The sequence below is a fragment of the Hyperolius riggenbachi genome, chromosome 10 (assembly GCF_040937935.1).
Source record: "Hyperolius riggenbachi isolate aHypRig1 chromosome 10, aHypRig1.pri, whole genome shotgun sequence".
NCBI lineage: Eukaryota > Metazoa > Chordata > Amphibia > Anura > Hyperoliidae > Hyperolius > Hyperolius riggenbachi.
The window spans coordinates 199,017,164-199,140,746 of NC_090655.1; the positions used below are offsets into that span (position 1 = coordinate 199,017,164).

A 123,583-nucleotide genomic window follows, 5' to 3' on the forward strand; every position below is an offset into this window, starting at 1 on the left:
GTTCTTGGAGTATAGCTGGTGCAGCAGTTGCTACCAGCTATCCCTTCTGTTCTGTCTCCTGGGATCGCGCTAGCTACTTTTCGCTAGCGCTGTGGATCCTTCTGCTCTGTCTCCTGGGATCGCGCTAGCCACTTTTCGCTAGCGCTGGGGATCCTTCTGTTCTGCTACTCTGTACCTGGATCACGCTAGCCACTTTTCGCTAGTGCTGTGGATCCTACCTCTCGTTTGTCCCTGTTTTCGTGTGTCTGTCTTGTCCGCTACGCTTGCTGGAGGCTCGGTGAGGTAACCGTTAAGCAAGCGCTCACGTCCTCTGTTTCATGTTTGTCTGTTAATGGTTAGTTAGGCGTGCTTGTCTCTATTGTGCTTATCACGTGGAGATCGCGCATAACCGCGTGCACTGTTGCGAATGAGTGCGGTGTTCGCTGTTAGCTAGCGTTTATTTTCCGTATCTCCTTATTGTATTATTTGCTGTGCCTTTGCTACCCTTGTATTCTATTCTGATCTGCCTTGTGTCACGTCTGGCGATCGCACCTCTCGCGATCGTGTTCCTATTTCGTATCTGCTGTTGTGTGTGTGCGCGGTCGCGGGGTGGCGACTGGATTGGCGCACACACATACAACCTGTCCCTTTGCTCAATCTCATTCGCAATCGCCTCTCTTGCGATTGCGTTCTGCGCTTCGTACAATTCCTGGCTGGCACTTGTGGAGTTACAGAGAATTGGTTCCTCTGCACTCCCCAGCGCCATCTGCCGACAGGAATTTCCCTCTACAGGTGCGTAGCACCTTTTGCTGGGTGCCTGCAAATATACGCTTGTGGAGGATTTCCGCCGTGTCAGCGCACGCGTTGTGCGCTGATCACGGAGAAAGTTCCACAATAGTTACACCAATATTACCTTTGCCTTCAAACTACTGCATGCTATAAGTTTTTCAAACTACATATAGGAGGTGTGAATTTTGATTTGCATGTTTATGTGTGCAGTGTTCTTCACATTTAGGGATGCAAGCAATGCTTTCTTAAAGTACCACTATTGCGAAAATAGTAAAGTTTAAATACATGTAAACAGATACAAATACGAAGTACGTTTCTTCCAGAGTAAAATGAGCTACAAATTGCTTTTCTCCTATGTTGCTGTCACTTACAGTAGGTAGTAGAAATCTGACAGAACCAACAGGTTTCGGGAATAGTAAAGTTTGGATGGTTGGAGGCGTCCAATTGAAGTAATAATTGAATTAAATCTTCAAATTTTGAAGAAGATGTGGGGCGTGGCTTGCTCATGGCGCGCGCTGGACGTCTCTAGAGAGAGCTCCCGCTGGCCGATTCCCCCGAGTCGATTATAAGCCTTCGATAGCACTGGATTTTATTCTATATGGGTGGCAGGAAGAAGAGGGAGTCCTCTGGAACCAAAACCCCTGCCAAGAAGGGCAATATCCAACAAATTCTCTGCCCGCTCACCAGAGCAGCGAGCATGGATGTAATCTCCAAGATGGCGCCGGAGGCCAACTTACAAGACAAGGCCGCAACCTCACCGGGCAGCGTCTCGCTACCGGACACCGCTACAAGACCCCCAGCCTCACCTGCAAGATCTGAGAGTGCTGACTCGTACCTCGAGGTGGACTTGCACGAATACATTAGGTCCCTACCTACCAAAGATGATCTCGAAAGGTACGTCAGCCGTATCGAAGCGACATATAGGAGGGAGCTTGAGGAGGTCAAATCAGAGATAAGACACGTGGGCCACAGAGTGGAGGAGACGGAGAAGAATGTGGAATCCCTAATGCAAACCCAGAAGACCCAGCAGGCCACTATAGACAAGCATACTGCACAGATAAGGGACATTTTCCTAAAGATAGATGACCAGGAAAACCGCCAGAGGCGAAACAACGTGCGGGTGAGGGGTATCCCTGAAGCCACTAAAACCCAAGATCTAGTCCCTACTTTAATTGGCATCTTCAATATGTTTCTGGGTAATCCTAACGACTCCCCGATCGAAATAGATCGAGCACACCGTACATTAGGCCCAGTAAGCACAGATCCGGAAAGACCGAGAGACGTGGTATGCAGAATTCATTACTACAAAGTCAAGGACTCTATCATGCTCGCGGCCAGAGATAAAGGGCATATTGATCTGGACGGCGCGAACATCACCATCTTGGCGGACCTTTCCCGCCTCACACTACAGATGCGCAGAGCTGTGAGGCCTATCCTAGACGCTCTACGAGAAAGACACATCCCTTATAGATGGAACTACCATTTCCAACTCCAGGTGAAACACGAGGGTAAATTCGCATCGCTGTCGTCACCGGAGGATCAAAGCGCTTTCTGTGAAGCATTAGGCCTGCCCACGCTGCAAATAAAGGACTGGCCACTGGATGCCCTGGACAGCAAGAACTCGCTTCCACAAAGACCCCGCTGGCAGACCGCGGGCAGAAACAACAGGCGACGAACGCATCCTGACCTACGCCAAGAGGAGCACATCGGGTGAGACCGTTCTCTTACTACCCTGTACCCCATCACTCCTCTGTATGTTAGCACTCGGCCACTCCTGCCACTTGTTCTTGGATATAACCAGCTAGTCAAGTATCTCAAACTCCCTTTCAAAGGCCCAGGAGTGACCCAGCTCCCCCTCCGCACATTCACTCGGACATATCCTCCCCCCAAAAGGTTGAACCCCCATAACGGAAATTTCCGTGCCTAGCTTAATATGCCACCCTCTTCTAAAGAGCCTTCCCCCGGCCTCCAACTTCGAACTAGACTCTTTCCGTATAGGCCGGACCCACTGTCCACAGCAGAGGAGGATTTCCGTGTAAGACTTCTGATCATTGGGTAGCCAACACGGGGCACTCCTGCGGACTCCCGGCCTTTTTCCTTCCTTCCCGGGCTACTTGCCCGGTAATCTCAACTCCAACCTAACTAAGACTCGGGGGGCGAAGCCGTGGCTTACGACGTTAAGCTATGGGCCTCCCCGCTCCACAGCACAATGGCCCTTTGTACACAGGGCTTTATAGTTCTTTGATTGTGCACACCTTGCACTCTGTACCTCAGGCAGAGTGTGTCAATTGTTATATGCTTTTATGTTTCGCTTTATGTACTCACGTTAAATGTCTGACCTTACCAATGTTGTACTTACTTCTGATGGTATATGAATCCGTTAAATATGTTGGTTTCTTACAACCTGCTGCCTATACCCTCGCCACAAGGTTTTACGTTATTCACCTTATAGGTACCTGTCAGCTCAATGTTATCCTCGGACGCACTTAGGAGGGGAGCGGGGAGAGGGGAGTGTAAATGTGCTTCCTTCAATGTTAAGGGATTTAACAACCCAAATAAAAGGTCCCAGATATTACATAACATGCACAAATCTAAGATTGCGGTGCTGATGCTCCAAGAGACCCACTTTCAAACCCACAATCATCCCGTGGTAAAAGATAGATTCTATACCACATGGTTTCACAGCACTTTCCCGGACTCTAAGTCGAAGGGTGTCTCAATTGCCCTGCACAAATCCCTTCCCTTCTCGGAGGTGGAGACCTTATCTGATCCCCTGGGCAGATTCCTGTTTGTTAGGTTAAAAATCCTACAGAAGCAATATACGATCGCTTCCTTTTACCTACCGAACAGTAATCAAGGGAAATGGTTTTTGAACCATTTATCAAAACTCCAAGCTTTTGCCAGGGGGGCAGATAATTCTGGGGGCAGACTTGAATTTTTGCCTATGGATTCTTCCTCGGGCCGGTCCAGCATCCCAATGTGCATCAGATCCAAAATAAAGCTAAAACTAAATGATCTTAGATTGGTAGATGTATGGCGTATATATCACCCTAGAGTCAAGGACTTTTCCTTTTTTTCCGCACCCCACAATACTTCTAGCAGAATTGACGTCATTTTCATATCCCATAATTTACTGGATCTGGTCGTGTCCACTGACATAGGCATAAAGCTATGGTCAGACCATGCCCCGGTCTTCTGCTCACTTGGGTTGCTGGACGATACACGGGGGCCATATCAATGGAAACTCAATAACAATTTCTTAAAAGACCCCACATGCTCACAAGATATCAGGAAATCCATCAAGGAATTCGTTATAAATCACGTAGCGGATGAGACCCCCCCAATATTCAAATGGGAAGCCTTAAAATGCACTATCAGAGGTCTCCTGATATCGCACGGAGCGCGATTAAAAAAGAAAAGGGGTCACAAGATCTCAACCTTGGTTAAAGAGATCACTCTCCTAGAGGACAGATTAAAAAGAGAAGGGGACAGCGCAAAACTTATCAATATGCAACTTTCCACCTCCAGGCAAAAACTATTATCTATTTTAGATGAGAAGTCCCTAGCTCAAAGGGAAAGGTTTCAAGGAATCCTATACGAGAAATCCAACAAATGTGGTACCCTTCTGGCCAAATACTTACACCCCCGGCCCATGTCCACATTTATCCCTTCGATCTCAACGACTCAGAATAAACGGGTTCATAAATCAACTGACATAGCCAAAGAATTCAGCTCCTTTTTTAGAGAACTATACAATTTGCCAGGTAAATTTAACCACTTCACCACTGAGGGGTTTTACCCCCTGACCACCAGAGCAATTTTCACCTTTCAGCGCTCCTTCCATTCATTCGTCTATAACTTTATCATTACTTATCGCAATGAAATGAACTATATCTTGTTTTTTCCGCCACCAATTAGGCTTTCTTTAGGTGGGACATTATGCCAAGAATTATTTTTTTCTAAATGTGTTTTAATGGGAAAATAGGAAAAATGTGGGGAAAAAAAAAATTATTTTTCAGTTTTCGGCCATTATAGTTTTTAAATAATGCATGCTACTGTAATTAAAACCCATGAAATTTATGTGCCCTTTTGTCCCGGTTATAAAACCGTTTAAATTATGTCCCTATCACAATGTTTGGCGCCAATATTTCATTTGGAAATAAAGGTGCATTTTTTTCAGTTTTGCATCCATCCCTAATTACAAGCCCATAGTTTATAAAGTAACAGTGTTATACCCTCTTGACTTAAATATTTAAAAAGTTCAGTCCCTAAGGTAACTAATTATGTATTTTTTTTAATTGTAAATTTTTGAATTTTTTTTTAATTACAAAAAAAAAAAATGGTGAGTGTGGGAGGTAATGAGTTAATTTTTTGTGTAAAAGTCATTTATTTGTATGTGAAAAATGTGTAGGGTGTAGTTTACTATTTGGCCACAAGATGGCCACAGTAACTTTTTGCTTTATTGCGACCTCCAAGCCTCCTTCCGGAAGCTTGGAGGAAGAATAAGGAGGCTGGACACGTGAGTTTCTTCTCACAATGATCGCGCTGCCCATAGGAGAGCAGCGGGTCATTGTGGGGCTTAGATCAACGAACGGGAATGGATTTTCCCGTTCATTGATCTCCGGGCGAGCGGGCGGCGGCGTGTTTACTAGCGGCGGGCGGCGTGTTTACGAGCGGGAGCGCGGACAGCGTCGGGAACGCGGAAAGTACGTGTTTCTCCGTCCCTGGTTTTTAAAGGATGGAAAAAGGGGCGGAGAAATACGTACGCGCGGGGGTAAAGTGGTTAAAGACCTAGACCCGGAGTCCCTCACAGCTAGAATCCGCTCGTACATAGACAGGACAGGCCTACCCGCCCTAGATCCAGGGATAATCACAGAACTGGAGAAGGGAATTGAGGAATCAGAGGTGCTTTCAGGCATTGCCACCCTCAAACCTGGCAAAAGCCCTGGCCCAGATGGCTACTCGGGAACCTTCTACAAAAATTTCGCTAGTGATCTGGCCCCACTAATGACAAATGCTTTTAATAATATCTCAGCGGACCGCCCATTCCCTAGGCAGGCCCTCCAGGCCCACATAGTGGTCATACCTAAAAGCGGGAAAGACCCCAATGCCTGTAGTAGCTACCGCCCCATCTCTTTAATTAATATAGATATCAAGATCTTTTCCAAGATCATTGCCGAAAGACTTAAAGAGCACCTTCCCACGCTTATCCACTCAGATCAGGCTGGGTTCACACAAACTAAACAAATTCCCATGTGCATTCTGGCGGTAGATGCAGAGAAGGCGTTCGACAGGATCCATTGGCGTTTTCTTAAAGAGTCCCTGGCCCAGATAGGCCTCGGCCCGTATCTTCTTGACAAAATTATGAGCCTGTATGACAATCCTTCTGCCCGGGTTCGAGTCAATGGGATCCTGTCGGACGCCTTCGACATTAGGAATGGGACGAGACAGGGGTGTCCGTTGTCCCCACTACTCTACATCCTCTGCATGAAACATTTCGCCAGAGCCCTAAGGGACAACCCAGATATTGGGGCATGAGCTGGGGTGGGACCTCGGCTAAGATCTCACTCTTCGCGGACGACCTCCTATTATACATCACGAACCCATTAATTTCCCTACCTAACTTCCTCAAAGAGGCCAAAGAATTCGGAGACATGAGTAATTTTAAAATTAACTTATCTAAAACAGAGATCCTCAACATCACCCTACACCAAAACACGGTCCTTCACATTCAATCAGCCTTCCCTTTCAGGTGGGTCAAAGACTCTATCAAATACCTGGGGATACATATCCCAAACCAACTATCTAATTTATTCAAAATAAACTTCCCGCCATTAGCTGATAAAATCTCCAAAGATCTCCACTCATGGAAAAACTTACATATACCCTGGCTAGGTAGGGCGAATGTGATAAAAATGCATATCCTTCCTCGCCTCCTATATGTTCTACAAGCCATTCCAACTGCTATCCCTAAAGAATTCTTGAACTCATTAAGATCAAAACTCAGTTCCTTTCTTTGGCAGGGGAAGAAACCACGCATAAACATCAATTTATTATTCAAACCTAAGGAAGATGGAGGCCTGGGCCTCCCTAACTTCCAAAAGTATTATGACTCTTCCCTCCTGTCCTTAATTGTAGACTGTTACCAAGGTAGAACGCAGAAACAGTGGGTGACTATAGAGGAATCCTGCGATCCTGTGGACCTCAGAGCCCTACTCTGGACTCCTAAAGCCAAGAGACCGAATCTTTCCCTTCTCCAGTTCTGGTCCAGAACAATACTAGAGCGCTGGGACAAAATAGGAAATAAATACAAAATATCCACAATACCTGGGCCCCTCACACCCATCCTAGACAACGCAGACTTTGGCCCGGGAATGGGTAAAGCCTCCTTTCTGGGTAGAAACAGACAGCTCTGGCCCCAGCTAAGACACTATACTACGCTCAATAGCCTTGCACCCCCCTCGACATGGAAGCTTACGGAGGAAAGCCCCTCACCAAGCTGGCTTCTGAGTCACCAATTCAAATTATTCTATACCTCTCTGAAGACTAAAGGCAATGTTCATAGGCCACTGACAGCCTTCGAGAGCATTTGCTCACTAGCCTCCAGACCTGAACACCAGCTCTCTCAAATTTGTAGCATTATTAACGCAGATTCCGGGGAGGGCTCCCTGCAGAGGCTGATGGAAACATGGCACCGGGACTTGGGAAGAGAGACTGACCAAGAAGACTGGGATAAGGCATTTGCACTGGCTCACAAAATCTCCCCTTCTGTGCTCTTCCAAGAAAGGAACTATAAAATCATCACTAGATGGTATAGAGACCCCTACAGGCTATCCAAATTTCAAACTAATGTCTCAGATAAATGCTGGAGATGTGAGAGTGAAGTTGGAAATTTCCTTCACATATGGTGGTCGTGTAGCAAGCTAAATAGATTCTGGAAGAAGGTGTTTGACCTCCATAAAATCCTCTATCTGAGCCAAATGCCGCCCTCGCTCTCCTGTCAATCTTCCCGGGGTCAATATCCAGAGCCAAAAAATCAATCTTCCGCTTCATTCTGATAGCAGCAAAAGGTATAATAGCAAGAAAATGGCGTCAAAAGGAACCTCCAGTATTATCAGATCTCATATCATACATTAACCATATCATGAGAATGGACGAATTCACCGCATCGACTCAAGCCAACCCCCATAACTTTACTGTCAGATGGGCAATATGGTCTGAGTTTAGGGACTCAACGTCCGTACATGAATTTCTTAACTCATAAGATTTCTTAACTCATAAGAGCACTATTGCCCTGGTTATCGGGATGCGCAATTCTCCCTGCTTAGACCCGGCTGGATCCTGAATGACAGCCCCTCCTGGCCCCCCTCCCCCCCCCCCCCACGTCATGCCGACTATCGGCGTAACATGTGTCAGATCCGAGGTGACAATCACTCCTACCTTTTAATTTTTACATTCCTTGTGGCGATAAATATGTATATTCAGCTCCAGAGGTTGTAACACAGCTGGTTGCGTGTATATACATATATATGTAGCTCTCATGGTCTATACGTACGCAACTCTCCTGTTAAGCTTTATGATACAAGTCGACCTCTGTTTTGTTCTATGATTATTAATTAATTAGCCATTACCTGTAATGTAGTATCACGAGCCTGGTATACCGTTGGTATTTCCTTGTCCCACCATGTCCCTACCCATCCTCTCCTACCCCCTACCTCTCCAACCCCCACTTGCCCAGACCCTTCCCTCCCCCATTTTTCCTGGTCCCATACCTCCCCCCCTATGCCTAAAAACACCCCCCCCCCTATTCTTCCCGGTAATGCATGCCCGGTATCAGTGGCGTAGCCAAGGAGCTGTGGGCCCCGATGCGAGTTTTACAATGGGGCCCCCCAGGCACTCTATACATAACAATTGATACGGCGCACCAAAACCTGCCAATGGCAACTACAGTGTCAGAGGTGCAAGAAGGGGATGGGGAAGAGCTTGTTAATGTTTACCACTACTCAATGTATATATAGAAGTGATTATTATGAGCACAGGACCAATAGAGAACTAATACTGTAGTTGAGGGAGGGCCCTTCGGGGCCCCTCTGGCCCAAGGGCCCCGATGCGGTCGCTACCGCTGCACCCCCTATTGCTACGCCCCTGCCCGGTATGTTACAAAATCAGTTGTCTCAAACGACAGTTTGCAAGTATTGTATTGACAAGTGCCTCTGTAGACTCATGTATGTTCATGCATTATACTTCAATAAAAACTAATTTTTGAAAAAAAAAAATTTTTTTGAAGAAGATAAAGGAGAAAAGTAGGTTTTCTTAATAAAATAAAATTTGCTTAAACAAATAGAATGAAATATAATTTCATTTATTAATTGCGAAAAGCACTGTGGAATCACCCTAGGAATCTACTATCACAGCCAATTCTTTTACATCACAATACTCGCTAGATTATTTATATTATTTGTTTTGTTATATATATCATATTTTATCATAATTTAGCACTATTTATGGTAGAACAGTATGATACATGGATTGCTTTTAATGAGTTGTCTAACTCCTGTCATTTAGCTATATATCATTTTTGTTTTGGGCGAATTTTAAGTTTTTTATATTGTTTTTATATGAATGTTTATTCATTTCTTATAGTTGTATATGTTCTGAGCGCCATTTTTTATGTCTTATTCTTATTTCAAGGCACTTACTTGACCTGAGGAAGCGGCTTACGCCGAGAAACGCGTTGTCACAGTGCTTTTCGCAATTAATAAATGAAATTATATTTTATTCTATTTGTTTAAGCAAATTTAATTTTATTAAGAAAAACCTACTTTTCTCCTTTATCTTCTTCAAAATTTGAAGATTGAATTTAATTATTACTTCAATTGGGCGCCTCCAACCATCCAAACTTTACTTTTTATACCCTACCTAGTAGGATTTTTTCGCTCTCTATCTACTGGAGAGTCGAAAATATTTTTTCATTTTTGGAGTTGCGACCAAGGATCTACAGGAAGAGGCCGAGTGGAGAAGGTATTTCTCCACCTGCACATACAAGTGGTTGCCTCTTTTGAGCAACCTACCTTTGTGAGTATAATTGAACTAAGTTTCTTTTACTCTGCCCTAACCAAGAAGATATCACACCAGATCGGGCTCCCGGTGGCCGGGTGTTTGTTTGTTTGTCTCTTGCCAGTTCCGAAGGTTTCGGAATAGCCCTTCTCCTCATGGGGGATTCTCAGGGTTTTGTTTAGCTTAACCTCCTGAGCGGTATGGACGAGCTCAGCTCGTCCATCACCGCCGGAGGCTGCCGCTCAGGCCCTGCTGGGCCGATTTTTATCAAATAAAGTGCAGCACACGCAGCCGGCACTTTGCCAGCCGCGTGTGCTGCCTGATCGCCAAGAGGGCCCCCCTAGCCGCCTGAGCCCTGCGCAGCCGGAACAAAAAGTTCCGGCCAGCGCTAAGGGCTGGATCGGAGGCGGCTGACGTCAGGACGTCGGCTGACGTCGATGACGTCACTCCGCTCGTCGCTATGGCGACGATATAAGCAAAACAAGGAAGGCCGCTCATTGCGGCCTTCCTTGTTTATTCTGGGCGCCGGAGGCGATCGGAAGATCGCCTCCGGAGCGCCCTCTAGTGGGCTTTCATGCAGCCAACTTTCAGTTGGCTGCATGAAATAGTTTTTTTTTTATTTAAAAAAAACCCTCCCGCAGCCACCCTGGCGATTTAATCAGAACGCCAGGGTGGTTAAAGAAGCGCATAGTGAATGGCAGTTGCTCTGTACAACTGCCAAAAAGGTGTACGGCGAGCAGGGAGGCTGTCCCGAACACTAAGAATCCAGCGCAGGAGGCTTGGGCACAGCTGGTGCCACCATAGGCCATAATAGGATTTACGGCTATAGCAGTGCACACAGTGTAACTTTGCCGTTGTCAGAAGATAGAGCTGAAGTTACATTTAAAACACTGTAATTCGGCTTCCAGGAATAGCTGGAAGCTGAATTACATCATTCCCCACTATCCATGGCGGCCTGGAGGGGGAATAGTAATTAACACGGCCGGGACTTGTGCGGCAGCAGGATCAGCCATATACCGGCTGTATCCTGCGCCCAAGTCTCCCAGCGCCGATTCATCTCGCACGCGGCTGGACAGCATCTTTGTCTAAAGCCTTTTCAGGGAACGTCTTTATAAAAAAAAAAATCCTTATTGAGTCTCCCCCATGAAGAGATGGACTAGCCCAAAACCTATCAGTAATGTCAGATTTCTATTACCTACTGTAAGTGACAGCAACATAGGGGAAAATTAATGTATGGCTCATTTTACTGTGAAAGAAACATTCTTCTTATTTGTATATGTTTACAGGTATTTTACAATTTTTGATAGTGGTCCTTTAAGGTGGCCATACATCAGGCGACTTGGCGGCCGATCGATCATCTGAGTGCATGCCCGACCGACAATGCAACCAGTTTCAGGCCAAATTGGTCACATTAATTGATCAGACACGCTGCAAGATGTAGGGCGACTTGCTTGATTGGGTGCATGGCGGTAATGGATATCGGGACGAGCAACGAAGCCCCCTGCAATATCCCCATAATGTTTAATGTGTCGTCAGGAGGATAAGAGAGAAAGGTACCTAATGTTAGCTTATTTAATATTTACTTATTGGACTTGGACAAATGCCTTTTTTCAACCAAAATACTATGTTAATAATATGTATCAGAAATGTATCCATCATGGCCAATAAAGAAATATATTAAAAAAAATCAAATTCAATTGTAACGATTGGTGTTAGCAAGAACAAATTTCTGATTATCAGGTGATCTGCAGTATCACCTATAATACAGATATATATACCTGATTATATGATGATCTGCAGAATCACCAATAATACAGATATATAGATACAGATGTGTTAGCTAGCAATGCTAATATGCCACTAAGAAATGAAGTAAACGGATCACACTTTAATGCACTAAGTGTAATGATTGGTGTAACAGTAGTACTGGCAGTATTTGCACTACTTCACCAGAGGAGCTGGTGGGCACTACCCATACTGAACCTCTCACCAGAGACAGGGGGTCCCTGGTGAGAGTAGAATGGTCAGACAGATCAGATCGGCAACAGACAGACTGGTCAGGTACAGAATCGACAGACAGAGACAGAACGAGTATCAGGCAAGGTTGGCAACAGGATCAGATGGGCAGAGGTACAGAATCAGGAGACAGAACGGTAATCAGGCTAGGTTTGGCAACAGGATCAGATAGGCAAAGATACAGAATCACTGAGAGTAAGATTGGTCAGAACTAACCAGAGTCATACACAGATAATCAAGCAATAATAACAGTAGTAGTAATAATTCCTAGTCTTGTGTGAAATCCCTGGTTTCCTCCCAGATCAAAGCACACTGGAACTATCTAAGGTCTGAGCGCTAACACGAAGTATTCACGACAGCAGACAATTTGCAAGTGAAGCCGAGAGGCTTAAGAAGCGGAGGAGACCCCCAAGGCATGCCCACCAGCCTCGGCCAATCAGGAGCGGCGAGCGTGCCCTCTGACGTCAGCCGACCAGCTGGTCAGCTGACGCACCTCCTCCTGGCATAAAGATCCTGACGGTGAGTGCGCGCACGCGCTAATGTACCCCTGAGCACAGCAGAGACCCGCGTCCTCGGCGTACTAGACGCCTGGGACGCGGAAAAATCAGCAGGCAGGGACCCAGCAATGACCGCGGTGGACCCACCGTCCACCGCAGCCGACATCCAATTACTCCCCACACCCGTCCTCAGCATGCTAGACGCCCGAGGCACAGGAAGACTGGCAGGCAGAGAACCAGGAGCAGCTGCGGTGGCACTGCTATCCACCGCAGCTGACATGTCACTATTCATTGCATCATTCAAATTTCCCAAACAAAGAAACATAAAAAAAATGGTAACATCAAACATTTTGGTCAAATCGTGTGTGGCCACCTTACAATTATTATGGAAAATTTCTCCTTTACATTTGCAATTGGCAGATCAGAATCTATGAATCTCACTATCGTTTTTTCTTTTGCTGTCTGTGTCTTCATGTGTGAAATTTATTTTTGCTATACACAGGCGGCGACAAAATCTTTTAGACTCAAAAACATTAGACCAAAAACAATGAAAAACTTGTGGAGATTATCCCTTTCCTGAATTACTTTATTAATATTTGTATCACAGTTGGAGATATTTCCTCACTTGCTGTTATATGTGAAAGGGAGTAAGCTGAAATTAGTTCACAAGTAATGTAAGCAACAATATTCAATAGGACAGTGATGGCTAACCTTGGCACTCCAGCTGTGGTGGAACTACAAGTCCCATGAGGCATTGGAATACTCTGACAGCTCTTATCATTACTCAGGGAGGTAGAGGCATGATGGAATTTGTAGTTTTGTCACAGCTGGAGTGCCAAGGTTAGCTATCACTGCAATAGGAGATGCTAACTACTATTTACTCTTTTAAGATTAGGCATCAGTGGGGGATCCAGTTATGTTAGGCATCAGGGGAGGGTGTAGGGTAAGGCATCGGAAGGGAAGTCGGTTAGGGTTAGGCATCAGCAGGGAGGATCTGTTAGGGTTAGGCACCATACAGTAGATGGAGGGCTTTGTGAGAAAAAAGGGTTAGGTTTAGCTATAGTAAAATATCTAACATTTACTGATGATTTTACTATTATTAGCTCTGCATAATGGTAGAATATCGGTAATTTTACCAATATTCTACTAGCATCTACGGTATTTCCAGCGTTCAACAGTATCATATTGCATTGCACTGTTGCACAGCGCATAAAGTGTAAATGTCAGTCTTGCTAGACAGTACAGTCTATGCTCTTTTGATGTTTTTGCGTGTTGCATACTGAAGGCTTTGCCGAAACGTACACCACAACATAAATAGTGTGAATGAGACATTGAACAAGAAGCGAGGGGAAAAAAAATCGTCACTGAGACACAGACAAACTCTTCGAGTAAAGTAAAGAAGAGTTCAAACTTCTTTCAGGTATTTCTTCCTATCTGAGTTATCGTTTAGAAGAACACATTACTTCCTGTTCCATAAAACACTGTCACAGAAAATAGGCAGCATGGGGAGAGCTCTTGAGAAGCTACGGATAATCAGATATAATCAGACTAAATGGTGAAGAAAAGTAATCAATGCGCAGAAGCATTCATTGATAATTCACCATATATCTTGCATGTTCTAATGTTTAGCATATTTTCTGCAGTTTCTTTGTAAAAAAAAAATATGAAAGTACATTCAGGTAAATAGTACTGGCATCCAAAACCCAAGTATGAATTAGAACCTCCATCCTAACGTGGACTACTTACCACCTCATTGTGCACGGCCTTGGCTTCCACCCATGGCCAGCCTATCATATGCAGACTTAATCCATAGCTATTGCAAAACGATGGCTGTATAAACACTGCAATCTCTGCTTAAACCAAGACCTACTTGCCATGGTTTGGCCAAGAAACTTGAGCTGAAGGGAGATGTGGCATGCAATGCAACAATGAATGGAGTTTCTTCATTCACCACCAGCCGATGTTCCAATAGATACGTGACACTTATCCAGGGCTCTATCAAAGGAATACCTCCTGAGAATCAGGTTTTCAGCTGTTGAGATATATTATTCGTTTGCCCAAAACATTCGATGCTTTTGTCAACAAAAGTCGGACTTGAGATTAGTGATGCTCGGATGTCTTGAACCACGAATTTGGCAACCACGGCCATTGTTAAAAAATCCGCCTCTGGCGTGATTGGTTTTAATGACGCCGATTTTCGGTCGTGAATGAGGCAATCGCGTCCAGATCCATGGCTGGATCCGGATTTTCTTTTACCGTTAATAGCAAAGCCCCCATACATGCTGCAATCCCCCAAATTGCATAGATTATCAAGGTGATAAGGGGCTACAACTGAAACAAAAAAATTCCAAAAATAATTTTTTGTTTTTGAGAAAATGGATTTTAAAGTGAAATCAACACTGTAAATGGGGCTATTAATTGGTAATAAGTGGTTTTAAACAGGGAAATACACGTTAAGCAATCACAGAGGTGAAGGTGAGTCCCAATGGCACTTGGCGGTGATGGTACCACTGGAGGAAGATGAGTGGCTGACGCCAAAAAGACCCAGAGAGGTTTTTGTAATTTTTGGGGCAGTTTTTTTGCAGCGATTAGCAATGACATAACAGCAGAGTTGTCAGTGGACCTGGGCAGTGTGAACGCAGAGTGTAGTAGCGACTGAGTCAGGAGGTCAAAGTGGCCGGTCAGTGCGGCAGCACAGAAGGACCATGGCAACTCACTGATAGTACCACAGTTTGATAGTGCTGCCCAAAAAATTATATGCATCCGTGGACCCGGGCAGTGGGAACGCAGATTTTAGTACCTAAACACAAGATACAACATGTTTTCCGGGGTCTGAGACACATACAGATGGTCCCGATCATCATCATCATAGAACTCTTCTCCTGACCCCCCCCCATCACCACCCCAACATCCCCAGACACAGACCCCTCATCGTCCTTAACATAAACTTGGGATGCTGGCCCGAGCCCAACCTCCTCCTCCACATCAGGCCCCATCATCTCCTCAACGGCAGCCCTCAATAATCACCCAGATGCCGGACCGAGGGACACAACGCTCTGGTCCAGAGAGGGCTGCTGACCAGGGCCGGATTTGTGCTTTTTGCCGCCCTAGGCCGATCATCACCAGCCGCCCCCCCCCCCACCCCCCTCCCTCCCCCCACCGACCAACAGCACCCCTCACACACGCACATAATTTATATGCACCTTTTCATCAGATTACATAATTTAATAACCACTATGCCCCTAGATAAAATAAATAAGTAGTTATTAAGAAGTGTAGCAGAGCTCAGTAAAAGGCAAAAATGTATATATACCTGGGACTTCCTCCAGCTCCATACGCTCCAATCGGTCCCACGCCGCTGTCCTCAGTCTTCTGAAGCGCCGGTACCGGGTCCCTGCATTCCGTGAGTCTGAGCTAGTCTCACGTAAGAGAAGTTCGCCCTCTACGTATCTCTCCGGCAACTGCTGGAGAGATACGCGAAGAGCGCACATCTCCTGCATAGACTGGAGTCGACTGACGGCAGAGCGGGGAACCAGTGCCGGCGCTGCAGGTCGAGGACAGCGGCATGGGAGCGATTGGAGCGTATGGGGACTGGAGGAAGCCCCAGGTATGTATACATTTTTTGCCTTTTACTGAGCTCTGAGTCCCTTTAAGTAGCCATGGCTACAGGATGATTAGGATGCCCTGACCTGTGTGATAGTGTAAAAAGCTAAAGGCCCGTATCCACTACACTATTTTTTCGACAACTGGCAATTTTTTTGAGCGACAAGTCGTCGTTTCGGTATCACAACATTGGTGCAGTTGCACGATTACATAAACGTTTGAGATGCGCAGCGACAATGTCTGTCACGGAGGATCAGATCTTTAAGCGTCAACAACTCCTGCTCAAAGTACAAAGATCTATTGAACTCTTGTTCGCGTTTGTGTGCCATCGTCGCATGTACCAGCCAGCAGGAAGATGGATTGGAGAATGCTCGTGGACAACTTTGTGAGCCATCTTCCTACATAGTTAGGTGAGTATTCAGCTTAAGATCAGCAGTGGAAGGGTTACAAGACAAGGAGGGATGCAGCTGGTGGGAGCAGAGATAAGAGCAGCAGAGAACAAAGCTGGTCAGTGAGAAAATGACAAGGGGGGAGGAAGAGGGGGCCGTTTACCTGGCATACCGCTGGTGTCTGCAGGATGTCACTTGTCCCTGTATTAGCGTGTGCTTCAGAGAGGGAAAGGCAAACTGCAGCTGTTGCCGACAACCAGAGATGCGAGCCTGGGAGTGAAAGGGTGGTTGGAGCTTCTGCACAGCCCAGACTGTCATGCAGCTAGCTACAGTCTGAATCTGGCGCCGGGGAAAAGGGGGCGGCCACTCACGGAGACAGCACCAGTATTGCCTAATTGTGTACATGCACACTGAAAATGCTGAATATATACAGGCACATGTCATCTGGAGGGCTGAGCCGTGACTCACCTGACCCCTGTATGATAGCAGCTTCCCTGGTCTGCTGCCCCGCTCGCTGGTGGCTGTCCGCTTCCTTCTCTCCCGCATCTTGGTGTATTAGCTCTGCTCTGCCCGCTTACTCCCTGCTTTCACCTCCACTTGTCTGCCTTTGAGACACAAACTTCCCCTTGCTCGCTGCCCGGGCTTTCCTCTATCAGACCTGCAGCAATCAGCGCGGCCCCCAGTGATGAGTCAGGCTAGTGGTGACCAATGAGGGCGCTGCATACTTCACATAAAGGAAGTGTGAAGTATACAGTGCTGTGATTGGTCACCACCCGCCTGACTCATCACTGGGGGCCACGCTGATTGCTGCAGGTCTGATATCGGCAGCGGAGTAAGGGGAAGTTGCGTCTCACACATAGACAGACAAGCGGGGGTGAAAGTGGGGAGCAAGCGGGCAGTAACGGTACATAGCTAGGTTGTATAGCAGGCGCCCCAGCTGCCCCTTCCGCCCTAGGCCTCTGCCTCGGAGGCCTTCCCACAAATCCGGCCCTGCTGCTGACCACTGGATGCTGGGGTGGATGTCATAACTTGTGTGGGGCGTTGGCTGTTGCTGCTGTTGGGAGTGCTGCTCACAGCGGAAGTCTGGGAGAAACTCATGATGGGCTCACGAAACGTGGTGAACGAACTGCAGTGGCAGTAGGACTGTCTGTAAATAGTAACTGAAGCGAATCACTGGCTAACAAGCTGAATAATACCAGTGAGCAGTATACCAGTGAGCACAGTACAACCTAAGTGAAGGGTATCACTGGGTAATGAGATGATTAATAGCAGTGAGCACAGTACAACGTAAGTGAAGGGTATCACTGGGTGATGATTAATACCAGTGAGCAGTGAGCACAGTACAACCTAACTGAAGTGTATCACTGAGTAATGAGATGAATAATACCAGTAAGCAGTGAGCAGAGTACAACCTAACTGAAGGGTATCACTGCTGCCAAATGAGATGAATAATACCAATGAGCAGAGTACAACCTAACTGAAGGGTATCACTGGGTAATGAGATGATTAATACCAGTGAGCACAGTACAACTTAAGTGAAGGGTATCACTGGGTAATGAGATGATTAATACCAGTGAGCAGTGAGCACAGTACAACCTAAGTGAAGGGTATCACTGGGTAATGAGATGATTAATACCAGTGAGCAGAGTACAACGTAAGTGAAGGGTATCACTGGGTAATGAGATGATTAATACCAGTGAGCAGTGAGCACAGTACAACCTAAGTGAAGGGTATCACTGGGTAATGAGATGATTAATACCAGTGAGCACAGTACAACCTAAGTAAAGGGTATCACTGGGTAATGAGAGATGATTAATACCAGTGAGCAGTGAGCACAGTACAACCTAAGTGAAGGGTATCACTGGGTAATGAGATGATTAATACCAGTGAGCAGAGTACAACCTAAGTGAAGGGTATCACTGGTTAATGAGATGAACTCACTTCCGCTATTCACGACCTAACCACGAGTTCTGCTCCGTTTTCACGAGCGTGAATGCGTTCATTCATGGTCTGCCGAAGCGGATTTTAGTTAATGAAAATTGATCCACGGCGATGAATACCCGTGGCAGATAGCTGAAAAATGGACGTGGAATCACAGCAAGTAGTGATCACGACCTCCATCCGAGCAGCACTACTTGAGATGGGATCTGGCTGTAGTGGATTTCAAAAGTGTTTTAGGTTGTGCACTCTTCCATCATAGTCCAGCTAGACTGAGGAATGCTGACTGCCTTTTGTTTAATTCAGAACTACCTACTATTATTTAAGTCTTTCTAGTCCTGCGTAGGTTACCAGTGGCAAAATTCTGTTAGGTCCCTAAAGAGCTGATGTAAAGTATATCTGTACTTTATTAGAAATCCTATCAACAGTCCCTTTCTGAAGCACAAACCTCGATCAATTCTATGTGTGCTCCAACCACTTGCATTCAGCAAGATGATGCAGTAGTAAAAGTCCTGCCAGTAGAGGCTGCATTTAATTCCTTCTCCTGGGCTGCTTCAAATCACATGATTAGTTTTTAAGCTGAGAAAGCCTAATTTCATGCAAACAAAAAGATAAGGCCTCAGCAGTGTTTATCAACCTATCACTACTATATTTATATCTGTGCATGCTGCTAGACTTTAAAGGACAACTGGAGTAAGAGTAATATGGAGACTACCATATCTATTTCCTTTTAAACAGTGCCAGTTACCTGGCAGCCCTGCTGATCTATTTTGCTGCAGTAGTGTCTGAATCACACCAGAAACAAGCATACAGCTAATCTTGTCAGATCTGACCATAATGCCAGAAACACCTGATCTGCTGCATATGCTAGTTCAGGGTCTATGGCTGAAAGTATAAAAGTATTAAAGGCAGAGGATCAGCAGAATAGCCAGGCAACCAGCATTGCTTAACCTTCCTGGCGGTAAGCCCGAGCTGAGCTCGGGCTATGCCGCCGGAAGGCACCGCTCAGGCCCCGCTGGGCCGATTTGCATAATTTTTTTTTTGCTGCACGCAGCTAGCACTTTGCTAGCTGCGTGCAGTGCCCGATCGCCGCCGATCCGCCGCTATCCGTCGCGCCGCAGCCGCCCCCCCCCCCAGACCCCGTGCGCTGCCTGGCCAATCAGTGCCAGGCAGCTCTATGAGGTGGATAGGAATCCCCTTTGACGTCGATGACGTCGGTGATGTCATCCCGCCCCGTCGCCATGGCCGTTCTTTGAACGGGATCTCCTGATCGCCGTAGGCGATCGGAGGGGCTGGGGGGATGCCGCTGAGTAGCGGCTATCATGTAGCGAGACTTTGTCTCGCTACATGAAAAAAAAAATGTTTTTTTAAAAAAGATTTGCTTCCCCCTGGCGATTTTTTTAGCAAACCGCCAGGAGGGTTAAAGGGACCCTGAACACCTGACTGGGATAATGAAAATCTGCACTATCCTGGTGCTTCCTCCAACCCCCGTAGCCCGTGAAGTCCCTCGGCATCTTCTGGGTCCCTTCCATGGTCTCACTGGTGTCCCCATTAACTCGGAAACTTTGGGCAAGTGGTGCGCAACTGTGCATGCGCAGCCTGTCTGCACACCCCTCTCTGTTGCCGTTCAGTCTTTTGAGAACTGCGCATGTGCAGGACAATTATGGCAACAGGCTCGTGATCGAGCCAGGTGCGCAGACAGGCCGCCCATGTGCAGTTGTGCACGTCTTCACCCAAAGTCGATGGGCTAAAAGGGCCGCCAGTGGGACCACATAGGGTACCCAGAGGACGCCAAGGGACCTTGCAGGCTACAGGGGGCTTGCGGAAGCCCCAGGTAAGTGCAGATTTTCATTTTACTGGTCTGTTCAGCCTACATATCCCTCTAGCTTCAGTTCTGCTTTAATTAATTTCACCTGTGTAATAACTAGTGTTCTCTCATTGAACACTAAAATGCAAAGTCAGTAAGTTAATAAGTACAAGCCCTTGTTTGGATTAACAGAGCTGCTGAGAAAACCACAGCCAAATTAAGTGAATGCTGGCACTGGCCGTAAGAGTTTACGTCACTTGATGTTCATTTGTCCAGAACCTGGGTTAAAGGTTTCAGCCCATGTGATACGAGCCTTTCATAAAATATATTATAAATCAAATAGATTGACTAGTGAAGGTGGCATTATATGACGTTACCCTGAAGACAGGTAAGATGTGCCAGCTGTCTTCAGAGGATCCAGGTATTCATGCCATCCCTATTCCTGATGCTTGTTTATCCTGTATGTTGCTGGAATACTTCTGTATGCTGTGACTGTTTCTGTCTGTACCTATTAGAGAGAGGGGCAAAAGGATCGGAATAAGAAAAATAGGGTAGGACTGTGCATATAGAATGTCAGTGGTGTCTGGTTATGTGTTATACAATGGCAGCTGTGTGCCAAAAACTGTTATGACAAAAATAAAAATTGCATTGGATGTACATGGTTGGTTTCCATTAGAAATCTATGCGGGCTTGTTTTCTGTGATGGGTGTTTAGTTTTTGTCTAGTAAGAGTATAAAGAAGTAAGTTGGTGTTACCGTATATGTTGGTAAAGACCTCAAAAGTGCTATACACGATTCAACCAAATTTGACAGATTTTCCTTTTTTTTTTTGTCAACAAAAATAAATTCAAATTTATAGAAATAAAAATGTAGGTAGAAAAACGAAGTTTTGTAAAAGTAATACCTTTTAATGGCTAACTGATAAAGTTAGAGTATACAAGCTTTCTATTATCTAGTCCCCTTCTTCAGGCATATTTCCAGATGTTAGCTGAAGTAACACACTGATGCAGGTAAATAGTAAACATGAAGATGACAGTTGTGCTGATAACTATTTAGCAGTTAGATGTCAGGTGATGATCAGCAGGCTGGAGCCAGTGAGCTCATGCAAGTATATGAAGTCAAGCCGGTTTCTGAAGATCATGAAGCCAAAGTCAATCACGTTAAATACTTGTCATGAAACCCATTCCACAATTTAAAGGATACCCCAATTGAAATGTGACATAATGAGATAGACATGTGTATGTACAGTGCCTAGCACACATATAACTATGCTGTGCTCCTTTTTTTCTTTCTCTGCCTGAAAGAGTTAAATATCAGGTATGTAAGTGGCTGACTCAGTCCTGACTCAGACAGGAAGTGACTACAGTGTGACCCTCACTGATAAGAAATTCCCCTTTTTTACCTCTTTCTTGCTCTCAGAAGCCATTTCTGCTAGGAAAGTGTTTTATAGTTGGAATTTCTTATCAGTGAGGGTCACACTGTAGTCACTTCCTGTCTGAGTCTAGACTGAGTCAGCCACTTGCATACCTTATATTTAACTCTTTCAGGCAGAAAAATAAAAAAAGGAACACAGCATAGTTATTTGTGTACTAGGCACTGTACATACACATGTCTCATTATGTCACATTTCAGTTGGAGTATCCTTTAAACGTTCTGTTAATGTCTTGTACATTTTTATAAATTTGTACTTACATTTTTCTTGATTGTTCATTTTCAAGTTACCCTTAGGGAGAACCTGAAGCGTGTAAAATTATTTAAAATAAACACATGACGTAGTTGCAAATGAATATTACATATTTACCTCACTGTTAGTTCTTCTCAGAAGCTCACCATTTTCTTCTTACGTTGATCCCTTCCAGTTCTGACAATATTTTGTCAGAACTGAAATGTATCAGTTGTTGTCAGTTATACATCAGCAGCTGTCAGTTACAACAAGAATGTGCAAGGTAGTGTTCCCTATGGCTCAAGTGGGTGATATTACAGTTTAACAGTGTGCTGACCAAGAAGCTGTTATGGGTTAGTGACCATTTTGAAAATGGAGGACAGAGAATTCCATTGATTACAGTGGACAAATGGGACGCAGAAGAGGAGAAAGAGATACATTTTTTGATAGATATCTGAACAGATGTGTTGGAGAATTCAGACAGAAATATGTGAAAATTTGGTGTTTTATTTAATCAATGTTTTGAAATTGTTGGAAAAATCAATCATAAGATATATTGTTTCAGTTTTTCAAATAGTTCAATGAAGCCAGAAAACGTATTCGTATTTCACTGGTCAAAACATTAATGAATCATGTATGTCACCTTGTGACAGATAAGAGATTGTACAGAAAATGTCATAAAGGGCATGATTACAATTATTTCTATATATACTAGTCTAGTGAGTTACTTTGGTTCCTTTTTTTTGTTTTTTTTGTTTTTTGTTTTATGAAGCTAGAAAAACAGTTTTTGTTGGCTGTTCACTAGTAAGATAAAATGATTGTTGTTCTGCATTGTATTTAATATTAAGAACAGTAACATTTTATAATGGTGTAACCCAATGAAAAGAGACAACATGAGCTTCAGGGGTGATATGTACTGGTATTTATGGTACACATGAAGTAAAAATAGACATCTGCATTTGTAATGTAACTAATGTATGTAAATGTAATGTAATTGTATGTAGTAATTGTATCTGTAGAACTTTCCTGGAGTCCCAGATAGAGATGGCCCGAACCTCCGATTTTCGGTTCGCGAACCGGGTTCGCGAACTTCTGCAAAAAGTTTGGTTCGTGCGAACTTCCGCAAACCGCAATAGACTTCAATGGGGAGGTGAACTTTGAAAACTAGAAACACTTACAGGGAGTGCAGAATTATTAGGCAAGTTGTATTTTTGAGGAATAATTTTATTATTGAACAACAACCATGTTCTCAATGAACCCAAAAAACTCATTAATATCAAAGCTGAATATTTTTGAAAGTAGTTTTTAGTTTGTTTTTAGTTTTAGCTATTTTAGGGGGATATCTGTGTGTGCAGGTGACTATTACTGTGCATAATTATTAGGCAACTTAACAAAAAACAAATATATACCCATTTCAATTATTTCTTTTTACCAGTGAAACCAATATAACATCTCAACATTCACAAATATACATTTCTGACATTCAAAAACAAAACAAAAACAAATCAGTGACCAATATAGCCACCTTTCTTTGCAAGGACACTCAAAAGCCTGCCAGCCATGGATTCTGTCAGTGTTTTGATCTGTTCACCATCAACATTGCGTGCAGCAGCAACCACAGTTTCCCAGACACTGTTCAGAGAGGTGTACTGTTTTCCCTCCTTGTAAATCTCACATTTTATGATGGACCACAGGTTCTCAATGGGGTTCAGATCAGGTGAACAAGGAGGCCATGTCATTAGTTTTTCTTCTTTTATACCTTTTCTTGCCAGCCACGCTGTGGAGTACTTGGACGCGTGTGATGGAGCATTGTCCTGCATGAAAATCATGTTTTTCTTGAAGGATGCAGACTTCTTCCTGTACCACTGCTTGAAGAAGTTGTCTTCTAGAAACTGGCAGTAGGACTGGGAGTTGAGCTTGACTCCATTCTCAACCCGAAAAGGCCCCACAAGCTCATCTTTGATGATACAAGCCCAAACCAGTACTCCACCTCCACCTTGCTGGCGTCTGAGTCGGACTGGAGCTCTCTGCCCTTTACCAATCCAGCCACGGGCCCATCCATCTGGCCCATCAAGACTCACTCTCATTTCATCAGTCCATAAAACCTTAGAAAAATCAGTCGTGAGATATTTCTTAGCCCAGTCTTGACGTTTCAGCTTGTGTGTCTTGTTCAGTGGTGGTCGTCTTTCAAACTTTCTTACCTTGGCCATGTCTCTGAGTATTGCACACCTTGTGCTTTTGGGCACTCCAGTGATATTGCAGCTATGTGATTGGCCAGTGATATGGCCAAACTGGTGGCAAGTGGCATCTTGGCAGCTGCACGCATGACTTTTCTCAGTTCAAGGGCAGTTATTTTGCGCCTTGGTTTTTCCACACGCTTCTTGCAACCCTGTTGACTATTTTGAATGAAACGCTTGATTGTTCGATGATCACGCTTCAGAAGCTTTGCAATTCTAAGAGTGCTGCATCCCTCTGCAAGATATCTCACTATTTTTTACTTTTCTGAGCCTGTCAAGTCCTTCTTTTGACCCATTTTGCCAAAGGAAAGGAAGTTGCCTAATAATTATGCACACCTGATATAGGGTGTTGATGTCATTAGACCACACCCCTTCTCATTACAGAGATGCACATCACCTAATTCTGCTTAATTGGTAGTAGACTTTCGAGCCTATACAGCTTGGAGTAAGACAACATGCATAAAGAGGATGATGTGGTCAAAATACTCATTTGCCTAATAATTCTGCACTCCCTGTATGCTGGCCAGAAAAGTGATGGGAATGATGTTTCATGGGGTCTAACACCTGGAGGGAGGCATGGCGGAGTGGGATAGATGCCAAAAGTCCCAGGGAAAATCTGGATTTGACGCAAAGCAGCGTTTTAAGGGCAGAAATCACATTGCATGCTAAATTGGAGGCCTAAAGTGCCTTCAAACATCTTGCATGTGTATACATCAATCAGGAAGTGTAATTAGAGTACTGCTTCACACTGACACACCAAACTCACTGTGTAACGCACCGCAAACAGCTGTTTGTGTTGTGACAGCCGAGCTGGACTGGTGCGCACCATGGCGAGAGTGCAGGCCGTGGCGGTTTTCAATCCCATATGGTTGCCGGGCTGAGGTAGCTGAATGACAGAACAGGGAATGTCCAGGTGATCAAATTTGGTCTGTCCACAATGAAGCAACAACCTTATTATCGTGGGTGTGCCCCCCCCCCCCCCGAGACACTCATATAGCCGGCGGTCATTGCTTCATTGTGATACGCAAGCCCCTTCACCGCGGCAAGGTAATGATCACGAATGGGAATTAACACATGTACATGCTTTTTGTTTTGTTGTTGCAGGCTTGCAGCTGCAGTGCAGTGAGAAAAATTAGGTAGGCATGTACACGCACAAGAAAAATTATTATAGCGACCGCTGCTAAAAAAATTCAGGAATCCGCCTGGTGTCCTGGACCCTGTTGGTGGTGGCGGAGAAGGCAGTCAAGTGGCCTGCAGGCAGAGATGCTGTGTGGGGAGCGACTTAGTCTTGGTGCGTGCAGTCACACAGCGTGCAGGCAGAGATGCTGTGTGTGGGGACTGACTTAGTCTTGGGGCGGGCAGTAGCCCTCTGGGATCCATGCCTCATTCATTTTGATAAAGGTCAGGTACTGAACACTTTTGTGACCTAGGCAACTTCTCTTCTCAGTGACAGTGCCTCCAGCTGCGCTGAAGGTCCTTTCTGACAGTACGCTTGAGGCAGGGCAAGACAGAAGTTGGATGGCAAATTGGGACAGCTCTGGCCACAGGTCAAGCCTGCGCACCCAGTAGTCCAAGGGTTCATCGCTGCTCACAGTGTCTACATCCACACTTAAAGCCAGGTAGTCGGCTACCTGCCGGTCCAGGCGTTGGTGGAGGGTGGATCCGGAAGGGCTAAGGCGAGGCATTGGACTAAAGAATGTCCACATGTCCGACATCACCATGAGATCGCTGGAGCGTCCTGTCCTTGCCTGCGTGGACACGTGAGAAGGATTACTGGCAGTGGTACCTTTTATTCTGTTGTGCTGTGACATCACCCTTAAATGCACTGTAAAGCATACTTGCCAGCTTGTTCTGCATGTGCTGCATCCTTTCTGTCTTCAGGGGAGTGGGTAACATGTCCGCCACTTTGTGCCTATACCGAGGGTCTAGTAGCGTGGCCACCCAGTACAGGTCATTTCCCTTGAGTTTTTTTATACGGGGGTCCCTCAACAGACTGGACAGCATAAAAGAAGACATCTGCACAAAGTTGGATCCAGACGTACTATCCATCTCCTCTTGCTCTTCCTCAGTGACGTCAGGTAAGTCCTCCTCCTCCCCCCAGCCACGAACAATACCACGGGAACGTTGAGCAGCACAAGGCCCCTGCGACACCTGCTGCGGTTGTTCTTCTGCTGCCTCCTCCTCCTCCAAAGAAACACCTTCCTCATCATTCGAGTCTGACTCCTCTTCCCCACACAACTCTTCCTCCTCCCCCCTCTGTGCTGCCACAGGTGTTGAGAAAACATCTGGTTCTGATGAAAATTGCTCCCACAACTGTTCCTGCAGTAACTGTTCCTGTACACGCTCCTCCACAGCTTGATCCACCACTCTACACATGGCACGCTCCAGGGAGTAAGCGTACGGGATCAAGCCGCTGATGGTGCCTTCACTGCGACTCACCAGGTTGGTCACCTCCTCAAACGGCCGCATGAGCCTGCATGCATTTCGCATCAGTGTCCAGTTGTTGGGCCACAACATCCCCATCTCCCCAGATTGTGTCCTTTTACTGTAATTGTACAGGTACTGGGTGACGGCTTTCTCCTGTTCTAGCAGGCAAGAGAACAGCGAGTTGGGCTATCACATATCAAGCGTCTCACCGGCAAGTTGTTTCTCCATTGAATGTCCGCAAAGTGTGCCATGGCCGTGTAAGACCGCTTGAAATGCCCACACAACTTCCTGGCCTGCTTCAGGATGTCCTCTAAGCCTGGGTACTTGGACACAAACCTTTGAATGACTAGATTCAGCACATGTGCCATGCAGGGTACATGTGTCAGCTTTCCCAAATTCAAAGCGGAAAGGAGATTGCTGCCGTTGTCACACACCACATTGCCGATCTCCAGCTTGTGCGGGGTCAGCCACTGATACACCTGTTTGTTAAGAGCAGCCAAGAGAGCTGCTCCAGTGTGACTCTTTCCGCTTTGAGGCAAGACATGTCTAAGATGGCGTGACACCGTCGTACCTGGCATGCAGCATAGTCCCTGGGGAGATGGAGCTGTGTAGCTGGAGAGGAGATTGTGGCACCAGCCAAGGAGGAAGAGGAGGATGATGACAGCTAAGACGATGTAGCAGGCGGAGAGGAGGTGGCAGGAGGCCTGCCTGCAAGCCGTGGAGGTGTCACAAGTTGGTCCACTGCACAGCCACGTACTCCCTATAAACAGACAAACCGAGAGCCCAATATAGTGTAGTAGGTATTAGCCCAGGAGGATTGAAATGACAGGTTAGTAATATACTTACAAACACGGGTTACCGCTGAGGCAACCACTGTATAGGCAGGTGGGGTGTATAAACCTGTCCCCACTCAGGATTAAGATGTCGCTCTCTGTGATAGAAGAAAGGAGGGTATATCACCCTTCCACCAAGGATGGTTCACTGGATGAATCGATGTACAGAGGCGCCAGTAGGATAAAAGATACTAAAAGGTTTAAAACATCTAGGTGGTGGTGGTGGACCAACCGACCCAAAACAGACACGATGCTGTCGATTAAAGTCAACGAAAATTTATTTACATACTCCAAGGAACACTGCGACGCGTTTCACGGGCACAAAACCCGCTTCTTCAGGCATTAAACAATAGGAGTATCTCACTATAAAATGACAGAGACATAAACCATATCAGGGAACTGTAAAATGTATGCTATACACTTGTAAACGTAGATTTATATTTGTATTAGGGGGAGAAAGTGAGGTGGTAACGTAAGGGGTAATCTAGTGCATAATTAATTGTTCTATGTATGAGAGGTGGGAGGGGGAGTGATGGTGGCCAGTAAATTGCGCGGGATATGGTAGGGAAAAAATTGCTAGACTGGGGGTGAAAAGGGGTCAAGAGGAGTAGGTGACATAAATCACAGCAAGTATTATGATGTGTAACTGTAGGGAATGGGGGATGCAAGAAGTGTATGATTATAAAAAACTGTTGTAAAAGATAAGTACTCGGTGGTTAAAATCTTTAGGTAAAAAGCATATAGGTAGATATCACTTACCAGCTATAGGTCCCGATAGGGCTTGGCACCTCTGTGCTCGTACGCCCGCTCAGGACCTTTAAATAGATACATGTGTTGTATAGGAAACTATTGGGAGACCGTGACTGGAGGGCGTGGACGTGGGCAGTGGCCAGGATAAGGAACCAATAGGGTGAACGAGGGGGTGTGGGCAAGGGAGCGAGCAGTATGGACGTAATAGGGAGAGAGGGCGTTTCTTTGGGAAGGCGGAGCGGTGCGCCGATTGCGTCACACCGCTTGCCGCTACTGCGCATGCGTGAGTGGCGAAGTGTGCCACGTGTACAGTAGGACTATGGGGAGTGCTGGGTATGGAGGGCGCCTGCGCGAGGGGCAGGGTCAGCCATGTTTGTTATGGGAACGAAGGGCGGTATTCAGGAGGGGAAATCCGTGGACGAAGGGGATGGATATGTGTCAATATAAATGATTAAATACATGCAGAAAGATGTTTAGGACGAGGAAAACGCACAGTAATAAAGTATCTTCCTGTATTTCCAAAGAACGTAGAACTGTTACGGAGATTAGTAGTAGTGAGGGGATGCTACCATCTAGTGGCCATTTCAAGTACATTTCATATTAAAGTTCAAAGCAGGTTACAAGAAATGAACTATTTTACAGAGGGTTTTTTGTGTGTCCCCTAATAATATTGTTGCTTGTGTGTGTCAGCTATTGGTCTTATATATATATCTCAGCTACTGGTCATATTTTAGTTTCAAAGTTATGAAAAAGAGGGATTATGGAAGTAAACATTGAAAATGTGCAAAGAAACAGGGAAAATGTCAGTTGTGGGATCTTCTAGATAGAATGATCATATGTATATAATACCAGGGGGTAATAAATATTAAAGTGCATACGTACTAAAACACCGTCATAAATAATTGATACATACAGATTTTTTTAAAAACGACAACGACTCACACATAAAAATAATAATAAAAACATAAAAAAAACATATAAAAACGTAAACAATAAAAATTGGTAAAAGGAGAGCGCAAGATTAAAAAGAGAAATCAGTAATTTTTGAGAAGTGTGCCTAATAAATTTTCTCCAGTACCTCATTAAGGCCATCTGGAGTTAGCGTTTTTAGAATTTGTATCCAGTATATTTCTCGTTTTTTGAGGGAGTCAAAAGAATCGGAGTGGTGGTGTGGAATTGATTCGATAAAGGTGATACGGAAAAGTGCAGGGTCACTGTTGTGGTGTGTGGAAAAGTGGCGTGAAACACTGTGTAGGGGGTATTTATTTCTTATGTTTCTTTTATGTTGTCCCACTCTGCTTCTGGCTAATTGGGTGGTTCTGCCCACATACTGTAGCTGGCATGGACATGAAATGACGTAAATAACGTATTTAGATCCGCAGTTTATTGCATTTTTGATGTTAAATGTTGTGTTGGTGACTGAAGAGGAAAAGGTAGATGTATTGAGGACGAATTGGCATGCTAGATCCACCTTACCCACAAAACCAGCGATTACATATAGACGCGCCCCGAACCTTCGCAGCCTATTGGCCCCCAGTAGGCTACGCCAGCCACCTATTGACAATACAAATCCCCAGACCACCCTAACCCCAGGGAGTGCCCCATGCCATCATCAGAGATGTTTAGCATGCCAATTCGTCCTCAATACATCTACCTTTTCCTCTTCAGTCACCAACACAACATTTAACATCAAAAATGCAATAAACTGCGGATCTAAATACGTTATTTACGTCATTTCATGTCCATGCCAGCTACAGTATGTGGGCAGAACCACCCAATTAGCCAGAAGCAGAGTGGGACAACATAAAACAAACATAAGAAATAAATACCCCCTACACAGTGTTTCACGCCACTTTTCCACACACCACAACAGTGACCCTGCACTTTTCCGTATCACCTTTATCGAATCAATTCCACACCACCACTCCGATTCTTTTGACTCCCTCAAAAAACGAGAAATATACTGGATACAAATTCTAAAAACGCTAACTCCAGATGGCCTTAATGAGGTACTGGAGAAAATTTATTAGGCACACTTCTCAAAAATTACTGATTTCTCTTTTTAATCTTGCGCTCTCCTTTTACCAATTTTTATTGTTTAAGTTTTTATATGTTTTTATTATTATTTTTATGTGTGAGTCGTTGTCGTTTTTAAAAAAATCTGTATGTATCAATTATTTATGACGGTGTTTTAGTACGTATGCACTTTAATATTTATTACCCCCTGGTATTATATACATATGATCATTCTATCTAGATCCCACAAGAGATAAGCGTAATGAAGTAATTACGATTTCGCGAAATTTTGCGTAATTAGTGTAATTACGATTATGGCCGTAAGTACATAATCGTAATGAAGAAGGATTTCGCGAAATTTCGCGTAAGCGTAATTTTCGTGTAATTTTCGCATTACAGTGGGTATTACAAAATTAATGCGTATGGTCATGCTCCCAAGCGGAAAAGTTGACGCATGGATCAATGTTAGGTAGCCGCCGACTTTAAGGGTTAATAGCAAAGCCCCCTTAAATGCTAAGAGCCTCAAATTTGGAGAATATATTAAGGAGATCAGGAGGAATAAGAGGAAAAAATTTTTTCAAAAAGACATTATAGTTTTTGAGAAAATCGATGTTAAAGTTTCAAAGTAAAAATGTATACATTTAAAAACCCGCCGACTTTAACGGTTAATAGCAAAGCCTGCTTGAAGTTTAGGAACACCAAATTCCTAGGGTATATTAAGGGGATCAGTGGGAATAAGAGGAAAAAAATTTTTTTTTCAAAAAGACCTTATAGTTTTTGAGAAAATCGATTTTTAAGTTTCAAGGGCAAAAATGTCTTTTAAATGCGGAAAATGTCAGGTTTTTTTGCACAGGTAACAATAGTGTATTATTTTCATAGATTCCCCCAAGTGGGAAGAGTTTTACTTACTTCGTTCTGAGTGTGGGAAATATAAAAAAAAACGACGTGGGGTCCCCCCTCCCAGACCTCTTTAACCCCTTGTCCCCCATGCAGGCTGGGATAGCCAGAATGCGGAGCACCGGCTGCGTTGGGCTCCGCACCCTGACTATACCAGCCCGCATGGTCCATGGATTGGGGGGTCTCGGAAGGGGAGGGGCAGCCAAGCTTTCCCCTCCCCCTCCGAGCCCTTGTCCAATCCAAGGACAAGGGGCTCTTCTCCACCTCCGATGGGCGGTGGAGGTGGAGGCCGCGATTTCCTGGGGGGGGGTTCATGGTGGAATCTGGGAGTCCCCTTTAAAAAGGGGTCCCCCAAATGCCCACCGGCCCTCCCAGGAGAAATGAGTATAGAGGTACTTGTACCCCTTACCCATTTCCTTTAAGAGTTAAAAGTAAATAAACACACAAACACTTAGAAAAAGTATTTTAATTGAACAAAAAACATAACCACGAAAAAAGTCCTTTAATATTCTTGATTAACCAATAATACTTACCTGTCCCTTTAAATAAATGATCCCACGCAATATCCTCGGAAATGTTCTATCAGTTACAATGTAACAAAGTTATTACAATGTAACAACTTTGTTACATTGTAACTACGCCACACCCGACGCCACTCGCCGCTCAGCCGCCGCATACGCGTCCGTGCAGGACGCTAAGTCCCCGCAGCTCCCGCTGTCCACCCCGCCCACATCTGTCACCCACATGTCACCCACATGTGGGTGACATGTGGGTGACATGTGGGAGAGGCGGGGAGGGCAGCGGTTGCCTCTCAACTTCACGGTACAGTTTGGGTATCGCCTTTTTAGAGAAATAATTGCGGCCTGGTATCTTCCACTGTGGTGTCCCAATGGCCACAAATTTACGGAAGGCCTCAGAGTCCACCAGCTTGTATGGTAACAGCTGGCGAGCTAACAGTTCCGCCACGCCAGCTGTCAGACGCCGGACAAGGGGGTGACTGGCAGAAATTGGCTTCTTCCGCTCAAACATTTCCTTCACGGACACCTGGCTGCTGTGGGCAGAGGAGCAGGAACCGCTCATTGGCAGAGGCGGAGTGGAGGAGGGTGGCTGTGAAGGTGCAAGGGAGAAAGCGGCTGAAGATGCTGCACCTGAAAGAGGAAGAGGAGAAGGAGGGTGGCTTTTCTTTTGCGTGCTGCTTTTGCTCGGGCGCTCTTCCCATTGCAGTTTGTGCCTTTTCTCCATGTGCCTTCGACAGGAACTTGTCCCTACGTGAGTGTTGGCCTTTCCACGGCTCAATTTTTGGAGGCAGAGACAACAGATGGCATTGCTCCGATCTGAGGCAAACACATTAAAACATTTCCAAACCACTGAGCCTCCCTGGGGTGATGGCACTATGGTGGCATCAGCAGCTGACGTTGAAGGGCATGTTTGCTGGCTGTACATAGGTGGCGATACATGGCACCTGACACTGCCACCAGCTGTTTCTGACGACGCGCTCCCCCTGCTTCTTTCAGGAACTCGTCTCCTCCTACTCCTCTCTGAACTGTCCCCTATTCATCTCCACTATTGGGAACATATGTGGCATCCGTATAATCATCATCATCAAAATCATCCTGCCCAGCTTCGCTTGCTTCAGACACCTCCAAAACTGCACCAACAGCAGGTACTTCATCATCCTCCTCCTCACACATTACGTCCATAGTGTCGCCTAACTCACACATATGAGGTGGTGTAACTTGCTTAGCGCCTTCATCTTGTTGTAGCAGTAGTGGCTGTGAATCAGTGATTTCACCACCAAATAACTCCTGCGAAGTGTCAAATGCAGCGGATGTGGTGCTTGTAGTAGCGCAGGTGGCTGCGGAAGATGAGGTGTTCTGTGTTAAATAGTCAACCACGTCCTGACAATCTTGGGAGTTGATGGCATGTGCCGCCTTCTGAGCACTGTACTTTGGGCGCGGGCCGCACAAAATCACATCAACACGACGTTGCACAGACCTGCCGGGTGGCCTTCTTCTGGGTCTGCCTCTACCTCTTCCTCTACCTGTTTTGTCCATATCGGGGGGGGGGGGGGGGTAAAGTGAAAGGTATGCACTGACTTGACTAATACAATGTGCAGTCACACAGGTGCAGCAACAGGTATGCACGGAGTGGTATATCACACTGTGTGCACTCACGTAGGTAGGTGGATGCACTGAACACAACAGGTAGGTATATGCAGTGATGAGGTGGGTGCACTCAACACAACAGGTAGGTATATGCAGTGATGAGGTGGGTGCACTCAACACAACAGGTAGGTATATGCAATGATGAGGTGGTTGCACTCAACACAACAGGTAGGTATATGCAGTGAGGAGGTGGGTGCACTCAACACTACAGGTAGGTGCACTCAACACAACAGCAGTGATGGGGTGGGTGCACTGAACACAACGGGTAGGTATATGCAGTGATGAGGTGGGTGCAGTCAACACAACAGGTAGGTATATGCAGTGATGAGGTGGGTGCACTCAACACAACAGGTAGATATATGCAGTAATGGGTATTACAATGTGCACCATTCACACACACCTGTAGTCACTGAATGTGCTGGGCCTGGCAGTGGCACACACACAGTATGGATTATCAAGGCTGTCTATGCAACACAAGTGTCAGTGGGACACTCACACAAAGAAAAAAAAATAGATCACAAGAACAAGATTAGCTCTCAAAAGAGCTGTTGTGGGGTGCTATTTTAGCAATAAGAATCAGCAAGGAGCAAGCTAAGAAGCCTACAAGAGCCTAACTAATATTTCCCTATGAGAGAGTCTACAGCAGCTGTCCCTTCTCTAATTAGTGCAGGCACACGAGTGAGTGTAATGGCCGGTGGTGCCTGCCTTTTATAAGGGGGGAGTGGCTCCAGGAGGGAGTGTAGCCTGATTGGCTACAATGTGCCTGCTGACTGTGATGTAGGGGGTCAAAGTTGACCCTAATGGTGCATTATGGGAGCGAACCGAACTTCCGGAAAAGTTCGCCTTAGAGGGCGAACGCGAACCACCGGAAGTTCACCAGGAACCGTTCATCGGCAAACCATTCGGTCCATCTCTAGTCCCATATTCCTATTTTAGTTTTAAGCATTGAAAAGCTAGGTTTGAAAATGCGTGGATGGAGCAGCGCTCCAGGGCAGGTGAGTTGCAATGCTGACCATGCAAGGGTCCAGGAAGGGCAGTAGAGATGGGAGGGGGGGGGGGGGGTGATCGGGGCGGGAAAGTCCAGCAACACTCAAGGGCTGAAGTTGTGGGTGGGGGAGGACTTTGGGTGCCCCGGGTTACCTTAGACACTGGTACAAAATACAGAATTGGTAATTACCAAGTGACAAGTGTAACATGATGAATAAAATGTATAAAAAATTGCAAGACAAAATAAATAAATAAAAAGATACAAAAGTCTGAGAGTCTGAGAGAGCCCTGCCTTTGCAAGCTTACAATCTAAAGGAATGGGTGGGTGGGTGGGTTTGTTTTAGTATACCACATGAATACCTAGAGACAATGTGTTTTGGGGTTTTCTAGTAAGGTGTACAACTTGGCCAGGGGCCAAAAAGGAAATGGCCTAAGTTAGTGTATGGTTGTTGGAAAAAGTGAGTTTTGAGGGAGCATTTCAAGATTTCAAAGGTTGGAAAGTGAGGATGTTTTGTGGAAGGGGGTTCCAGAGGAGCAGTGAAGCCCATGAGAAATCTTGTATACATGAATGCAAGGCATTGATTCTAGAGAAGCACAAAAAAAGAAGGTTGTGTGCAGATCTGAGATTGTGGTTGGGTTGGCATCTGGAAACAAGTGAGGATATGTACAGGGGAGAGCAGAGCTGCTGACAGGGCAGGACGGGGCCCACAGCTTAGCCCCCTCCCAGCTAAGTAACATACATTTAACTTTTTCCATACTACAGCAGTGTGCAATGAACAGAAAAAACAGCTACAGGGTTAAGGAATTCTACACTGAGGCACACAAATGGTGTGCATTTTTGTTTCAGTCACAGAGCTGAATTCCTCTCTTATTAGTTCATTAATTCACTGGCTATCCAGACGAGGACATACCATGTTTAGCATAGGTAAACAGAAGGAAGATTCACTCTCTGTAAGCTGAGTGTTTTGTGTTGCTTATGAGCTAATTGTTCTTCTGATAGTTAAGCAACAAGTCAGATTACAGAGCTTCTGCACACTGTGCTGGGCTGGGAGAGACAATAACTGCAGACCTATCACTAAGATAACAAATATACAGTCAGGCTTTCTGAGTGAAAAGATGGGATGGGAGCACTCCTTGACAATCTGTCCCTACAATGACTGACAGTAGCAAATACTAGAGAATTCAGAATCCTACTAGCTTGCACCTAATCTGCATTTCGCACTACCTTTACTGCCCCCCTTCCATTTCTTCTCCCACTCTTCTTTAATAGTTAGGACTCCTGATTATGGATATGGTGCTTTACATCCTGATTGATATGCATGAGCCTTGTAGAGACTACTACCCCACTGCTGATATGTTATCACTCAGATGAGTAGACAATTCTGATTACATTTGCTCTGGGTATCTATGTAACCATGTCCCTAGGCAGGTTGCTGACTGGCAGTTTGCGTTTGAAGGGTAGCGTTCTAAGGGTGAAGTAAACAAATTTACCAAATTAATTATTCAGCAGTTCTCCACAATTTGACATCACACCAGGTAAATTCCATTCAGCCACCTCCTATCGTGTCACCACCCCCTCTCTCTAGATTGTAAGCCTTTGGCAAGGCCCTCCTTCCTCATGTATCTGCGCATCCTTCTCATAGAATAATGTGAACTTGAATTACTGAGACTACTGCTCCAGTGTATCAGCTGGCATAGTGTACCAAATTGTCTATTGTCTGTATTGTGTCAGCTGTCACCCCTCTTAATGTCTGTAATCTATTGTACAGCGCTGCGTAATATGTTGGCGCAGTATAAATCTAATAATAATAATCTATGGTGCTATCCCCCAAGTATTGGAGAATCCTCAGTATAGCCATGTCAATGATGTGTCATTGCAGCATTGCCATGTCCCCGCAGTCTCCTGAATACAGTTATTTCTCCCCAGTAAAGCCAGCCATGACCCCCTTCCCCATTTGTCTCCTTCGTTGCCATATACCTCCAGTATCTCCAGTTTTGTGTTATGGCCAAGATCAGAACATAGGAGCTGTAATATCCACCTTTTGCTCCGGCACCAGCAAACTCATCAGGAATATATACAGGAATATATACAAGATTTCTCCTACGTTTTCTCCTAGGTGATATTTTCACACCTTGTCATAAAATGGGTTCTAAGAATCCTATTAGCACACAGAGGCTGGGTCTGCATATAATGCCCAGCCTCTGTTGTTATACTGCTCCCCCCAGACGAGCCCCACGCTCTGCTGTGCCTCCATAAATCAAACTGCGCGCTAGAGAGACGCAGCGTGTCGATAGCAGGCTGTTTACATCTCCACTGTCACTCTTGCCGCGGCGAGGGGAGGGAAGGGACGTTGGCGGGGAGTGGCGACATAGAGGTTAAAATCACTGCAGAGTGACAGTGGAGATGTAAACAGTCGGCTATCGATGCGCTGCGTGTCGCTAGCATGGCTGTGGGATTTATGGGGGCCAGCAGAGTGCAGGGGGGGGCTGGGGGAAAACAGTATAGCAACAGAGGCTGGGCATTATATGCAAACTCAGCCTCTGTGTGCTAATAGGATTCTTAGAACCCACCTTGGGTTCTCTTTAAACCACCTGCAGGCAAGAAAATACTCAAAATAATTTAGATAGTACTTTTTCACCAACTTTAAGGTACTTTTTCAATTGTAAAATGCTGAAAAGTTGTTTTAAAGAGTAGATGAAAATTATCTCAGATAACTCAGTAGAAAATGTTAATTACATATGGGCCCCAGTCTCTAAACTTTCTAAACTTTCTACTCCTCTCTCCGTCTCTCACACTATGGGCTTGATTCACAAAAGAGTGCTAACTGTTAGCACGGCCGTTTTTGCGCAAATTTTCGCATTGCGCGCAATCGCAAATTTTCGTGCGAAACGATAAAGTTTTCGCGCACAAACGCAAATTTTAATGCGAAAAACAATATCGATTTAGTGCAAAAATTTGCGTTTGCGCGAAACCGTTATCGTTTTGCGTGAAAATTTGCGCGAACACGGCCGTGCTAACAGTTAGCACTCTTTTGTGAATCGAGTCCTATCTCTCTTTCCTTTCCTCTTGATATCTCCCTCTTTAAAAGAATTCCATTAGTGTGTCACCCTAATTATTATATTTAAGTTCAGAAACAGCCTTATCAGTCTGCCTAACAGACTGTACACACGCCGGACTGTCGCTGGAACGCCTGCCCAGCGGGAGGGTCTGACGGACCCGTCGTTCCAGCCTGTCTAGCGTGTGTACGGGCCTTCTCTCTCATGCTAACTTCTATCTTGTAGTGTAAAGCCTCAACTACACGCGTAGATGAGGCGGCGATCCGGCGGCTCGATTAGCCGGATCGCCTCTTCCGAGTCCCTGCTCACCCGCGCGTGCGCCGGATTCGATACCCGCTTGTCCCCGCTCGTCTCCGTGCAGCGCTGCTTATCTTCTGCTCGATTCCCTGCCATTGTCCCCTCGCGGGGAATGAGCAGGGAAGTTGTCACTCAAGTCTCCAGCTTGTGGTCTAGTTTATGGTGGTACTGGGTCCGTCCCAGATCTCATTGCTTCTCAAGGAGGCTTCTTATGTGATTTCCCTGCTCAAATGATGCTTTTAGTCAGAGAAAGGCCCTGGATACCTCTTGCATCAGGTGACCATTATGAGCAAGTCACAACCCTGATTAAATGTTGTTTTAGTTATACAGCAAGTGCCTTTTCATAATATATAATGCCGACCTGTATTAAAGCAGTCAGTGAACTGTGAAACATACGTCAGACTTCTGTCAGCAATAGTATCTGTTATACAGTACCCATACTAGTTGGCTGTTAATATATCAACAGTTTCAACTGTGATGATGAGTCATAGTGTTTACGCTATGGGTTTATCCCGCCACTGTGTATACCTGAGTTTTCATATTGAATACAAAGTTTGGTTTTTATGTATACTTATTTATATACATGACTCCATTGTAAAACCTATCTTTGTTACTGTATGTAGTTGGTTGATGCATCATACACATTTTACCTGCTATTCTCCATGCCAAGTAATCTCTGACGTTGAATTTACTTTGCTTTCCATAGAATGCTTGTCCTGACTTGCTCTACAAAGCTTGCCACGTTGAGGCGGCTTCTAACCCATAACTTCCCAGAATCACTGAAGGTGGGTCAGAGATGTATCAGCAGAAGTAAAAGTCCACCAACTAATGACAGATCATTAATACACTGTGTTCCTTTCATCTAGGTATGTGGATCTCTACACCATGTGATCAGAGGTAACCCATTCGGACTACAAGTCCTTGTGGACCAGTGGCCAGACTACTCTTCAGTGATATGTCGTCCTGCACTGGAAGTGAGTATAAAATATGGAATTTATATGTGAGATCAACAAAGGAAATGTGTATCTCTGGCTTACTGACCCCTCTTCCAGGAAAAAAATTTTATTGATGGTCAAACCAAGACTGAATATTAAAGACATTATATCTAAATAAAAAGGGGCTTTGTGATTATGCTTAGCATCCAAATCAGTGTAGACAAACAGCTGCCATTGGATAAGAAACCTCAACACAAGTTTGTGGTAAAGTGAAGTCTCTCTGTACAAGTAATATGATTGTGTGCAAGGCCTAGAGCCCACAGCAAGATGAACAAAAAGTGGGCCAGGTGACTAAAGGGTGAAAAGCATAATACTCAAGTATTTAAGGCAGGTATCATTACATTAGCATGCTGAATGTCTTTATTACTACTTTAAAGGACCATAATCTCTGTAGTACAGAGTATGACCTTTTTTGTGATCAAAACAGTCTTAATTCTTCATAGCAATTATCAGAGATTTTTGGTCCATATTGACAAGAGAGCATCATGCAGTTGGCTCATTATTAACCAATTTCGGACCGACGCAGTTTAAATCTACGTCGGGCGGGTGGCGCTGCGGTTCTGGGTAAGCTCTACGTCCCATTCACTGCGTGTCCCCGCCCATTCCCGCCTCTTTCTACCCGCCGCAATGTGCTGCCCTGCCACCTCTATGACGGCAGAGCACTGTGAGCCGGGCAGGAGCTGTTTTCAATGGGTCCTGGCCCTGTCATTACTGTAAGCCAATCCCATTGGCTTATATTGAGTGACAGGGTCAGGAGCCAATGAAAGCGGCGCCTGACCGGCGCACAGCGCTCTGCTGTCAGAGACGACAGAGAGAGCAGCCTGCGGCGGGGACAGAGCGGCGTGACCAGCGGGAGCGACGGATTTTTGTGGCGATTCATCGGTATGTGGCGTTTTAGTGTACCAGCAGCCCCTGGTCCTTAAGGGGGCAGAGGCTGCTGGTACCGAAGTGGTTAAAAAGAAGACTTTTTAAATCAGGATGATGCCATTTATTGATTCCTGATTCCTTAAATCTTGAGGTGTCTGAAGTCCACTTTTGAGAGGTATCTGCCAGGCTGTGGAGTGTTGAGCCGCTAAGTGTAGCCATTCGTGCAGCTGGTGCCGAAGAACGCAGTGGTAACCCCTAGCAAGCATAAATCACATTTTAAAAATTGTACCATGTTAGCCATCTGTAAAAGCAAGAAGTTTTGAATCAGAATGATACCATTTATTGGCTAACTTAAAAAAAAGTAAGCTTTCGGCTATTCAGCCTTCATCAAACTATATACATGCAACATCAAAGGGGGATACATAGGTTTTTTTTGGGAAACATAAATACATTCCATTAAGATGCCTTAATTGAAACAAGACATCCAAATAGGGTCTTGAGAGGGTGTTAGCTGATTTATGTCAAATGGAAAAGACCCTTTGTTCACTCAATCCTCACATAACCAAGACTCCGTCTGGCTCAGAGGCATCGTAAATTCGACGTTCAAGAGTTAGCTACAAGCTAGGCTGAAAAATAATTCTGACATTAAATATCATCAATCTCATACCAATGTAAGAAATTGGTATCCTTGTTTAATATTTTATCTTCAGATTTGAACCAATGTTTATTTTTTTGATCTCTGTTATTAGTCTCTCTTTCTGTGATGTAAGGCCACCCTCCACGGACACAGGTACACCATTAATGATGCTGACTCTGATCTACTAGTCCCAACACACTTTTATTCCCATGGACACAGCTTAAATGATCACCCTACTTTGGAGGGTGGCTTTACATCACAGAAAGAGAGACTAATAGCAGAGACAATGTATGCATTGATTTAACTACTTACTGCACCAGGTGTAGTATAATCACCGCCTGGCAAACTTCACCTGAAGTACCCAGGGCCGAAATTTGTACTTTCCAGTGCCCTAGGCCTGCAGTCACCAAGCGCCCCCTCCCCCCCGAAAAAAAATTACAAAAAAATTGTCCAACACTGACTAGCGATCATTGGTTTCAATGGACTCATTTCAGTTGTGCTGCTCTGCCCCCCATTCAACAAATAATTCCTGTAATTTGCGCTCCTGCTGCCCGAATGTGCACAGCAGCCGATAGTGTTCAGGACATGCATACTTGAGAAATGACGCTGATGTATGACTGGTACTTGTCAAGAATACATATGAGTGCTTTGAGTCCGACAGGAGAAAAGCGCTATACAAGTGTTCAGATTATTATAACACTGTACCGGCCTCGGTTGCTGTGCACATCTGGGCAGGAGCGAGAAATTACAGGGAGTGCGAGTGGCCAGAGCATGCGCTGCTTCATTGTCCTCTGTGCGACTGGCTGCAGTCAGAGCCACAAACAGGTGGCAGGGCAGTGCGAGTGGCCAGAGCATGCGCTGCTTCTTTGTCCTCTGTGCGACTGGCTGCAGTCGGAGCCACAAACAGGTGGCAGGGCAGTGCGAGTGGCCAGAGCATACGCTGCTTCTTTATCCTCTGTGCGACTGACTGCAGTCAGAGCCACAAACAGGTGGCAGGGAGTGCGAGTGGCCAGAGCATTCGCTGCTTCTTTGTCCTCTGTGCGACTGGCTGCAGTCAGAGCCACACACAGGTGGCAGGGAGTGCGAGTGGCCAGAGCATGCGCTGCTTCTTTGTCCTCTGTGCGACTGGCTGCAGTCAGAGCCACATACAGGTGGCAGGGAGTGCGAGTGGCCAGAGCATGCGCTGCTTCTTTGTCCTCTGTGCGACTGGCTGCAGTCAGAGCCACACACAGGTGACAGGGAGCACGAGTGGCCAGAGCATGCGCTGCTTCTTTGTCCTCTGTGCAACTGGCTGCAGTTAGAGCCACAGACAGGTGACAGGGAGCGCGAGTGACCAGAGCATGCGCTGCTTCTTTGTCCTCTGTGCGACTGGCTGCAGTCAGAGCCACAAGCAGGTGACAGGGAGCGCGAGTGGCCAGAGCATGCGCTGCTTCTTTGTCCTCTGTGCGACTGGCTGCAGTCAGAGCCACAAACAGGTGGCAGGGCAGTGCGATGGAGAGAAGCCCATCCAAAACAGAGAACAGGTAAGTAGCAAACATCCTGTCAGGACCCACTTTGGCTGTTCTGTTGTAATTAGAGTGGACCTGAACTCAGAACTTCCTCTCTGCTCTAAAAGATACACAACAACATAACCTTTAAATAAAAACATTTCTTTGTTACAGCTGATACAAATCCTGCAATAAATCTGCAGTGTGTCTACTTCCTGCTTTTATGGAAGCAGACATATTTTTAACATCCTGTGCTTTCAAATGAGCTTAGCTGTTTTGGCAGTCAGATGACACAGTGTAGAGATTAAATTACAACTTGTGACACAGAGGAGGGGGAATTAGACAGGCTCTCTAAATACATACAGGGTACAGTTCTCTGTTTTCCTTCTGTCCTGTGCAAGAGTTCAGCTCCACTTTAAAGCATCTGCATGACATGTATTTATATTTGCTGAAAAATCTATGCATCTCTTTTGAATGCTGAATGTACATATGGTGGTGTGCTCTAACATATTGACAGTATACGGGAACAAGGTCTGAAGAAGGCTTATTTAAATTGCCTTTAAAACGTTTTTCAGGGTAAATGAGGCATGTAACATCATGTTTTTTTAATGATGTGGGGACTTAAAATCCCTCTCTCTCTCTCAGATGGGAAATTCGAGTTTGCTCGGATAGTGCTATTCAGATTTTAAAAATATCCGAATTGCTATTCAAAGTTCGGATAGTGGAAAAAGTTCAGATTATCTGGGTAGTTCGGATACCCAAATATTGGATGAGCACCACTGCTCAGGTGTCATTTAAAATGACAATTTAGCAATGAAAGGGAAGAAAACAGCATTTTTTATCCTGCAGTCTCATAGATTTTAGGAGCTGGAGCACAGAAAATGAGTCAGGAAAGAGTTAACTAAGGAACAGAAGAGACCACTGCTAGCTAGGAAAAAAAAAGTCTTAACAACTTAACAACAGTCATAAATTAGAATTAGATAAATTAACATCTGCTGAGGTCAGTGTCAAAGTTGTAAAAAGAGGAGAAGAAACTGCTGAGCTCACTGATGTTTGGGAATGCTTGCATTAAAACTCAGCGGAACTTAGTTCTATCTGCTTTGTAATGTAAATCTCTGGTATTTCTCACATCGATCTGTAAGTCTATCATACAAAGAAAGGAATGGATTATCAGATGACCGTTATAATTGATCCTGATTGTTTTAACACATCAGGAAGTGAGAGAGAGATGCAGGGATTGGGAAACTCTGGAATTCAGCTATTAGTGCAGAGCAGGGCGCTGGATGGCTGCGCTGCGGGAACAGAGGAGATGATTTACTTTGACATATGACCTCTTCTCTCTCCAAGTCATGCCGCCCTTCTTATCTTATCTAATTTTATCGCCCTAGGCCGTGGCCTTTCTGGCCTTTCCAGAAATCCGGCCCTGGAAGTACCAGGGCCGTGAAAAGTAATCAATGGCCGTGCGCGCTACCATTACCGCCGGTTAGCAGGGACAACAATGAATGGGAATGCAGTTCCCATTCATTAATGTAAGTCCCCGATTCAATGAATACCAGCGTCTATGAGACCCCTTCATTCATAGTATCTTCCTGTTGTTACTGTGCACGCATCATTTCCGATTCACGTCCTTACGTACGTGAATCGGAAATTATGACTGAGGACAACTTGTGGCCAAATAGTAACCATACATCAAAAAACATTTTATTCAATAAAAATACCTACATTTACATCTAAAATTAACTATTCCCCTCCCACACTCCCCCATAGTACCCAAACATATATATATATATATATATATATATATATATATATATATACAGTAAAGACCAAAAGTTTGGACACACCTTCTCATTCAAAGAGGGTTTTTTCCATGACTATGAACACTGTAGATTCACATTGAAGGCATCCAAACTATGAATAAACACATGTGGAAGTATAGTACATAACCAAAAAGTGTGAAACAACTGAAATTATGTCATATTCTAGCTTCTTCAAAGTAGCCACCTTTTGCTTTGATTACTGCTTTGCACACTCTTGGCATTCTCTTGATGAGCTTCAAGAGGTTCAGTTCACCTGAAATGGTTTTCACTTCACAGGTGTGCCCTGTCAGGTTTAATAAGTGGGATTTCTTGCCTTATAAATGGGTGTGGGACCATCAGTTGCGTTGTGGAGAAGTCAGGTGAATACACAGCTGATAGTCCTACTGAATAGACTGTTAGAATTTGTATTATGGCAAGAAAAAAGCAGCTAAGTAAAGAAAAACAAGTGGCCATCATTACTGTAAGAAATGAAGGTCAGTCAGTCCGAAAAATTGGGAAAACTTTGAAAGTGTCCCCAAGTGCAGTCTCAAAAACCATCAAACGCTACCAAGAAACTGGCTCACATGCGAACCGCCCCAGGAAAGGAAGACCAAGAGTCACCTCTGCTGCGGAAGATAAGTTCATCCGAGTCACCAGCCTCAGAAATCGCAGGTTAACAGCAGCTCAGATTAGAGACCGGGTCAATGCCACACAGAGTTCTAGCAGCAGACACATCTCTAGAACAAATTTTAAGAGGAGACTGTGTGAATCAGGCCTTCATGATAGAATATCTGCTAGGAAACCACTGCTAAGAACAGGCAACAAGCAGAAGAGACTTGTTTGGGCTAAAGAACACAAGGAATGGAAATTAGACCAGTGGAAATCTGTGCTTTGGTCTGATAAGTCCAAATGTTTTGGTTCCAACCACCGTGTGTTTGTGCGACGCAGAAAAGGTGAACGGATGGTCTCTACATGCCTAGTTCCCACCGTGAAGCATGGAGGAGGAGATGTGATGGTGTGGGGGTGCTTTGCTGGTGACATTGTTGGGGATTTATTCAAAATTGAAGGCATACTGAACCAGCATGGCTACCACAGCATCTTGCAGCGGCATGCATTTCCATCCGGTTTGCGTTTAGTTGGACCATCATTTATTTTTCAACAGGACAATTACCCCAAACACACTTCCAGGCTGTGTAAGGGCTATTTGACTAGGAAGGAGAGTGATGGAGTGCTGCGCCAGATGACCTGACCTCCACAGTCATCAGACCTGAACCCAATCGAGATGGTTTGGGGGGAGCTGGACCGCAGAGTGAAGGCAAAAGGGCCAACAAGTGCTAAGCATCTCTGGGAACTCCTTCAAGACTGTTTGAAGACCATTTCAGGTGACCACCTCTTGAAGCTCATCAAAAGAATGCCAAAAGTGTGCAATGCAGTAATCAAAGCAAAAGGTGGCTACTTTGAAGAACCTAGAATATGACATATTTTTTAGTTGTTTCACACGTTTTGGTTATGTACTATACTTTCACATGTGTTCATTCATAGTTTGGATGCCTTCAGTGGGAATCTACAATGTTCATAGTCATGAAAATAAATGAGAAGGTGTGTTCAAACGTAATAGGTATGTGAAGTTAATTTGCGGGCTTATAATTAGTGATGGACGCAAAACCGAAAAATGCACCTTTATTTCCAAATAAAATATTGGCGCCATACATTGTAAAAAAAAAACAAATTGGACATAATGTCACACAAAACTCCGAAAATGGGATGGACAAAATTATTGGCACCCTTTCAAAATTGTGGATAAATAAGATTGCTTCAAGCGTGTTATGCTCCTTTAAACTCATCTGGGGAAAGTAAAAAAAAAAAATCACACCTGAAAACAGATAAAAAATAGAGATCTTCACTTAGTCTTTGCGTTGTGTGTCTGTGTCTTCCACATTAAGCATGGACAGCAGAAAGAGGAGAAGAGAAGTGTCTGAGGATTTGAGATCCAAAACTGTGGAAAAAGATCAACAATCTCAAGGTTACAAGTCCATCTCCTAGGATCTAGATTTGCCTTTGTCCATAGTGTGCAACATTATCAAGAAGTTTGCAACCCATGGCATTGTGGCTAATCCCCCTGGGCATGGACAAAAGAGAAAAAATAATGAAAAAGCTTGCAACGCGGATAGCTTGCAACGCGGATAGTCCCAAAAAAGTCCTCAAAGAAATTCAAGCTGCCCTGCAGGCTCAGAGAGCATCAAAGTCAGCGTGAACTAACCGTAGATATTTAAATGAAACGCTATGACATTAGACCCATAAGGACTGCACTGATGACACAGAGACATAAAAAAGTAAGACTACAGTTTGCCAAAATGTACTTGAGTAAGCCATTATCCTTCTTGGAAAACATGTTGTGGACAGATGAGACCAAGCTAGAGCTTTTTGGTAAAGCACATCATTCTACTGTTTACTGAAAATGGAATGAGGCCTACAAAGAAAAGAACACAGTACCTACAGTGAAATATGGTGAAGGTTCAATGATGTTTTGAGGTTGTTTTGCTGCCTCTGCCACTGGGTGCCTTGAATGTATGCAAGGCATCATGAAATCTGAGAAATACCAAAGGATTTTGGGTCGCTCTGTAGAGCCCAGTGTCAGAGAGCTGGATTTGTGTCTAAGGTCTTGGGTCTTCCAGCAGGACAATCCAAACATATGCCAAAAAGCACTCAGAAATGGATGGCAACAAAGCGCTGGAGAGTTCTGAAGTGGCCAGAAAATTAGTCCAGATCTAAATCCCATTGAACACCTGTGGAGAGATCTTAAAATTGTTATTGGGAAAAGGCGCCCTTGCAATAAGAGAGACCTGGAGCAATTTGCAAAGGAAGAGTGGTCCAAAATTCCTGGTGAGAGATGTAAAAGGCCTATTGATGGTCATAGGAAGCAACTGATTTCAGTTATTTTTTTCCAAAGGGTGTGCAACCAAATATTAAGGGTGGCAATAATTTTGTCCAGCTCATATTTGGAGTTTGATGTGACATTATGTCCAATTTGCTGTATTTTTGGACTATAAGACTCAGTTTTTCTCCCCCAAAAGTGGGGGAAAAAAGTCACTTGCATCTTATAGTTCAAATGCAGGGAGTTCCTGACTTGTGAACGCCTGCCAATACAAACCTCTAACCCGACCCAAAAAAGTCAGGGACTCCCTGTACTGTGCCCAAACCTCCAATCCACTGCAATGTCGAGGACTCCCTGTACTGTGCCCCTGCAGAGGAGGACACGGGAACACAAAGGGGCATAAAGGAGGATGAGAACAGAGGCAAACACATGGGGTACAGAGGAGGACGCAAGGGGGACAGAGGAGGACACAGGGAAACACAAGAGGTACAAGGGGGCATAACCTACAAGATGCTCCTTCACCAAGGATGCACTAGGTTTAGTATATATTTTTTTCCCCTGGTTCTTGTCCTCTAAACCTGGGTGTGTCTTATGGTCTTATGGTCAGGATCTCCATATAGTCCGAAAAATACAATACATATATATATATACACAGTATGTATGTGTATATATATATATATATATATATATATATATATATATATATATATATATATATATATATATATATATATATATATATATATATATATATATATATATATATATATATATATTTGTAAATAGAAGCTTAGAGCTCTCTGTCTGTGTAATTTTGTTATACATATTTTTATACAGTGGGATGCAAAAGTTTGGGCAACCTTGTTAATCGCCATGATTTTCCAGTATTAATCGTTGGTTGTTACGATAAAAAATGGCAGTTAAATATATCATATAGGAGACACACACCATGATATTTGACAAGTGAAATTAAGTTTATTGGATTTACAGAAAGTGTGCAATAATTGTTTAAATAAAATTAGGCTGATGCATAAATTTGAGCACTGTTGTCATTTCATTGATTCCAAAACCTTTAGAACTAATTGTTGGAACTCAAATTGGCTTGGTAAGCTCAGTGACCCCTGACCTGCATACACAGGTGAATCCAATTAATTATGAGAAAGAGTATTTAAGGGGGTCAATTGTAAGTTTCTCTCCTCTTTTAAATTTCTCTGAAGAGTAGCAACATGCGGGGTCTCAAAACATGTATTACTTTCTAAAACATTAATTTTAAACGAAATACAGTACAATACATTTTTAAACGTTATCCATGCTTATCGTTTAAAACCCCGCGCCCTTTTTTCCCAGCGCCCCTTTTTAACGTACGCGTCCAAAATACCTTCAACCAGAATCCAGACTCACATTGGAACCCACAGGAAGTCTTTAAAGGCTGTAATTTCTGCAAAAGGAGGCTCTACTAAATATTGATTTCATTTCTTTTTTTGTGGTGCCCAAATTTATGCACATGCCTAATTTTGTGTAAACAATTATTGCACACTTTCTGTAAATCCAATAAACTTCATTTCACTTCTCAAATATCACTGTGTGTGTCTCCTGTCCTATTCAATAATAGGCTAGTTTCCCTGCGTCTGTCCGTGTGTCAATGCTTTTTTGTACTGCGCATGTGCAGGTACAAAATGCAGAGACACTGCCGAGAGCCGGAGGAGGATTATTATTATTTAGGATTTATATAGCACTGACATCTTCCTCAGGGCTGTACAGAGTATATATAGTCTTGTCACGAACTGTCTCATGAAGGAGCTCACAATCTAGTCCCTACCATAGTCATATGTCTATATTGTGTAGTATATGTACTGTAGTCTAGGGCCAATTTTTAGGGGGGGGGGGGGAATTTAACTTATCTGTATGTTTTTGGGATGTGTGAGGAAACCAGAGTACCCAGAGAAAACCCAGACAGACACGGGGAGGACATACAAACTCCTTGCAGATGGTGCCCTGGCTGGGATTCGAACCGGGGACCCAGCACTGCAAGGCAAGAGTGCTAACCACTACGCCACCGTGCTGCCCGGAGGATGGGGCTAGAAGGGGTGGGCATGTGTGCGCGTGCACGGCGGGTGGCATGTGTGCACGGCGGGCGATTAGTGACAGACCTAGCCCGTTTTTAAATGGGCTAGGGTCACTAGTATTTTTTATTTAGACATTTTTTTTATCGTAACGACTAAAGATTTATACAGGAAAATCATGATGATTAACAAGTTTGCCCAAACTTTTGCATCCCGCTGTATATAGTATAAGATTATATATTTTATTATGTAGTCATTTTTTTATATATTCTGCCTTTCTTCTTGTAGGACATGAAGGACCCCTCGGATCATTATACAAATACATACTTCTTGTTCAGTAAAGACCCCCACAACCTCCGCCAGTTACTACAGGATCCTCAAGTTGTAAACTGGCAACAGAATTTACAGATACAAGGTAAGTAACAGCAACCACATGAGCAAATAACTCAATATTGCCTTAAAGAGGAACTCCAGTGAAAATAATGTAATAAAAAAGTGCTTAATTTTTACAATAATTATGTATAAATGATTTAGTCAGTGTTTGCCCATTGTAAAATCTTTTAAATCCCTGATTTACATTCTGACATTTATCACATGGTGGCATTTTTACTGTTGGCAGGTTATGTAGTTGCTGCTTGCTTTTTTGGCAGTTGGAAACAGCTATTTCCCACAATGCAGCAAGGTTCACAGACAGGAAACTGCCAGGACCATGGTCCTCAGGGTTACTTGTGGGAGGGGTTTCACCACAATATCAGCCTTACATAGACCCCTGATGGTCTGTTTGAGAAAAGGAAAAGATTTCTCATGTAAAAGGGGGTATCAGCTACTGATTGGGATGAAATTCAATTCTTGGTCATGGTTTCCCTTTAAAGCATGAACCGTGGATCAGGGCTGTGGAGTCGGAGTCGTGGAGTCGGAGCAATTTTAGGGTACCTGGAGTCGGAGTCTAGAAAAAACTCCGACCCCGACTCCTAATGAATTTAAATTGTAAGTAAAATAGAAAATATGATAAAATGTTTTATTTCTCAGATGATAGTCATCATAAATAATTTATGTACACAGTAATAGCTGTGCTTAGTCCATAAAAATGAAATAAACCAATCAAAAAATAGTTACTTGTGCTGCTTCAATAAAGCAGTCCCCGTATTTTTAAAGTCAGATATACATATCTGATTGTGACTGTATATATGATGTGTACACAGGACTCTTTTATATATGTACTAAATAACATCTAAATAACATCTATGCTGTAAGAATAAAGCCTGATGTGTAGCCGTGTCACTAATAGAGATGGTCAATGAGATGGAAACATTTCTGCGTTTATGCTGGTTTATGCAAATGTATGCACTCCCTTTGCTCATGAAATCAAATAATTTTATATGTTGTTAAAATTTGATTTGGTGACTACGAATTAAAGGGTACCTGAGATGGATGAAAAGAAAAGCTTTATATATACCTGGGGCTTCCTCCAGCCCCCTTCAGGCTTATCAGTCCCTCGCTGTCCTCCTCCGCCACCTGGATCTTATGCTATGAGTCCCAGTAATTCAGCCAGTCAGCGCAGTCCGGCTGCGTGCTGCTCCCACAGCCGTGAGCATTCTGCACCTACGTAATAGTGCTGCGCAGGTGTAGTACGCTCCCAGTGGCGGAGTGTGTGCATGCGCACTACGCCTGGCTGGGTCAAGTACCTGGACCCATAGCAGAAGATCCAGGTGACGGAGGACAGCGAGGGACTGATTAGCCTGAAGGGTGCTGGAGACCCATGTATGTATAAAAGATTAATTTCATCTGTCTCAGGTTTACTTAGTTACACAGTAGTACTATACTCTACATATGCACTCCCCACAGAGCCGCAGGGAATCCGCTGAGAATGTTGTGCACATTGAACACAGAGGTGTTGTCAGTGCAGTTTCTAGGCTAAAATGCACCCAGGGCGAGGGTGTAAAAATTGCGCCCCCCCCCCCCCCCCCCCCCGTAGTAAGATATGGGTGCCCGCAGTGTAGGTTAGCCAGGTCTAGTTGCACTCAGTATAGTATCGCAGTGATTGGCTGTCTGGGGGACGGAGGGAGGGAAAACATTTAAAGAAATATGTTTTTTTTATTTAAAAAATAATAAAAATATTTACATAAAAAATAAATAAACATAGGGGGAGCGATCAGACCCCACCAACAGAGAGCTCTGTTGGTGGGGGGAAAAGGGAGAGGGGGGGAATCACTTGTGTGCTGTGTTGTGCGGCCCTGCAGCTTGGCCTTAAAGCTGCACTGGCCCAATTAAGTAAAAATGGCCTGGTCACTAGGGGGGTTTAACACCGCAGTCTTCAAGTGGTTAACGGACCACTCCAGCCAAAAACGCAAGAGGTTAAAATTTGACAGAACCGACAGGTTTTGCACTAGTCCATCTCCTCGTGGGGGATTCTCATTGTTTTTTGTTTGTTGTTTTCAGAAGCATTTCCAGAATGGCAGGTCAACTGCCAAGACAGTAAGCTACCAGCCATCCTTCCTACTCACTTACACACTATTTGGCACTTAGACTTAGCAACTGCTATTCAGCAAATGCTTTTGAAATCAAAGAAAATCCTGAGAATCACCCATGAGTAGATGAACTAGACCAAAACCTGTTGGTTCTGCCACATTTTAACAGCTTACTTTTTTCACTGGAGTGGTCTGTCGCAGGTCCCTTAGTAGTCGGACTGCTCAATGCCAGACCATTAAACCTTGTGGAAGCAATCAGTGTGCTGATGAAACAGGCAGCAGACAGGCTCGGAGGGAGCATGTGAGCGACACAAACACCTTACTACACAATATTTCAGTTACCAGGCTGCCACCATCTCTGTAGAAGGACAGAGGACCTGCATTGACTATTCTAAACCTGTGAATAAAATTGTTAAAAACACGCTAGTATGGCTGAAATAATCCAATACTTCAGGTAGCGTGCTTAGAGCAGGTATGCCGCTGAGGAAAATTACCTTAGGTATTTTATTGGAAATGCAATATAAATAATTGATATATACAGAAAAAATATTAAAAATAACAATTATGGAAACAGTAGCACAGATAAAATAAAAGGAAAAACAAAGAGAATGAATACTTAAAGTTTTGGAAGAAACATGTCCTTTGCGTGGAAAATACAAGAAATTCAAAGTTCCTTTATTACATAAATCTGGGAAGCTAGCCGTGGGTTCTCTTGCCAGCTTCAATCCATAAGTGGTGTTAAAGATGCTGAACTCCTTGCTGAGATTGCTGTGGTTCTTTTATCCAAACTTGCTCTCAGGACAGAGCTCAGAGCCAGCCCCTGGGCTGGGGTCTGGGTGTTATTTTATTTTTGGCGAGAATCTTAAGTCCAAAATATGTGACATTTCCATATCTCAGACCATGTTCATCGCACGCAAACTATAGTAGCAAATTCTGCAACTTCAAAGAATATAGATCACATAAATACCAGACATGAATAGTATGTGATGTTGCTTTCCTGAAAAGTTTAATAACCCAGTTGCTAGTCATTCCAGCTTCATAAATTAAATATGAGGATAATAAGCAGGACCTTAGCAATTACATGATACAGTTTTCATATAGATCATAAGGACAGTATCTCTTAAAACAGCAACAAATCATAGAATACAGTTAAGTTAAATCTGTTCAGAGTGGTTCCACCAAGTCTGCCCCCATGCTGAACTGAAGCTTGCTGGCTGGAGAGTATTACCAAATGTCTGATGTTCACACCTAGCTGCAAGTGGTCTGCTGTTCCTGGTAATTTAAGAAAAACGTTGTAATCCCCAGAAGAGCAGCTGGAATAATCCAGACTCCAGGTTTTGCCTTCTGCTGTTCCTAGACATGCAATCTGGATTGTATCATGAATCACAATCAGAAAACCGATTGATTGCGTTTCTTCACGGTTCATCCGTGACATGGTCCTTTAAGCAAAAGGTGTGTTGGCTCGACAAATTGGCATTAAGTAGCAACTTTCCCACTGCACTGGCACCAAAATAACCAGCATTATTTTCAGCTGATCTATATTAGTTAGATAATTTGTTGACTTTTTAGAACTATTTACTACATTTGCCAGTAGCAACTGAATTCATTTTACTAATGCACTCTTCTATATACAGGCTGCCAACCCACACTAGGGGGCGTGCTTCAAGAGGTTAGTACCAAGCATGGACGCCAGATGCACACCACCAGCAACTTTTTATACATGAGAGATGGAATAACTGATGAGGATGTCGAAAAGATCAATACCATTAGGTAAAACAGGTTTATGGTAAAACAGCCCTTCTTAATCAGAAACTCCTTTGTTTATAAAACACATCTGATATTACTAGTGGTGACATCTCTTAGGCCCGGTTCACATTAGCGGTGGCTATCCGGAATAGCCGTGCCGGAGCCGCACCGCATGCTGGCCGGACGAAACGGACGCACGGCATAGCAATGTAAGTCTATGCCAGGGTTCACATGTGTCCGTTTCGTCCGGACCGGAGCCGGACCGGATCCGGACTCCGGTGTCCGTTCCAACATGCGCTATTTTTTGGTCCGGCTCCTCCGGCAGCCGTATCCGGGGCGGAGCCGGACTGCACCATCCGGCCAATGGAAACCAATGAGAACCGGAGAGCGCACAACACACTGGCAAAAAATCCGGATGTTCTACCCCACTTCCTATGAGGATTGTTGCGGCGATATTGTATCGGGGACACATGGGCAACCATTTTGGAGTGGAGCAGCACGAGCTGGAGATGTTGGCAGCATGTTGGAGGTGGAGGTGAGTGCTAAACAGCGGAGGGCCTGATTCCACAGGTCCCCCTTCTGCTGACCTCCCAGACCCCAACATTTTTTTTTGTTTTTATACAGGTTGTTATCTCTTTAAGAATCCGGATCCGGACCGCAACCGTGTTCATACCGCACGGAAACCGTATGCAACCGGACCGGATCCGGACAGGAACCGTACGGTTCAGGTCCGATCCGGCTCCGGTGCAGTCCGGACATCCGGTGCGGTTTTTGCAAAACCGCAAGTGTGAACCGGGCCTAACAGAGCAGCTTCTTCACTTATAATGAGTGATGGTGTTACTCAGGTGATTATTGATACAGGTAATATACATGGCCAGATTTCAGGCAAGGCCACGGCCTAAGGCACCAGGAAGTAAGGGGCGGCAGGATGGCAAACACTGCCAATGGTCAGGCACAGCGGCAAGTGCCTGACCACGCTATTCCTAATGCCTGGGCTCTCTGGGCACTCCGCTACAAAGAGGGTGTGGTACCAATGGAGTCTGAGGACCTTCCAAAGGAGACAAAAAAACGAGACAGGGACACCAGGAGCCCCTGATAGTGTAGCACGTTGAGGGTATGGGACACTCAACAACAGTATGTGCAGAATACTCACAAGAATATGTTGCAAGACCAGCAACCACAGTGTAACGGCTGGTAAGGAAAGATCGTCCTGACTCTGGTTCTTTAGTCTTCGACAATTTAGGCTTCTCTCCAGGAGAACAAAAAAGGGTGTAATGGCCCATTCACACTTGTGCGTTTTCAGCGTGATTTCAGCATTGCTGAAAATCGCTAGCGATTTGAAAAACGTGTGTACAATCAAAGTATATGGAAGTGTTCTCTTCTAAGCGATTTGCTGAAACGCAAACGTGTTCCCTGCAGTGTTTTCTGAGCGATTCTGGAGCGATTCTGCAGGCTAAATTGCTCAGTGCTTAAATCGCTCAGCATTTGCGTTTAGCGATTTTAGGTGTGAATGGGCCCTAAGGGTTCAAAGGAACCAACATACATGGCCAACACCCCGAGCTTGGTGTGGGATATTACTGATTTCTCTTAAAATTGTTATTAACTTATTTGGGCTTCCCCTTCCTTTTAGAGGTAAGCTTATTTATTTATGTTTTATGCAGCTGACAATATCCCTTCCACATTTCACATCTTGGGGCGCCTCCTCTCTCCCAGTAACTCCGCTACAAACCTCCTCCCACGCCTGGTGCACGGCCACCCTGTTTCCTCATGCTGTATTTAGTGAACATTTGCTTTTGTGTAAAAATTATCGAAATGTGTCACAACATGTATTGTTTTTGCCTTTTTTTCAGCCAGCACCTGTAAAAACTTGTTTCCCCTTGACACAAACCCATACACAAAAATAACAAACGCAAGAAAACCGCACAGAAATGCTTCCAGTGTGAATTGAAAAAATGCAGCACAATCACAGTGCGTTTGCATTTGCTGTCTGCATTTATGGTGTGAGGCCAGAAACCCACTAGAAGCTATTTGTAATCGCTAGTGATTTGAAAAAGCTCTTGCTAATGCAATGCTATGGGGGATTTTTATAAAATCACATCGCTCAAGTGGGATCACACCCATAGCATTACATTAGCAAGAATTTTCAAATCGCAAAGCGCTCAGAAAATCGCTCCTAGTGGGTTTCTGGCCTGAAAGAGCTTTCCCTTTAGATAAGAAACACAATTCACCATTGAATGAATGACTTCCTACAAAGAGCCTCAGGTCATTACAAGGGACAGCTGGAAAGCTCAGCGCACATCTCTGAGAAAAGCAGCAGAACTAGAGAGAGAAGCATTGTGCTGCTGCTGCACAATCTGAATTTTTAGCAGTTTAACCACTTGAGGACCACAGGCTTACACCCCCCTAGTGACCAGGCGATTTTTTACAACTCCAACTCATACCCCCCCGCGATTAACCATTATGATCGGCTCTCATGGGCATTAGCCTAAAAGAGGGATTCGATTGTGAGCCACTCCAGGGGACAGCTAAGTGACAAAGCTAGATCGCAGCGCTGTGAAAACTAAAAACAAAGTGTTTTCCCCCCCCAATTGCCTGCCAGCTCCGATTGCGGCTGGCTGCCACTCTCCCACCGCCAATTGGCGTTAGATGGTCGGGAGGGGGTTATGCAGAATCATAGAATCATAGCAGATAGCCAAATGAAATGGAAAGACAATTTTTGCAAGCACTTATAAAATGCTTGCTGTGTTAATTGTGCATGTTATATACAGTACATTTAATTAAAAAAAAATACTTCTCCATAAATATTTCTCCAAAGAACTGGCACCCCTTTTTTGTAGGATGGTTAACAACACAGAAAAAAAGTCAACTTTCTCTGACTCCTCCAATAATGCCCTCATTACATTAATACCAAAGGAAGGCAAGGTGGCTTACTGTTGTGCAAATTACAGACCCATATCTCTGATAAACTCCGATGTCAAATTATACTTACGCATTTGAGCAAGTAAACTAAAGAGGGTCTCAGACCTGATCTTGGGGAAACAACAAACGGGTTTCTGAAAAAAAATAGGCATATACAAGAAAGCATATATACAGCAATCAATATTATTCACAATTGTGAAATTAGAAAAGAAGAGGCAATCCTAAAAGCAATAGACGCCATAAAAGCGTTTGACCGTAACTCATATGAATTCATCTTTAACTGCCTGGAGAGATTTGGCCTAGGCCCTATTTACATCAATAGAATTAAGAAGCTGTACAGAAGCCAAAATGTACAACTAATAATTCATTCTCATATATCCAAAAACATTTTACGAGCTCAAATGGAGTGAGGCAGGGCTGCCCCCTTTCACCCACTCTTTAACTTACGTCTCAAACCACTGATACAAAGTATCCAAAGTGATGATAAGATGAAAGGAATATCTGCAGGTAACGAAAATATCAACATTTTGGCTTACGATGACGACCCTCTGCTAACATTAAGAGACACAGTAGATTCTTTACAAAAATTTTTTGAAAAAGTGTGAAAATTGTAAAAAAAAATTCAACAGATTCAGTGCAAAATCAAATTTTAAAATAATTAAGGAAAACAGTATTATTGTGGATTTAGGTTGCTCTGTAGAAAAAAGAAAAAGAGTGCAAGAATACAACAATTTTGGCTGGGAACAAAATAATTAAATATCTGGGTATTAACCACTTCACCACTGAGGGGTTTTACCCCCTGACCACCAGAGCAATTTTCACCTTTCAGCGCTCCTTCCATTCATTCGTCTATAACTTTATCATTACTTATTACAATTAAACGATCTATATCTTGTTTTTTCCACCACCAATTAGGCTTTCTTTAGGTGGGACATTATGCCAAGAATTATTTTATTCTAAATGTGTTTTAATGGGAAAATAGGAAAAATGTGGGAAAAAAATTAATTATTTTTCAGTTTTCTGCCATTATAGTTTTTAAATAATGCATGCTACTGTAATTAAAACCCATGAAATGTATTTGCCCTTTTGTCCCGGTTATAAAACCGTTTAAATTATGTCCCTATCACAATGTTTGGCGCCAATATTTTATTTGGAAATAAAGGTGCATTTTTTTTAGTTTTGCGTCCATCCCTAATTACAAGCCCATAGTTTATAAAGTAACAGTGTTGTACCCTCCTGACATAAATATTTAAAAAGTTCAGTCCCTAAGGTAACTATTTATGTATTTTTTTTATTGTACATTTTTTAATTTTTTTTTAATTACAAAAAAAAAAAAATTGGGAGTGTGGGAGGTAATGAGTTAATTTTTTGTGTAAAAGTAATTTATTTGTATGTGAAAAATGTGTAGGGTGTAGTTTTACTATTTGTCCACAAGATGGCCACAGTAACTTTTTGTTTTAATGCGACCTCCAAGCGTCCTTCCGGAAGCTTGGAGGAAGTACTTGGAGGCTGGGTAAGTGTTTACTTTTCACAATGATCGCGCTGCTCATCGGAGAGCAGCGGATCATTGCGGGGCTTAGATCAACGATTTTCCCGTTCATTGATCTCCGGGCGAGCGGGCGGCGGCGTGTTTACTAGCGGCGGGTGGCATGTTTACGAGCGGGAGCGCGGGTAGCGGCGGGAGCGCGGAAAGTACGGATTTCTCCATCCCTGGGGGTTAAAGGATGGAAAAAGGGGCGGAGAAATTCGTACGGGCGGGGGTAAAGTGGTTAAGCTAAGCTAAGATGTAAATAAACTATTTGATCTAAATTGCAAAAACATGATGGAAGAAAGCAAGAAAAAACTTAAGGGGTGGGGATGTCCCTATTTCAACCCGCTAGGCAGAATAGCAATAAAGCTGTGTGTTCTACCCAAAATATTGTTCATTATACAATGTGTAGCGATTGCCCTCCCCAGCACACGGCATAAAGAATGGCATAGAATTTTCCAGTATTTTATTTGGACAAAATCCGCACACTGAATTAGTTATAAAATAATAAGTAGAGACAAATCAATGGAAGGGATGTCGGCCCCGGACATCGCATCCTATTATAAGAGCATACACCTAACAAGAATCATTGATTGGAAATTAGAGCTATTTCTGATTCCAGGTAAAAAACTGTGGACCGCATTGGAAAATGAGGACATTAACTTTGACGTGGTGTTCACCTGGCATATTACTTATATTCCCAATCTGAGTGGGATGTCATCTCACCCCTAGCTAAAACCCACATTAAAATTTTTATACAGTTTAATGAAAAAATGTCAGAAAAAGAAGGACCTTTCCCATCTGACCTCTCTAAGAGAAAATCTGGAATTCTCCCTGCATCCTCAGCATTGTGGTTCACCAGGAGCAGACTAAATAGGGACACCCGTTTAGTTAATTTATATGATAACAAGGAATTGGGGATACACAACCCGCTAAAGGGACATAGTGGTCTAGGCAAGTCAAGAGTTATACAAACAAAAACAAACCCATTAGAAAAGATCCGAACATCTGAGAGAAACTCCTCCTACTTAGTAAAAGACCCCAAGATATTGTCGCTGCTATACGACTTCCTAAAAATATCAGACCAGCATGAACCGCCAATTTATTGCAAGAAATGGGAGAGAATGTTAAAGACCCTATTATCAGAGAAATGGCCAGAAATTTGGAGTAGAATATGGAAAACCCCTGACCCCAACTTACAGCTGATGCAGTACAAAATTTTATTTAGGTGATTTTACGCCAGAACGTGCTGGGAGAATAAATTCCATGGCTGGTGCCGCATGCTGGAGATGCAGGGGGGCAGGCAGAATGGAAATACACAAGTGGAGGAATTACCCATCGGTTGTACCCCTATGGAATGACCTTGTAGCTTTTGGTCAACAAGTGGTAGATCATAATTTTAAATCTCTGTAGTTAATGCTGTATTCGGTATAACAGATCAGGAGGAAAACCTGAGAGGTACCATTTTAAAGAGATGATAATAATAATCAGGAATATAATCACAAGAAACTGGGAGAGCTCAGATTAACCTCGAATTATAGAATGGATTAGGGGATGGAAGAACTATATAAAAGTTCAATGATGTCTACAGAAGAACCCATGTCTAAACAAAATAGAATAATAAAAGAAGTTTGGGGGGATTTAAGAGAGACTTTTTTGGGGTATAAGAATCCCCGGGTTAAAAGCAACATGGAATAGATGCAGGCCCTTGGTAGCTACTCAGGGAAATATAGGAATGATAGTAAGGGGTGGCGCTAGGGAGGGGGGGAGATTTTTGACATGACGGATATTGTGTGGAGTGCTGAGGATTGATGGAGCGCCAAATATTTCTTTATTTTTGTTTTCTTCATGGTTCGGTCATATTTAGAGTTGTGGGCCACACAATAAGTTCTGGATAATAGAACTGGTGGAGTTGGAGGCCCTTTGAATTTCCCTGCGGTGGAGTCGTTTTTGAGGTCATCTCCTTGATGTATGGGGGCTCTGGGGAATGGCATGGTGGCCGTCCAGGGTCTGGCTTGGTGGGCTCGGATGCGCTTTTCTGACAGTCAGGGTTTCATGACCCTTCTCATGGTAAAGATAGTTCTGGAATCATTCTTTGCTGCTATGGCTCTCGATTGTGCCACTCATATTGTTCATTGGATTGTGGGCGGGCTTTTTTTTCATTTTCGCTTTTAGAGAGCGAAAGAAGGACTCAACTAGTAGAAAAGAGTTACGCAGTTAGGTTCTCTGGGCGCCAATTAAGCTAGCCTACTTGGGTTATGAATGTGAATGTATGTTATTGGCGGGATGGGAAATTGCATTGGGGAGGGGTTAGTACGAGTGGATATGGGTTCATTATATATAACATTATTATGAGAACTTAAACTTGTAAGCGGTTTTGCTCTATAATTATCGTTTATTTTTGGGGCTCCTTACTATGGCAATATATAACAAATAAAGAATTCTCAAGCTATGATGCAAACAGTGCTTGACATAAGGAGCTTGAGCTCAAGCATTCCTAAACACAGGCTATAACCCTAGGGGGCTTAGTTTGAAGGGGAAAAAAAGGGTGCTTCCTAATACTGCTAGATAAATGTCCACTATCATGCAATATTTTCCCAATGGGTGATGGACACAGTGCTATCAGGTGGTCCCCTAACACTGTAATAAAACACTGTGTTTAGAACCCTACCCTGGGTGGTGTTTTTTTTTTTGTAGCGTCAGAGAAGGTTTGCACTTTGCATCTTTTTTTCTTTCTCCTTTTGTGTTTGAGGTACATTGGAGCTAAAAGAATCATTATATGCGTACTATTGAATCAAGATCCTTGGTTTGACCTTGAATTTCAGCAGTTGTTGGAAGAGACTGCATGATAATAGACATTTAACTAGCAATATTAGGAAGCGCACTTTTTTGTTTTGTTTTTTCAATTTTGTATGTAGGTGTTTTATGTTGTGACGCTGTTTAAGTCCAGCATTCCTATGTGATTTAGAGTATAGCATCTGTCCAGTATAATTTTATATACATTTTTAAGCAAAAGTGGAGTTTTGAGTAAATATAAGTTGCTAGAGTGGCTCAAACTAAGTGCTAAATCATGAAGGTACTGAATGTGCTTTACAGAAATATTAGGAGTGTAATGAAAACTGTAAAAATGTCGACCAAAACTGGAAGCTGAAAAACAGGACGCTAGTGTTAGTCACCTGAGCTGAGAGTGATATGGAGTCTGGCTGCCATATTTATTTCCAGTAATACCAATACCAGTTGCCCAGCAGTCCTGTTGATTTTTCTGGCATCAGCAGTGTCTGTCTGAGTCACACGCATGTAGGTAATAAAGCCAGGCTTGAGTCACAGCACCTGATCTGCATGCTTGTTCAGGGTCTATGGCTAATAGTTAGCCAATATAATAAAACCAATGTGGTTAATATGGCTTCTTTCAGCCCCCTTTAATCCATCCGCTCCTTCAGTGGTCTCCTGGACCCCTCCATTGTGCGCTGTTGGCCTCCATAAAATTACTGCTCATGAGCAGTCTCGCCTGTTTGCACCAACCGATCGCACACTCATGACCCGGTCCATTCATGCCCAATTCATTACGGTTGTAACTGTGCTTGTGCAGAAGCTCCCATCAATGGGAGCACAATGGAGGAGGCATGTGGCCCAGAACAGCGCATGCACAGTGGCCTGCAACCCAGCTGGATTGCTGACCTCACATCGGCACAATGGAGCAGCGATGATCGTAATCAGCTAATTACAATTACACAAAATTTCGAGTACATTTTCCCAATTACACCTGTACTTAATTACATTTTATTAATTTTGTATAAACATTCATAGTTTTGCGTGATTTTTGCATAGTTGCGTAATTTTTGCCTGATTTTTGTGTGTGTACTTTTTGCTTAATTTCGTGCCTAATTTGGGGATGAATAGCTAAGCCCTCATACATGCTATTGTCACCAAAATGCTACATATGCTAAGGAGAATAGTGGGTACAAGTAAAACAAAAAAATAATTTTTCAAAAATACCTTGTCAGTTTTGAGAAAATCGATTTTAAAATGCAAAGAAAAATGGTTTTTAAACTCAAATAAATGACAGTTTTTGAAAAATTCTTGACTTGTACCCACTATTCTTTTTAATGTATGTAGCAATTTTGGTGGTGATAGCATTTAGGAGGGCTTTTATATTAATCGCTAAAGTCGGCACAAAATGAAGTGAAAATGTATGTAAAATTATGAATAACTACAATTACAGACAAACTTCATTACAATTTTCCCTGAAATTTGGCATTACTATTTTGCATTTTAATTCCAAATTTCGATGCGACATTACGGGTATGCAAACTTTGTGCTCATCACTACAACGGGGGGGATTGGAACGACATCGAGGGAGCAGTCGGAAAACAGGGGGCTGGTGGACGCCACAGGTAAGTAAAAATGCTTTACTTCTGTTCGTCTCTGCTTTACTTTAAAGAGAAACCATGACCAATAATTGAACTTCATCCTTAACAGTAGTTGATACCCCCTTTTACATGAGAAATCTTTTCCTTTTCTCAAACAGATCATCAGGGGCTCTGTATGGCTGATATTGTGGTGAAGCCCCTCCCACAGTGGGATGTCAGGACCATGGTCCTGACAGTTTCCTGTCTGTAAACCTCATTGCATTGTGGGAAATAGCTGTTTACAGCCGGGTCCAGGTGCCAATAAAAGCAAGCAGCATCTCCTTCCACTGACCTGACCATCTCCTTCCAATCACCTGCCAGCAGTAAAAATGTCACCATGCGATAAATATCAGAAAATAATTCCTCTTTAAAGGGACTCCGAGCTCATCTAAAAAATAAAAGTTGTACTCATCCGGGGCTTTTTCTAGCCCAGTGCTGGTCGGGAGGTCCCACGATGGCGTCCTGGCTCCTCTCCTACTCCCCGCTCCGGAATGGCTGACCGGCCGCAGCCCGGGCGACACTCGCCCGAGTGTCGGGCTGCTCCTTCCACATATGACGCGGCTGACGTCACACGCCGGCCGCCTCGCGTCATCACGGCGGCCGGCGTGAAAGTACTGCGCATGCGCGATTAAAGCGCGTTTGTGCGGTACTGCCACGCCGGGCCGCTGTGATGACGCGAGGCAGCCGGCTTGTGACGTCAGCCGCGTCATATGCGGAAGGAGCAGCCCGACACTCGGGCGAGTGTCGCCCGGGCTGCGGCCGGTCAGCCATTCCGGAGCGGGGAGTAGGAGAGGAGCCAGGACGCCATCGTGGGACCTCCCGACCAGCACTGGGCTGGAAAAAGCCCCGGGTGAGTACAACTTTTATTTTTTAGATGAGCTCGGAGTCCCTTTAAGCCTGAAATTACAGTATTTCAGTTCGACAGCATTGTTTAACTAAAGACATGGTTAGATCTTGGGAAAGCTATAGATGTAGTGTACTTAAACTTTTCAAAGGCTTTTGACACTGTTCCTCACAATAACCTGTTGCAGGAGCTGAGGGCTGAGGATACAGGGACTAGGAGAAAATGTGTGTATGTGGATAGAGAGCTGGTTAAGGGATAGAAGGCAAAGAGTGGTGGTGCACAGAACATATTCAAAATGGGAAACTGTTAGCAGTGGGGTACCATAGGGGTCAGTACTTGGTCTAATCCTTTTCAATGTATGTATTCATGATTTAATAGACATAATACAGAGTAATGTAGCCATCTTTGCAGATGATACAACATTATGCAGAATTATCAACACTAAGACAGATACTGACATATTATGTGTATGGGAGAGCTGGCAGGCACTCGGGGCAATATCAAAAAATACACCCAAACAACTATGTGCTCAAGACTGGTAAAGAGCAGAGTATTCATGGACCAAGAAGCATGTAGAAAAGTCCGGCACTATAGTGTTTAATTTTGCAGGAAAAATGACACAGATCATGCAGATAATAGTGGACATCAGCGAGATATGACAACCATATCAAAGTGGCAATTCAAAAGTCATACAAAAAGTGTCACTGGTGGTACCTGGGTGTAGGTTGGAGGTGGAGGTGGTGGGTGCCAGAGGGTGCACGGCCTGACGACCATTTCGCGTGGCTTACGGCAAGCTTTTTCCAAGGTGAGTGTGCATCCTCACCTTGGAAAAAGCTTGGCGTAAGCAACGCGAAAAGGTCGTCAGGCTGTGCACCCTCTGGCACCTGGACCCGGCTGTAAACAGCTATTTCCCACAATGCAATGATATGGGTGTCATATCTCACTGATGTCCACTATTATCTGCATGATCTGTGTCATTTTTCCTGCAAAATTAAACACTATAGTGCCAGACTTTTCTTCATGCTACTGACATATTATAACAGGATCTTGACAACATGGCCATATGGGCAGGTACATGGCAGATGAATTTTAATGTTGATAAATGTAAAGTCATGCACCTTGGACGTACCAATGGTAGAGCAACAAATAAAATAAATGGCATGCAGTTGGGAACATCAGACTTATAGAAGGACTTAAGAATACTGGTTGATAACTAGTTAGGTAAACGTATACAATGCCAAGCAGCAGTAGCTAAAGCAAATAAAATTCTGGGATGCATAAAAAAGGGAAATAATATCTTGAGATGCTAGTATACTACTCTCTCTGTATAAATCACTTCTGAGGCCACATTTGGAGTATGGGATACAGCTTTTTGCCAAACCAACCACAGAAATGAATCCCCCCATGTACCGCACCACAAATAACAGTACTGTTATTTCAGGAGTGGCTTCTATGCACTTTTGCACGTGTCACTTTTCTCATCCGTGTTTCTACTCATGGATTATTGTGGTTGAGTGAAGGGTTGGGCTTTATCATTCCATTTATTCATTCATCATTGTTATTTATTACAGCCATTGGCTTAAATTACCAGTGTCAGCCTGGAGATTGTTTTTTAATTGTTTTTATATTTCTTTGTGCAATTATGTAAACAATAAAGCTCTTTATATTTGATACATTGGTGTGGTGCGGTACATGGGGGATTCATTTCTGTGGTTGGTTTGGCATATTGGTTTTTGTGAATCCTTTCTGCACACACAATTAGGTATTATTTTCTATTGAATGAGCTTAGCTATTATTGATACTGGTGCTGCCCAACAGTTTATGTTATGGGATACAGCTTTTGGCACAACACTATAGAAAGGACATTGACCTTCTAGAACGGGTACAAAGACGGGCAACTAAATGAATCAAAGGGATGGAAGAGCTCACTGACCAAGAAAGGTTGGACAAACTAGGCTTCGTTCGCTTGGAAAAAGGTGACTGAGAGGTGACCTGATTAACATGTATAAATACATCAGAGAGCAATAACGAAATTTTAACAGATGAGCTTTTTGTCCCTAGGGTTGTCATGTATTTAGAAAGGGGTTCTTCACAGTCAGAGTACTTAAAATCTGGAATATTTTAGGAAGTAGTTATGGCAAACTCTATATCTGCATTTAATGGATGCTATCCTTGCATTGAAGGGCATCCACGGCTATAATTATTAGGTAATTCCCAAGAGAGTTGATCCAGGGATTTATCTGACTGGCATCTCAAGATCAGAAGAGTTTTCCCTTTTCTAGCTAATTGGTCCAGGCTTTGTAAGGTTTTTCACCTTCGCCTGGATTAACTGGGATATGTGCAGGTTAAGGATGTTTTTTGTTGTTGTTGTTTGTTTGTTTCTCTGGCTGAACTTGTTGGACGGATGTCTTTTTTCAACCAAGCTAACTATGTAACTATGTGTAAGTATTATTATTATTATAAATTCATACAATGCTAACGTCTTCCACAACATTTTACAGATTCCATAGTCATGTCACTAACTGTCCCTCAGAAGAACTCACAGTCTCTAGTTTTTAATCATAATCATAGTCTAATTTCTATACCATAGAAATTAGAATAGTCTGAAGGGAATCAGATAGCTTACCAATATGTTTTGGGGATATGGGAGAAAAATGGAGTGATCTGAGGAAACCCACGGTGAGAACATAAAAATTCACATCCATTCACTGTCTAATCCTCTCTCCTCACAGTTCAAATGAATTGCAGTACACACCACTTTTGGTCCATGAAGCTTCACTTGTTAATGATCAGTGGGGGTTTGGAAAGAATCAAAAAAGTCTTTGTTATATAGAACGCTGCATTCAGAACCTACCTTCTATGTGTGTCCGGAAAAAAGGTCTGGAACAACCCATTTCATGGGCAGTGGCAGAACAATCCTCTGAAATACGCATGGGCTATACCATCCCCGCCTACAGAAATCGTGGTCATATACGTACCTTGTTGCGCAAGCTTTCAGCAATTTCTCATGGAAGAGAAGCTCCTATTTATGCACATGTTGCGCCTGATAATATAATAAGCCAAACCTCAACACAGAATGCCGGATTACATCTCTGTGGCAGATGGACACAATGGAACTTCATTCAAGGATCAAAGCTTTACAGCTGAATGCTATATTTGCAAGGCCTCAGGAGCTTACGGAGATGATCAGAGCCGGGACAAGGTCCTCCAGCACCCAAGGCTGAGACACCAAAGTGCGCCCCTCCATCCCTGCCACCCGAGCCATCAAACACTGATTGCTATTAGACTAAGAGGCGCCACAGGGCCCACAACCTCCCCAACACCTTAATATCTAGTTATCTGGCTTGCAGTCACTGCCATGTATCCCCTTTTCTTATTTCTTTCTGCTTCAAACACAATTAGGAATGAGAGCTGAATGAATTCTGCGCCCCCTCCTACACTGCGCCCTGAGGCTGGAGCCTCTCCGGCCTATGCCTCTGCCCGGCCCTGGGGATGATTATACCATGCTGTGTGACTCCAGCTGCATTCTGCTCAGTGCCAGATAGAAAACTAACACTTCATCCTTACATCATGCTCATCAAGATTATGTGAATGAATTTTCTAATGAAAGCATTGTGTAAGAAACACAAAGGTCTTAGTTGCATGGATTTGCACATTTAATGTTTTGGCTGATTGGCGTACACAAGCATTTAACATTTGCATAAATATATGTAAATATGCACAATGCATGCATACAAAGTCATTCACATCTGTCTGCATAAATTGACACACTTGCACACATATATTCACATACACATAAATAAACACTATGACCCATATGCAATTCTTTTTTTCACCTGAGTTATCTCCTAGGAGATAATTTTCAACTTCTCTTTAACCGGTTCAGCGCCGCAGTGCCGAAAATCTCATGCATCCGAGCAACGTTCACCTCCCATTCATTCGTCTATAACTTTATTGCTACTTATCACAATGAATTGATCTATATCTTGTTTTTTCCGCCACTAATTAGGCTTTCTTTGGGTGCTACATTTTGCTAAGAATTATTTTTTTCTAAATCCATTTTAACAGGAAGATTAAGAAAGAAATGAAAAAAAATCATTATTTCTCAGTTTTTGGCCATTATAGTTTGAAATTAATATACGCTACCGTAATTAAAACTCATTTATTTTGTTTGCCTATCTGTCGCGGTTATTTCACCGTTTAAACGATGTCCCTATCACAATTTATAGTGCCGATATTTCATTTAGAAATAAAGGTGCATTTTTTCAATTTGCGTCCATCGCTATTTATAGGCTTATAATTTTAAATAATATAATAACATACTCTCTTGACATGCATATTTAAAAAGTTCAGACCCTTGGGTAACTATTTATGTTGTTTTTGTTTTTTTTTATTGTATTTTTTTTGTTTTTTTTAAATAAAAAAATGTATGTGGGTAATTTTTGGGGTGGGAGGGAAACTGCTATTTTCTAATGTAAAATAATGTAATTGTTTTATTAAAAATGTATGTGGGTGCAGTTTACTATTTGGCCACAAGATGGCCACAGTGAGCAAAGTCCTGGATGCGAACTATGTCGCATCCAGGAACTAAAATTCAGAGGAGTTGTTTCCTGGGGGGCAGAAATACCACGCTCTCTGGAGAGAAAGCGTCGGTATTTCTGCGGGGAAGTCAGATCGGTGAATGGGAATTATATTCCCATTCACTGATCGGGGGGCTAGCGGCGGGCGGCGGGTGCGCGCGCGGGCGCGCGCCCGATCGCGCGCACCACGCAGGGAACACAGCAGTGCCTTTCTGGACGAGAAAGCTCGTCCAGAAAGGCCGAACTGGTTAAACTAAATTTTCTGAATTTTACAATTGAAAAAATACCTAAAAGTTGGTGAAAAAGTACCATCAAATTTATTTTGAGTATTTTCTTGCTTGCTGGAGGCTTCAAAAGGCATTTTATGCTAAGTTGGGCCTATAACTCTGAGCTTCTGGGAATTTTTTTTTTACATTTTTGGCACAAGCATATTTTGGCAAAAATAACATGCCTCCACCACAACACCAGTCACACCAGTCATCACGTGACTTACAGTTGCTGGTTACTGCCCATGACCAGGAGAGCAGCGAATTTCCAAACAGATGCGCACAGCATTACCTGTGGTTATACGCTGAGCACAAGTGGTCGGAACGAGTGTGTGGACCAGTGATGAGGTGTGTCTGTGTGACGTGATTTAGAAACTCATTGCATGTGCTATTAAAGGTTATTAATTTGTCTAGACACAACTGTGTACAGTGACAGAATGTGGCTCATGACATTGTATATTATTGTACGATAATCATTGAATGGCGGCAACGTATTAATGAAAAAGGGCAGTGGCGTATGGTTGTTTTGCACAGTTGAGGTTTTGGTTCTTAGGTAAGCTTTCCACGTTTGTTCCCAGTTCAAACTTTGCTGCATATTTTGAATAAGGCAAGCCTGCAGGCCCCCAAACAATGGGCCATTTTTGCAGTTTGCTTGTGTTCAACTAAAACTTGGACTGTATTACAAAAAGGTGTTCTGCCTTTACAATTGTGGAGCTGGCCAATCTGCACAGGTCATTCACCCTTAAAGGGACACTTAAGTCAAACAAAAAAAATGAGTTTTACTCACCTAGGGCTTCCAATAGCCCCCTGAAGCTCTCCGCTGCCCTCGCCGTCTCCCTCCGATCCTCCTGGCCCCGCCGGCAGCCACTTCCTGTTTCGGTGACAGGAGCTGACAGGCTGGGGACGCGAGTGATTCTTCGCGTTCCCAGACACATTAGCACCCTCTATGCTGCTATATGGTATATGATATATGCTATGGCAGCATAGATAGCGCTATTGTGGCCAGGAACGCGAAGAATCACTCGCGTCCCCAGCCTGTCAGCTCCTGTCACCGAAACAGGAAGTGGCTGCCGGCGGGGCCAGGAGGATCGGAGGGAGACGGCGAGGGCACCGGACAGCTGCAGGGGGCTATTGGAAGCCACAGGTGAGTAAAACTCATTTATTTTTTTGACTTAATTGTCCCTTTAAAGTGAACCTGAACTGAGTAAAATGGTTTGAAATAAACACATAATGTAGATGCAAATGAATATTACATACTTACCTCACCGTCAGTTCCTCTTAGGAGCCCAACATTTTATTCCAACAACGATTCTTTCCAGTTCTGACAAGACCTTGTCAGACTTGAGTCTCAGGAACCTGAAAGCCTAATGCCTGGTACACACGATGCAAGATGCACAATTGATGGTTGAATCAATAATTTCCGTCAGGTCTGATCTGATTTCCAACCGTTTTTCTGATTGATTTTGTATAGAAGTGATTGGAAAATGGATCAGAAAAACGATCAGAAATCAGATTGGACCTGTCAGAAATTATCGATTCAACCGTTGTTTCTGTCAGAGATTCCAGGCCCCACAATAGGAAGTAACTGTTTACTGGGGGGCAGCTCTGATCAACAAAGATTTGTTTATTTTTCCTCTATAAAGTAGTGCTATATAACAATAAACCCATCCTCTCCAGCAGAACTACATTACTAGATCTGATTTTCAGAGGACTGAGATAAGAAAGTCAGGAAACAAGATCCCTGTCGTAGAAATAAATAATATTTGTTTCTTCTATATTTCCATTTTTCTATAAATTCCAGTCATATCAAAATAAGCTAGATGGTCACTGGACACAACCTGAGGGTGTCCAAGCAAGGATCATCCGTCTACCACCTTCTCTCACAAAGATATGGTTTTCTCGGAAATTCAACATAATAATTAGCATGTGTTTGATATCTATGAACAGCAGAGAACAAGAGGAATCCACAGTGTCATCCTCTGCATGATCTGATGAACTGCCGCAGAGATATGCTAATTCCAGATATTTCACATCTTGTATTGCTCTAATAAGAGTGTAGAATTGGATCATGTGGCAGAGGCTGCCCATTTCTCATTACAATCTCCACCCCAGCAGAGAAAGAGTTACATTTCTGGACACACAGACTATTGGTGTCCTTCAATGCCAATCCAAACCATCAAGGATTTGCTAGTCCAATTGGACTTGGGCTTTTATCTTTGATCTATTAAAGGGATACTGTAGGGGGTCGGGGGAAAATGAGTTGAAGTTACCCGGGGCTTCTAATGGTTCCCCGCAGACATCCTGTGCCCGAGCAGCCACTCACCGATGCTCCAGCCCCGCCTCCGGTTCACTTCTGGAATTTCAGACTTTAAAGTCTGAAAACCACTGTGCCTGCGTTGCCGTGTCCTCAATTTTGCTGATGTCACCAGGAGTGTATAGCACAGGCCCAATATGGTCTGTGACTGCGCAGTACGCTCCTGGTGACATCAGGGGAAGGGAGGACACGGCAACGCAGCCGCAGTGGTTTTCAGACTTTAAAGTCTGAAATTCCAGAAGTGAACCGGAGGCGGGGCCAGAGCATCTGTGAGTGGCTGCGCGGGCGCAGGATGCCTGCGGGGGACCATTAGAAGCCCCGGGTAACTTCAACTCATTTTCCCCCGACCCCCCTACAGTATCCCTTTAACAGCAGATTTTCTATGTTCTTTTTGGGCAATTCCCAAAGGACATGGTCATTTCATAGACTGCTCAGACTGTATCCAGTTATCATTTTCACGTTTTATTCCTATTTTACTATATCAATCTGTTCAGTGTTACATACATTTTGTCATTTTTATGTGCCCTTTTATGCATTTATTTTATTATAAAATGAACAATTAAAAATCATTTGTTTAAGTGCTTGTTCTGAATATCCTCTGCAAAGAATCCTGCCTTTCAGAGAGAACGTCACCATAATAACTGTTTTATTGTTATATATTGTTATATCTAGAGATGTTGTAGAACTTACCTTACTTTTTACTACAGGACTAACTAGGGTTAGAATTGAGCATTTGCACGCTAATGCAAGTTGGTGGCAGTTTACCTAATCTCTACAGGAGATCACAGATTGCATTGATTGCACATACAATTGAAATTGTATTGTGTGTGGACTCCCCAACCAATCTTAAAGGTTACTTTGCCTGCAGTGCTGAATACCTTCAGAATTTTCTCAGTATCTGAGGGAGGAATGGTAATCTGCAACAAAGGGAACAGGAATTGGAAATTGGAGGGTGATGTCAAACCTTAGTTCTAACTTAAAGGGAACCTGTACTGAGTAAGATTATTTTAAATAAACACATGAGGTAACTTCAAATGAACATTACATAGTTAGCTTACCATCAGTTCCTTTCAGAAGCTCACTATTTTCTTCTGGCAATGATCCCTTCCAGTTCTGACAACATTTTGTCAGAACTGAAATATATCAGTTGCTGTCAGTTATAGCTGAGAGGACAACTGATGTGCCAGTTAATGTCCATGTTTCCCTGTGGTTCAAGTGGGCGATGTTACAGTTTAACTGTGTGCTGACCAGGAACCTGTTATGGGGTAATGGCCATTTTCAAAATGGAGGACGGAGAATTTCCTTGATCACAGTGGACAAACAGGGCGCAGGAGAGGAGAAAGAGATTGAGGAGTAGACTACACAAGAGGTAAGTATGCCTTGTGTATGTTTATTTTGTCTTTTAAGTTTCAGTTCAGGTTTTCTTTAAAGGATACCCGAACTGACATGTGACAAATAACTATGCTGTGTTCCTTTTTTTCTTTCTCTGCCTGAAAGAGTTAAATATCAGGTATGTAAATGGCTGACTCAGTCCTGACTCAGACAGGAAGTGACTACAGTGGGACCCTCACTGATAAGAAATTTCCCTTTTTATCTCTCTCTTGCTCTCAGAAGCCATTTTCTTCTAGGAAAGTGTTTTATAGTTGGAATTTCTTATCAGTGAGGGTCACATTGTAGTCACTTCCTGTCTGAGTCAGGACTGAATCAGCCACTTACATATCTGATATTTAACTCTTTCAAGCAGAGAAGAAAAAAAAGGAATTCAGCATAGTTATTTGTGTGATAGGCACTGTACATACCCATGTCTATCTCATCATGTCATATGTCAGTTCGGGTATCCTTTAAAGTTTACTTGAAATTAGTTGGGGATAAAGGATTGTTACTTGCCTTGGGCTTTTTTCAGCCCCCTGTATTCCATGTGCTCCTTCAATGGTCTCCTGGTCCCCTCTGTTGAATTTTTTCATGAAAATCTTTATTTGAACTGAAATGAGTTCACCCACAAACACTAAACTCGGTTCTTGTTCCCTGTGGTGCATTTTTGCTTGAAAGTATCATCTGAAATGTCTCTCTGAAGCATGCAACAGTAGTCTGCCATCATTGTAAAGCTCCATTTTCCCTGGTATCTCCTTTCCATCTCTTTAATGTCTTGGTGGAATCGTTCACCTTGTTCCTCACTCACACTTCCCAAATTTTCAGGAAAGCACATACCTCCCAACTTATTGAGATGAGAAAGAGGGACACTTAAAGGGAACAAGAGACGAATGGTCTTTAAAAAATGAAAAAATATGTTATACATACCTGGGGCTTCCTCCAGCCCCATAAGCTGGATTGCTCCCACGCCGCTGTCCTCCGCTGTCTCTATTGCCAGAACCGGGTCCTGTCACCTCCGGCGGACGCTGCCAATTGTACATAAGTGCAGAGACTTCCTCATATTGTTACGCATGCGCCTGCACAGTACGGAGGGAGCGCACTATGCTTGTGTCCACTGCTGGCCCGACTGGCTGAAATCACGAGACCCAGCAACGGTGGATAGAGGTAGCGGAGGACGGCGGCATGGGAGCAATCCAGGCTTATGGGGCTGGAGGAAGCCCCAGGTATGTATAACATCCTTTTTCTGTCGTCTCTGGTTCTCTTTAAGCAATGCCCCGGCCACACCCATAACCACGCTCGTCACACCTTTGCCATAAAGATTTCATAAGAAAAATGTTTTTTTTATTCAAACCACACTGGTCCTTTATATCCTGGTTCATTTTACTTCAAATTACCATATGAACATAAGAAACATACCAATTTAAAGGATGGGGAGTCAATGAAAGTCTTATTACATTAGAGCAGATGTTACCATTAAATAAACTAGGCACGTGCCTACAGGCGGCACGTTTGTGAGAGGCGGGCATGGCACGTGCCTACAGGCGGCACGTTTGTGAGAGGTGGGCATTATTTCCGTTCTCCCTCCCTCCCTTCATACCAGCAGCATTGAAGGAGGAGTTCCGGATCTAGAAAAGCGGTGGAGGCGGAAGCGGCAGGCTGTCATGATTACTATTAGGCATCCTCCAGTTCTTTTGCAGCAGCGAGCGGCTCCATGACGTCACCCAGCAGCGCGCCCTGCGTCCTCTCCATGGATACAGCGCCTGACTGCGTGTATCCATGGAGAGGATGCAGGGGGCACTGCTGGGTGACGTCATGGAGCCGCTCACTGCTGCAAAAGGAATAGAAAATGCCGCTAATAGTAATCCTGACAGCCTGCCGCCGCTCTTCTAGATGCGGGTCTCCACCGCTGCTGCTGCTGGTATGAAGGGAGGGAGGGAGGGTGGGTCTCCTCCGCCACAAGAGTCCTTCTTCTGCCCCCCGAGTCCCCCACAGCTGCTCGGGATATTTGGGGGAAGAAGGAATTGAACTTGCTCCATTTCTGCCCCCTCCACCCGGAGCCTTGCCTACTCCCACACTTGGGATGGACCTGAACGCATAGGACAGAATGAAAACAGAGAGAAATGCATCCAGTATGTATTTAGAGAATTTAGCCGAATTGCCCCTCACCTGTGACTAATGTAATTGCCCTTCACCTGTGTCTAATGTTATTGCCCCTCACCTGTGTCTAATGTTATTGCTCCTCACCTGTGTCTAATGTAATTGCCCTTCACCTGTGTCTAATGTTATTGCTCCTCACCTGTGTAATGTAATTGCCACAGGTTGTAATTGCCCCTCACCTATGTCTAAGCTAATTGCCCCTCACCTGTGTCTAATCTAATTGCTCCTTATCGGTGTCTAATCTAATTGCCTCTCACCTGTGTTTAATCACAACTTGTAATTTGATCTCTCCCCTGTGTCACCTGACTGGGACAGCAGTTCAGCTCATTTGAACACACATAAAGTTAACAATATGTCCATGAAAGTAGGAAGTAGACATACTGAAGATTTATTGAAGGATTTATATCAGATGTAACAAAGAAATGTTTTTCTTTAAAAGTTATTATGCTGTTGCTTATCTTTTTGTTTTATTTATTATTTTTAGTATTTATATAGCGTCGACATCTTCCGCAGCACTGTACAGTGTATATTGTCTTGTTACTTAAATGTCCCTCAGGTCCGCTCTAATCGTTCGCTGACTGCCTTCCTCTACCTGCTCTTCCCTCTAACCTAACGTACCTACCCCAACTTCCTGCTCTCTACGTTCTCTATACCTACCTGGTGCACTCTCCCACCTACCTACCAACCCCCACTGACTGCTCTCTGTATTCTATATACCTACATTCTACGCTCTCCCACCTACCCATGCCCGCTGATTGCTCTCTGTGCTCTCTATTCCTACCTGTGGACTACTCCTACCTTACCTACCCTCACTGACTCCTCTCTGTGTTCTCTATACCTACGTGCTGCACTCTCGAAACTACCTACCCCCATCGACTCCTCTCTGTGCTCTCTACACCTACCTTCTGCACTCTCTGACCTACCTACCTACCTACCCACCCCCCCCCTGACTCCTCTCTGTGCTCTCTACACCTACCTGCTGTACTCTCTGACCTACCTACCCTCACTGACTCCTCCCTGTGCTCTCTACACCTGCCTGCTGCACTCTCTGATCTACCTACCCCCACTGACTCCTCCCTGTGCTCTCTACACCTACCTGCTGCACTCTCTGACCTACCTACCCTCACTGACTCCTCTCTGTGCTCTCTGCACCTACCTGCTGCACTCTCTGACCTACCTACCCTCACTGACTCCTCTCTGTGCTTTCTATACCTACCTGCTGCACTCTCTGACCTACCTAACCTCACTGACTCCTCTCTGTGCTTTCTATACCTACCTGCTGCACTCTCTGACCTACCTACCTTCACTGACTCCTCTCTGTGCTCTTTCTATACCTACCTGCTGAGCTCTCCCACTTACTATCCCCACTGACTACTCACGTTCTTTATACCTACCTGCTGTGCTCCTCCACCCACCTACCGCTACTGACTGTTAGTAACAGCCTAAATTTGGTCATTTCCACCATGAGTTGTTAATATCTGTGCATTGTTGGTGTTCACTACTTGTCTTTGGTAGTATCTGTATTACCTTGTGTAGTTTTATTAAATAAAGAAAAGGGGTGTGGTATTAGTGGGTGTGGCCTGTTACGGGGCGGGGCTTAGTGCACCAGAGCTTATGTGCCTATTGGATCCTGAGCTGTAAATCTGGCCCTGTATATATATATATATATATATATATATATATATATATATATATATATATTCAATTGTTAAAAGCCTATTCAACATCTTAACGCTCTTAATTGGAATTATATATAAAGCATACAGGAATTGTATAAATATTTCTTCCTATCCAATGAACTTAGAATTCTTTGTAATTAGAGCTGTGGAGCTTGTGCAGGGAAAGAGCATAACTTTCCTTGACGTGGAGGCTCAGTTTACAAGGAATCATGGCTACTCTCCATGCGATGTGCATTTAAAGGAACCTGAAGCGAGAAGTATATGGAGGCTGTCATATTTATTTGCTTTAAACAATACCATTTTCTTGGCAGCCCTGCTGATCTATTTGGCTGCAGAAGTGTCTGAATAACACTAGAAACAAGCATGCAGATAATCTTGTCAGATCTGATAATAATGTCTCCTGATATGCTGCATGCTTGTTCAGGGTCTGTGGCTAAAAGTATTGGAGGCAGAGGATCAGCATGACTGCCAGGTAACTGAAATTGTTTAAAAGGAAATAACTATGCTAGCCTCCATATACCTCTCACTTCAGGTGTCCTTTAACATAAATTGCAACTCTGTGTTCTATACAGTACAAACAAATAAGCGATAAAAACAATGGCAAAAAAGGCAATTTCATCTCTCTACTTTCTGCTTATGGGTTACCCAGGGAGTCTCTACAGAAATTGGTATACGATCGTTATTATGTGATAAACCATAATATTCTAATAATCATAATATTCTTTGTACCTACTGTAGCCATTTGCTGTATGTATCGGCAGACACTGTATGTACTGTATATCTAAAATACCTACTGTATGCTCAATGTACTATTCTGTTGCTGTAGCATCACTGACCCTGTTTGTGCCAAAATCAATTCCAGGTACAACTCACGTTGTACTTGGCAAATTAAATTCTGATTCTGATTCTTTTAAACAGAAGATGGTTATTTCATATTAAGGAGCTGTTTGTCATCAATTAAAAAGTACATGTTTTTTTCTTTACATGGGGTAATAGTTGATATATGCCTTTAAGTATTATTTTGCTGATATAGGATATCAATAATTATTAGGGATGAGCAAGAACGCTACTAGGACTGACTGGATAGGACTGGCTGACTAGACAGGACATATTGGACGGGACGGGCAGTACCGAAGTACTGCATAGGTTAAGTACCAAAGTACTGGACAGCATAATTACCGAATTACTGTATAGGGTAAGTATGAAAGTATTGGACAGGATCTTTGCACCAGTGCTGTGGCCACACTCTTCACTGTCTGTATAACCAAGGTAAGGGAGCACACGCGCATAGCAAGATGCAGCTATGCTGCCCGAGGACGCCATTCTAGAAGTCCGCTGGCAACGCAGGAGTCGCCGCTGGATTCCAGGAGTGGTAAGTGTGACAACTATGCTTCTAGGCTGGCCCAGCTGGCACAACGGTCCTCCACTCATGGATGATGGGTACACCTGGAAGCAGCCTGGTTTCTACTTTTACCAATAGCTCATTGTTTTGGACTAAGCATTGCTTACGGAGACTGGACCAATCCTTCTCTGTAACATTTGAGTCCATGCATACATGGAGAAGCCTAGTAAGGCATTTAGGTCTAGTTATGCTTGGCTATTTGAAAGAATCAATTTGACCTTATTCCTGGATGTGAACAGGTGGGTTGGGTCCATGGCTCATTCAGGGAACTCCGAGAATATGCAACCTCTTATCTAAAGGCACTCCTCTGTCCTGGACACAAACCAGAGATAAGTATGGCCTTCAGCCTTCTGAATTTGTTTGCTTATTGCAACTGCGACAATTTTTAGCAGCCCTCCTAAGAAGAGGCCTGGCCCTTAATCCCATGCCAATAGAATCAGAATTGAATTCTTATCACCCCAGGCTTGGCCAAATTTCTGTAATGTACTCAAAAATATGGTATTGCAAATTAGGTGTGCTCTCTCTCCTGCCCTGACTAAATGGCATAGAGGATAGTTTGAACACTCCTTTTACCCAGGAAGACTAGAAGCGCTCAAGAGCTGCAGCCACTGGGATGTGCTCAAGAGGCCACCCTGCAGTGTTAGGGAGTCTTGCCCAAGGACTGCTTACTGAATAGGTACAGACCCTAGCCAGGATTCGAACCCTGGTCTCCCATGTCAAAGGCAGTGCCCTTAACCCCTGCCACTATCCCTCTTGCATAAAAGAGGCGTGCTGGCTTCATAATATTGCTATAGACTAGGTTGTAGCCAAACAAGCTGATCAGTCTCACTGTTATTGGTCTTGCCCGATTGTTCAACAACTATGGGATGGTTTTTTTCTTCAACCTCCTTTGTCATAGAACTTAGCATTCCTCCTCTTGTGGCCCTATTCCACAAGAGAGTGTCCGCCTTGTCTAAGAATCAAAACCTACTATTAATTCAATTTTGCAATGTGGCTATAGCCCTGATAGCTAAAAAATGGAACTACCCATCTATCTGCCTCCTCGCCCTAATCCACAAGGTCCACGGAATATATCTATTGGAGGAAATCATTTTTTCACTGGCCGATCATGTAGACCGATTCAGTAAGATTCAGACTCCTTGCTCTTCCAGGAGGGTGATGGTTGTTTATTTTGACATATCCACTATATGCATATTTGCAATATAGTGTTTATTATTGTTTTAGACAGAATTGGCTTATGGAACCCTTTTCATGTATATCCTGTGATTTTCTCAGGTTGTAACACTGAGGGCAATACTCTGTATATGATTTATTTGTATCGGTTTCTTGGCATTTCTATATTTTTTGCTTTGTGCAATAAAATTATTTGTTGAACAAAAAAATGGAATGAAATGAATATAATTTTTATTGGGCTGAGGAGCTGTATCATCTAGAATGTTGCATTATTGATCTTCGCCTCATGTTATAATATTGTACATTGTATTGTTGCCTTTTATCGCATGCAGTCACAGAGCTTGACACTTTATCAGGGTGCTGCCAACCCATCTCTACGTTTGAATTTGGTGTGGCCTTCGAAACACGGGGGTAGGGGTCAGAGCAGGGACAAGGTCCTCCAGCACCCAAGGCTGAGACACCAAAGTGCGTCCCTCCATCCCTCCCAACCCAGCTGTCACACACGGATTGCTATTAGACTAAGAGGGCCACAGGGCCCACAACCTCCCCAACACCTTAATAACTAGTTATCTGGCTTGCAGTCACTGCTATGTATCCCCTTTTCTTATTTCTTTCTGCTTTATACACAATTAGGAATGACAGCTGAATGAACTGTGCGCCCCCTCCTACACTGCGCCCTGAGGCTGTAGACTCTCCAGTCTATGCCTCGGCCCGGCCCTGGTAGGGGTCGTGGCACACTGACTGTTCCCTTTTAAGATGCTCCTCCACACTGCCTTGTGACACAAACATTATACACACACTTTAGTATAAATACAAAAACTTTTAACGTAATCTATCCATCTACAAGTCCATAAATTCCACCGATGTTGCTCTTTCAACTTTTCTCATGGTTGGCTAACAGAGTTATACACCTAAATGAGAAGACATAACAGCCTGTTTACAAAGAGTAGCAGTTCATTCATTGAAATCTAGTTTTTGCCTCCACTTCTGGAAGGAGAAATGCTGTGGAGTGAAGTACTGTGGAGAAATGCTGCGTACTGCCATTCTAATGCATTGAAGCACCTCAACCATCAATGCGTGTTTAACCACTTGTAACCTTGTGGTTCAACTTCTGGTGAGGATGGAGCCAATGGCGTAGCTTCAAATCATAGGGCCCACAGGAAAACTTTTATGGGGCCCCCCCCTGTGTTCACCCCCTTTCCTTTGTATACCCCTGGTAACTCCCACAGCCTGGGGGCCCATCTCACAAGGGTCATAAACCAAGTGTGGACATTGTAAACTTCACACCTATAACAAGTGTAGCTACAAAAACACCTGATCTGAAGGATGGACCCCTTTATTGGAAAGACTGAAGTAGTAGTTGGGGCTTCCTTACAGCTCTGGGCCCTCCTGCAGTTGCAGGGGCTGCTCCTCTAGTTACACCCCTGACTAGAGCTGCTGTGACTGAGGGAGATGTGGTGAAGGTATAAGGCAGTGGCAGTGCTACATTGTTTTGTGAAGTTTCTGTCATATCAGGTTTACCTTAAAGCTTGCTGTGCAGTTGTCCACCAGTATCTGACCCTTGTATGGATATATGCCTCTAGATACCTTTTTGTTTTGTTTTCCAGTGAACTGCAGTTTTCATCACTCATCCCCGATGAAGCACACCTTATTAATGCTGTTTGGGCCTTCGGTGGTAACAGTCTCAGTGAACAATTTATCAAACGATGTATCCAAACCTTCCCTACAATGTGCATGAGGAAAAGAGGACAGGGGCCACCCCAGGCCTGGGCAGTGAGTGAACAGTCATGTGAAATGCGCATGGGGTACACCGAAAAACTTTACAGAAGCAAAGGAGTCTTTCGTGCAATGATTCGGAGACTGACTAGACAGATGGATGCCCTCGGAGCTCCACTTTACTGTCACGTGGCGCCTGATAACAAGAGTAGCCATGCTGCTACAGTAGCGGCAGGATTCCCAATCGTGGGTAGATGGCAGCAGTGGAATTTTCAGCCCTAGAGACTGTTGGTCTGGCATTCCTGTCACACACCTTCTGCCTCAAACCTTTTAAATTTCAAAATGTTTGGCATAACAAATAATAAAAACTTCTTTCTCTAATCTCCATATAGTTTTTCCTCGTTCTTTTCTACCAAAGTAATGCCATCTGTAAAACTCCCTATTACCAGTGCTGGGCGTAATGGAAAAAGCTACGCTTACGGATCATTACGCGTAATTTTACGCTATTACATATAGACATTCAATTTCGGTACATGTCTGTAATTACGCATAGCCCTTACGCAATTACGCGTAAGAATACCGTAGTTCAGGTTGTTACGTTACAGGCTTACGCGTAAAATCCTATTAGCAATTAATGCGTAAGGTCATGCTGCCAAGCGGAAAAGTTGACGCATGGATCAATGTTAGGTAGCCGCCGACTTTAAGGGTTAATAGCAAAGCCCCCTTAAGTGCTAAGAGCCTCAAATTTGGAGAATATATTAAGGAGATCAAAAGGAATAAGAGGAAAAAAATTTTTTCAAAAAGACCTTATAGTTTTTGAGAAAATCGATGTTAAAGTTTCAAAGGAAAAATATATACATTTAAAAACCCGCCGACTTTAACGGTTAATAGCAAAGCCTGCTTAAAATTTAGGAACACCAAATGCACAGGGTATATTAAGGGGATCAGTGGGAATAAGAGGAAAACATTTTTTTTCAAAAAGACCTTATAGTTTTTGAGAAAATCGATTTTTAAGTTTCAAGGGCAAAAATGTCTTTTAAATGCGGAAAATGTCAGTTTTTTTTGCACAGGTAACAATAGTGTTTTATTTTCATAGATTCCCCCAAGTGGGAAGAGTTTTACTTACTTCATTCTGAGTGTGGGAAATATTAAAAAAAAACGACGTGGGGTCCCCCCTCCCAGACCTCTTTAACCCCTTGTCCCCCATGCAGACTGGGATAGCCAGAATGCGGAGCACCGGCCGCGTGGGGCTCCGCACTCTGACTATACCAGCCCGCATGGTCCATGGATTGGGGGGTCTCGGAAGGGGAGGGGCAGCCAAGCTTTCCCCTCCCCCTCCGAGCCCTTGTCCAATCCAAGGACAAGGGGCTCTTCTCCACCTCCGATGGGCGGTGGAGGTGGAGGCCGCGATTTCCTGGGGGGGGGGGGTTCATGGTGGCATCTGGGAGTCCCCTTTAAAAAGGGGTCCCCCAGATGCCCACCCCCCCTCCCAGGAGAAATGAGTATAGAGGTACTTGTACCCCTTACCCATTTCCTTTAAGAGTTAAAAGTAAATAAACACACAAACACATAGAAAAAGTATTTTAATTGAACAAAAAACATAACCACGAAAAAAGTCCTTTAATATTCTTAATTAACCATTAATACTTACCTGTCCCTTTAAAAGCCAGTTCCCACGCAATATCCTCGGAAATATACTAATCAGTTACAATGTAACAAAGTTGTTACAATGTAACAACTTTGTTACTTTGTAACACCACCGCACCCGACGTCACTCGCCGCTCACCCGCCGGCCGCCGCATACACGCTAAGTCCCCGCCGGCTCCCGCCGTCCACTCCGCCCACACCTGTCACCCATATACATGCTGGCACCCATGGGTGCCAGCATGTATATAGGTGACATGTGGGAGAGGCGGGGAGGCCAGCGGAGCCGGCGGGGACTTAGCGTCCTTCACCCGACAGAGCTCTGAGCTATATAGCTCAGAGCTCTCGAAAGCATCTTTGTATTTGGGCTCCAAGGAGCCCCATTGGTCCTTAGCAGACCAATGGGGTTCCTTCAAATCAGAAGGAACCCCATTGGTCTGCTAAGGACCAATGGGGCTCCTTGGAGCCCAAATACAAAGATGCTTTCGAGAGCTCTGAGCTATATAGCTCAGAGCTCTGTCGGGTCCATGCAGCGCAGACGGGTATGCAGCGGCAGCGGCGAGTGACGTCGGGTGCGGTGGTGTTACAAAGTAACAAAGTTGTTACATTGTAACAACTTTGTTACATTGTAACTGATTAGTATATTTCCGAGGATATTGCGTGGGAACTGGCTTTTAAAGGGACAGGTAAGTATTAATGGTTAATTAAGAATATTAAAGGACTTTTTTCGTGGTTATGTTTTTTGTTCAATTAAAATACTTTTTCTATGTGTTTGCGTGTTTATTTACTTTTAACTCTTAAAGGAAATGGGTAAGGGGTACAAGTACCTCTATACTCATTTCTCCTGGGAGGGGGGGTGGGCATCTGGGGGACCCCTTTTTAAAGGGGACTCCCAGATGCCACCATGAACCCCCCCCCCCCCAGGAAATCGCGGCCTCCACCTCCACCGCCCATCGGAGGTGGAGAAGAGCCCCTTGTCCTTGGATTGGACAAGGGCTCGGAGGGGGAGGGGAAAACTTGGCTGCCCCTCCCCTTCCGAGACCCCCCAATCCATGGACCATGCGGGCTGGTATAGTCAGGGTGCGGAGCCCCACGCGGCCGGTGCTCCGCATTCTGGCTATCCCAGTCTGCATGGGGGACAAGGGGTTAAAGAGGTCTGGGAGGGGGGACCCCACGTCGTTTTTTTTAATATTTCCCACACTCAGAACGAAGTAAGTAAAACTCTTCCCACTTGGGGGAATCTATGAAAATAAAACACTATTGTTACCTGTGCAAAAAAACTGACATTTTCGCATTTAAAAGACATTTTTGCCCTTGAAACTTAAAAATCGATTTTCTCAAAAACTATAAGGTCTTTTTGAAAAAAAAAAAATTCCTCTTATTCCCACTGATCCCCTTAATATACCCTGTGAATTTGGTGTTCCTAAATTTTAAGCAGGCTTTGCTATTAACCGTTAAAGTCGGCGGGTTTTTAAATGTATATATTTTTCCTTTGAAACTTTAACATCGATTTTCTCAAAAACTATAAGGTCTTTTTGAAAAAAAAAAATTTCCCTCTTATTCCTTTTGATCTCCTTAATATATTCTCCAAATTTAATGCTCTTAGCACTTAAGGGAGCTTTGCTATTAACCCTTAAAGTCGGCGGCTTTTTTATATTATATGGGAGCGTAATATTACGCGATTACGGCAGACTGTGTAATTTCAATGGGAGTTTACTGTCTTACGCGTAATTTGTTACGCGTAACAACGTAACCTACGGTCTACGCGTAATTAATTACGCGTAATACCGTAACCTTACACGTAACGCTTACGGTGCATTTGTAGTGAATTACGATGCGTAATTACGCTAATGCGTAATTTCGGCCCAGCACTGCCTATTACGGGTTCATCTAGTTTTCAAGTGAGGCAAAGTATCTCTTCTCCACTTACAGAGCTGCTTGCAGTTACTGAATCCTACAGAGACAACCTTTATGTTGTGTTTCCTGAGTCTTATCAACTGCAATTATTGATTACACAACAATCTCGGAAACTGCTGCAGTGGTGCTGCGTTGTTACTGAAAAGCCTTCTGAATTGATTTTGGCCTCTAGAAAGTAATTTAGCTGAGATTAGAGGACAAATTAGTGACACAATGACTTTTGTGGTGGAGAGAGAGGAGAAGAGAGATGACCATTAGGTATAGTCCATCTCAGCAGGAGAAGACCCATCAATGGCAAAAGCAACTATTACATAATAAAAATTACTTTTTGAGGCATTTCTTTGTGCAATCCGCAATCCCAATGTAGTTTTGAGTAAATCAATTTTAAAACTACGATTGGAAAAATGGGTTTTAAATGCGGTTAAATGACAGGTAATGTTTCTACCCATCAGTATTGTAAATTTACATTTATCTCCAGAAAAGGCAGTGAATTTCCTGTGGGGATTTCAGGGGCAAGTTGCAATGCTTTTGCAGGGGATTGCTGAACAGACGCAATACTGCCGAATAGGGTTCCCTGACAAATATAATTCTTATTTACATTTTAAAACTTTAAAAAAAAAAAGATGTCGGGTTCCCCCTCTCAAGCCTCTTTAACCCCTTGCCATCTATGCAAGCTTGAATAGCTAGAATTTGGAGCCCAGATTGGGTGGTGCTCCACACCCTGAGCTATACCAGCCCACATGGTCCATGGTATGGGAGTTCAGGAAAACAGGAGCAGCAAAGCCACCCCCTCTTACTCCAAGCACTTGAAGCTCTTGTCCATACTACCTTGTTCATACTATGGACAAGAGGCTCAACTTCACCTCCAGTGTCTTGGAGAAGGCGGGGATAACTACCCCCACACCTGTGGGTGTAGGCCACTTACCCATTTATACAAAGAGTTAAAAGTGAAATAAAAATGTAATGAGTAATTTATTTTTCTTAATTAACCATAAGTACTTTCATTAAATGAATGTAACCCATGCCAATATCCTCTCAACTTTGACTTAAGATCTCCACCGCACCTCCACACACCTACCGGATATGTTGCTCCATGGTTATTCTAAACTATTGTGAGCACCAGAAACAAAACTTACCCATTTCTACAAAGAGTTAAAAGTGAAATAAAAATGTAATGAGTAATTAATTTTTCTTAATTAACCATAAGTATTTTAATTAAAGATAAGAAACTTACCCATTTCTACAAAGAGTTAAAAGTGAAATAAAAACATATTGAGTAATTCATTTTGTCTTAAAGGACTTACGAGGCCAAGTATACAAAAAAAAATAAAAAAAGTTAGCTACCTGGATCAGCTTGTAAGGCACGGAGGACGCCCTCCGCGCCCTCCATGCCGTTCCGCCTGGTCCCCGCCGCTGAACAGCCCTCCGAACGGTTCCTGACCGGGTCGGGCTCCCCAGCCTGTACCAAGATGGCCGCCGGAGCTGGCCGCGGCTGCGCAGTCCGCATAGCCGCGAGTGCGGCTGCGCAGCTCTAAGGCCAACCCCCCGATCCACGCTACTGTTACCTGGATCGGGGGTTGGCCTTAGAGCTGCACAGCCGCACTCGCGGCTATGCGGACTGCGCAGCCGCGGCCAGCTCCGGCGGCCATCTTGATACAGGCTGGGGAGCACGACCCGGGTCGCGCGGTCGGGGACCGTTCGGGGGGCTGTTCAGCGGCGGGGACCAGGCGGAACGGCACGGAGGGCGCGGACGGCGTCCTCCGTGCCTTACAAGCTGATCCAGGTAGCTAACTTTTTTTTTTTTTTTTTTGTATACTTGGCCTCGTAAGTCCTTTAACCATAAGTGATTACATTAAATTAATGTAATCTATGCCAATATCCTCTCAGTTTGCCAATATCCATCTAAGCTAAGACAGAAAGAGTTAACACAACCTATTCTTACTAAAAAAAAAAAAAGGTTTCTCTGAGTAGAATCTCTCCAGAAGGCACGGTACATTCTGTGGTACTCAAAAGCAGGTAATAGCTGTAAAATGATTTTTGTTGGTCATTTTAATAAAAATATGCAATGTAATTATTAATATTACAGAAAATTTAATATACGGTAAATAGCAAATATGAAAGCAGTAGCAAACTTAAACTTTGCACTTACAGGTAATGCTGTTCCTTCAGCAGGGAAGCTTAGCGATGATCTCTGGCTGGACTGTTGCACCTTAGTCATGTTCAGATCATGCTGACGCTGGCGCTCCAGCTCTGTAGCATCCCTCTCGGCTTTGCAGCCTCCAGCAGCAGCAGCTTGGCTTTCTGCAGCAGCAACTTGGCATTCGGCAGGGACTCTGGCAGCTTGACACCCCTCCCACTCCACCCAGGTACTTGGAGAAGGACTTGGAGAAGTCCTGACATCAGGATCCATACTGACATTCTCCTGCCTAGCTGTTGTAACATGGACCGCGGGATGTTCAACTTCCTTGTGGTCAGGATTTACAATCACTGGTTTCCCAGGATTCAAAGAGGAGAGCTGTATGTTAGCCATACTATCTCAGGAAAAGAAAACGCATATATAAGTAGATAAATACTTGCTCTACTTACATAACAAATGTATTGCACTGTCTACATTTTGATTTTAGTGATTTTTCTACAGTAAAGAAAAGAGAAAATCCTTCTTAGCATTTCCCATTTTAACTGCGGCTATTTTGAAGCTAATCCTGTTGTAATTTCCTCCCTTACTCTGCTCTGCTTGATTTGCCCGCCCTTCACTATAGAAAGTGCATTGTCTCAGCATGAAAAATATTGGCCAATCAGAGAGGAACCGAGGTGTGGGAGGAGAAAACAGGAGGGATAGAGAGGCTTCAGCCAATCAGGCATTAGTTAAGTCTGAGGGGAAGTAGAGAAGCAAAAAAGGACAACCCAGCATGCCCTGCAACTTCCTTTTTGTGTACCAAATACAGTAAGAGTCAAGTAAACTGGGGAATGATCATTTATCAACAAGAAAAGTAATAGTGATTTTAACTTTTGGATTGCCTGGTTAGCATCCATATTACTTGTTTAACAGATAAAAATAAATAATTGATTTTTGATTTTATTCCTGACAGTTACACTTTAAGACAGGTGGAACTGCTCTCTCAGCAGGAAGCACATCCAGCCCTATCATTCCATCTGTCCCTCATCAGGTCAGCTTTCGTCTTAAGGCCAATTTCAATGCTTCTAGCACAACAGGTTTTCCAGATCTGCTCAGCTCATTTTCTTGTATTACATTGACATAGACGTTTCCTGCCAAATGAAAGAATGAAAGAGAGAGACAGAAAAACAAGATTTGGGGGAGGGGTAATTGTTACGGTCCGGTTCACCGGCAGAAACATGCCATCTGTGCACTCATACAAAAATGCACACAAGATATGAATTGGAGAGCCCCTTTAATTCATTAGCCTGGCTTTTAGAAAATCAGTGTTCTTCCATCTCACAACCCCTGCACTGGGGAGATGTGAGTGTTTGTTTGTGCTTACTGAGAGAAGCCATAAACCCTAAACCAGAGCCATTCACGTAGCACAAGATTTACTACCATGGTTTTGACAAGAAGAGATGTATAAGAAAATAGCCTGCATGTCCAAGCCATCCACACATTAGAGGAAATGGTGTGGTGTTTATTTTGCCCTAGCGAGGGGTCCATAAACTATGATGGCAGAGTCACCATTTCCTACTTCAAAGATGATACTAGCTAGGCCGGATGTAAAACCATTAAGTGGCCAAATTCCTGCACATAGCCTGTCCTGCAAAAACCCAGAGACATGTCCCTTAATGAGACTTTGATATCTCATTTTGCAGTATTCCATAATTCGATGGATATTGCGGAACCGTTGGGGCCCAGTGGTCCACAGTTCGCAGTGCGTCCTGCGACCAGCACAGCACACCTTCTGAGATGTTAATCGATCACATAGCTGCCTTACAGCCTAAGATATTGATTCCATAGACAGAGAAGGTGTCACCGCAAGCGAGTTTGATATCGATTGGTTCAGAGCATGATGACAGAATGTAAAATGCTGTTTTTTAAATGATATGTCTGATATCCAGTTATGACCTAATTGGAGAACATACACAATTCAGTCCCTAAGACAATAGGGGTCGGACTTCATCCTGAGGTCAGATTGCTAAGGGTGGGGAAACCTCCCTTGTTACCATCCACACCCTCTGGCACAGAAAGGGTTAAAAAAATGGTTGGACTTTCAAGCTGGGAGAGAGTCCTGCTGCAGCCATCCCTACCATCAAGGATTGGCTTTACATCTGGACTTCTAATTGGACGTTATATCTTTGGTTGGACTTATTATCAAAAAGGACATACAGTAACTTTGCTCAGACTATAATCAAGTTATTATTTCCACATTTAATACTTATTATTACTGGATCGATTTGTTTCTATTGCTATATTTAGTTCTGCATTATTTCTTTAAATAAATGATTAAAAATCGTTTGTCTAAGTGCTGTTCTGAAAATCTCTGCAAAAGGTTCACGATCCCTGAGAGACGTTACCATAACAGTTTTGATATTGATATTGCTAGTTTTGCTATCTCTAGAAAGCTTGTGTATTTTAACCTTTTTCCTACAGGATTTTAGCTAGAGTTAGACTTAGCGTATTCGCAGTTCACACGCTTTATTGCAGATTGGTGGCAGCGACCTGGTCTCTATATGAGATCACATATTATACCGATTGTATAAACAATCGAAATTGGACTGTGTGTGCCACCCATCCAAAAGGTTACTTTGCCTGCAGTGCTGACTGCCTTCAGGATTCCCTCAGGGTCTGAGGCTGAATGGTAAACTGCGGCAAAGGGAACAGGAATTGGAGGGTGACTGCGCATACGTCACATTCCCGGCAGCTGTGCCACCAATCTCTGGCGTCAGACTGTTCACTGTAATTCAAGCCATTGAATGCGACATGCGACTATTCCCCCGAATGGTAAGGGTGCCAGATTAGACAAGATTGGCGCGCGGTGTCGCATTATTACCTGATGACCCAGCAACCTATCTTTCAACGTCCGCTCGCTCACAGTCTTCCAAGCCATCGGAGGCGATAAATCCACGGTGGTACTGGAGTAAGTTAGACGGGATCGCGGGGCTGGACGTCACAGTACTACTATATATATATATATATATATATATATATATATATATATATATATATATATATATATATATATATATATATATATATATATATATATATATATACACACATATATACACATTTGCACTGGCTATCGACCACAGAACTAGTTATGTTAGGGTTAATCAGTTGCTTCTTGTGATGTCTGTGAGTACAAACACAGATCTGCTTCAACCCACTAAAATATACAGCATTTTGATACCAAACAATTTGTCTAGCTAGCATTAATTGTTAATCTGTTATTTCATAATCATTTCTGGTCTGGATTTACCCAGATCTGCAGGAGACCAGCAGAATTGGCTCAGTGCCAGGAACTCACTGGCATACTATTTATAGGAATGAAAAGTACACTTCCGTTTAAAAGGGACAAATAAGAAATATACAGTTATAGTTGATGTGTTAAAGCGGACCCAAACCAAACACTCCTTCAAGCCTATGAGCATTTCAGTGCATGCTTTTCACCCTCCTCATTTCATAACTAGGGTTATACTGGGGGCAGCCGTTAGCAATTCCTCCATTGCCGGACAACATTTACTCCACCAGTTTACCGGATTCTGTCCCGGCAATATGAAAGGGAGGAAAGGGATCCTCAAATAAATGTAAAATATGTTATATTTGTCATCATGCAGCTGAAAAAAAGGCTGCTATTTATTATTATAATTTAGAAAATAGATTTTATTTCTGAAATCTTGTATTTTTAATTTGGGTCCACTTTAAGGGCCAGCTGCTGGTGGCTCCTCTCTGCTGTCTCCTGTTGAGTTTTAGGACTGGCTCTGGAAGACAGCTAAACCAAATCGTCTTTTTGAGGCTTGTTCACACCAATGTGCTAGTTTCTGGCTTGGGGAAAAAATACCAAAGTGTCCTGTCCCTACAATCGATGTACAGTTGCAAGTGCAATTACTCAAAGTTCTGCTGTGACACCAATACAAAATCAATATATTATGACTTTGCCTATGGTCAGTGTTATGTCTTAGTGAAGAACAATTGGTGCAGACTGGGGCAGCAACTGACCTCAAAGCAGTTCCTCCTGCTTGTAAGTATATACTACCATTAAAGATAAACATATCGTGGGTAGAAATTAGTTTATTTGAAGACGTTTGGATGGTAGAATGTGTGTGCTTATACATCTGTTCATAAGCCAATCCAGAACGTGATTCAGACCCAAGTCCTAATCAATAAGCAGCACATAAAGAGCAGTCAAACTCAGTGGATGACTACCTGAACATCATTTGATGCCACCATCTCCCTGGCCTGCTCAAGAAGATGTTTTATAAGAAATGCAGCCTAAACGTTGTTTTAGTTATAGTTGTTGCTTTAATAAAACTTCAAATGTGTATCAATTTCTTTAAGGTTAAGTATGAAAATATTTTGGGGGGTGTTTCCTTATGTTGCTCTTAGAAGAAAACCTATAAACTTAGTGTGAAATATTTAGCATTATTAACCTTTTTTTTCAGCCGAACGAGTTATCTTGTGTACAATAAGTTGAGTACCTTGTTTATTCAGGACCAGTTAGATGGGGAGATCAATTTTCAGACAGGCAGAGGCAAGCTTGCTGCAATGTTCCCTCCTATCATGCTCCCATTTCCTCCTCTTTCCTGCCCCATTCACTCGCCTCAAGAGAAGGAAATGGGAGGGTGAGAAGGTGGGACATTGCAGCAAGCCTGCCTCTTCCTGTCTGAAAATAGCCAAAAGTCCAATTTTTCCAGTCGTGATTACGGGAACCAGGAGTAACAAGGAGAGGAACAAAAAAGGCACAGAGGTATGTGGAGTCAGCATGAATATAACTCTGTGCTTACCTTAGTTAGCTTTGTCTCTGGTAGGTCAGATGTGCTTTATGGGGGTGCAGTAAAATATTAATTTTAACCACTTAGTGACATGCAGACATATTAAAACGTCCTGCTGGAGCCTCTTAATGGCTCCAGGATGTTTTAAAACATCATACACTGTTACTGCCGTTGTGCGTGCTCGTGCGTGTGCGCTCCCGCGCATGCACGTGTATTCCTGTGCACGTGTACGTGAAAATAGTGAAAAAAACCACCCCAAAAAAATACACCTTTATTTCCAAATACTATATTGTCACCACTGAGGCAACTTTTTATTAGGGACATAATTAAAATCTTTTTATAACCAGGACAAATAGGCAGATAAAATGTGTGGGTTTTATACACAGTAGCAGTGTTTATATTAAAGCTATAGGGGAGGAAATTGGAGAAATAGTGTATTTTTTCATTTTTTCCTTGTTTTCCCCTTTAAAATGCATAGAAAATAAAGTAATTACTGAAAACAAATATCAACCCCAAAAAGCCCAATTGGTGGTGAAAAAAACAAGATATAGATCATTTCATTGTGATTAGTAGTGATTAAGCTATTGGCAAATGAAAGGGATGAGCACTGAAAGGTGAAAATCGCTCTTATCCATTAGGGTAAAAACCTCCTTGGGGTGAAGTGGTTAAGTATTTTTGTCCATGTCATTTTCATTTACAGAATAGTATTTGAAATATTCTGCTGGATTAAAAGTGTAAAATGAAGTCTGATTGGATCAAGGTATTACCATACCACAATGCCAATCATAAAGTTAGAAAGGCATCCAAGCCTCTTTTCAATGCAAACATACATTTGCCATAACTAATTCCTTTGGCTAAGATACTTCACATCTTAACTTTAGCCACAGGGATTTGATAGTCACGTCCACGGCCACAACTGCTATAGCCGCAGGGATGTGACTTTCATGTCTAAAATGAAAAATCATTGCCCCCAAAGCAGCAATGATTGCAGCAAGGGATCATAGGGTCCCTGAACCAATCAGTGTGCTTGAGGGTCCATACACACAACGTGATTTCTGAGGCAACTTTTTTCGAGACAAATGATCATTTTCATGATATCCTGTAACATTAAGAAAAATTAGTTAAATGATGTTTACCGATGTACAGCGATTGTGACCACCATGACGGATCACTGAGTGACCAATTGCTCAGATCCCCATTGCTTGTCATGATAATTTTACCACGATTGTTTAAACAATCATTTACCAGTAAGTAACTTTCTACTTTTCCTCTTAACTCCTATCCTCACTTACACCTCCCCTGCTCACACTATGTCCCTTTACTTTGATCTCGTAACCTGTCGGGTTCCAAGGATAACAAAACAGTGAGTATGGAACTGGAATGTGAACTATTTACATTTTACTTCTTGTGGCCGCAGAGTGGCGTACGAGAGGAATCGGCACAGGAGACTTGGGCGCAGGATACAGCCTGTATGGCTTATCCTGCTCCTGCACAAATTCCCATCGATATTAAATACTATTCCCCCTCCAGGCCGCCATGGATGGTGGGGAATGAAATAATTTGGCTTCCAGCAATTGCTGGCGGCTGAATTATAGTGTTTTATAAGTAACTTCAGCTCTGTCTTCTGACGGCGCTGGAGTTACTTACTGCTGCGCCCAAGTGTCCTGTGCTGGAATGAAAGTGTTCGGCAGAGTGGGGTTATATATAGGGTTGATCGGAACAGCTGAAATCCAATTTTGTCGAAATTCGAAGTTTCGCAGGGAAATTCCGAATTATGTATTCCGATTTTTGTGTGCCGAAGGCATTTTCTATTGAAGTTAATGGCACTGAATTCCGCAAAGCCCCCATACATGCCATCATCCTCAAATTTGCCCCATATGTCATAGCGAACAGTAGGAACATGGTAAAAAAAGAAATATGTAAAAAGACCATGTCGTTTTTGAGAAAATCAATTTTAAAATTTCATAGGAAATTTTTTTTAAACTGTAAAAGAACATTTTGCTACGGTACACTGTACTTCATTCCGAGTTTTTAGTACTGTGTACACATTGTATACGTTCCATGAAAACGGATAGCATCGGGTCCCCCTCCCAAGCCTCTTTAACCACTTGTCGTCCATGCAGACTGCAGTATCCAACTGCGTGGGGCTCCGCACCTTGAGCTATACCAGCTTGCATGGTCCATGGTATGGGGTGGGGGCTCTGGAGGAGGGGGGCGACCAAGCCTCCCCCTCACCACAGAACCCTAGTCCAATCCATGGACAAGTGGCTCTTCCCCACCTCTGGTGCCCAGCAGGAGGTGGGGACTGCCGATGCCCTGGGGAGGGGTTCATGGTGGCATCTTGGGTTCCCCTTTAACAAGCAGACCCCGGATGCCCGCCTCCTACCCTGGTGAAATAGGGGTACATCACCCATTTCTGCAAAGAATTAAAAAAAGAAATAAAAACAAAACAGCAAGAAAAGTCATTTATTGTTCTAAATTAACCAGAAATACTTACCTTTGGAAAGTCCCACACCATTATCCTCAGAAGTGATCCCACGGAAATATCCTCTAAGAAGGTCCTGTGCACCGACCATTCTTGACGAACTCCTGGTGCTGAATGGGCATAGACAACCTCTGCATGTGTATTGCATTTGATGGCAAAGCAAAAATTGGCTTCTGAAATAAGAATTAGTGACACCAACAAAATGGCCACTTTGTAATCCCCGGAGGCCACTTTTAGAGTAGCAGAACGACCGGTTTTCTACATGAATTGGTGGTCCAGGGGACCAGGGTAGGGGAAGAAATTAAAAGCAATTAAGCGTTTTCTCAGTTGCGCAATATAGAATGTTGGTTCCAGAGTGGAGTGGGAGGGATTTAGAAGGTGAAAGACTTTCTGCATTGAATTTGTCTGAGGTAATGTTTGCAGCATTTAATATGTGGGAGGTGACATTTGACGCATTTCATGCGTCGGAAGTAACGTTTATTATTTGAAGGTCATAGTGGCTTCATTTGATGCATTGGAGTTATTTTTGCCACAATTAGCATTTTAGGGGCTCATGATTACTAAATGGTATGCTAATACATGAATCAAAAGAAACACAATAACAGGAAAATTGCTATATTTTGCTGGCCATGTAATTAGGCACATCTCGTTTAGTACTGAGTTGTAACCGCTTTTTGCTTTAACTCTTCATGGCATTCCTCATAGATTTTGGTCCATATTAGTATGATAGCATCACGCAGCTTCTGCAGATTTATCTTATGCACATCCTTGATTCATATCTCCCATTCCACCACATCACAGGGAAATGCTGTTTTCTTATGAGGGTGTGTTTTTTTATGGTGGGAGGTGGCATTGGCCTCAATTCACTAAGCTTAACTCCTGTCTTTAATAACTCTTTTGAGCTGTTTTACAGTTATCACAAGTATATCTCACCATGGTGATGACTGTAAAACAGCTCAGAAGAGTTATTAAAGACAGGAGTTAAGCTTAGTGAATTGAGGCCAATGTCATATAAGGTGTATGGTTGTTTTTTGTTGTGGGGGGAGAAATTCTCTAATTTGCTTTACCTAACTGTGTTTATGGAGGAAACTCGGGCCCACTTCTTTTAAGTTACACAGTTACATTACAGCCAGGGGTGAGCCTGGGGTGCCTGGCACCTGGGTGCAAGATTTCCTCTGGCGCCTATGGGAGTGGTTAAATTAACCGCGCCCAACCACATAACCACACCCATGTCCTGCCTAATCACACCCACACCTTCCACCTCTTTACGCATGCATGTGATACCCCATTCCTACCCCTCTTCCATGGGCTTGCTCCTGGCTGGCTTTGGCTTCCTGCGAGTCTGCTAGTCTCTGGACTGACTCAGGCTGAGAGGCTCTGCGAGTGCGACGCAGTCACACACTGCGTATTTATGGCTGCCTGCGGCCACCCTACTCTCGCTCGCTGACGTCGGCTCCTCCCCCCTGCCAAGCCCAAGGTGGGCTGCCTGTATCTTTCCCGTTGTGCCACGCAGCCTGCCAGTGTTGCCACCCTTTCACGTTATTTTTACTGACAAATACCTAAAAATTTACTGACAAAAGATTATTTTTACTGACAAAATTCCCCCACTAAATGCACATAAGAGACAGCTTTTCCCCATGTAAATGCACATAACAAGAGACCGCTTTTCACCAGTAAATGCACATAAGAGACCGCATCTGTCTAATCCTTGGCTGGCCTGGGGTGGTGATGCTATGCTGGCATGGCTGGCAGTGATGGCGAGGCCTAGCTGGTGGTAATGCTGTACTGGCCTTGCTGGTGGGGATTGCTGAGGTCTAACTAGAGGTAGTGCTGTGTTGGTCTGAATAGTGGTGATAATATTGTGCTAGTCTGGCTGGCAGTTATTCTGCAGTGTTGCTGGGCTCAGGGCTGGTTGGCATGCTATGTGCTATATACATAATATTTAGACTATGGTAGGGATAAGATTGTGAGCTCCTCTGAGGACAGTCTGTGACATGACTATGTACTCTGTAAAGTGCTGCTGAGGATGTCAGTGCTATATAAATACATAATAATATGATAGGGCATTAGACTATGACTATGGTAGGGATTAGATTGTGAGCTCCTTTGGGGACAGTAACTGACATGACTATGTACTCTATAAAGTGCTGCAGAGGATGTCAGTGCTGTATAAATACATAATGCCACATGCCTGTATGCAGACTCATCCCCGTTTTGTATGAGACCAACTACTGTTGTGTCATCTGCAAACTTCAGGACCTTAACAGATGGATCTGTGGAGATGCAGTCATTGGTGTACAGTGAGTAGAGCAATGGGGAAAGCTCACAGCCCTGGGGTGCACCAGTACTGACAGTCAGAGAGCTTGATGTGTGTTTACCAAGTCTAACACGCTGTCTCCTATCGGTTAGGAAATCGGTTAGCCATTTGCAGATGGATTCAGGTATGTGTAGCTGAGACAGCTTGCTGTGTAGCAGAGATGGCATTATGGTATTAAATGCAGAGCTGTAATCTATAAATAAAATCCTGGTGTAGGTTCCTGGGGTGTCTAGATGGTGTAGTACATAATGCATACACATGTTCACGGCATCATCTGCGGATCTATTAGGCCTGTAGGCAAATTGCAGTGAGTCCAGCAGGGGATTTGTGATAGATTTCAGATAAGCCATTAACAGTTTTTCGAATACTTTCATGACCAATGATGTCAGGGCAACAGGCCTGTAATCATTGTGAGCTCCTCTGAAATTGTGAGCTCCTCTGCGGACATCAAGAGCAAAAAACATGGATGTCCTCACTGGGAAGACAATAGCGTTCCATGTAAAACTGGGTGGGTATTAAATATCTCTAATCACCAGTATACTGTAGTAACGGGTCTACAACTTAGTTCATATAACTAAAATATTGGACAGAAAAGAGGGTGATTTCAGACCTCATTTTTTCCAAAAATACAAAAATCTTAATTAGTAGCCATCAATGTGACACATGATCAACACAAAGATTAAAATTGTAACTTTAAAAACACACAATTGGACTTCACAAAACTTCCCAACATCCATTCAAGGGGTAACAAACCACACGCACCCACGCTTGCATTCATCCCATAGACGCACTAGGAGAGCACTGCTCCTCTGCAGACAGTCAGTTACATGACTATGTACTCTGTACAGTGCTGCAGAAGATGTCAGTGCTATATACATACATAATAATAATAATATGATAGGATATTAGACTATGACTATGGTAGAATTAGAGTGTGAGCTCCTCTGAGGACAGTCAGTGACATGACTATGTACTGTGTAAAGTGCAGCAGGAGATGTCAGTGCTATATAAAACTAAAGAGGGAGAAAGAGCACAAGAGGGGAATGGGGAAGAGTACAAAATGGAGGGGGTATATGAAAACAGGGCAGGGGCAAACCCAGGATTTTCAAGGGGGGGATTCCTCTAAGGTCTCCCTCAGCCACGCACAATACAGTATAATAATATGGTAGGACATCATGCCGGGTACACATAATGCAATTTCCATCCGGCCGACCGATAAATGGGATCCATCAGGAGCAGTTTGTATACAAATAATAATGAGGACAGTCAACATTTGTAATGAAGGGGAAAGTGAAGCATTCACACAGCAGGGCACAGGGCTGTGCTTATATCTGACTCTGTTAAATTCCCCAGAGCTGCTCCATGCTCTGCACATACACTGCTGCTACATCCTCTGTACACACGCTGCTGCACCATGCTCTGTACACACACTGCTGCGCCATGCTCTGTACACACACTGCTGCGCCATGCTCTGCACACACTGCTGCTCCATGCGCTGTACACACGTGGCTGCTACATCCAACATCAACAGTAGCAAGGAAAGAAAGGGGGCAGTTCTGTGAGCTGCAGGATGCTTGCAGATATTCTGGTGTCTCAACTTGTGCCATGTCCCCAGACACTGCACTGGCCCTGGTCTGAGGGGGATTCTGGGCAGCTGTAATCCTCCCCGCTGCGTTTGCCTATGCAGGGGGAGCACAAATAGAGGGGTTATGAAAACAAGGGGGGGGAGGGTGCAAGATGGAAGGGAGGGTTAGAACAACAGAGAAGGGGGGACAGCACAAGATGGTAGGGGGGAATGCACAAGATGGTAGGGGGACAGCTTTACCTCCAGCCACATGGGATTCACAGTCACACATGATTCAGAAGCACAGCAAGCTGCTTGTGCATGCGGCCTAAATGTCCCTCCAGCAGGAAGCTCCTCTCTGGCCTCTTCCTGGGCTCTGTGTCTCTCTGCGAGGGGGGGTGGGCACTTCACACTCTCACCTCCTGCCAGCTCACTCAGAGTCCATTGTAACTGGAGGGGGGAGAGAAAGCAGGGCAGCCCCACACAGCAGCATCCCAGCTCTAGCTGAAACGGAGCTTTCAGTTCAAATGAGGAGCCTCTCATGGCAGGAGAGCTTCTCCTCACGCATTGGCTGCCTGGTCCCATATGACCCCCACACCCATGGAAACAGCAGGGACGCTGCTAACCCCCGTACATCAGGAGAACTGTCATATCCCTGCCCATATCCGGGGCACTCCCGACAGGATACTGGTCCTGTGCCCCAGACCTAAGGCTCTAGCGACGCCCCTACCTGGCTGTTAGTTTTCCATAATGGTGACATCTGTGACCTTTTTCTGCTTTTCTGACTGTTCTGGAGCTATGCAAACAAAGTATGGTGCTAAAAAACTTTGTGGAAAAAATTGGCCTGTACAAAGCTACCTGCACACTTCGGAGTTAATGGCCTGCTAGATGCCCAACTACCAATCAACTGAGTGATAAGTGGTATTATTTTAATCATGATAAGTTGTAGAATAGATTTTAGGGTTGAGGCCTATTTTATTTTCATATATTCTGTACCAAAAGAAAAAGCTTGTAAAAAGAAAATGTGACAGAATGTAAAAACTTCTGTACCAGCAGTCGCTTATTGACCCCTTAATGACCAGATGCTGCTGGTACCATAAAACGCCGCCTCCCACCGAATTGCCGCACATACCCGCCACTCTCGCTGGTCACGATGCTGTGCCATCGCCATAGGCTCCTCTCTCTGCCGCCTCTATGATGGCTGAGCACTGTCAGCTGGTCTGGGCAAAGCAAGCGAACTGCGGTGTGGAAAAAGCAATGAGATCGGCGTATCAGCGGAGATGCGGAATACTGAAGCAGTAGAATCTATGTCCAGTCAGAGCCGCAGCACCACCTGCTGGATGTAGATTCAGCTTTGGTCCGGAAGCAGGTCTAAAAGTAATTTTTCCCAGTGAAGCAGGCACACCATCAGTTACTGCGTGCTTGGTGAGGTGACTATAGCAAAGTCACTATCATATAGCAATCATGAACACAGTTCGCCAGCACACCAGTGGTAATTTTTGATACTCCGCATGTTTATTGTGCAATTATTCCACAGTTGGTTCCAGAATTTAAAATATAATACATAAATGATTACCTTAGGGACTTAGCTTTTTAAATATGTATGCCATAAGGGTATATTACTTGCAATTATTGCTAGGGTACAATGCACTGCTAGGGCTTCCAATTATTACTAGGGTACAATGAGAAAATGAAAATCACAATATAGAAAAAATAACCTTTATTTCCAAATAATATATTATCTCCATATATTGCAATAGGGACATCATTTAAATGTTGAGAAAACCAGGATACATGGACAAATAAAATGTGTGGGTTTTATCTATGGTACTTTCAAAGCAAGGAAAATGGAGTTCCAGCACTCTTCAAGGTTGCAGCAGGAGACAGGATTTGACTATAATTCGCTATTGACTGTAAGAGTGTAGGTCCCTTTAAAAAGCGTGCACAGGCTATATGGCAGAAAGCAGTCTTGTGAAGAGGGGAGAGATGAGGTGAAGTCAGCACTGCGATTACAGTTGTTTATTGGAAAAACGTTATTGTAAAAACACTTACAGTCAGCATAAGGTCGAATGCAAAGCGGGTGTAGTGGGCGCCAGGTCTATGTCCCCCTGCGGACGTCCGTTTCGCGCTACCAGCGCTTGTTCACCGCAAATCTACTTCCTTAAAAAAAAAAACCTGTAGCAGAACAGCATTCAAACAGTGAAACACAGCTCTTTGTTCTTCAGTGGAAAGCTGTTTTAAAAAAGAAAAGATCCACTTACCTGGGGCTTCCCCCAGCATGTGGCAGCCATCCTGTGCCCTCGCCGCAGCTCCGGTGGCTCCCGGTCTTCTTCGATGGCGCAGGTCGGGTTCCGGGTCGGCTTCTTCTGCGCTCTACCGCACGGGTCACGTGGTCCCTGCGCAGTACCGTCCTGATGACGTTGGAGGGACCACATGACCCGCACGGTGGAGCGCAGAAGAAGCCGACCCAGAACCCGACCTAGTGAGGTCGGCTGCACTAGCGGAGAGGACCGGGAGCCACCGGAGCTGCGGCAAGGGCACAGGACGGCTGCCACGGGCTGGAGGAAGTCCCAGGTAAGTGGATCTTTTTTTTTTTTAAACAGCTTGGATGTTTCCTTTAAAGAGACTCTGTAACAACAAAAACCTCCCCTGGGGGGTACTCACCTCGGGTGGGGGAAGCCTCCGGATCCTAATGAGGCTTCCCACGCCGTCCTCTGTCCCACGGGGGTCTCGCCGCAGCCCTCCGAACAGCCGGCGACTGTGCCGACTGTCAGCTCAATATTTACCTTTGCTGGCTCCAGCGGGGGCGCTGTGGCGACTTTCGGCACGGAAATAGACGGAAATACCCGATCTCCGTCGGGTCCGCTCTACTGCGCAGGCGCCGGAAACTTGCGCCTGCGCAGTAGAGCAGACCCGACGGCGATCGGGTATTTCCGCCTACTTCGGCGCCGAGAGGCATCAGAGCGCCTGCGCAGGAGCCAGGAAGGTAAATATTGCGTCTCGGCTGTACGGAGGGCTACAGCGAGACCCCCGAGGGACGCAGGACGGCGTGGGAAGCCTCATTAGGATCCTGAGGCTTCCCCCACCCGAGGTGAGTACCCCCCAGGGGCCGTTTTGTCGTTACAGTTCCTCTTTAAGCTTCTGCCCACATCCGAAGAGGTGATAACGTTATATTTTGTTTACATTGCTCTGTGGCTACAATAGCAGCCTGCTGAAACAGAACTGCACTGGCTCAGAAGAAAAAAGCTGAGAAATTATAGATTTTAATACATAAATACAGTAGCTATGAATAAAATGCAATGGTAGCTTTCAGAGCAGATAAAGTGTACTTTGGGAATTAGTGATTTGTAGACAGACAATATTACTTGTGCACAAAAGCAAATATGATAACTGTATGGGTAATAAAAGGAAAACATATTTTTAATTGGATGTTTTGTCAGAGTTTAATCCTACTTTCTGGGATTGCTTTTTTATTAACAATAGCAGGATAGCACTTTAAGCTGTCATACAGTTTAGTGGCCACTAATTTTTTTCATCCAATCTTACCATTTATCTTTAAAATAAGAGACTGCTTAAATTATCCATTTAATATATTTACTCAATTTACCTTTATACTATCTAGATTTGGTAAAATTGGATGAAAAAGATTGAATAATTAGTGGCCACCATTAGGTTATTTAAAGGGGTTCTTTCGCGAAAAAAGTAGGCAGTTAAAAAATGTGACAGATGACAGGTTTTGGGCCAGTCCATCTTTTTAAGGGGGATTCTCAGGGCTTTCTTTGTTTTCAACAGCATTTCCTGAACAACACTTGCAAAATCTAACTGACGTAATAGTGTGCAAGTGATTAGGGAGGCCGGCTGGTATCTTGCTATTTTGGCAGTTAAACTGCTGTTCAGGAAATGCCATTGAAAACAAACAAAGCCCTGAGAATCCCCCTTAAAAAGATGGACTGGCTCAAAACCTGTCATCTGTCACATTTTTTAACTGCCTACTTTTTTCGCGAAAGAACCCCTTTAAGAAAACAAAACTGTACATTCATGCAAATAACTCCTTTGATCCCTTGATCCTGCAGTGAAAGGGATATGGCGATTGCCATATTAATTTTCTTTTAAAAAAAATATCAGTTGCCTGGCTCTCCTATAGTGGAAAAGGTTCTAAGGCTTCCAGTTCTGACTAGATCTAGTCAGAACTAGTGTTGGGCGAACAGTGTTCGCCACTGTTCGGGTTCTGCAGAACATCACCCTGTTCGGGTGATGTTCGAGTTCGGCCGAACACCTGATGGTGTTCGGCCTTTTAAGTTCGGGTTCGCCCCGAACTTCTGTATGCCCCCGAACAGGGCCGAACAGGCCGCAATACGGCCCCCCTATGGGGAAGCGGGCAGAGGGGGGAGCGCTAGCGGAGGGGGTGGGGGGAATTTCCGACCCCCCCCGCGACCGGGGCATGCTCCCCCCTTATGCCTGCGACCCCATAGGGCCCCCAAAATGGGCATGTTCGGGGGTCCCATTGACTCCCATTGAGTTCGGCGTTCGGGCCGAACATGCCGAACATCTGGCCCATGTTCGGCCTGTTCGGCCCGAACCCGAACATCCAGGTGTTCGCCCAACACTAGTCAGAACTTAAAGGAATCATTGTTAGAAGAAAATTGTGAACTTCTTAGAGGAACTGACGGCGAGGTAAGTATGTAATATTCATTTGCAGGTGCATCATGTGTTTATTTTAAATAATTTCGCTCATTTCAGGTTCACTCTAAGTTCTCACAGCGCAGCAGTGTAGTCACAGGGCCGGCCCGCCCATGAGGCGGGGTGAAACGTTTGCCTCAGGCGGCACTTCTGGGGGGCCTGAGTGTAGATCAGGTCATAACAATAATGCTTAGTGTGGTTTGCCTTCTTAAGACAGAAGGTATTTGCGATAATTCAGATTTAAAGGGAACCTAAACTGAGAAGGATATGGATTTTTCCTTTTAAAATAATACCAGTTGCCTGACTCTCCTGCTGATACTGTGTCTCTAATACTTTTAGCCACAGCCCCTAAACAAGCATGCACATCAGGTGCTCTGACTGTAGTCAGACTGGATTAGCTGCATGCTTGTTTTAGGTCTGATTCAGCCACTACTACAGCCAAAGAGATCAGCAGGACTGACAAGCAACTGGTATTGTTTAAGAGGAAACATCCATATCCCTCTCAGTTTAGTTTCCTTTAAGTGTGTAACTGTGTAACGCTAAATATGCAAATTATCTCTTTATGCTCCTGAAGCCAGGCTCACATCCAGAACCACTGGTGTATAGCCAGCTTATAGCTTTAACTTTTACAGAGCCACATCAATCTAACATGCATACTGCTTGTTTCAGACTGTTGGTCCTCCTGAGTGCATGGCAGAGATTGATATGCCTCTATGGGATAGGGCTTGGACCAGTACAACAGAGTAGAGATGGCCCGAACTTTTCGCCGGTGGACAGTTCATGGCAAACAATGCGTGTTCACATTCACGTCGGCAGGCGAACACATGGCGTGTTCGACCGCCCCTATACATCATCATGTACCCCAGAGTCAGCAGGCACATGGCAGCCAATCAACTATCCCTACCACCCCCTCACCCCCCAGCACGGCAGGCATTTTACACCCTGCCTGAGTGCTGTGAGAAGCAGATTAGGGAGAGAGCTGTGCTGCTGATAGGGAAAGCGATAGTTAGGCCCCTGTTCTGTGTTCCCAGTGGAGTTTCTTGCTGCTAGTACAGCGTCCTGATGACCCAACAGCCCTTCAAGGGCTGGCACATTGTTTATCTTGCTTTTTAAATTGCTGTGCTGTGTGTGTTCCCTGTGCAGAGCACCTCAGCTGGTGTAAGAGACAGGTGTACACAGTGCTGCCAGCAATGTGTGAAGTAAAGTGTTACTCATTTAAACCAAAAGCACTACTACTGTCCTGACCACTCACCTGGTGGTCAATTCACTTCTCGCCTGCCTCTATAAAGCCGCACTGTCAGGGGTCACTGTCAGGGGCCCCCTATATTGTGAGTTGATTGTAGAATACAGCAGAAAGCTATCTGTCAGCTGTCACCTGAGTGAAGTGTCACTCATTTAGACCATAAGCCCTACTACTACTGTACTGACCCCTCACCCATCTTATTAACTTCTGGCCTGTCTGTATAAAGCTGCACTGTCAGGGGCCCCTATATATAAGCAATGACCTATATTATTGTGCTGGCACACCCAAGACTATAAGGTCGTTGCTTCATTGTGATCAGACTAAATTCAATTCACTGCATAAGTTTTGGCAAAACACTTTTTTTATGATCACCTCAGGATATCAATAAAGCTTATTGGACCAATACTGGGCCCTCACTGCAGAATCAGTGTTATTTTGGTCACTTAACTGTTATTGAACTACCTCAGCCCAACCATAGGGGCTGGAAAACCACGATTGTCTGCACTCCCACGATCGTGCGCACAAGCATGGCGACCATCACCACTACACAAAGATTGCCACTGAGAGGACTAACATTTATGTCCTGGAGGGGTCAACAACAAGGATTCGCTCACCTGATGTTATCACTAATGCTCTTTGCGATTATTTGCGGTGCGGTAAATGTGTTGTTTCGTCTGTCAGTGTGAACCAGGCCTAGCCCTTACACTACCTGATCAACATATACACACGCTGGACGTTTTAAAGCACTTTACTCCACTAATTTAGGAATGTAGGGCTTGATTCACTAAGACAAATAGCACACCTTATCAAAGTTAACACGCCTTATCAAAGTGAACACGCCCTATCAGAGTAGCATAGAGAGCGCTACGAACTTATGCCTGCTAATTGGCAATCCACTTGTCCTGCCCTGAGCCCCTGCGGGTTTGTAACGCTCGCTATGCTACTCTGATAAGACGTGTTAACTTTGATAAGACGTGTTAACTTTGATAAGGCGTGCTATTTGTCTTAGTGAATGAAGCCGAAAGTGTGATTCTGCCCTTTAGATATTGAAATAAGTACTTATTTGCAATAATTCAGATTTCAGTGTGTAACTGTGGTTACCCATCTCTGCCAATGCACTGAGGGGGACCAACAGTCCCTATACTTTCCTAGTGGTTTTGGGTCACTCCGAACTGCTTGGTTACTCTGTTGTACTGGTCCAAGCCCTATCTCATAGAGCCATGGATCAATCCTTGCACTGAGCAGGACCAACAGTCCAAAACAGGCTGTCTGCCTGTTGGGTTGATGTGACTGTGTAAAATTTAAAACTATAGGCTTGCTTGCTATACGCCAGCAGTTCTGGATGTAAGCCTGGCTTCAGAGGCATAAAGAGATAATTTTCATATTCAGCAGCGTGCATTGTGGGTAACCACAGTTACACACTTAAATCTGAATTATTGCAAATACCTTATGTTTTAAGAAGACAAACCACGCTAACCATTGCTTTTTTAGTAAGAGGGCTTTTCGGTCTTTTAGTCCCCTATACTTTCCTAGTGGTTTTGGGTCAACTTGAGCTGCTTGGTTATTCTGTTGTTCTCATCCAAACATCAATGCTATCATTGTTAATGTTAGATACCCTTAACCTCCTGAACGGTATGCCCCACCCTGTGTCAGGCATGCCTCTTCAGAGGTTTTGCTGGCTTCAGGAGTCCCCCGCTATAAAACTATTTGTTTCTATGGATAAATAAGATGTTAGCTAGTACTAGGCTAGCTAGTACAACCCCCCCCCCCCCCCCCCCCGCTTATACATTACCCAGCCCGGCTCCAGCGATCGGTGCAGCTTCCCTGTACAGCTCCGGTCTTCTCTATGGGGAGGATTGGGTCTGCGCATGACGTTGGTGGCATCATGTACGATCCTCCCCATAGAGAAGACCGAAGCTGTGTGGGGAAGCTGCACCAATCGCTGGAACCCGGGCTGGGTAATGTATAAGCGGCTGGATCGGGGGGATCCTGGGCAATCGGGGGGTTGTGGCCACATGTACTAGCTAGCCTAGTGCTAGCTAAAAAAATAGTTTAAAAGCGGGGGACTCCGGCTAGCAAAACCTCCTGAGCGGCGTAACGCTCAGGAGGTTAAAGATTCCTTCTGCATTTATCTTTCTGTGTACAAGCCACTCTGAATGCTTCCTTTTCTATCCCACTCCAGTGATCTGCAGTTTTCCAGTCTCAGCCCAGATGAAGCACACCTAGTTCATGCCCACTGGCACTTTGGTGGTAGCAGCCTTGGTGAGCGTTATTTGAGACGATGCATCCAGAACTTCCCCACTGTGTGCATGAGGAAAGGAGGCGTGGGAATGCCAGTGGCCTGGACAGCGAGTGATCAGTCATCAGAAATGCGCATGGCCTACACAGACAAACCTTACAGAGGTCAGGGAATTTTTCGCTCAATGATCATTAAACAGTGTTATAAGATGGATTCCATTGGAGCTCCACTGTATGGTCATGTAGGACCTGACAACAAGACCAGTCATGCTGCAAATGTAGCATCTGGATTACGTATTGTAGGTAGATGGCAGCAGTGGAACTTTCAATCACTGTAAGTTCTGGTCTTCTCTTTCTCCAGGAAATCTTCTACTTGCATCTTTTAAAATGTATAAATTTGACACACTAATCTCCACCTTTAATTCAAACATTTCTCACACATGTAGCAAGCTCTGTCCACTTCTCTTCCCAAGAGCTGAATTTCTGTTAAAGCCACAAAGATCCGGGCTCTGGGTACCTGCTGGCCAAGGTGTGGCTGGACATAGGAAAGGGGTTGCTGCATATGGAAGAGGAAATGCAAAATGGAGGTAGCAAATGGAGCAATCTAAGGAAGCACATACTTCCCTAAAAGAAGGAAGCCCCTGAATACTTCAGAGGCCTTCTGCATTGTCCTCCACACCACCGCCCCTGCCTAGGACCCTCCTAAAGATTGCATCTACACTCCTCTTCATGCACTCCTCTTCATGTACAAGCATGGCCCTCAGCAAGTATGCTGGAGCTGCTTGTGGATGAGTGACTCCAGCTTACTGCAAAGGCGTGACGGTACTCACACAGTTGAAATACAGTGACGACTGCATGGAGCCACGGTAACATATCTGACAAACTTCTATAGGAAACGTTCCGGCGTTCCGTGAGCGGCAATAGTGGGGGCCAGAAGGAAATGGGGAGCCTTTAGGATCCAGAGGCTTCCCTCTACTTTTTTTTCCACTTAGAGTACACTTTAAGATACATTTTATGATAAGTCAGGGAAAATAAATGTAAATGTTATATCGTATAGGTAGATAACTACTTGTACATATCAAAGAGTTAATCCATCCAAAAATAACAAAGCTAGCTTATGTGGAACTAGACAGAGTTCAGACACTCAACAGGGATATGTGAGGGAGCAGGCTGGTGTTGTACTTTATTTTCCGGTTGAACTCAATGGACGAATGTCATTTTTCAACCCAAATAATTATGTAACCGATCGGTAGGCATGCTCAAATAACGACTTCGGATGAAATCCGAATAGGTGTTATTCGGATTTCATCCAGTTAATTAAATCACCTGTGCGGGTGGGCGAGAGGGGGTTAATCTTACCCATCAGGCATCTTCTTAGCTCCGTCCCTCAGCGACTCCCACAATGCGTTCAAAGCTCGTAGTGTGACTACAAACACTTCCTCCTTCAATCCGGAAGGAAGAAGTGTTTGTAATCACATGACCACCGCTTGGACTGCATCGTGGGAGGCGCCGAGGGATGGAGCTAAGAAGACGCCTGATGGGTAAGATTAACCCCCCCCTTGCCCACCCGCATAGGTGATTTAATTAACTGGATGAAATCCGAATAACACCTATTCGTATTTCATCTGAAGTCGTTATTTGAGCATGCCTACCCGTTGGTTCTTCCCATTGTTGATTTTCTATCTGATTGCATTATTATCTGCCTGTCTATGGTACCACTCTAGTCTCATCTTTCGATTTTCTATCTGATTGCAATGTTATCTGCCCATTTATAACGCATTATGCCCTGGTATCTCACTATGTGATATTACTTATGGTTTTAAATTTGTGTTAACCTTTGAACTCTGGTTCCATTTCACTTATTCCTAGCTTTGCCATTATCTAAGTCTTGGCCTTAATTTATTGGCCTAAAATGTATTACCCACCCATCTGCTAGAGATTGCTTGTTTATCCTATGTAGTATGCTGTATGTGTTTGATCTGTGAGTTACTGATTGCCGAGCAAGCTGAGTCTCCTTTAAATTCTGCCTGCAAGGCTGAGACACCCTGTCCACCAGCACACCTGCATTCAGTCTTCTAATTAAGATGCAGGCAACCTGTTTCCATATAGCTAAGATAGGAGGTAAATTTTGACCATTGGACAGTTCCGAGCATCTGAACTCAAAGTGCATCTGTAACTTTAAGTGTAATGAAAATACAAAGACCAGAATTAGACCTGAATTGAACCAGGACGGAACAGAAGAAACTGCCACAAGACCGATTAGTTGCAAAAAAAATTTATCTGGTGTTTACTATCAGCCTGCTTTCCCAAGCCATCCTCAAATCTCTACATACACTACATCCTCCTGCTGTCAGCAATATACTGTACATTTCACAGTCTCTCTTATCCACTCCACAAATTGCTTCTCATGAGATTTTCTTATTGTTACAGCTTTATTTTACTTTTCAGGCTATGTCTAAACATAAGTCTAAATCTCACCCTCTTCTTCGCTCTCTTTGCCTCCTCCTCCTAGCTGCAGTGGACATTTCACCTAACCCTCGACCTGCTTTGCTTCCTCACTCCTCCTCACTCCCCCCGCTAATCACACTGCTTGTAACAAACCGCATTACGTCCCAATTGCTATAACCTTATTAATATTCCACTTCTCCCCCTACTTCCCCGCCTATCTCTGCTGCCCTCTGGCATGCCTGCTCAGTCTGCAACAAACTGCCCTTTATCCATGATCTTTTCACTTCCGATGCCTTCACATTCATTGTAGTCACTGAAACTTGTCTAACTCTTTCTGACACAGTCTCACCTGCCGCCCTTTCCTATGGGGACTTCCAGTTTAGTCATACTCCTGACGTGGGAATAAACATAGTGGTTTTGTGGGCATTCTCTTCTCTGATAAATGCTCCTTAGAGCCACTCACTCCTATTCCTTCTCTCTCTCTCCACCATCCTTTGAAGTCCATGCAGTCAAACTATACTCTCCCTCTATCCTCCAAATCGCAGTTATCTACCGCCCTCCTGGTCCTGCTTCTGTTTTCTTAGATCATTTCTCTGCATTGTTTCACCAGCTCCTGTCCTCTGAAATCCCTACCTTTATCATGGGTGATTTTGACATACCTGTTGACACCAGTAATTCTTTTTCCACCAAATTCCTGTCACTTACTTCCCTCTATGGCTTGTCTCAGTGGTCCTCTGTGCCAACTCACACTGATAGCCATACCATTGACCTCATATTCACTTGTCCCTATTTTGTCACTGAATTTACCAATGCTCTGCACCCTCTCTCTGACCATAACTTACTAAACTTCTCTCTCCTCCTCCTCATTCTCCTGCTTCTCTGGCACAAGCACGCTCACATACTCACAGAAAGTACCGCAACCTGGACATGCAATCTGTCATGCAGACACAGCAGCTACACACTACCACAGCTCCATTATAAAAGTCATGAATGAATTTGCCCCTCCAGAGCAAGGACAATGTCTTTCAGCACCCAAGGCTGAGACTCCAAAGTGCGCCTCTCCATCTCTCCTATCCCAGCCATCACACACTGATTGCTATTAGACTAACAGCCCCCCCCCCCCCACACCCGATCTTAATCCCTAGTTATCTGGCTTGTAGTCACTGCCATGTATCCCCTTTTCTTATTTCTCTCTGCTTAAAACACAATAGGGGAATGATAGCTGAGTGTGTTGTGAGCCCCCTCCTACACTGCGCCCTGAGGCTGGAGCCTCTCTCACCTCTGCCTCGACCCGGCCCTTTGCCCCTCTTACCAATGTCTGCCCTCATTGTGTCAGTCGCCAACCCTGGCTGACCAAAGCTACTAAACAGTTGAAAAGCTGCTCTAGAGTAGCTGAATGTCATTGTAGAAAAAAACAACACAAGTGAGGACTTCATGTCATACAAAGAAAACCTTAAACAACTTAAGAAATGCACTCTTTGTGTCAAAACTGTCCTGTTTTATTTTTAATCCCTAATATCTTCCCACTTCCAAAATCCAAAGTGCTTGTTAAGTACTTTTATCTCTCTTCTTCACATTCATGCTTATAAGCTGAAGAATTTGCAACATACTTCACCGATAAAACGGACAAAATCCAAAGTGTTTTTCCCATTCAACCCTCAAATCCCATCTCCACACCTCTCGGTGACTGGTAGAGACTGCCTTCTCTCCACTCACTGAACTTTCTCTCTCCTCTATAATCTCCAAATCCCATCTAAATCTTTGAATCCTATTCCTTCCCATCTCATTCCACAGCTATCCTCATCCTTCATGCATGTACTAACATCACTATTTTACCTATCCCTCTCCACTGGCATCTTTCTGTACTCACTCCAAGAGGCTGTTGTGACACCACTACTTAAAAAAAATCTCTAGATCCCACTGCACTCGCCAACTCCTGCCTGGTGTCACTTCTCCCATTCGCATCCAAATTACTTGAACAATGCATACATGCTGCTCAGAGCCATTATTTATCTGCAAACTCCCTGCTTGATCAGTTCCAGTCTGCCTTTTGCTCTAACCATCCCTACAGAAACAGCTTTTACTAAAGTGGCCAATGATCTTCTTACAGCTAAATCCAAAAGTCATTTTCCATACTCATTCTTCCTGATCTGTCATCAGCATTTGATACAGTTGACCACACCTTAATCCTACAGATACTTTCATATGTAGGCATAAAGGGCCTTGCTCTCTCCTGGTTATCTTCCTATTTCTCTGGACGGTCTTTCACAGTCTCTCACTCGGATCAGATCTCTACAAGGATCCACAAGGATCTGACCTTGGCTCCCTCCTCCTTTCCATCTACAATCACAGTTATGGCAACTTTTTCAACCGAAATAACTATGTAATCATTTCTCCACCATCTCTATCCATCTCTGCCTAAAATAACAATACATTTTAATAATACTCCTGTAACTTCAGTTCCCAAAGCATGGTGCTTAGGGGTAATGTTTGACTCCTCTCCCTCTCTTTTATTCCTCACATTCACTCCCTAACCAGCTCCTGTCATCTCCAACTAAACTATCTCTCATCCAATGTTTTCTCACTCAGGACACAACTAAAATGTTAATGTTAATGCATTCTCTTATAATATCTTGTCTGGACTACTGTAACATAGCACTTTGTGGACTACCAAATAACAGAGTGGCCCCGCCCCAATCTGTACTGAACTCAGCTGCTCGTCTCATTCATCTTTCAAGCTCTTCATTGGCTATCAATGAATCAGAGGACCCAGTTCAAACTCTTAACCCTAACCTACAGCTCTCCACAATCTCTCTCCCCTGTACATCGCCTCATTAGTTTCCAGATACCAACCCAATTGCAATCTCAGATCTGCACATGACCTTCTTTTGCCCTCCTCTCGAATTACCTCCTTACATTCACGTATAGAAGATTTTGCACTTACTTCACCCCTCCCCTGAAAAGCTCTTCCACAACACATTTGTCGCTCTACAACTTTTGATGCCTTTAAACGCTCTCTGAAACCTCACTTTTTCTGACATGCATACACTCTACCTTAGGCCATTCTGCCTTTGTCCTAAGGCCAAGTTGCACTCCTACTAGATATCATAAAAACACACTCCCTATAGGCATGTTTATTGTATACTATCCCACCTCTTTTTTCCCCCCATTCCTTTAGATTGTCAGCTCCCAAGGGCAGGGCTCTCTCACCCTTTTGTGTCTTGGAATTTGTTATACATTTTATTCATCATGTCACTTTTGTCACTGTAATTACCAACTCCATATTTTGTATTGATTCTGTATCTTGTTACCAATTCCGTGTTTTTTATATTGGTGTATATCATTGTCTGTATTATTATGTGCCCCATGTTTGTTTCTTACTTTGTACAGCGCTACAGAATATGTTGGCGCTTTATAAATCAATAATAATAATTGTTGGTTGAGGATCTGGGTGTGAAGTTTGACCCCAATTCCTGCATGGCTGAGACCAGGTAATGGTGGCATTATTCCCAAAAACAAAAAATAAGTATAATGCAATGGTAAATACTAAACTCTCAATGTATGTGAATAAGAATTGTTGTGAAAATAAAAAATAATAAATCATTAGTTCAGGACAATGAATGAATATGATTACTTTATGCATGCTGGATTATAGCACACATATAGCGAAACGTATTCTAATACCTCAAGACTAAAAGCACCACAGAAAGAACGCTTCTATCAACAAGGCAGGAGCCATGCTGTATCCAAGGCTGCTGATGAAGATGGGGGTCCCAGAGAAAACCCCCACAGATTTCAGAATAAAATTTTACATCCCTTATGTTAAATGAATTGAGCACAAATAGTAAAAAGCAATCGAGTGCAAAATGTAGAATTGATGTTTGCAAAAATGCTATGTGGGAGAGCTCATTGGAAATGCACAGAAAACACCAAAATGTATGTGGTCCAAACTAATCAATGGGAGGAGGATGAAGTGGGATGCAAAAAGTGGAATAGCCAACTTCAGCCCATAAGGAATTTAAGTTGCTAAAATCTTGCCTAACGAGTATAGTTTTGTATCAAAAACACATTTGAAAAATTAACTTGTTCATCAACATAACTTTTACACAATAGACCAATGTGTATGGAGTCTCAGGAGACCACAATATAAATTAGCCAGAACTGAAGTGCGTAGCAGATGGATCTGCAAATGGACACCCCTACCACGCTCAGGATCTCTCCATAGGGATAAGGGCCAGCTCTAGCAACATTGGGGCCCCAGAGCAAAATAAGTCTGGGGACCCCCCAACATACACCCCAACCAAAAAGTGACATTAGGGGGCGCTTTGTTGCAGCCAAATTTCCTTCCTGGGCCCCTGAGCTGGCTACTGACCCTCCCTCTCAATGACCTCCCTACTTAACTGTGTTCCTGGGGGCCCCTGCAAAGTCTTTGGCAGTGTAGTGTCTCACTTGACCGCCAGCATAAGAAAGACGCTACCTTTCCTTGCGTCATCATTAAACCACGCATGCCTCGTACTGTCACGCCGGCCGCCGTGATGCCGCGAGGCGCACGGCATACTGATGTCAGACGTGACGTGTGCGGTAAAGGAGCCCGACACTCGGGCGAGTGTCGGCTGGGAGCCGCGGGCCAGCCATTTCTGGAAGAGGCACTGGGAGAAGACCCGGACCTGCGTCGTGGGACCTCCCGACCAGCACTGGGCTGCAGAAGTCCCCGGGTAAGTTTTTAAATTTTTATTCTAGTTTGAGCTCGGAGTCCCCTTAACAAATCACAATGATCTTTAAAGCATACCTTAGGTCACATGTGTCGAACTCCAGGCCTGGAGGGCCAGATCCATGCCAGTGTTTAGGATGGACTGAGAGAGAAAGGAATGTGTTCTACCTGTTGGACCACACCTTTCCTGATGCAGACCCATCAATTCATTTAACATGTGTCAAAAATGTGTGAGGATCTTGGCCCTCGTAGGACCGGTTTGACATCCCTGCCTTAAGTGAAAGAGGCATATGGAAGCTGCCATATTTATTTCCTTTTAAACACTACCAGGTGCCTGGCATCCTGCTGGTCTTTCTGCAATTAGTAGTGTCCAAGTCACACACCTGAAATAAGCATGTTGCTAACTCAGTCATACTTCAGTCAGAAACATCTGATCTGCATGCTTGTTCAGGGTCTATGGCTAAAAGTATTACAGGCAGTGGATCAGCAGGACAGCCAGGCAATTTGCATTGCTTAAAAGAAAATAATGTCAGCCTCCATAATCCTCTCACTTCAGGTGTCCTTTAAAGAACACCTTAGTGCACAGATGTCGAACTCCAGGCCTGGAGGGCCAGATCCATGCCAGTGTTTAGGATGGACTGAGAAAGAGTAATGTGTTCTACCTGATGGACCACACCTTTCCTGATTCAGTCCCATCAATTCATTTGAGCTGTGTCAAAAATGTGTGAGGACCTCGGCCCTCGTAGGACCGGTTTGACATTCCTGCCTTAGTGCATACAAAAATTTAAGAACGGGGGGAACAGGCATGTGTAGTGGGCTCTCCTCATGACCACCACTTCCCCCATACTCCTCTGCCCCCTCCGTTACCGCATACCGATCTCCCGAAATTACTTCCTGGTTGAGGTGGTTACGGCTGACTGCACAGCCGCTGCCCGGCGACACGCGTCCTTGATCGCTGCAAGATGGAGATAGTCCAGACGGGCCTGCCATACAGAAAGCTGCTCTCCCCTGCATGTGGGAACAGCGGGAGAGCGGCATGTGTGTAACACACGCCGCCACCTGCTCTGTGTACAGGAAAGAACATTGCACTGTTGCTGGGCAACACAGCGGTGTCTAGAAGAGAGGCTGCGGGGGACTAGAGATGTCGCGAACCTCCGATTTTCGGTTCGCGAACCGGGTTCGCGAACTTCCACGGAAGGTTCGGTTCGCGGAAAAGTTCGCGAACCGCAATAGACTTCAATGGGGAGGCGAACTTTGAAAAATATAAAAAATTATGCTGGCCACAAAAGTGATGGAAAAGATGTTTCAAGGGGTCTAACACCTGGAGGGGGGCATGGCGGAGTGGGATACATGCCCAAAGTCCTGGGGAAAAATCTGGATGTGACGCAAAGCAGCGTTTTAAGGGCAGAAATCACATTGAATGCAAAATTGCAGGCCTAACGTGCTTTAAAACATCTTGCATGTGTATACATCAATCAGGGAGTGTAATTAGAGTACTGCTTCACACTGACACACCAAACTCACTGTGTAACGCACCGCAAACAGCTGTTTGTGTAGTGACGGCCATGCTGGACTACTGCGCAACATGGCGAGATTGCTCTTCCTCACTCAGTGATGTCAGGTAATGTGTGACTTCCTTCTCAACTTTCCATGGCATTGTTAAAAAGCTGACGTTTCGTTTTTAAATTACATTTTCTACTTGCTGTGTACTTGTTCAGTACCGCTACAATGAGAATCCTGTGGAGGCGGGCAAGTCTGCCATTGTGACCCCGGGTAATGGCCGGGGAATGAGGGGTTTGAATCTGGTGTGGAGCCTGCGCAACGGCTACCACTACACATCCAAGGAGGGTAGCGGGCAGGCATGCACGCCCGCCCGCCCGCCCCGAGGTAGTGACCAAAAATAACAATACAGGAGGAGGACTTTCGAGGCCCTGCTGTGTATTTGAAATGAATGTACTTTAAATCCTTTAACGAGAACCAGTTTGGCGGGCAAAGATGACACCACATTCCTTTCACGAGAATCATATGGAGGTGGGCAAGTCTGCCATTTGTGACCCCGGGTAATGGCCGGGGAATGAGGGATGGAATCCGGTGTGGAGCCTGAGAAACGGCTACCATTACACATCCAAGGAGGGCAGCAGGCAGGCATGCACGCCCGCCCCGAGGTAGTGACCAAAAATAACAATACAGGAGGCGGACTTTCGAGGCCCTGCTGTGTATTTGAAATGAATTAACTTTAAATCCTTTAACGGGAATCCGTTATGGAGGGCAAGCCTGCCATTGTCACCGCGGGGAATGAAGGTTGGATTCCGGCCCGAAGTGGGAGCCTGCTGAGACCCATGTAGCTGCCCTGACCGTGCTTTGCAGACCAGGCATCTGTGGTCAGATGGACCCTTGAGCCAGCGGAAGACAAACCAAGTCGAAAGCATTTGCCAAGAATGTTTTACGGAGGGCAAGTTTTTTTTGCCCTTTTTTTAAATTTTTTGAAAATGATAGATGGTTGTATTTTTAAATTGTTTAAAAGTGTATCCATTCTTCCTCCCCCCAGCCACGAACAATACCATGGGAACGTGGAGCAGCAGAAGCCCCATGTGACGGCTGCCGCGGTTGTTCTCCGCGGCTTGTCTTTTGAGGGGTGCTGCTTTTCCTCAGGTGTTCTTGCCATAGCTGTTTGTGCCTTCTCTCCAGGTGCCTTCGTAAAGCACTTGTCCCTACGTGACAGTTGGCCTTTCCACGGCTCAATTTCTGCTGGCAGAGACAACAGATGGCTTTGCTCCGATCTGAGACACACACGTTAAAAAATTTCCAAACCGCTGAGCCCCCCTGGGCTGATGGCGCTACGGTGGCATCAGCAGCTGAGGTTGAAGGGCATGTTGGCTGTCTGGCCATAGCGGGCGATACATGGCGCCGGACACTGCCCCCAGCTGTTTCTGAGGACGAGCTCCCTCTTGTATTGCGTTCCGGAGCTGGAGCCTGATGAACGTCTACCACGACACATCCAGGCAAGGAGGGAGGCAGGCAGGCATGCACGCCCGCCCCGAGGTAGTGACCAAAAATAACAATACAGGACTCAGAAGGACCTTTTGCGGCCCTAATTGAAATGAATTAACTTTAAATCCTTTAACAGGAATCCGTTATGGAGGGCAAGTCTGCCATTGTCACCGCGGGGAATGAAGTTTGGATTCCGGCCCGAAGTGGGAGCCTGCTGAGACCCATGCTGTAGCTGCCCTGACCGTGCCTTTGCAGACCAGGCATCTGTGGTCAGATGGACCCTTGAGCCAGCGGAAGACCAACCAAGTCGAAAGCATTTGCCAAGAATGTTTTACGGAGGGCAAGTTTTTTTGCCCTTTTTTAAAAAATTTTTGAAAATGATAGATGGTTGTATTTTTAAATTGTTTGAAAGTTTAGATGGTTGTATTTTTAAATTGTTTAAAAGTGTATCCATTCAAGTGCAAGTTATGCACTGACTGCCAGGTATAATGTGCAGTCACAGATGCAGTGAAAGGTATGCAGTGACTGCAAACAGCCATTTGTGTAGTGACGGCCGTGCTGGACTGGTGCGCACCATGACGAGAGTGCAGGTGATGGTGGCTTTTCAGCCCATATGCTCGCCCGGCTGATGTAGCTGAATGACAGAACAGTAACTGTCCAGCTGATCAAATTTGGTCTGACCACAATGAAGCAACAACCTTATTATCTTTTGTGTGCCACCCCACCCGAGACACTCAAATAGCCGGCGGTGATTGCTTCATTGTGATGCGCAAGCCCCTTCACCGCGGCAAGGTAATGATCACGAAGGGGGATGGGCATATGTACACGCACCAGAAAAATTAGTGTAGCGGCCGCTGCTAGCAGCGGCCTTAAAAATTCAGGAATCCGCCTAGAGTCCTGGACCCTGTTGGTAGTGGCGGAGAAGGCAGTCAAGCGGCCTGCAGGCAGAGATGCTGTGTGTGGGGACTGACTTAGTCTTCGGTCGTGCAGTAGCCCTCCGTGATCCATTCCTCATTCATTTTGATAAAGGTCAGGTACTGAACACTGTCGTGGCTTAGGCGATTTCTCTTCTCAGTAACTATGCCTCCAGCTGCACTGAAGGTCCTTTCTGACAGGACGCTTGCGGCAGGGCAAGAGAGAAGTTGTATGGCAAATTGGGACAGCTCTGGCCACAGGTCAAGCCTGCGCAACCAGTAGTCCAAGGGTTCATCGTCGCTTTTCGCAGAGTCTACATCCACACTTAAGGCCAGGTAGTCGGCTACCTGTCAGTCCAGGCGTTCACCCTGAGATCGCTGGAGCGTCCTGTTCTTGCCTGCGTGGACTTGGGAGGAGGAGGGTTACTGCCAGTGGTACCTTGATTGCGTTGTGCAGCCACATCACCCTTAAATGCATTGTAAAGCATCATCGACAGCTTGTTCTGCAAGTGCAGCATCCTTTCCGCCTTTTGTTGAGTTGCTAAGAGGTCCGCCACTTTGTGCCTGTACCGAGGGTCTAGTAGCGTGGCCACCCAGTACAGGTCATTCGTCTTGAGTTTTTTGATACGGGAGTCCCTCAACAGGCTGGACAACATGAAAGAGGACATCTGCACAAAGCTGGATGCAGACGTACTCTAAAAATCTCCTCTTGCTCTTCCTCAGTGACGGGACGCAACTCCTCTTCCTCCCCCCAGCCACGAACAATACCACGGGAACGTGGAGCAGCAGAAGCCCCCTGTGATGGCTGCTGCGGTTGTTCTCCTTCCGCCGCCTCTTCCTCCTCCACAGAAACACCTTCCTCATCATCACCATCATCAGAGTCTGACTCCTCTCCTTCCCCAACACGACTCCTCTTCTTCCTCCTCCTCCCCCCTCTGTGCTGCCGCCGGTGTTGTGGAAACATCGGGTTCGTGTGTAAATGGCTCCCACGACTCCTGCTGCCCTAACTCTTCTTGTTCACGCTCCTCCACAGCTGTATCCACCACTCTACGCACGGCACGCTCCAGGAAGTAGGCGTAGGGGATCAAGTTGCTGATGGTGCCCTCATCGCGACTCACCAGTTTGGTCACCTCCTCAAAGGGCTCCATGACCCTGCATGCATTTCGCATCAGTGTCCAGTTGTTGGGCCACAACATCCCCATCTTCCCAGATTGTGTCCTTGTACTGTAATAATACAGGTACTGGGTGACGGCTTTCTCCTGGTCTAGCAGGTGAGAGAACATCAGCAGGGTGGAATTCCAGCGAGTCGGGCTATCGCAAATCAGGCGTCTCACCGGCAAGTTGTTTCTACGCTGAATGTCCGCAAAGCGTGCCATGGCCTTGTAAGAGCGCCTGAAATGCCCACACAACTTCCTGGCCTGCTTCAGGACGTCCTCTAAGCCTGGGTACTTGGACACAAATCTTTGCATGACCAGATTAAGCACATGTGCCATGCAGGGTATGTGTGTCAGCTTTCCCAAATTCAACGCAGCAATGAGATTGCTGCCGTTGTCACACACCACGTTGCCGATCTCAAGCTTGTGCGGGGTCAGCCATTGCTCCACCTGTTTGTTAAGAGCAGCCAGGAGAGCTGCTCAAGTGTGACTCTCCGCTTTCAGGCAAGACATGTCTAACACTGCATGACACCGTCGCACCTGGCATGCAGCATAGGCCCTGGGGTGCTGGGGCTGTGTAGCTGGAGAGGAGATGGTGGCACCAGCCAAGGAGGAGGAGGAGGAGGAGGATGACGACAGCGAAGCAGTGATAGCAGGTGGAGAGGAGGTGGCTGGAGGCCTGCCTGCAAGCCGTGGAGGTGTGACAAGTCGGTCCTCTGCGCAGCCACGTACTCCCTGCTTGCTGCCATCGGTCACCAGGTTGACCCAATGGGCTGTGTATGTAATGTAGTGGCCCTGCCCGTGCTTGGCAGACCAGGCATCCGTGGTCAGGTGGACCCTTGACCCAACGCTGTGTGCCAGAGATGACACCACTTGCCTCTCAACTGCACGGTACAGTTTGGGTATGGCCTTTTGTGAAAAATAATTGCGGCCTGGTATCTTCCACTGCAGCCCCGTTTCTTGCCCCGTGCGGAGCGTGCCGCCGCCCGGGGCGCTGTTGGGAGGGGGGCGCTATAATGGAGGGGGGAGCCGGAGCCGCGGGGAGGGCAGCCCGACCTCTCCCTCCCTCTCCTCTCCCGGGCGCCCTCCGTGCTCCCCCCTCAGATGCAGAGTCCGTGAGCAGCAGGGAAGCGCTGTTTACAACTCACCGGCTGCCTGGCTCCAAGCGCTGCTCTCTCGCCGCTGGTCTCCTCTCTCTCTCTGTATACGTACTGATACACGCTGCTTCCTGTAGCCGGAAGCAGCGTGTATCAGTATGTATACAGAGAGGGGAGACCAGCGGCGAGAGAGCAGCGCTTGGAGCCAGGCAGCCGGTGAGTTGTAAACAGCGCTTCCCTGCTGCTCACGGACTCTGCATCTGAGGGGGGAGCACGGAGGGCGCCCGGGAGAGGAGAGGAGAGGGAGGGAGAGGTCGGGCTGCCCTCCCTGCGGCTCCCCCCTCCATTATTGGGGGCATCTACCTATCTAACCTATTCTGGGGGCACCTACCTAATCTAACCTACGCTGGGGGGCAGCTGCTAATCTAACCTACGCTGGGGGGCACCTACCTATCTAACCTACACTGGGGGGCACCTACCTAATCTAACCTACACTGGGGGGCAGCTACCTATCTAACCTATACTGGGGGCAGCTACCTAATCTAACCTACGCTGGGGGGCAGCTACCTATCTAACCTATACTGGGGGCAGCTACCTAATCTAACCTACGCTGGGGGGCAGCTACCTATCTAACCTACACTGGGGGGCACCTACCTAATCTAACCTACGCTGGGGGGCAGCTACCTATCTAACCTACACTGGGGGGCAGCTACCTATCTAACCTACACTGGGGGGCAGCTACCTAATATAACCAACACTGGGGGGGCAGCTACCTTTCTAACCTACACTGGGGGGCAGCTACCTAATCTAACCTATACTGGGGGGCAGCTACCTATCTAACCTATTCTGGGGGCACCTACCTAATCTAACCTACGCTGGGGGGCAGCTGCTAATCTAACCTACGCTGGGGGGCACCTACCTATCTAACCTACACTGGGGGGCACCTACCTAATCTAACCTACACTGGGGGGCAGCTACCTATCTAACCTATACTGGGGGCAGCTACCTAATCTAACCTACGCTGGGGGGCAGCTACCTATCTAACCTATACTGGGGGCAGCTACCTAATCTAACCTACGCTGGGGGGCAGCTACCTATCTAACCTACACTGGGGGGCACCTACCTAATCTAACCTACGCTGGGGGGCAGCTACCTATCTAACCTACACTGGGGGGCAGCTACCTATCTAACCTACACTGGGGGGCAGCTACCTAATATAACCAACACTGGGGGGGCAGCTACCTAATCTAACCTATACTGGGGGGCAGCTACCTAATCTTACCTATACTGGGGGGCAGCTACCTAATCTAACCTATACTGGGGGGCAGCTACCTATCTAACCTATACTGGGGGGCACCTACCTAACCTATACTGGGGGGCACCTACCTAACCTATACTGGGGGGGCAGCTACCTTATCTAACCTATACTGGGGGGCAGCTACCTAATCTAACCTATTCTGGGGGGCACCTGTCTAATCTAGCCTATACTAGGGGGCACCTACCTAATCTAACCTATACTGAGCGGCACCTACCTATCTAACCTAGGGGGGGGGGGGGCGCAATTTTTACACCCTCGCCCTGGGTGCATTTTAGCCTAGAAACTGCACTGTTCCACTGCGGTGTACCAATGGCCACAAACTTACGGAAAGCCTCCGACTCCACCAGCTTGTACGGTAATAGCTGGCGAGCTAATAGTTCCGCCACGCCAGCTGTCAGACGCCGGGCAAGAGGGTGACTGGCAGACATTTGCTTCAAATACTTCCTTCACGGACAGCTGGGTACTGCTGTGGGCAGAGGAGAAGGAACCGCTGAAGGGAAGAGGCGGTGTGGAGGAGGGTGGCTGTGAAGGTGCAAGGGAGAAAGTGGATGAAGACGATGCACCTGAAGGAGGAAGAGGAGAAGGAGGGTGGCTTGTTTTTTGAGGGGTGCTGCTTTTCCTCAGGTGTTCTTGCCATAGCTGTTTTTGCCTTCTCTCCAGGTGCCTTCGTAAGGCACTTGTCCCTACGTGAGAGTTGGCCTTTCCACGGCTCATCTTTTGCTGGCAGAGACAACAGATGGCTTTGCTCCGATCTGAGACACACACATGAAAAAATTTCCAAACCGCTGAACCCCCCTGGGGTGATGGCGCTAGGGTGGCATCAGCAGCTGACGTTGAAGGGCATGTTGGCTGGCTGGCCATAGCTGGTGATACATGGCGCCGGACACTGCCCCCAGCTGTTTCTGAGGATGAGCTCCCTCTGCTTCTATCATGGAGTCGTCTCCTCCTACTCCTCTCTGACTCCTCCTTTGAACTGTCCCCCTGGTCATCTCCTCTACCGGGAACATATGTGGTATCCGTATAATCGTCATCATAATCCTCCTGGCCAGCTGCGCTTTCCTCAGACACCTCCGCAAGTGCACCAACTTCAGGTGGTCCATCATCATCCTCATCCACACACGTTACGTCCATACTATCGCCACCTAACTCAGACATATGAGGTGGTGTACCTGCGCCTTCTTGTTGTTGCAGTAGTGGCTGGGAATCAGTGATTTCACCACCACCACCAAATAACTCCTACGAAGTGTCAAATGCAGCGGATGTGGTGCTTGTTGTAGCGCTGGTGGCTGCGGGAGATGAGGTGTTCTGTGTTAAATACTCAATCACCTCCTCACGATTTTGGGAAGTGATGGCACGTGCCTTCTTCTGTGCACTGTATTTTGGGGCAGGTCCGCACGAAATCACAGCAACACCACCTCGCACAGCCACAGACCTGCCGGTGCCTGGTGGCCTTCCTCTGGATCTGCCTCTACCTCTTCCTCTACCTGGTTTGTCCATTTTGTCCATCTCGGGGGTATGCTAGCTATATGCAGTGAGGTGGGTTCTCACTCAACACAACAGGTAGTTAGATGCAGTGAGGTGGCCAGATGGGTTCTCACTCAACACAACAGGTAGTTAGATGCAGTGAGGTGGCCAGGTGGGTTCTCACTCAACACAACAGGTAGTTAGATGCAGTGAGCTGGGTTCACTCAACACAACGCTAGGTCTATGCAGTGATGAGGTGGGTTAAGTAAACACAACAGGTACTGGGTAGTTAGATGCAGTGAGCTGGGTTCACTGAACAGTAAAGGTACTTAAGATGCAGTGAGGTGGGTTCTCACTCAACACAACAGGTAGTTAGATGCAGTGAGGTGGCCAGGTGGGTTCACACTCAACACAACAGGTAGTTAGATGCAGTGAGCTGGGTTCACTCAACACAACGCTAGGTATATGCAGTGATGAGGTGGGTTAAGTAAACACAACAGGTACTGGGTAGTTAGATGCAGTGAGCTGGGTTCACTGAACAGTAAAGTACTTAAGATACAGTGAGTTGGGTTCTCACTCAACACAACAGGTAGTTAGATGCAGTGAGGTGGCCAGGTGGGTTCTCACTCAACACAACAGGTAGTTAGATGCAGTGAGCTGGGTTCACTCAACACAACGCTAGGTATATGCAGTGATGAGGTGGGTTAAGTAAACACAACAGGTACTGGGTAGTTAGATGCAGTGAACTGGGTTCACTGAACAGTAAAGGTACTTAAGATGCAGTGAGATGGGTTCTCACTCAACACAACAGGTAGTTAGATGCAGTGAGGTGGCCAGGTGGGTTCACACTCAACACAACAGGTAGTTAGATGCAGTAAGCTGGGTTCACTCAACACAACGCTAGGTCTATGCAGTGATGAGGTGGGTTAAGTAAACACAACAGGCACTGGGTAGTTAGATGCAGTGAGCTGGGTTCACTGAACAGTAAAGGTACTTAAGATGCAGTGAGGTGGGTTCTCACTCAACACAACAGGTAGTTAGATGCAGTGAGGTGGCCAGGTGGGTTCACACTCAACACAACAGGTAGTTAGATGCCGTGAGCTGGGTTCACTCAACACAACGCTAGGTCTATGCAGTGATGAGGTGGGTTAAGTAAACACAACAGGTACTGGGTAGTTAGATGCAGTGAGCTGGGTTCACTGAACAGTAAAAGTACTTAAGATGCAGTGAGGTGGGTTCTCACTCAACACAACAGGTAATTAGATGCAGTGAGGTGGCCAGGTGGGTTCACACTCAACACAACAGGTAGTTAGATGCAGTGAGCTGGGTTCACTCAACACAACGCTAGGTATATGCAGTGATGAGGTGGGTTAAGTAAACACAACAGGTACTGGGTAGTTAGATGCAGTGAGCTGGATTCACTGAACAGTAAAGGTACTTAAGATGCAGTGAGGTGGGTTCTCACTCAACACAACAGGTAGTTAGATGCAGTGAGCTGGGTTCACTCAACACAACGCTAGGTATATGCAGTGATGAGGTGGGTTAGGTAAACACAACAACAGGTACTGGGTAGTTAGATGCAGTGAGCTGGGTTCACTAAACAGTAAAGGTACTTAAGATGCAGTGAGGTGGGTTCTCACTCAACACAACAGGTAGTTAGATGCAGTGAGCTGGGTTCACTCAACACAACGCTAGGTATATGCAGTGATGAGGTGGGTTAAGTAAACACAACAGGTACTGGGGTATATGCAGTACTGGGTAGTACAATGTGCAGCTCCCTGTCACACACACAGGTAGTCACTGAATGTGCTGGGCGGCTGGCAGTGGCACACACAATATCAATTAGCAAGGCTGTGCATGCAACAAAAGTGTCAGTTTGACACACAGAAAAAAAAAATGTACAGGTTGAGCTCTGAAAAGAGCTGTTGCTGGGTGCTTTAGGGCCTGTTCAGACTATGCGCGTTCCTGGACGTTTTCAGGGAACGCGTCTGGGTACCAAAAATGCATAGGAACGGCTCCTAATGCTTTTGAATGGGCTAGTTCACATGTATGCGTATGAGACGCATACGTTTCTCATCCGCATTGCTGCACGCAGTTCTGTGCGATACGCATAGAAACGGACGCAATGAAAGTCTATGGACGCGTATCAAAAACGCGTACTATTGCGTTTTTAGCGTCCGTTTTCCTCTGCGGTTCCCATAATTCTTTTTTTTTCCCCTGGGTCACGTGTGTGTGCAAAACGCAATAGAATACGCATTAGAACGCAAGAAAAACGCATGCGTTTTTCACCTTGCGTTTCTTTGATTTTAAACGCATTCTTCATACGCAGATAGTCTGAACAGGCCCTTAAAAGCAATAATAATCAGTCAGGAGCAAGCAAAGCAGCCTAGAACCTAACTAATCTGTCCCTAGAAGAACAAGTCTGCAGGAGCTGTCCCTAGTCTGTCTCTAGCAGGCACACGAGTGAGGCTAATGGCCGCCGGACCCTGCCTTATATAAGGGGGGGTGGGGCTCCAGGGCTTAGTGTAGCCTGAATGGCTACAATGTGCCTGCTGACTGTGATGCAGAGGGTCAAAGTTGACCCTCATAGTGCATTATGGGGCGAATCGAACTTCCGCAAAAGTTCGCCTGGTGCAGGCGAACGCGAACCCCCTAAGTTCACCTGGAACCGTTCGCCGGCGAACCGTTCGCTACATCTCTACGGGGGACAATGTAATGTTAAAAGGGATAGTTTATTGGCTGGTGCAGTGTCCAACTGTGCTGCCTCAGAGCTGCCTTCATGTGCATGCTTAGTGTCAAATTTCCGGGTGGCGTAGAATAGATAACTATCCCCAGTCTAGGCCACCATGCACTCAGGGGTAAGGACAGGACAGAATGCTACTGCATATGCAGGGCAGCGCAAATTTTAGGGAAACACAATCGGGCACTGCACTGGGATACCGGTCACATGACATGCTGGTTTCCTTGGAAGATGTAAGTAGCCACCCATCCTCCATGTTTAAAATGTTTTTGTTAGGTTGTTTATGCCGGTACCGTACCTCCTACCTCAATTTATGTCATGGAGACTGCAAAACATTTCGCGGAGCACCCGACAATCAATGGTAGTTTTTTGAACTAACAGCCTTTATTCAATTCAATTTTTTCTGCAGTTTTCTTCTTGGAGATAATTTTTCATTTTCTGTTTAAAATAACTTTTCAGCAAATGAACAAGTATCAATATGTAGGCGAAAAAGTCATCATTGCACTGGTTGCTGTTGGGAGTAAGGGGTCCCACTGGGTGATATTGAGAATGTGAAGTGTGAGTCCCACTGGGAGCTACTTAGAAGTAGGGGGGACACAGGGAGCTACTGAGATGGGGGCCAGGGCCGGTTTAAGCAACAATGGGGCCCCAGGGCAAAATAAACCTGGGGGGCCCCCCCAACATATACCCCGGAACAAAAATCGGCATTAGGGGACCTTTTTTGCAGCTGGTATAGTCAGGGTGTGAAGTCCCACATTTTGGCTATCCCAGCCTGCATGAGGGACAAGGGGTTAAAACGTTTTAGGGGGGGGACCCCACATAATTATTTAAAAAAAAAAAAATTCCCACACTCTCAACATAAAAAAAAAATTGGGAAAATAGGAAAAAATGCCAGGGATCTTCATACAGCCATATTGCAGCTGTATAGCGATCCCTGCCCAAAGCGCTGCGGCTGCGTATGGACCCCCTGGAAACCCCGTCAGGAAATGTATTGCGCTTTCGTTTGATGCATGTAACATTA

The 123,583-nt window shown here is 44.8% G+C and overlaps 1 protein-coding gene and 1 long non-coding RNA gene across 3 annotated transcripts; one reads left to right on the top strand and one right to left on the bottom strand.

Annotated features, from left to right (window-relative positions):
• The first annotated feature begins 20,341 nt into the window (after nucleotides 1–20,341).
• On the top strand, nucleotides 20,342–79,079 carry LOC137536180 (glycine N-acyltransferase-like). Of its 2 annotated transcripts, none has more exons than XM_068258274.1 (6): nucleotides 20,342–20,496; nucleotides 38,110–38,188; nucleotides 38,270–38,377; nucleotides 48,415–48,541; nucleotides 52,229–52,364; nucleotides 78,590–79,079. In XM_068258274.1, the coding sequence occupies exons 2-6, from the start codon at nucleotides 38,111–38,113 to the stop codon at nucleotides 78,978–78,980; spliced, it is 840 nt and encodes a 279-aa protein (XP_068114375.1). In that variant the 5' UTR covers nucleotides 20,342–20,496; nucleotide 38,110; the 3' UTR covers nucleotides 78,981–79,079. The 2 variants fall into 2 exon arrangements, with proteins under 2 accessions (XP_068114375.1, XP_068114376.1); XM_068258275.1 differs by having other exon boundaries at nucleotides 20,342–20,463.
• Nucleotides 20,343–37,845, bottom strand: LOC137536181 (uncharacterized). The gene is made up of 2 exons (XR_011024537.1): nucleotides 37,765–37,845; nucleotides 20,343–20,583 (listed from the first exon to the last, which is right to left on the bottom strand). It is a non-coding gene; the product is annotated as an uncharacterized lncRNA (long non-coding RNA).
• Nucleotides 79,080–123,583: the final 44,504 nt, after the last annotated feature.

Coding starts and splice junctions, on each gene's coding strand:
- LOC137536180 (XM_068258274.1), top strand. CDS start 38,111: ATGCTTGTCCTGACTTGCTCTACAAAGCTTGCCACGTTGAGGCGGCTT. Junction 38,189..38,269: donor ACTTCCCAGAATCACTGAAG/GTGGGTCAGAGA, acceptor CCTTTCATCTAG/GTATGTGGATCTCTACACCA. Junction 48,542..52,228: donor ACAGAATTTACAGATACAAG/GTAAGTAACAGC, acceptor TTCTATATACAG/GCTGCCAACCCACACTAGGG.